The following is a 144179-nucleotide window of genomic DNA, read 5'->3' on the forward strand; positions in this document are numbered from 1 at the left end:
TGACAACCCTCTGTCTCACGCCACTTTGGATTAGCAGATTCTGCTATAAAATACATCTATATACTACTCTGAAAATAGCTGCTCCATAGCTACAGGTTATTCTGATAAAGACATTGTTTTTCTCATCCAAGGCTTTCTCAAAGTAACTTTCTAATCCAAATGTTTTAATATAAACAGCCAAACGTAATCATTCTGCAGCATACATATTTCAGAATCAAAAATGTTAAAGTATTTTGAATTCCAGAGTAAGACGGGCAATGGAAAACAAAATGAAAGTTATCAGTCCAACAGCACATAGCATCTTTTCTTCCAAACTGAAATACTGTCTGTAAACAGTATGTGGTTAAATACCAGATCTCAACAGGTCACATAAGGATGCTTTTTAAATAAAGGATATATATATTTGTATCTTTCCAAAATAGCTTTGGTTACGTCCATTTATCATCAGTCCATTGCTCTTTATCCTGCCTGAAGCCTCAGATTCTCTGAACAAGGATCAATGTTGAGCTTTCGTTATTTAGAAATGGCTCACTTAACACATAGTTATAGAAAAATTTGCCCAAGAGCCTGTTTTCTGCCAAATCAAGTATTTGATTGCGTAACATATCTTAGAGCAAGCCTCAAATATAAGCAACTTGAATTTGTACCTTTTTCTTTTATCAGAATGGGACCATTTTAATTTGAGAAACTTGAATACAGTAGAAACATTATTACAGTCAACTTTAACCACATGTTACAGTTAATAATGCAGTATAAAAACTGTATTTTGATCTTATTTACTTTCATACTAATGGGGCCATATTGCATACAAACCACAACAGCAGTAGTCCAAAAGTTCAAACCCTCTGTTCTTCGCTACCCATTTTATGTCTGAGGATTGTGCCATCTGCCAAACAAGTCTTCATCAGAGCCTCATCAGGAATGATTGTGTTGTTGCATGTGGTCCTACAACCTCAAGGAGAGCCACTGCAGCCAAACCATGTTAAGTTTTCAGATAGCATTTGGTTGTTCTTGAGGCCGACCTTTGGAGGAGCTTAATGGGAAGCTCTATGTGCGAAATGCAGAGCCGTGTGAATGTGAAGCAGGGTGCTCTATTAAAAGCAGGGTGGTCTGTCTGCTTGACCTTGTGCAAGGTTTAAAATATACCTCCATGATTTTCCCATCATTTTCAAATCACATCAGTGGGGAATTCCCACATTTTGATACAGACTGCAACAAATAGAAGTGAAAGTTCCCCAGAAAGGGATTATTTGCCATTAGAGAATCAAAGTAATCACACTGTAACATTTCATCATAACTTGACAGGTTGAACTGAGCAGTGTTTCATGTGTGATGTGCATAAATGCCACTGCTTGAGAATCATCCAGTATTGAAAGGCATCCAACTCCCTCTTTGCCTCAAGGGACCGCAGAGATGACTGCTGCTGAATGTCTGTGGTTTCACGGTGAGGAGCATCGCAACTACTGGGCCAACACCCACATTCTCATCTGATGAAATTCAAGATTCATTACATGTGATGGGATATCTAAGCAGACTAGATATTCAGTCACACATAAGGAACATAAGAAAGATGTTTTTTTGTAATAGTTCATATTAAGAACTGCACAAATCAGGTTTGCACAACAACCGGTTTCTGCAAGGAGGAAAGACTTTCTCTTTCTGGACTGAATTATTGATAGGACACTTTTGCTACGACAATACATGTATAAGGCATCAACCAAAACACTTGTAAATAGTCGTGGCATTGCTTTCCAAGATACAAAAGATATGTGATAGAAAAAAAGAACTGCTGCACTTTCTCTTTTTTACCACAAGAGGTCAGACTGCTCTAACCAGCTCCCTCCTCTGTCATGACGGCGAGTGCATCTCAATCAGGGACCTGAAGGAGATTTGGGAAATGTTTTAAGACACCATTACTGTAAGATGATTCAAGGTGGATTTCAAAAAGGTCTTTGCATAAGTTACTTGAGGGTTTTCAGGGGCCACATTTTTTTTGTTATGTTAGGTGTCACTTTTCCAGTAGTCCCTTTAGGTCCCAAGGATGTCAGGTTCAGGTTGCTTTATTTGTACCCAAAGGTATAGTACAAAATCTAATAATTAGTTAACCAATAAAATAAATAAACTAGAAATAGGAAACCTTAACCAAAGGTTCAACTGTTTTTTTTAAAACTTTTTTTCCAAGGTTCTATGGTTTCTTTATTGTGTTTTATGGTTCCTTGAGGATGTTTTAGGTTTTCAATAGCTTCAGTAGTTCTGATGAACATGTTCGGGGGTTCATCTGTTTCTTGGGGCAGACCACATTTTCTGATGGTGTTTTAGAGGTTCATTGAGACCTTTTTAAAGGAGATCTTGAACACTTCAAAAATGTTATTAGTGCCCTGTCAAGGGTCTCCTGAAAACGAAACTTCAGCAACCACTTTCAGAAACACATGGACCACTAAAAGCAGCCTGCAACAGTTAATACCCCCTGGAAAGGAATTGGAAAGGGTCCTTGATGAGGTACCATGATAATAAAATGTAATGGAACTATGAATGGTCTGTAATATTGTTCTTCTGTTCCTAGTTGGGTAATGGTTGCAAAGTAACTTAAAGCCCCTAACCGCTACCTTTTCTGAACATGGAAAGAAGTACAGGCACTAGGGCAAGAGTATACTTTTCTCTGCCAAGGGAAAATAATATGAAAACAGTTTTTTAATGTTGTGAAAATAAGCTTTGTTCAACATGTCACACAGCTCTTTCTAATTAAGCTTAGATTTCTTTAAATGCTGATGTCAGCGCCCAGTGTTTTTGCTAACTTTATCAGCACTATCCTCCCCTGGCCATCAAAAGATGTTTCTGTGCCTCCTTTATCTGACAAATTAGTAAGATCAGAAAAAATTTCCTCAAACATGAGGTGTCTTGGCTGCCATGGCAACAGGATTTCCCCCCTGATGGAGTCAAGGGCACTGTTGCCGCGGGTGATGTCAGCTAAGCCCTGAATTCACACCGCGGGAACAAAATGTGGAAGTATTGTGATCAATTAACTAAGTGTGTGTGCGTGTGTGTGTGTGTGTGTGTGTGTGTGTGTGCATGTATGTGTGTGTGTGTGTGTGTGTGTGTGTGTGTGTGTGTGTGTGTGTGTGTGTGTGTGTGTGTGTGTGTGTGTGTGTGTGTGTGTGTGTGTGTGTGTGTGTGTGTGTGTGTGTGTGTGTGTGTGTGTGTGTGTGTGTGTGTGTGTGTGTGTGTTTGTGTGTGTGTTCTGCTTTATCGAGTAGGCTACATTTCCTAATTTCAAACAGATTTGACGAAATCTGTCAAAACTGAAACAACTAATCGCTATAAACTAAAAGTCGCTTTTCACATGTGGAAACCTGTACTTTGACAGTGGAAAAGCTGGAGCAATGTATTTTGTACACACTGAAATCTTCACTTTTGACATCAATAGTAAGTAATCTTTGAGTTTATCCATCACCGTAAGTAACATATGTCACAAAACAAATGTTTGTGTTTCTTTGAGGAGAGCATCTAAGTCTATCACTTCTTAAGTAGCCATGAAATGCCAGGATTCCATTTTTTTAACCACGTATATAGATAGTTAGACAGATAGACTGATAAGTAAGTAGATAGATTCAGTAGAAATATACATTTGATTGATATAAACAGGTGATAGATAGATACAACAATTTTAACTTGAATATAACACTGCCAAGTAGTACTCTGTGCATTAGTAGCAGCAAGTTAACATTGTTGTATAGCATGGTGCTGAATTGTTAACATATATTAACATTGAATTTGAATATTAAACATGTAGCTTCACCATCAAGCCCTCCATCCACAGTGAGATTGTCCTATATATAGTAGAGGGAATAGAGATGGAGGAGAATAGAAAACAAATAGATGGGAGGAGATTCGAAGTCGTCATCAAACATGCATTCATGTATTCTCCCCTATTTCTCTCTCTCTCTTCCTCTCCCCTCCCCACACTTTATGTCACTCTCTCCTCCTATACAGAAAAGTCAGCCAATGCATTAGCCTGCCGCTCATCTGCTCTCACTCCCCCCAGCCTCAGATCCTCTCTGCTCCTCCGCCGACTGACACTGCTGATACCTCTCTCTCTCTTCCCTTCCTTCCTCCCCTTTATTCGTCCCTCTCACCTCCTCATCCTCAAGCCACCATGGTGAACGGATAACCTCCCAGCCATCCTTACACCATGGGTGCCTGCCTCTGCAAAGGTCACAAAGGTCAGTCCACCTGTTGTCTGTGTGTCTGTCTGAGTTTCTGATCATCCTGCAGGAAGTGTTGATAGCATTCTGAAAACATTTGAGGAGAAGTTACATTATGCTTTCAAGGGGTAGCTCTGAAAATCTGAATAATTAAAGTAACAAGAACCCTGAGGTGTCAACAACCACCATTTCTTTTTAAATGCAAGTGTCTGCAGGATGAAACATTTAACCATACGTTGAAGAATTCAGCCAAAAAGCTTGTTTTCATCAGTTTTTATTTGTGCAGCTTTTTTGGATCAAAGTGCAGAGATTGCTTTAGGAATTAGACTTGAGGAAGGAGGGGGGGGGGGAGAGGTTGATAATAGGGATTGTGGGGATCAGCGGAAGACAACAGTAGCTTTAGGATGTGATGGCTCCATCCGAGGCTCATCTCCAACTTGTCGTGACTTGAAAATGCAACCTGGATTACGATTTTCTGACTCTTATTTGTCCTTGCTCTAGGTGGAAATATATTAGTGTTTGTTGTCCGGATAAAAAAACAGCAGGGTGCCTCTCAGGAATAACACTAACATGTATTTGTGCCCTCAAAAGATCTAATAAAACAAAAAACATAGTTTTAATTGTTCCAGCTGTCTGATATACCTTATTGTGTGGGTGTTTAACATTCATGTCACATTCTCATACATTTAGTTTAGCCTGTGATGTTTTTCTCACCTTATTTTGTCTGCTAAAGACTGCTTTTGGTCAGGAAAGGTTCTGATTCAAACAATTTAGAGGGTGATGAGAGCAATGCTTTCAAGCTTGGAGGACAGAGGGAAAGCAGCTGTCAGACAGACAGCTAAGAGAACAGCGGGAGTGTGTGTGAGTGTGTTCATGGTTCAGGAATCATGATGGTTTTCTTGACCTGCTAATATCATTCGATGAGGCCAGAGACCAGATCGTGACTTAAAGGTCCCATGTCATAGCCATTTCTACTGATCATAATTCCATTGTTGAGGTCTACTAGAATAGATTGACATTGTTCAATGTTCCAAACTCACATTGGTTTCTCATACAGCATCTCTGTATAGTATGTGTATTCTCTTTGTCCTACACGCCTTGTTGGAGCTCCTGCCCCCCCCCCCCCCCTCCCTATGAGCCCACTGTGCACTGATTGGTCAGCTCGCCCACTCTGTTCTGATGAGTCAACCACCGTTACAGCGGAGCATCAGTCATTATGTGTTACAATGGCGTTTGTTAGCAACCAGAAAATGACACCAGTAAGGACAAATAGAGGAGAATGCTGCGTGGGGTCTGGGTGCCGTGTTGGCGGGACGTTGCGGGGAACGCTGCTCCACCCTTTGAGGCTCGAGGAGCGGACATTGTGAGCTGGATTACTGGTGTGGTTTCCTGTTACTGCGTGGGGTCTGCGAGATAGCGAGACACCGCGGAACTCAGCCTGAGCACACACATACACTCACAGCCAGGCTGTTCGCCACACACTCACAGCCTGATAAAAGATAAGGCTGAGTGAGTGTGTGTGCCGGCGAAACTCCGCGGAGTAGCGCGGCTGAGAAAAGATAAGGGTGAGTGTGTGTGTGTGTGTGTGTGTGTGTGTGTGTGAGGAGCTCCACGGATTGGTCCATTTGGACCTGGGCATGGTTACGTCACCATACTCGGGCAAAATAAAGATCTCCAACGAGGCGTTCTGGGGCAGCAGCATAGACACAGCGTTAATTTCGTTAACGAAAACTATGACGAAAAATGTTCGTCAACGACCTTTTTTACATGACTAAGACGAGACGATGACGAGCTAAAAATAGATTCTTGATAACGAAAACTATGACGAAATGTACATTTAGTTTTCGTTGACGAGACGAGACGAAGGTGTTAAGGGTGGACTATCGGACATTAAAAATGCAGGGTATTATTTTTCAAAATGCATCCCTGTCATTGGTTGAATTATTTGGGATTCTGGGAATCTGCACACGTCACTCACCCCCACCCCAGCTGCAGCAGGTGCTGATGATGTGCACCACACAGTGAGAAAATAACAAGATGACGGATTCAGCGACAGCGCTTTTAGTTTTTGGCCGGAAAAAAAGACTAGATATATGGACACACTTTATTTATAATTCGGTAGAAAGTAAAACACACTGCACTGTTACTGCGGGAGAAGGAGAGACGCCATGTGGCTTTAAATTAGTTGGGAAGAATACGACCAACCTGAAGAGGCACCTACTTGAAGGCGCACCATCCTGCTATTTATGCTACGGTAAGTTAGCTAACTGTAACGTTACATGATAAGTCGTAACTAACTCGTAAGTCGTAACACTAACTAAGCATATCAATTTGCTAACGTTAAGTCTATGTTACTGGGCAGTCAGCATTGGCAACTAGTGGCAAATGTACTAGCTATCCATGTTGGCTTAGCCTTTCTTGCAAACAAGTTTTCAGTTTCCGGTAGCAAATGAGTGAGCCTAACTTCCAGGCTAATGTTGGCTGGGCTTGCATTGCAATAACTATCTAGTCACTGCAATTCTGTTTTTTTTTAAGATTACACAGCAATTTTTTGGGAAAATATTTGTGTATGGTTTCTTATCTCTAAGGCCAGGTAGGCATATATAATAGGCTAGTTGTATTGTATTATCACATAATTAGAATCTTCAAAATCTAAACTTGATATTATTGATATACTATGTTTTAATGATAATACTATTATCAAAGGCATATTTTAAAGGGATTAGCCTACATTTAATTAATTGGAATTAATCTGTAGGCCTTGTAGGTCTGTATAGGGAGTAATTATGCAATCTTATTTTTCCTCACCTAGATCCCAGAGACGAGTACTCAAAAACAGCAACCTGGTGCAAAGAATCGGAGGAAACAGTCAACTATCCCAGCAGCGTTCTCCTCCTAAGGACCAAAATACAAAGCAGACTCGCTGGAACAAGGCACTAAAGAAAAGGTCATTGCCCAGTGGATTGGACGCACCGGTCTACCTGCCCGTACAGTCGAGGATGAGGATTTCATCTTTATGATGGAGACCTTCGATAAGAGGCTGAACATACCCAAAAAAAACAAAATAAACAACTTAGTTGACAAGCTTCACATTAACGAAAAACAAAAAATTAAAGAAAGACTCGCCACAGCACGCAAAATAACAATTGGGCTGGACATATGGACAAAAAAAGGATTTACAGCATCACTCCTGGCAATTAGTGCATGTTACTTTACCAAAACACAAAATTCTGACAGTCATAACTGATAACGGAATCAACATGATTGCAGCATTAAAAATGTTTTACATGATGAGCCCAGCAGCTCCGAGGAAGAATCCCAGGAGAGTGATGAGGAAGACTCTGAGTTTGTCACTGCTCTAGAGGAGATCTGCATGGAGGAATGGGCCAAAATACCAGCAACAGTGTGTGAAAACCTTGTGAAGACTTAGAGAAAACGTTTGACCTCTGTCATTGCCAACAAAGGGTATATAACAAAGTATTGAGATGAACTTTTGTTATGGACCAAATACTTATTTTCTACCATAATTTGCAAATAAAGTCTTTAAAAATCAGACAATGTGATTTTCTGGATTTTTTTTTTCTCATTTTGTCTCTCATAGTTGAGGTATACCTAGGATGAAAATTACAGACCTTTCTCATCTTTTTAAGTGGGAGAACTTGCACAATTGGTGGCTGACTAAATACTTTTTTGCCCCACTGTACCTGATGATATCACTCCTTCTCCAAGTGAAGGACTCCCTTGTTCAGGTAGCTGATGGAATGGGCTGGGACTGTCTACTGCCAAGTGAGTGGCAGAAGCTCACTGCTCTCAGTGAGCTCCTCCCCTTTGCTGAGCACACCCAGATGCTCCCGAGTGACACAATGTCCTTATCCCTGGTGTTGCCCGCCCTCCTGGACCTGAATGCTCACCTCTCTGAGTTCCCCGAGGCCCAGGGTTCTTGCTACAGGGACCTAGCTTCCCTGTCACAGAGGATGAAGGAAAACATGGGCCAACGCTTCAGCTGCTTTCTTGATCCCAGTGATACAAAATTCTCACCCCTCATTGCTGCAGCATGCTTCCTCGACCCAACAGTCTCACCCGAAGCACTCATTGAAAATGATCATGACGAAGTACAAATTCAGGAGCTTCTGAGAAAAGCAGAAGATGACATTGCTCAGATGGTGTCACCAGTAATACGGGAGGAGGAGACTGATGACAATGAGGATGAAGAAGAAAGGAGAGAGGTACCACTACCAGAGACAAAGCGGCCGAGATTTAGATTCCTGTCAAAAGCAAGTGCAAGCCGGCCATCTAGATCTAGCCTCTCAAAGCCCTGTGTCAGGCAGGAAATGCTGAAATTCAAGGAGCAGCTGTCACAGCCCATGAACAAAGAGACTGTTCTTGACTTTTGGGCTGCACAGGGTTCTGTTTATCAGAGCCTAACACCTCTTGCCTTAGATCTTCTGGCAATGCCAGCCTCTCAAGCATTTCCTCAGCGAGTTTTCAGTATCACAGGTGACCTCACTCGTGGCTGTCGAAATAGAGCAAGAGTCATTTTAGAGAGAAGTGCTTTCCTCAAACTGAATAGAGATCAGTAGGCTAAAAGGTTGTTAATGCTATACGGATGTCTGTACTTTGTCTGTTACTTGATATGAGAGTGCACTACAGAGGTGGTTCCCTCTGATTGTTTATAAGGCCAAGTTTATTCAAGGTTTATCTTATTCTATAGGTATGTATGCACTTTCAACATTTTTATTTTATTTGGTACAGAAACATAATGTTAAGGTGAGGGATAGTTTTATACAACAATGTATACAAGTTACTGCTTTGCACTGCATCTTGTGAGTGATGACCCTCTGTTGACAAGTTACTGACACACTATTGATGAATGTAGAGAGTCTACAATGGACTAAGGTTTGAGTCACTGAGCTAACTCAAGTCTGTAATTTTCCTGATCCAAAACTTCAGGTGTCATGTCATTGTTCATCATTTATTGCTCTGTTTTGGGCATACGTGCCTTCACTTTTATTTGAGGTTTTGAAAAATAAATATAAGAAGGCTAAAAAAAATTATGTTTTGGTTCTTGACTTGGAGTAAAGAACATTCCACTGTTACCAGTACCACTTATGTCATATGCACTATCCTTACCTTAGAGGATCAGCAAGGACAACACAGCAGTATTGCATCAATGTGAGAGTCTAGGCTAGAGATATCCAACTATAACTAAGTAAAGTGTTAAGAGAGTGAAATGTTGCTTTACAAATTTCAACACATGATACTGTAACCTTGATTCCAATTTTTGATTACCTGTATTTGCCTAACTGAATTGGTTTAAAGCAGTGGTTCTCAAACTTTTTCTGTCAGGCCCCCCCTTTGGAGAAAAAAAAAAAGTCGGGCCCCCCCAAAACGAATAATCAGGCTCAGTGGGGGCGCCAGAGATTTATTTTGGGGGTGCTGTGGGGTAGCTTGACGTTTCATAGAGTTGCTCAAACATTTAGGGTTTCCCATTAATGTACCGGTCGCTACAGTGGAATTTTCTACTGCAACAATCCCCACGCAAATACACAACGTACCCGCGACTGTTACAATGAAGGCTCAATATTCAGCTCACGGCATATAGGTGTAAGCAGGGATAAAGTGCTATTTTTATAGGTGATGTGTGGACGTCACATAGGGGGGTCGGGGGGCAAGCTTCCCCGGGAAGATTTATTTTTAAATATTGAAGTTAAAAGCATCAATCTGGTGCACTTTGAGAGCGAAAGGAAGAGATCTATGGATACATCTCTCAACACCCATATGAAACAGAAATGTAAACAGATTTACTTTTTCTTGATGGATATTTTACAAATCACCCTTTTAAACTTTATTCTTGTTTTACTGTCATATAGTATTTCATACCTGTTTTTCATTTATTCTCTTATTTTTTTATAACTATAATGATCATATAAACGTGTGCCTCGGAAATAATTATTTACATTAATGGTGACCAAAACATTTGAGACCCACTGAGATAACACTGAGAGTCCTTTAGCTCTCAGTCTGACAGGAGAGGACTCTCCTCCACTTTGTTGTTGAAAAAACTCCTTATATCCGTTAGCGTAGCTCGCTAGCACCAGAAGCTAACAACAACGATCTCCAGTACCGGTGCGCTCTCTCTCTCTCACGCGCACACAAAATGGCTCGTTCCACACACACACACAGAGCCGAGCTTTAATGAAACAGAGACCCAGACGTAATAGTACTGTACTGCATCATATTATTTTCGAATCAATAATTTTTCAAATTATGATTTTTTTTTTTTTTTTTTAAATTTTTTTTTTTTTTTTTTTAATAACCATTTTTCCTCCTGGTCTCTCGCGCCCCCCCTGGCATGCCTCTGCGCCCACCAGGGGGGGCGCGCCCCCCACTTTGAGAACCACTGGTTTAAAGAGAGAAAACATTTTGACTAAAAGTTGACTAAAATGTAATTTTTCATCGACTAAAACTGGAATAAAAGTAGACTAAAACGTTTTGAGTTTTCGTCGACTAAAACTAGACTAACACGTTTTGAGTTTTCGTCGACTAAAACTAGACTAAAACTATGAAGGATAGAAATGACTAAAATGTGACTAAAACTAATAACCATTTTCGTCTTAAAACTAAGACTAAGACTAACTCAAAAATAGCTGCCAAAATTAACACTGCATAGACAGGTCTTTTCTGTGTTAGAGTTTTACTCGCTACAGGCTGTACTTTGAGGGTTTGTGACTCTGCAGACCGTTTACATGCAGAAAAAGCTACATAACACACAAGGGGACGGGTAATAACCAACAAAACATGACATGTAACCTTTAAGTAAATGGAGGGCTATCAGTTGCCTTCTGTTGCTGTCGCGTTTCCATAGCGACAGCCAATTGTCTTGACGACACATCCCAGGGGAAACCCCAGGCATGTATTTGTATTCCTGCGTTTATTAAATATGTGTGTGTGTGTGTGTGTGTGTGTGTGTGTGTGTGTGTGTGTCAACTGACCTGTCTAATGATGTTAACTCTTCTTCCCTCTGAGACTACGCTTCATTTCCTCTTGTCATTAATTTGGACCTCATCACCATCATTTAAAAATCAAATAAACGGAGAGGCTTCAGTTGTCTATTTGTCTCTCATCCATTAGATATGAGCCTCACTTGACCCCTGGCCGTTAGAGACAACTGGGTTTGACTTTAAAGACTCTGAGACACACTTAACCACACAGTTGGAGCACGGATCTAACACAAGCGTGTGTGTGTGTGTGTGTGTGTGTGTGTGTGTGTGTGTGTGTGTGTGTGTGTGTGTGTGTGTGTGTGTGTGTGTGTGTGTGTGTGTGTGTGTGTGTGTGTGTGTGTGTGTGTGTGTGTGTGTGTGTGTGTGTGTGTGTGTGTGTGTGTGTGTGTGTGTGTGTGTGTGTGTGTGTGTGTGTGTGTGTGCGTGTGTGTGTGTGTTTGCAGAGCTCCACTATCCCATGACGGTTCGGCAGGATCAGACTGTGGAGGGTCAGCCATCATCTGTCGAGGTGAGTCACATTTACTGTAGATAGATTTTTGCAGATTTAAACAGAAAGCTACACATTTTGGCTTTCACATTCTCCAAGCCCCAGAGTTAAAACAGTTTTAAAGGGGCCCTATGATGCACATTTTCAGGTTCATTTCTTATTTTGTGTCTCTACTGTGACATGTTTACATGCTTTAATGTTTGAAAAGCTCTTTATTTTTCTCATACTGCCTGTGCTGCAGCACTTCTTTTCACCCTCTGTCTGAAACCAGAGCCCAGTCTGCTCAGATTGGTTAACCGCGTAAAGATGTCCCGTCCCTTAGCCCATCACTTACGATGTGTTTAAGAGTTAGCCAATAGAAGCGATTGTGTTACGTAGTGATGTCATGGAAGTAAACAAAGGAGTCCTATCGCAATGTTTAAGGTAGGGGGGAGAGTGTGGGAGAGAAACTCCCTTTATCGTGAACTTTGAGATTTTAGCCTTTGGAAAAAAATCTATATAACACACAAAGCATAGTAGGGCCTCTTAGAATAGCTATTTTCGAGAAAAAATATAGTCCCTAAAAAACTCTGATGCTGAGTTCTGTGAACTATGCAGAGTAATGGGTTGGCAATTAAAAAAAAACTACAAAGTTAAACGCTTTCATGTTTTTGAAAAAGACATCTATTAAAGGTAATGTGTGTGCTTTCGATGGCTGTGGTCGGGTCGAAACAAAATGTTAGTTGGTTCAAATAATACAAGCTATCTCAGGTCAACTTATCTTGTAAAAATGATTGCAAAACCAATATTGATGCATTATATCCACAGCTGATTGGGAACAAATGTGCATAAACATATATGAAATAACTAACTCAAAAAGAATACATGTAAAGATTATAGTTCTAGATTATAAATCAAATGTCCAGATGTTGGAGAGAATGTGGTGAGCAGATCATAAAACAGTCATATTTTGGTCATGTAAAGCTATTAGTGGTTTCTGGGAACATTTTATGTAGAGAACTGAAATAACTTGTTTTTCTCTCCAATAATCCTTGACAGTACACTATTATATAAACTGCATTCATTTAAATTGTATTGGGGTAGAGGAAGAAACTTGCACAAACAATATCTCAAATCTGGGAAAATAAAACTAAATTACTAATTCCATTAGAGAAAATATATAATATATTCATAAGGATGAACTATCCCTACATACTAATCGAGTGAAAGTGAAATGATCAGAGTGATCACATTATGGGCCTGCATAAAGGATATGAAATTATTTTAACACAAACAGCATGGCTCAGATTAACTTGCCATTTAGAGGATTATCTGCTTATTAATGAGCATGTTTACTGCACAGTGAGATGAATGCAGTTGTTTGGCTCTATTTGACGGTGTATATCTTTTTAACAAACAACATGTTGAGTCTGCTCCTCAGCCCGGAACCAGCACAATCCCCATGCTTGTTTCTGGAGTGAAATTACCAAGAGTATGCTTTTTCTCTATATTTGTCTATTCACAATATTAACATCACTAGAATTCTACAAAATGTTTAATATTGAACTTTTTATCCTTGTTACTTTAGGGTAAATTTGTATTTATCTTTACAGTTGACTAACATTTACCATAATTTGTACTTTTACCATGCTTCACTATGTTACCTAATGTCATGTAGTTTATGTAGGCCTAAATCCTTCACAATTATAGTGTCTCCATAAGTATTAAATCAGATAATGGTCATATGCAGTGGCGGACTGGCCATCGGGACGTTTGGGACGAATCCCGATGGTCCGGTACTGAAGTGGGTCGGTCGGACGATGTGGGCCGGTCGGATAAGTCACTAGAACCCCCCCCCTGTTGACAATTTACTAGTGGTATTTACTTGTGGTACCGAGGTGGGCCGGTCTGATAAGTTACTAGCATCCAGCCCCCCCCCCCCGCCCCCCGTTGACAATTTACTAGCGGTAACAAAGTGAGCCGGTCAAGAGTCCCGGGCTGATTTTTAGCCCATGGTCATATGTATATAGTTCTTGTATAAAATGATTTATTGTAAGTAAAGAAGAACTAACAAAACAGTAATTGTTTGAATTTACAAGTTTGATGTCAATCTACCTGTAGCTCATATTGCTAGCTAGCTGGGAAGCTACTAGCAAAAGACACTTAAAGGTTTTACTGCCACAGGAAAAAATGAGACTTTTGAGATTTTCGTTATTATTACTGATATTTACTAAAATAGCATATGTTTAATCTAGATTACAAGCATTTGCTGAATTAAATGTTTTAATTTCCAGCCTTTTTAAAACCTTTCTTTAATAATAATAAATGGGATTTATATAGCGCTTTTCTAGACCCAAAGACGCTTTATATTATGAGTCAGGTCGACAAACAAAACAAGAACAAAAACACAAACAAAAACAAAAAACAAAACAAAAACAGAAAAGCAGTCAGGAGGATGTTGGTTCACAGGGGGGAGGGGCGGGTTTAAGGATAAGCAGAGTTGAAGAGGTGGGTTTTGAGACGGGACTGGAACAGGGTGAGGGAATCAGACTCACGGAGGTCTTGGGGGAGGGAGTTCCAGAGCTTCGGCGCTGCCACAGAGAAGGCTCTGTCCCCGAAGCTCCAGAGTTTGGCCTTGGGGATTGAGAGCAAACCGGCTGAGGTGGATCTGAGGGACTGGGGTGGTTGGTAGAGGATGAGGAGGTTAGTGAGGTAGGGGGGGGGCAGATGGTGGAGGGCTTTATAGGTGAGGACCAGGAGTTTGTAGTGAATGCGGTGTGAGACGGGAAGCCAGTGGAGTTCTTTGAGGACTGGGGTGATGTGATGCCATGATTTGGTGTGGGTGAGGAGTCTGGCGGCTGCGTTCTGGACACGCTGGAGTCTGTTGAGGGATGTTGTGCTGATGCCGAAGAGGAGTGAGTTGCAATAGTCAAGGCGGGAGGAGATGAAGGCGTGAATGAGTCGCTCAGCTGCGGGGCGGGTGAGAGAGGGATGGAGTTTGGCGATATTGCGGAGGTGGAAAAATGAGGTTTTTACAACTTGGCGGATGTGGGGGTCGAGGGAGAGGGTGGGGTCGAATATACACGCCAAGGTTGCGTGCCTGGGTGGAGGGGGAAACAGGGGTGCCATCGATGGTGAGTGTCAGGTTGGGAGTTTTGCTGAGGGGGGATTTGGAGCCGATGAGGAGGAGTTCAGTTTTATTGCTGTTGAGTTTGAGGAAGTTGTGTTGCATCCAGGATTTTATTGCAGTCAGACAGGATTCGATGTGTGTGAGAGGGGGGTTGTGGGGGGATTTGGTGCTGAGGTAGATCTGTGTGTCGTCAGCATAGCAGTGAAAGTCCAGGTTGTGATGGCGGAGAATCTGACCAAGGGGGAGGATGTAGATGATGAAGAGGAGGGGGCCGAGTACTGAACCTTGGGGAACACCTTGGGTGACTGAAGCTGTGGTAGAGGAGTGATTGTTGAGGGAGATGAAGTGGGATCTGTCGGAGAGGTAGGACTGGAGCCACCTGAGTGCAGTACCTTCGATACCGATATCCCGGAGTCGGGTAAGCAGGATGGTGTGGCTCACGGTATCGAAGGCTGCACTCAGGTCAAGGAGGATGAGGATGTTGAGGGAACGGTGTCAGCAGAGGTGAGGAGGGAATTGAGGACTTTGATGAGTGCCGTTTCTGTGCTGTGGTGAGGACGAAAACCAGACTGAAGGGGTTCAAAAAGTTCATTTTTTTGGAGATGGCGAGGGAGTTGTTTGGAGCTGATGCGTTCTATTGTTTTAGAGAGAAAGGGGAGGTTGGAGATGGGGCTGTAATTACTGAAGGGAGGAGGGATCCAGACCGGGTTTCTTGAGGATGGGAGTGACAGCAGCAGTTTTGAAGGCAGAGGGAACGGTTCCTTGGGACAGGGAGGAGTTGAAAAGGTTGACAATGTAGGGGCAAAGGACGGGGAGGCAGGACTTCAGAAGAGGGGTGGGTAGAGGGTCAAGCGAGCAGGTTGTGGGTTTGGAGGAGCTGATCAGTTGGAGAATTTCAGGGGGGGTAACCAGAGTGAACTGGGAATGAATGCCGTGGGGAGGAGGGCTCGGGAGGTCAAGGGAGTTGGAGGGAGGAATTGTGGCGGTGGATGTTGGGGGAGATGTTTGTGTGTCAGATGCAGCGGATAGGGAGTGATTAATGGCAGTGATTTTGTCAGAGAAAAACTGGAGGAATGAACTGCATGTGGAAGTGGAGGAAGAGAGGGTGTCAGCACGGGGTTTGAGGAGCTTGTTGACGGTGGAGAAGAGGATCCTGGGGTTACGGGAGGGGTCGATGAAGATGGTGGAGAGGTAAGCAGATTTTGCGGCATTGAGGGCGTCTCTGTAGGTAGTGAGATGGAGTTTGTAGGAATCATGGTGAACTGTGAGGGATGATTTCATGGTTTGGCGTTCAAGCTGGCGGCCGGTTTGCTTCAGTTTACGGAGTGCAGGGGTGAACCAGGGTGAGGAGGTTTTAAAAGTGACATTTTTCCTTTTGAGGGGGGCCAAGCTATTGAGGGAGGCGAGTAGGGTTGAATTAAGGTGGATGAGTTGATCTTTGCCCCTACAAGCTACTTAGCTCAACCTTAGCTTAGTTAGAACATAAGTTAAAATAAGATTTAACCTACCAAACCATGTCTTACAATAATTGTTAAATGTGGTTCACCAAATGTAATGGTGTTTGAACAAGAATTGTAAAACAGTCATTAAATAACGTTTAATTTTGTTTGAGAACAATAGCAGTTATATAAACGGGTTTGCAGTGACCACACATCTGGCAATGATGCAGTTGATTAGAAAATTAGAAAAACAAAAACAGCCTTAATTTGCCCACTTCACTTTATTCATTTTAAAATCAAGTGACTTTTATCTGTACTGATTTCAAACCGTTTGAAGTGGAACTTCGCACTAATGTGCAAACATGTACTTAATATTTATAATGTGTTTTTGCTTGCAACAAAAGAGAGAGGTTTTTCTCTCTGTATACTGTTTTATCAGAATACTCTCACCATAAACTGAGAGAAATGTATTTGAAATGATGTTTCTCTTTCCAAACTGATTGCCGCTACTTCGCTGTGAATACCATTTAAATAATGTTTTGAGTTCAAAAATACATTCTTCCACTTGAGTGTGAATGCAGGAATTCCTCAAAAGCTGGCTTGTATTGTCATTATCACCAGTTTGTGTGTGTGACTAGTTGAGTCATCACATGTAGAATGTCATAAACAAAGGGGGGTGTGTGTAACTGCCTGTGTTTGTATAGGATATCAATCAATCGATCAATGTTTATTTATATAGCCCAATATCACAAATGTTACATTTGTCTCAGAAGTCTTCACGGTTTGTACAGAATATCAGTATGACAATACGACACCTTCTGTCCTTAGACCCTCACATCGTACAATGAAAAACTTCCAGAGAAAACCCACAGTTTAATGGGGAAAATGGGAGAAACCTCAGGGAGAGCAACAGAGGAGGGATCCCTCTCCCAGGACGGACAGACGTGCAATAGATGCCGTGTGTAAATTGAAGAGATAATACATTTTACAGCATATTTACCAAATGTTTGGAAATGCATGTGTTTATAATAAGAAGATGAATCCACGAGGTTGTCAACAATCCTGTGGGAGCCATCAGGGAAGTAGTCCTGAGAGCCCGGCAGGACCACAGTGATAGGTTCAGCCACGACTCAAAGTCCAGGACTCAAATCCAGAACTCAGGATAGAGGATCCAGGACTCAGGATCCAGGACTAAGGATCCAATATGGGTGTTTGTGCTGTTTTCCTCTCTATAGGAGGCTCACAATTCTATGATTGTATGGCTTGAAACATCATAAAAAACTGCTTTACTGTGTGATGAAAAATCCCTCTATCAAAGACCCATGTCAGAAATACAGAAGCTAAAATAAGCTATTATCTAAGTTTTTCACCTTGCATCAATGACAAACATGTGATTTTCTCGCTTTTCTTGTGCCTTGTATGATGCAGGGTGGCCAGAATCCGTCTAACGGCAGTGTGGCCGATAAAACAAGCGGCTATGATATCGGCCAGCTGGCTACCTCCTCTTTGATGGGTGAGACACACACACACACACACACACACACACACACACACACACACACACACACACACACACACACACACACACACACACACACACACACACACACACACACACACACACACACACACACACACACACACACACACACACACACACACACACACACAACAACAAAGAGCTATTTTTTTTTTTTTTTTACCAGCAAGTGCGTAACCGCCAGGATTTATAGAAGCCCACTGCAGGCCTGAAGTCAGTCCAGTGGAAGACACATAAGCTACTCCTTCTCCGAGAAAACGACCCAAAGCCGCCCCTAAAGAACAGAAATGTAAATATAAAAAACACAAAAGAAGAGTTCCTCAATCTTCATATTTTACTGCAGGGTTTTCAAATTCTGGGGAGAGACTGCAGCAAGACATTATCAAATAAACTCCTCCCTTCACTCACCGTAGACAAACACTGGCATGAAGTATCCAGCTGGCACAATACCGTACAATACCAGTTCTAGTTCATGTTGTGTTTCATTATGAATCCAATATATGGGGCTGGATGAGCAGCAAGCTAGGAAATTGCATTAGTAACCGTTGGAGATTCCTTGTGTAATTTTCCATCTCCTTCATGCTTTTTCTCGCTCTTACTCATATGCTGTAATGCCAGTGTACCCAGAGAGGCATGAGTGAACAATCAGGTAGAAGTTCACACATGTTTTCTCCTCTCATTTGATTTTCTCCCTCGCTTTTGATTTTGGCAACCACTGCTCTACATCCTGCGTCTGCCTGCCTCATTTCCACTTCTTCGCGAAGGTTAATTATGAGACCTAATGTGTTATGCTTTGCTGAACTTTTACCAGTGAAAGTTCCTCTATTACCCTGACAGTATAATTATGAAGGCTGTGAAAACCTCATGAATAAATTACATAATATACAGACATTCAGGCAGACAGCTGAGGGGCTGACACCTGCTCTGAGACTTACAGAACCGGTCCAGTAAAAAATAAATTGAAAAAGCTTTTTGAAATTTACTCAGACTCAATCGCTTTTCAGTCATCACCTTAATTGGCGGAGCAAGTTCTGCTGAGTTGTGCAATCACAAAGTGCAACGGACAACCTTACTGCTCAAATCAGATCACACTGTGCAAACTCAAATATTGTTGTACAAATATAATTATACTAAGACGAATAGATTGCTACATTTGTTCTCTTTTTCATGATGAGGTTTGATAGATGTATCACGCCAATGGGATTTTATTAACAGCAAACGGCTAAAGCCCACACATTTAGTAGTGTTGAAAAATCCAGAGGGTTTATCACTATGACATTATTCAGGTGCTCAACAGATTTCATGCAGACCCAGCATGAACATGCTGATCAAATATAATGGCCATAGCAAATAGATATTTTCCACGTACAAGTTGAACATTTGGTCTAATCAGAAGGCCATCAATTAAATTAGCCATTAAACGTGAAGCACTTTGTTGAAAATGGTTCACTGTTTCGAACCTGGTGTCCTTATAGTTTAGGTCGTTCTTGGTTGGCTAGGTAAAACAATGACACAAATTTTACTCAGGAGACCAGAGTTTGTGAAACTAAAAGTAAACACTTTGAGTAAATATAAGTTAAGCTAGGTTAGTCCTATGCTACTTCACATATTTAACATCATAACTACATGCAATTATTATCTTAAATATTTGTATCTAAACCTAACCAAGCATCTAGCTGTGATACCTCAGTTATGAAAGCATGACACTGAAAGCATGAGTGGTCTAAATTCAGCACAACATCACTACTGCTAGACCTCCGCATGTTAGTATGCTTATGTTAGCATTCAGCTAATACCACCACTAGACCATAGTACAAACTCATAGAGCTGCTAGCATGGCTGCTGACTGTCTAATAGTGTTTGCCAAATGTCATGTTTTTTTTTGTTCCACCGTCACGGTTGCAGCTTTGACTATTTTAGTTCATTGTTTCAGCCCACCTGAGCTTGAAACTAACACTCTTTTCTTGCTAACAGCATTTTACAGCACTTGCCCATTTTACCCTTTTAGGATGTGATTGAATCAGATTTTTCTCGAATTATTCCCATATTGGCTGATAAACAACAAAGCTCTGAATGCAGCACCTACATCTTTCATCTCACTTCATGTTTGTCCATCTGTCTGTTTTTGTCCCTCCGCTCTGTTTCCGCACAACATACAGCAGGGAGTCACGCCTCACATAATGCAATAATGCATTCTGTCTATTTTTGCAAAGGGACTTATTCCTGACTGACTCTGGTGTCTTCATTCAAACGTGTAGCCATGTGTATACTGTAGCAAAAGAGTACACAAGACGGAAAAATTCAATCGTTGCTTACAGCATACAATCATTAACTGGTTTCCTAACTCACCGGTTTCTCCTACAATTAGAGCTCGTTAATAAATTAGAATGATGTTAAGCAAGTACACATGGATGGAAATAACATTCCTGCATGGCTATGACACACATTGTTTTGTTTTACCAATAATTATTTTTGTTTTCTGCAACCCCACAACCCCACCTACCAAAGGAGTTTGTTTGGGGAAAAACACAACATTATTGGTGATACCCTTCATTAAGATCCAGGCAATCCTGCCCATTCCTCTAAAAAGAAAAAGTCTCTAAAGACTGGCTATAGCTGGGACATTACAGCTGGACTGTTAAAACATTTTTGACTGGTTACATTTTATGTGACACAAATGTTGGTGACGTGCATAGTGCAGATTTAGCAGCTAACTTTTGCGTTGGACATTGGCCTCAGCAGTTTGAATAGATCCATAACAGAGCTTGTGAATACTTACATTTGGCAGGTGGCTAGAAGCTAAACTCTTAATGAAAGTCCACTCAATAACCTTTATTATATATACAGGTTATGTGTATATGCTGCCCCTAAGTGGCCCAAAGAAATCAGTTAATGCAGTTTCATGCTAACACACCTAATATAATGCAATCCTTTTCATTTTCTTCAAACTGGCAATTAGACATTTTTCTATATTTCTTCTTGTATAGGAACAGTAGAATGGAATGCAAATAACTTTCATTCATAGTTGGAAAGAATAATCAACTGCAATATAACCCTATGAGGCCAATATACTGTAGGGACATGCAGTTTCAGTTTTCAATACTATATTGGCTGTACTATAGCTACTAATCAGCAGAGAAATTGGCTATCATGCTGCTTCCCTCTGAATTCGGACACATGATTATTCTGTGGCCTGCGATGTTTGCCAAGTATGATTTGCTCCTTTTTAAAACTGAATTGTGGACAGTAATGCCAAAATATCCAATTTATACAACAAATGGGATTTGTTTCAGTGTGCACATGACTTGAATAGATGCAAACATAGCTTCCTCACCATTGAGCCAGAACAGAGCCTCATTACAGTCAACACAGTGTGAGCGCAGAGTGAGAAAGCACATCCTCTGGGTGTTGGACTTAAACAGAAATACCACGTAGGGGTTTCTTTTCTCTTTCAATTAGCCAAGGCTCTATTACTTTCCCGCCACCCTTATAACCTCCTCCTTGTTCTGCTTACTTTACTTACTAACTTTAACCTTTCCTCCTCTTTCTCTTTTTCCATTTTGCCTTTCAACCTTTCCTTTTGGCTTCGCCTCTTCATTTCCCGAGACCTTCCTGACCTTGTCTCCTGTGATTAAAAGAGATGATGGCTCCTTTGTAGACTTGCCCAGTGATTACAGGTTATGAATAAAATATTACTGCAGAGATTAGATACTGCTCGACAAGAGTCCATTTAGTTAAAGCAACAGGGCTGCAAATTTGAGTCAGTCACAAGAATTAGGGCCTGAGATTTCACTTGGACTTTTCTTACTGAAAAAAGGCTCTTATCTATTTCTTAATGGATGCAGTTCTGATTAGATTTAATTGAATGTTCACAGTCGGCACCAAGCACATACAGAAAATATATTTTGAGCCTTATAGAAAGTGACAGACAGACCTTGAAACGTCACGTTGCTTGAGTTGTTTATGTTTAATTATGTTCTAGACAAAACTAAAGTCATGTAAGAGGCAGTACAACTGCATACAAAGTCAATGAAAAGATGCAGATTGGTGCCAGTGTTCTGTTGGACCCACCTTAAAGAGGCACTGTTGTGCTTTTTGGGGCAATCCTTTTCATTTAGTGTGTTATATTGTTTGCTATGCATGTAAATAGACTGCAAAGGCTAAGAGGGTTTTCTCTCCACCCCCCTGCCTGAAACGCCTCGATTGGACACTTTGTTTACTTCCGTAACATAATGACATCTATAGGTAACACTTGCGCTTATGTTGGCTAGTGCTCCAACACATTGTAGGTGATCATCTCTAAGCCAATCACAACAGAGCCGGCCAGCTAACCAATCAGAGCAGACTGGGCTCTGGTTTCAGACAGAGGGTGAAAAGAGGTGCTGCAGCACAGGCAGTATGAGGAAAAATAAAGAGCTTTGAACATAAAAGCATGTACACATGTCACAGTAGAGCACAACATACAAATATGAACCTGAACATTTGCATAATAGGGCCCCTTTTTAAAACCACAATTTATGCACTGTTACTTTTTTATTTGTTTGTTTATGTTACGCTACAGTTAACACTGCCATTTTAAAATTCAGTATTCAGAGAGCTAATGGACTTTTTAAAGACATAACTTTCCCACAATGCTTTTAAAACAGCTCTGGCATTCAACAAGTTTTACTCAAGTCTAGTTTAACCAACTAGAGCTGGAAATGAATTACAAAATTAAAAAAATGTGTTATGCCGTTATTACATTTAAATTTGTGGAAATTGAAATACAATATAATTTCTTTCATATCAAGTTCTAATAATATTTTTTTTCTCTTTCAGTCTTCTATTAAATGACCTTCATGCAGCGCTGCTGAAGTGCAGCCAGTTATGAACAATTACATTTACAATCGTCTCCAATATCACCTCTAGTGCTGTCATTTCCAATCTTCTCCAATTACATTTTTTATGGAGCTCCATATTGGAATGCACAAGCAGAAAGAAAAGTATTTATTATGCTGAAAGTGTAGAATTTCTATTCAAGTATTACAAAACAAATGTTATTTGTATCCCATCTTTCATACAAGAAATGCAGCACAAAGTGCTTTACACTGAGGGAAGACAGACAGAGAATTAACATTAAAACAGGGATTCAACGCCACTAAGATAAAAAAAAACATGATACAAAGAATGCATAATATAAGATGGTCAATAAAACCCACTGAAACATTTAAAATATTAGAGTTAGCCCCCATATTTACCAGATCAACACTTCAACAGGATCAAAATGCTCCATTCTCTTCTTTCTATATCAGTATATTAGATTTTCTGAAGTATTTTCCCTTAAGTACACTCTACACATAAAACCATTTTATTCCTCCATGCATCTTCTTTTTCCATTTCCATTTTCCCGTCCATCGCTGTTTTTTTCAATGTTCTGCCCTCTTCCATCCTCTCCTGTCCACCCCTTCATGTAGCCTGTCACTTTATCTCGTCCCCTCAGATTGTCCCCTTCTTCCCTCTGCTACCACACTTACTGTATGTCCACCTAATCCACTTTATCAACATGTGTCCTTCTATCTGTTCCCCTCATTTAGGAGTGGTGGCCACAATAAAGGAGCACATCACCAAGCCGACGACGATGGCCCAGGGTCGCGTCGCCCACCTGATTGAGTGGAAGGGTTGGGGTGGAGGAGGCCAGGGTGGGGGGGGCGTGGGCAAATGGACCTGCGGGGGGGTGAGTGCCGAGCTGCAGGAGGATGAACAGTTCTACTCCCAAATGACGGACGAGATCAAGGAAGCTCGCTTCGCCGCAGGTGAAAATACACGAGGGAATCAAAGTGAAGAAACATAAGATGTTGGAGATGAAGTGTCGCTCAAATCCCTCGGGTTGTGGTTTCTATTAGATTATCTTGTATAGAGGGAGCATCTACACAAATCAATAGTCCTTAAAACGAGCCATGACAGTGACTCGAATCGAGCGCACTTATTGGATTTCCCCTTGTTTGTGGAGGAAAAAACAACTGGGGGTAGACTTCAGAGAAAAGGAGCACTAAATGTGTTTGTTTCACAGGAGTGGCGGAGCAGTTTGCCCTGGCAGAGGCAGCCATGAATGTGTGGTCGATGACCGACAGCTTAGAGCAGCCCCCCACCAGTTTACAAGGTTGGTCCTGTTAAAGGAGCTTCTTTTGGTCCTTATTTTTCTCTTTTCATTGTAGTTTCCTCCATGGAGGGAACAGCGAACTTTGCAGATCAATTGTTTCTGAATACAAATCAAGCAAAAGATTAAAACATTGACTTTAATATCAAAGTCCTTATTGGATCTTCTTTCTTCAACAGCAAGGATAGGGTTTTGAGGCAAATAACACGAGACTGAATAAATTGCTGCACATCATAATTGATTTTATGAATGCTACGGGAATATATGACATGACAATAAATTGTAAAGCATGTCTTAGGAAAGGTGTATATATATATATTCTTAAAGACCTTGGGCCGTATTCACAAAGCATTTTATCTTACCGCTAGGAGTGCTCCTAACTCGCGCTAAAACATTTTACGTAGGAGTTTTTTCTTAAAAGTTATTCACAAAGCCGCTGAGACCTACTCATACTAAGGATAAATCACTAAGAGTGAACTAAGAGCGACGCGCCGTTGCTATGGATTACGTCGATTCTCTTGCATGAGTTTAGAAGCGGTCAGTACGGTGATTGGTTGTTCAGAGCAGGCGGTCTCGGTGAAACTCATCCGCAACATCCCACAAACGAGCCCACTAAATCACCGAAAAACAAGGAAATAGCCTAGGCTAGAAATGTATTCCTATCAAATAGTTTTGGACAGTGCAGTTAGCAGAATACACGCATGATGACAAGTTTGTGCAGACCACGATAATGACGTTTTATATGCACGTTAAAGAGAGAGAGCAAACAATAAAAATACGTAAATTGCATTAAATCAAGGAGGCAATTAAAAGCACCCTGCAAACTATTATCCAATGAGCATATTTCAAGCACTTAAACACTTTCAATAACAGCCCATACCGCCGTTCAAGTCCCCCTATCATGATGAATGAAAACAATCTGCGTGTTGATGGAATGTACTTTCTTTCTATTGACGAACACGTCCTCATCTTTTGATGGCGCAATTATTTTTATGTGCGTCCCATCAATAGCACCGACCACACCGGGCATACCTGCAATTGCCATGAAGTTGGCTTTGATCCTGTGTAGTTGTTGATTGTCCAAAGGAAACCGGATAAACTGTTGGATGATATGTGGTCTAGAGAGCGCGTTGATGGTTTGGTTTATGGCACGGCTGACTGATTGTTGCGATATTCCTAAATCTTCGGCATTGCAAAGTTGCATTTTCCCTGTTGCTAAATATCGTAGTGTTGCCAAACATTTTATTTCCGGACTAATCGGGTTATTCCTGTTAGTCGGGGATGTTATTGCATCCCGCACTAATTCCACAACAATTTTGATACCCTCACGATTTAGCCTATATCTCTTGATCAATTCACAGTCTTCCATTGTCTCCAAAACATTTCGTCTCGCAGCCATTTTCAGATTCTTTGTGAATAGGTCTTACTGAGTTAAGAGTCCTCTCGAGGACTTTTAAGCTCTCCTGAACTTAGGTGCTACTTTTAGGCCTAAAATACTTTGTGAATTGCTCTTAGTGAATAAAATTAGGAGTCCTAAATTTAAGAATGACACGCCCATTATGTTTAGGAGTTTCTCCTAAATTCGCCAGTTAGGAGCTACTTTTAGCCCTAAGATCCTTTGTGAATACGGCCCCTGGTTTGCACTAACCCACAGGAGTAGAAAGATCATGAGCAGGATGTGTGCAGCTGTTAATTCTTTTCAGTTTTTTTACCACACTAAGCACTGATGTATTGTCATACTTTCCGAGACTGTTGAATGCAGAGTGACATTTCTCCACAGTTAAAGTTCTGCCAGGAAATTGTGCCAAAATATCCAAGGTCCCTTAGAGGAGGGACCTTGTTGACTTAGCCATGACTCTTCATCCAGCGTTAATCACTGGGCAAAATGTACCATTAATATTATTAATATACATTGAGCTTAAAGGGGTCGTTTGAGTTGTTTGCGGTTGGGTTGTTAAAGATACTCATTCATTTCCTACGGTAGCAAAGTAGTGAATTCACGCGGCAGTAGCCTTTCTGGCGGCAAGGTTAGTAAATATTCTAAATATGGCAAACACCTTCACATTTAAAGGTAGCCCTTTTTTAGGTGGCTTGAATACATGCGTTTTGGCTGCTGCCGCCTTTAACAGCGGTACATTGCTTAGCTTACATGATGGATATCCTGTTGTCTCTCCGAAACTGGGTGTGTGCAGACCATTACACTATGTACTATAGGTAGTACAGAACGGACTATAGAAAAGTATGATAATGCTAGCATCGTAACATGCATTTGTATTTATTTTTGTTTTGAGTATTTCTTTACCAAATCGTAGCCATTAGCTAGAGAAAATGTCAAAAATAAATCTCAGACAGTATTGCCATCAGTAAAAATATTACTAATTGTAATTCTTATTTAAAAACACGTTGTAAAGCTTTTGTTGAAACCTACTTACAAAAGGATATTTTATGATGTATTATATATTGTAGGTTACTAACTGGAGAATATCCACTGTATTTCAATATATCTCAAAAATGAGTCCTTGCACATATGCCCCTTGTGATTTTACAGGATTTGCCATACAGAAATAGCTTTCTCATGGGATAAACACTTATAAAAGCTACATGCAGCAGCTGCTTCAGAGTAAGTGTCACTTTTTTAAATTAAATTCAAGCACTGAGAGCATCAGTGCTATTTCTATGATATATCAGAGTGAAGAGCTTTTGAATCCTCTTCAACCCAAAAGGTCCCAGCTGTTTGGAAAATGATTTCTACAGTTTTTCATGTAGCAACCATTCCACTGACACTTATTTTCCCTCCTCAGCAGCACACAGCCACTTCCTGTCACAGTTCCTGCTGGACGGTGGAAGTCTCAGCGTTCCTCAGCACCTGTACCACATCCACGCCCAGACTTATGGCGACAACAGGGGGGCCAATCTCGTCATTCCCCCAGCGGTGGACCCATGGGTGGACCCCATTTCCTCGACTTCCAACAGCCGCCAGGACAGAGGTCGCCCCCTGCAGGTGGACAGAGGCACTGTCACTGCAGAGGCTGCCGTCAGACACGTGGACAGCAGCTCACTGTCCGAAGATGACGTTTTCTATAACTAGCAGGCCTGCAATCGTGATGCCAATCTCTCAAATGAGCCTTACTGAGAGGATTTGAGCCAACAGCAGGGACTGATTTGAAAGATAAACACAGACATCTGCGAGACATCTCAAGGGGCTATTTCTCAAATGACCTGTCTGGGCCCGGTCCTCAGAAACAAATAACCCAGATTGGATTTTCTCCCCTGTCCAGTTGTATACTTTTGTGAATGTACATAGTTCGATTTTAATTTTGTATCCAGTGTACATTAAACACTTTCATATTATAGGTAGAACTGAACTCTGAAGAGTCAAAAGATACTGGTGTTAAATATCTTGCTAATAAACATCAATTTTAATATACGAGCTGTCCAGTGCTTATTTTTTCTTCCCATTGAAGAATCAAACACAAGTCCAAACTAAAGCAGAAAATATGAAAGAAAGTTTTTTATCTTGAGAAAAGTCCATTATCTTGGACCATACCCCCGATTAGATATATTACAAATATGTTTCTGTCTGAGAGCGAAGGGTGAATTGGTGTGGAGAAAAGACGAGTGTAGAGAATCGCAAAGGGAGATGAAACCGAATCAGAGTGCGTGTGGTCGGTGTGTTTTTCAGCTTTACATCAGGCAGCGTGGCTGAGTATTTCACAGTGAGGGATGGTGGGATAATGGAGGTGTCGGCGTCACTGGTCATGGTTTTTTCTTTAGCATGGGTTCACACAATTTCCGGGACATTAATCTGAACATTCGATCGGCCATTCAAAAATAAGTTTATCTTGGGAAAAGTACTAACATAAAGAAATGAAATGTGCAATAAATAAAACAGATTATGATGTAATGGCTGATATTTTTCCTCGTTGGAAAAACTGTCAAAGATTATCATTTAAAGAAAACTTTATGGATACTTGATTTCCTCTTTCACATCTTATTTGATGTTTTTAGCCATTAGTCGACACCACAAGTGTTATCTTTAGAGAATATATACACTCGAGATGTTTTTGTTAATGAGTATTCACATTTTTTCCTTGGTTTTGATGAGTACACCAGAAAAGCAATTAGAAATAATTTGGACTGCACTAAAGATTTGATTAAGTTGAGCAGGAACGTTGTTACCAAGGCAACTGTCCTGTTCATGATGTGAATATGAGAAATCACTTAATATCGTTACCTCAAAGTCACTATGAAAAGAATAATGCAATTCATTTTCTTCTGATAGAACATTTCAGGGTTGGTTCACTGGTGCAGTTTACATGTGTTGGGGGTGGGGGGGTATATTCATGTATACAATATCACAGGGAACCTTTTCTGATGCTGCCACTAGTGGGCGTCAACGCTAGGCATTTTAAGATTAAACACATGGCAGTTTTAATTTAGGACTCAAAACCTTTCTTGAGACATTTTATTTGAAGTATTGTGGTGGAGTGTGCATCGAACTGCCTGCATCACAACATGATGTTGATAACACTTTTTCGATTTTTTCGTTGCCAGGCAATACAGTATGTGTTGACTTTTTTCAAAGAAAGTTTCTAAGGTCTGCAAAAATATGTATTAAGTCATTATATTTCATATAGCTGAACATACAGTGTTATGTACAGAAGACAGATTTGTTCCTATTTTGGAGCCAGGATAGCATACAGGCATGTTTTTGTTCAGGGATTCCTGGGTCCCACTCGCAGTGAGGGGGCAGCTAGCCGATTGGCCAATACAGAGCGTGGTGCACGCGCTGGAGTGTATGGTTTAGCTACGACTGAAATAAATTGAATCCAAGGGCTGAAGGAAGAGGGGAAAATCTCTTAATAACACATCAGCAGGGTTACATGGCGTAAATTGGTGCACAAACTTTTTTTTCGGCTTTTGTTTTCAATCCCACATATTCAGGCTTTTCACACATGCTGTTCTCCTTGGTCTTAGAAAGCCTTCACACGGGCAAATCCCAAAGTCAACCAGACTTTAAAACATTGATGTGTTTTTTTTTTTTCAAGAAACATAATAATCATCTGGCTTAAAGTTGCCATTGTTACACAAAGCTAAAGTACAAAAGCTACTTTAAAATTCTACAATTTAAAAAAGGATCACATGTTACAATTGCCATTAAACCCAGGAAAATGCAGTCTTTATTGTATAGCCCTGGGTTTAGGTTAACCTGGGTTAATTGTGTTTTGGATACCTTAGCTATGGCGTAAATTCTAGAGAGTGACACACAGTGTGAAAAGCACTATTATAATTGGCTTGGCACACTTTTAATATTGCAGTGTCACACAGTGCAGGTTGTGCTATCTCCTGCATGAGATCTTGCAATATAATAAAATGCCAGATAGAAAGCTGTAATAAACGTTTTTTCTCTGAGACTACTCCTCAGTAATGATTGCCGGCAAATATTTTTAATCAAGGATATTGAAGAACTGATGTCATAACCAGAGCCAGGTTTATATTGCAGCTGATCAAGACTGAGATGGTTTCATGTTTACTTAAAAGTAAAAGGTCAAGGGATGAGCTTATTTCGTGCGTGTCACTTAGATTTCTTTGGCCAAGTCTTCTAATATCCTCTTCATCTGTAGCAGAAAACAGAGAAAGAAATTGGGAAAATAAGTCTTTGAATCCATAAGTAGCCATTATGCCTCCTATAATGTTAACAGATGCACACAGCGACACAGTTTTGTTTACAATTTGCATCCCAACTAGTGACAGAATCAAGCTTTTTGTGTCATTTCTTACATTTGTGAGCCAGAATACACACATTACATCATTACCTCTGGCCAGGTGATCAGCCCGAGCAGCCTTCCCCTGTCTGCGACAAACAAGGTCTGAGCTCCAACCAGACTCAGGATACTGTGGGCCTGTGGGATGCAAAGGATTTTTTTTTTTTTAAAGTAACTGATTCCATAAAAGTGGTCATTGTTTTGTGAAATATGCCTATTTACTTTCTTTCAGAGAGTTTAAACAGAAAATGGATGGCAAGGAATCATACTATGCTCAACTAATTTATGACAAGAGACCAAGCAGCAACCTGCGAGTCTGAAAAAGTACAGTATATCCAATTCAGAAGCACTTTTAACATTCCTTCTAATGGCCAGCAGGGGGCGACACCTCTGTTTGCAAGAAGAAGTCTGATTGTACAGAAGTCTATGCGAAAATCCTACTGTTCCTACTGAATTTGTTAACTCAGTAAACACTTTCCTAATTATATTATCGTCTCCATCTTTAGTTTAGAGTATTCTTCAATACAGCACTAAGTTCGTTTTGTAAATAATGGTCCCATTTAGAGCAAAATAGACAGGTTGCTTCCGCAGAGTTCTACAGCAAAAGCTCAAGTTTTGTATCAAGCCTGTTTTATGCATGTCAAAATTAGCAACGCAGTTCATATCACAGTAAAAACGTAAATCACAGATGCGCCTTGTTAGCCAATCTAGGTAGGGTGAGTGTTAACTAGTAAATTAGTTGTCTTTTCACTCTTCATCAACTCTACCCTCTGCTCCAAATATTATGGTCACTTTGGGTTCGAAAAAAACAAAACAAGATGGCGACGGACAAGTAGCCAAACATAGGGCTTTTACATGATAGTCCAGTCAATGTGAGAAAGCAAATAAGACTATTTTACAAAGTGCTGAACTTTTCCTTCAAATTCATTGTATAACATTCCTCAAAGTCTTCCTACCTCTTGAACAGTGTTGTGAGGTGATAACAGAACAGAGGTCGGGTGTATGCAGCAGACCTCATCCAGATGTTTCTCCAGAGCCTGCACAGAACAGCACAAACAATTTCACATTTGTATGCATTTTCTGTCAACGCATTCTCAATCCCAACTCGTCACATATTGACCATCGGTCAGGGCCCCTTCACGTCACCTTATTACGCACTGGGTACCCCTCGAGCGTCAGTTTTCAACGGGCAGGGCGTCCCATAGCAACCTGGTCTCACCAAAATACGTGAAATGAACACGACTCCTTAACACGTGGTGGGGACACGAAATCAAACATCTCCAATGTAAAGTGAATGAGGATCCTTTTTCATGGTGGACAAGCACATTTCTGCAACGTCCCGCAGTGAGCTTAATGTTGTTTTCTACTCTTATAAAACGTTTTTTAAAATCTACTACTAGAACACGCTCTTGAATAAAGATAGGGAATAACCTCCATAATAAAGTAGATTTTGACACTCGATGGGTACCCAGTGCGTAATAAGGTTGCGTGAAGGGGCCCTGACCGATCGTCAATATGTGACGAGTTGGGAGTGAGAATGTGTTGTTTCTGTCAGATGCATGCTTGTCATTCAGCAGTATTCAGTACTATTTGTGAAATGATGAGTCACAGTTGTGTCTATCGCTGAAAACCTTATTACTCTCTCTGTTGTTGGACATTGCTCCAATATGTACTTTAAAACAGCTCTGATAAACAACTCCATTTTTCTACATTATGCTCTAAAATGGATGTACTTTCATGAAATGAGCTTTTACGTCAGCCAGCAGTCCTGTCTGCACATTCTGCTCTCATCCTTGTTTGACATTCAGTCGATGCCAACTGGATTGTAGAAATCATGGCCTGCATTTTAAACAGCATCACACAGTTCACTCCTCTGCCTTGGTTCTGAACCCTGCAGCTACCCGTCTGACTCCTTGCATCTTTTTACCTCGCTCTCGCAGTGACGCAGGAACATCAGCAGCTCTGCACGAAGAACAAATCCCAGAATAATCTGCGACTCTTCAACAGAAGAGAGGAGAGGGAATCAATTTATTTGCCACAGTCTGCTACAAATCCTCTGTTACAAACATGAAAATGTGTTCATGTGATTGCGGCTCAGCTGGCCAACTGACACTTTTTTCACACTTGTCGGCTCCTTATTGAACACTTTCACACGGCTGAACTGCTACAGCTTTTGAAACGCTTACAATTTTTCAGCAATTCTCTCAAAAACTCTATTCGGTATCAAAGATGCCTGATGTTTCCTTTAGGATCCTGAGGACTTTGTGCCAATTTTCCACACCCTCAAATATATGTTATACTCTTTCTTGGAAAATGTAAACAAAATATGACTTCTTGGCAAGAAAATTGGGGTAAAATACTATCAAATTCTGTCTGCTCACCATGTGAGTCCACCACAGGGATTTGTGAGTCGGTGCTGGTGTTGACAGCCAGTCTGACCTCCACCGGCCCAGCAGCTTTCTGAAGCTTCACTAATATCGCTCCTAAAACCTGTCCCACTGGTGTGGAGGGAAGCCTGCAGAAAAATGTTTTAAAAGCGGCTGTGTTTAAATGTAAAGATGGTGGTGACAAAAGAGCATCTGACACGTTTGTGCCCAGGTACAAATTATTATGACACTCATGTCGTCACATTCAGAATTATAACTTTTGACTCTGGAAAAACATATTTAAGTTGTGCCTGAGAGTCTAGTTTGCCGCCTCCGCCTGAATGCTGTCGACAAAAAGCTGTGGGTGATAACGACTTGATTTCTATCCAAGCATATTATTAGGGGCTGAAACTCAGTCTGCGTGAGAGACAGATGAAGAAGGAAAAACGTCAGTGGGGCTGCTGATTGCTATCACCAAGGCGGCGTGCTGACATGTATCATGTTCAAAGCACACGTTGAACTAATTTGCATTCTTTTGACATCACCCAGACGACTACTGTTTGAAAAGAATCTCTAAGTTTGAATACATTTCCCACATAAGCCATGTAGCCTACAGAACTTTCACAATGGAAATGAGTTGACTCCTTATTTATACTTTCATTTAAGGCTTTAAAGTCATATTTAATCATTGCAGAAGGAGGAAATCTAATACTAGAAAAGAACCCTCAGTAGAGTCCAGGGGCCGTATTCACAAAGGATCTTAGGGCTAAAAGTAGCTCCTAACTGGCGAATTTAGGAGAAACTCCTAAACATAATGGGCGTGTCATTCTTAAATTTAGGACTCCTAATTTTATTCACTAAGAGCAATTCACAAAGTATTTTAGGCCTAAAAGTAGCACCTAAGTTTAGGAGAGCTTAAAAGTCCTCGAGAGGACTCCTAACTCAGTAAGACCTATTCACAAAGAATCTGAAAATGGCTGCGAGACGAAATGTTTTGGAGACAATGGAAGACTGTGAATTGATCAAGAGATATATGGCTAAATCGTGAGGGTATCAAACTTGTTGTGGAATTAGTGCGGGATGCAATAACATCCCCGAATAACAGGAATAACCCGATTAGTCCGGAAATAAAATGTTTGACAACACTACGATATTTAGCAACAGGGAAAATGCAACTTTGCAATGCCGACGATTTAGGAATATCGCAACCATCAGTCAGCCGTGCCATAAACCAAACCATCAACGCGCTCTCTAGACCACATATCATCCAACAGTTTATCCGGTTTCCTTTGGACAATCAACAACTACACAGGATCAAAGCCAACTTCATGGCAATTGCAGGTATGCCCGGTGCGGTCGGTGCTATTGACGGGACGCACATAAAAATAATTGCGCCATCAAAAGATGAGGACGTGTTCGTCAATAGAAAGAATGTACATTCCATCAACACGCAGATTGTTTTCATTCATCATGATAAGGGGACTTGAACGGCGGTATGGGCTGTTATTGAAAGTGTTTAAGTGCTGGAAATATGCTCATTGGATAATAGTTTGCAGGGTGCTTTTAATATTAGAGCAGTTAGGAGTCAGCAGTCATGTATACTCATGATTGTTGTTGTTTTTAGTTATGCGCATATTAAAACACTGCCTAGCATTGATGGCCCTTACACTCTGGCCCTCAACATGAGGTCGGCCCAGACATTAGGGTTTTTTAAATCAACACTTAAAACTCACTTCTTCTCTCTGGCCTTCTAGCCTTTTCTTATCAAGCTCCACTTTTATGGAATCAGCTTCCAGTTTGTTTTCGGGCGGCCGACAGCCTATCCGTTTTAAGAGTACGCTTAAGACCTTCCTTTTGATAAAGTTTATAGTTGATAAAATGACCTAATGAGAGTGCTTTGACGCAGATACGCTGTGCCTCTTCACCTACATTTTGGTTCTTACTCTTTCACTTAAATCCTAAAAACTTGGATCTTATATTTAAAACTAAGGCTATTAATACTCTTTCTATTTTTTCTTTATCCAAAACCTTTTACCTCCATGACCTCACAAGGTTTTATTGGAGGGAAACATGTTTGCAGAGGGGGCCTTATTCAAGGCAGGGGAGTGTTATGCCGTAGTCACAGCGTACCTCCTTATCCCGCACCAATTCCAACTAAGGCCCCAGCGGGGACCTTGCTCCCTGCGTGTGCCTGTCTGTGTATTTGCATGTTCCGATTAACCGAGCCTCCCCCACATTTTCTTTTTCTTTTGTGTCTATATCTACGCCGGGATCCGGAGTCGAGGCTGATCCTCTTGCTGTGGTCCTGTGCCCTGGACCCTCTATCCTGAGTTCTGGATTAAGTCGTGGACTTCGGGTCGTGGCTGAACCTGTCTCTGCGGTCCTTCATGTGTCTCGTCATACTACTTCCCTGATGGCTCCCACAGGATTGTTGACATCCCCGTGGATTCATTTTCTTATTATAGACACATGCATTTCCAAACATTCCGTCTACCGACGCTGTAAAATGTATTATCTTTTCGATTTACACACGGCATCTATTGCACGTCTGACCGTCCTGGGAGAGGGATCCCTCCTCTGTTGCTCTCCCTGAGGTTTCTCCCATTTTTTTCCCTTTAAACTGTGGGTTTTTCTCCGGAGGTTTTTCCTTTTACGATCAGGGTCTAAGGTCAGAGGATGTCGTTTTCTCATACTGACATTCTTCACATAAATTGTGCTGTTGTATTTACTGTATAGTGTCCTTACTGTAAGGTAATTATTATATGTACAGCACTTTGGCTCGACCAAAAATCGTTTTAAAAATGTGCCATATAAATAAAACCTGATTTGATTTGATTTACTAGTCAGGGAATAATCAGAGTCTTTAGAAAGTATCTTCAGCTATCTTCCTTTGCTAAATAGGAGGCATCCAGCTAACTTTTATTGAAATAATTTTGTCTTAACCAACATTTTCATCCCGAAAGCTTCTAAATATCGTGAACGTATATATTTGATCATGTAGGTTTTCCAAGACATTATTCACAATTTTCCATGTTCTTTGGAAACAAACAATATCTATGCATTTTAAAACAAACTGCCAGCCTTGGATGCACAGTGTTCCCATCTGATGGTCATACAAAACTAATTTGTTCTCAAACCAGTCTAAGTTTAGTTTTTTTAACTAACCGGGAGCATGCCTTTTTCAGGGAGGGCAGGTGTGGGAGCCTCTTGCCGATGGAAAGTGCATCATAGAAAGATGGCCGATGCCCCGAGCGGGCCAGGGCGTTGGCCAGCAGAGTGGCGATAAGGACGGGGACGGCATGGCTGAACTGTCCCGTTAGCTCTATAGCCAGGAGGGCCGGGGAGAGGGTGTGTGTCACGGCCCCGGAGAAGGCTGCTGCACCTACAAGAAGAAAACAGGTTAAAGGTACTACTTAAGGCGATATACTAGTCATTGTAGACGGATGAGAGAAAAAAGTATTTGAACTGAACTTGCACTTTCATACAATTGTTATATCTGTGCCACTTTATTATTCAATTACTTCATAGCTAGACAACATTGGACAGCATACAGTTGGTTTTGGGACTCTGTAACTTTTTTGTAACTTAAATCTAATGCAACATTTTGGCAGATCACCATTTCTAACATCCTCATTTGAAACCCTGATTGCTTTCTGGAATCTGTTAACATCTAAATGAACAAATCATTAAATTATTGGAACAAGTTCAAAGCTCCTGGCATATTTGTTGTAGAGATAGGACGAGGCTTATAAATGCTAATGTAACCCAGGGTCAGGGTAGAATGAAAGAGCGAGATACACAGTGCTGATATACAGAGTTGGGTGTAACACGTTACTGTAATAATATGACTTTTGTCGGTAACAGAGTAATGTAACGCACCCTCCGCAGTCTGTGTGATCTGCTTGTACGGAGGGGCGGCCCTGCGAGTAAAGTAACGAGTAAAGTAACGTGTTTATGTAGAGAGTAACAAAGTAAAATAATACAGTATATTACTTTTTTTGAGTAACGACCCCATCTCTGCTGATCAGTGGCGGCCGGTCCATAGGGGCGCTAGGGGCGCCGCCCCCCCTCTTCCCACATGTTTGATTGTCATTACAAATTAAAAATTCATAAAAAAATATATTTCCAAAAAATATATATTTTTTATTTTTATTTTTAAAGAACAAGGTAAATATTATATAGTTGGTATCAGTAAAATCTATAATCTACACTAAAATCTTGTTTAAAATTATTTTACGATGTCTAAAGTTACTGATAAGTCACTCATCATTACCCTCTCTCGTCCGGGCGGTAGAAAAGAGCCCTCAGCCAGAGTAGCTGCAACCAACAAGCTGACTGTTGCTATCTGTAAACTATGCCGCCGAAACATAATTTCAGCCAATCAGCGTCGTCAGATCTGATGCTCAAAGGGCGCCCGTTCAGCGCCCTGGCCTGTGTGTCTGTTTAGACTCGTATCCAAGGTGACGCTACAGTAGCGGATGGCTGCGTCTGCAGTTGTAGACTCCGGTGCTAGTGGATCGCCGGAGCTGTAGATTAACATTTCTTGCATGCTTATTGTAGTTGTAAGGGCAAGGCCTGTGGCAACATGGAGCATATGTGTGGGCTGGACCTGTATTTTACAGGAAAGGAGTGATCAGAGGGTCGAGTTGTCGATTCTTGTTCAGTTTTCATCTTCCTCACCCTCTCAGACTTTGAGTTGCGCGCGCTGCTAAAGAGACGCGCTACCATGGAAACCAAACAATGGTGTACCTGTATTAAAGTCCGAGTGGAAACAGTCGTGAGTAAATCTGATTATGTCAGAAATCGGGAGAAATGCGGGTGTCTCCCGCGAGAATCGGGAGGGTTGGCAAGTATGACACACACACACACACACACACACACACACACACACACACACACACACACACACACACACACACACACACACACACACACACACACACACACACACACACACACACACACACACACACACACACACACACACACACACACACACACACACACACACACACACACACACACACACACACACACACACACGCTTGTGTTAGATCCGTGCTATGATATCGGCCAGCTGGCTACCTCCTCTTTGATGGGTGACACACACACACACACACACACACACACACACACACACACACACACACACACACACACACACACACACACACACACACACACACACACACACACACACACACACACACACACACACACACACACACACACACACACACACACACACACACACACACACACACACACACACACACACACACAGACACACACACACAACAACAAAGAGCTATTTTTTTTTTTTTTTTACCAGCAAGTGCGTAACCGCCAGGATTTATAGAAGCCCACTGCAGGCCTGAAGTCAGTCCAGTGGAAGACACATAAGCTACTCCTTCTCCGAGAAAACGACCCAAAGCCGCCCCTAAAGAACAGAAATGTAAATATAAAAAACACAAAAGAAGAGTTCCTCAATCTTCATATTTTACTGCAGGGTTTTCAAATTCTGGGGAGAGACTGCAGCAAGACATTATCAAATAAACTCCTCCCTTCACTCACCGTAGACAAACACTGGCATGAAGTATCCAGCTGGCAGAGGCAGAGTGCAGGCAAGGACCAACATCCACATCTCAGAAACAACAACAGAGACACACACTCTCAACTCTCTCCTCGCCATCTGAACTGCCACACAAGCTCTAGCACAGCAGATTAGTCACTGTCACTCTCAATCTGTGTGCAAGGAAATGTTTTCAGTGCTCTCAAATCAATCTCACACAAATAAACTGAATCATTCCCATTTAAATGTCACATCTGCGTCTGGTAATCAGGGTAAAATCGTAAGTAAATGGATCCCAATGAGAAATAAGGGACTGTTTTCAATAGAGGAATGTCCACTTATACCCTTTTTCCACCAAAATGAAGGTGTTAATGCAGTTTGTTACACAAGATTACCCGCTAAATCAGGCAATCAGGCAGTAGACTTCTTTCCCGTTGCCATTAGACGGCAGAGATGGCAAAAGTACACACATCCTTTACTCAAGTAGAAGTACAGATACTCGTGTTTAAAAACACTCTGGTAAAAGTAGGAGTACTGACTGAACTTCTTTACTTAAGTAAAAGTAAAAAAGTATGGGCTTCGAAATGTACTTAAGTAAAAAATACCCATAACTACCAGCTGTTTCAACTGGTAACTGGACCTCACTTTATATTAAACATTGAAGATGTTCTATTTCAAATTGTAATTATGTCATTGTTAGCTAATGAATTTTTCAACACTGAACAACAACCATTTAGAACACAAGCAAAGAAAAACAAAGTGGGGAAATAAACGCCTACATTGTAGATTCTACAGTAGGGTGACTACCTCTTCCTTGGAAACAACAGAACAATTATTACCGTAATGCTTTAAAAGTGAAGTGAGTTACAATTGTGTTTGTGAAGTAGCATTATAGCTAAAAACATCAGCGTAACAATAGTTTCTTGAACCACACACCGCCGGGAATCGCTTTTGATGCCGTTCATTTCAAACATCACCCGTATGGTCATGGGTGAGGGAGATTAATATCTCCGCTGCTCTCAGTATTGTCGCCAACTTCATCACCGTTTTACGCTTCCTCCCTAACGTCCGCCATTCTCATTGGTCCCTCTTGTTTAGAGAAGACCAGGAAATTATGGATACACGGATCGTCTTAAAATCAATAGGCACGCAATGACTCTAAATAATAATGATCACACCACCAAACGCAGATTAAAACTAAAGTAACCAGACTGTTTTGAGAATGTAAGAAGTAGAAAGAACAGGTATTTGTGTTAAAAATGTAATAAGTAAAATTAAAAATTCGTCAGAAAAAGAAGTAGTGGAGTAAAGTACTGATACCATAAAAAATGTACTTAAGTACAGTAACAAAGTATTTGTAGTCCACTACTTCCCACCTATTAGATGGTTGCTTATCATGCGTAAGCAACCGTATCATTAAAAATATATACACTTTTTTTAAAATCTGATACTTATTCAGTCTCTATCAAACTCTCAAACCACAGTTGGTGATTCTTGAAAGAATAACAAAGACAGTTTCAATTAGCTTTAATTTGTGTGTTTTTTTTATTACAAGCCAGGTAAAATGATTGTTTTTGTCAATGGAGTCTGTTGGCTATGTGGAGAGCTTGTCAATTATATGCTTTGTAAATGAATACATTATAATAATTGTTCTAATCCCTGTCGATTTTTTAAAATATCTATTAACACAAATGCCTTTAATGCGTGTCATAGCTTTTCACAGAATAAGGGGCAACAATGTGCAAGCAAGTCAACCCTGGTGTCATGTCACTGCTGATTGAAGCTTGAGCTTTTATAAACTGTGACTACTGTGCGGTGATTTGTCTGAGAAATGAATGCCAGTTGTACCATTGTAAAGACAAAAGCCTGATGCTATTGGGTGTCTTTGTCTGGTTGTTATAGTAAATTGACCCAACTACGGTATAAGAATAAAAGAATGGCATTTATTTTCTAGTTTTGAGCACAAATTGAGAAAAATAGATGTTTGGTTGGTCTGGGTTCTTGATCAATACCAATGATTTGGCCATTACTTGGTCGGCTACTGAGATTTCTAGCTGCCATCTGCAGTGTTGCTATGAGCGAGCATCACATATCAGAAGGCATTTCCATCCTGAAAGGGTAAACGGTCTTTAGCTCGCTCTACTGTGAAAATGTCAATTAGTGTATGTCAATTAAGGGTCACTGTGTCTCGTCACGACTCCTGTTGATCAGTGCATGGTAGACTGAGATAAAGACACCTTGAATGGTTTTTCCATTGTAAGTACCTTCATTAGCAGAAAGACAGCCAGAGGTAGGAAGACAGGACTCCCTGACGAGCTCCACTCCAACAAAGCCTCGGGCCCCAGGTGAAGAGATGCATTGTGGGATTGAGAGCTCCACTGCCTGCTGTCCAGTAAAGAGGTCAGGAGCTGCTTCATGGTGTGCTGGGAAACAGATTACTGCCCTTCAGATTAATGTGTGAACGCACAACACACTCGAATGAGACGAAAGGTTAACATTAAAGGACTAACCTCGCATTTTTTAAAACAAATTTTCAAAAGACAATATTGTTTATTTGTCCATCTCCCAATGCCACTTTCTATCTGTGGCCCTTATCCCATTCGTTCATGGGAACTTATTTGGATTATAATTTGTTTTGGGCAAATGTCACACTTTGTTGTGAAATATTTTCAGATGCGGATTAATACGCATTTGTTGTTCTAGTAGTACGTATTTACGGCAGCAGGAGAGTGTTTGAACTGTTGACTCAAATTAAAGTGTTGCAGTGTAATGAAGAAACCTAACACCTGTTGCAACAATGTGGCTCAGTGATGGGTTTTCACAGTTTTTGAACAATTGACCTCTAAGGCGCATTAAAGTGTTGGTCTTTTTGTGGTATTTGTTATCAATAAGAACAAACTACAATAACTCCAGCGTTATCTGCTATCAGCTACCTTTCCCTGTAAATGCTGTTTATTAGTAATGTGTTTAATGATGATCAGTGGAGAAACACACCACACATCCTATAGCATAGTATTCATTGATTTTGTGTGTACATATGTACACAAATGGTGAACTGAGCCTTTATGAATGTTGTTGATTCCTACCTTAGAAGCCATATATTGACCAACAGAATGGGGGAATGTCAGAGATGCCAGGAGGAAAGCCACCATGCCTGAGTATAGACCCTTCCTGCAGAGAGATGTTCATATACAGGGATTATTGTTGTAATGTTGCATTAATTTAGGTCATTATGGAAGCCCTATAAGGGGGAAGTGATAATACATATTCTCTGTCTGATTTGTTTATAAATCAGGTTAACAAAAAACAAAAAATGTACATGTTGTTAGGATCATTTTTCCTGTTTGTCTTTGTAATACCCATTTTGGCCATAAGAGGCAGAAATGCACTGCTTTTTAGCAGGTTGCTAACATTAATTTTTGAGCACAGGGTAGTGATGCACAATCATATTTAAACACTTTATCTATATAATACACATTTTAACAAGGTTACATAGCGCGTTCATGAAGAAAAGCTATCAAACGATAACATTTAGTAAAAATATAGGAAATGTCTAGAGTGAGATGATAAAACCCTTCAACTTCACTCTTTTGTGGAAGAAATTAGTCTTACTAAAAGATGTTGTTCACCTGTTTTCACAGATGAGAAATGTAATAAATAAGGAACCTGATCGACCTTGCGAAACATTGTATTTCAGGGGGGGAAACTATTTTGAAAATACTTGGCCCACCACAATGTTTATTCTTACCCGCTTCCAAAGTTAATTAGTCACAAGTTGAGGATTTTAGTCGAGACGTTTTAATTGGCAAACTGCTCGGTGTGGTCACAGCCGAAAACAACATTGCTAACCAGCTCTGTTTTTCTTCAGATCTATGCTTTGAACGGTTTCAGTGTTTTACACTAGATAAAATCACTAGGTAAACCTTTTAAATGTGGCTTGAAAGGCCCTGTCATTTATCATCAAGCCTTATAAAGTTGTGTATACAGTTGCATAACAGATGGTGAATGGATTTGGGTTGTAAAGCAGTCAGATTTTTGCTACAAAAAAAACTGTGCTTCTGGGACACTGGCCAATCAAATCACTTGAATAGCTAATTACTATAAAAAAGCTCTTACTCTGTGGTTAGCATCTTGTTGAACATTGGGTTTGTTTTAGTGAATTGCAGCATCCAACGATGGCAGGCGAGGTAGCAGCAGCTCACAGCTCCACACAGCAGCCTGGGACAGAAAGCAGACTCAGCGGGACACAAGAGGCTTATTGTAACCCAGGCAGCAAGTCACTATCGGAAGTCATTAGACTTGGACTTGATGAGGGGGAAGCCAGGAAATGATTGGTAACAGAAAATAAGTACTGATTAGACTCGGAAGAAACACAGCAGAACCAGTCAAATCGTTTTGATGATGTGTGATGTAAATACGGATGCCAAATATCAATTTATATGTGTGACACACGGAAAAACATAGGAGTAGTTTAAATATTCAGATGCTCTCGAAAATAAACTCACCCAAGAAAGGCAAATAGTAGAATCTCCAGCGAGTAGAAGGGAATAGCAGCGGGGAAGTTTGTTTTAAACAATGCCTGAGGACTCTCTGTGGACAAAGAAACAAATTGAAATCATCCCTCCAATCTCTTCCAAATGTAATCATCCCTCTCTTTATTGCATTGAGATTTTTATTGAAATTCATGGTCTGTCAGCTTAAGTGTTTTGCTGATTTTGCCAAAGCTAATGTTTCCACTCATTATAATGACAATTAATTAGATCACTGACAACATCACTGACATTACCAAAGCACAACATTAACTCTGAAAAAAAAGTATTGTGTTAGCTGCGCTCAAATGGGACTAATGGGAGAAAGAAATGTTGCTTTTTAATTTAACCATGCTTATTGGCAAACATTTATACAGATTAAAAATTAACCAGAGTTATGTTTGTTAGGATTGTCGCTTGATTGAGTGGTAGAGTCCGCTTAGTGAAATTTCGCTTTCGGTGCAGTGACCACATTCATAATGTAGGCTATATTAGACTAGACCTACAAAACGTGTAGTTTGCCTAAAGTTCCATGTATAAACATAGCTTCCAATGGTAATGCAATACTTAGTTATTAACATAATACATAGCCGTAGCTAATTAGGTAGCTGTAAGGCGCCACACAGTGAATTGGTAGAGGTAAGCTTAGTTAGCTCAGTAAGCTAGCTCAGTTTAGTACATGAGGATTCATTGGTACCAGTCCAGACTACATCCTCAATGTTGTGTAAGTTAAATTTGTTGCTTTTTAAAGAATGATCTGTGCTTATATGTTGAGTTAATGTTGAGATAACGCGTATTTTAAGACTGTGTAGTTTATCCAGGGTTTTGGTATTGACTATCAGCTGATAAGAAACGTTTAACCAAGGTCTTGTTATGTTATTGTGGCTTCTTTTCCTCAGGTCAAGTCGTCAGTGAAGCTTCTCCCTGTTCACCATGAGGGGGTGAGTGCTGATCACAGCCTCCATTACCTTCATCTCCACTCCACACGGAGAATAGGCGGAAGGTCAGCGCCCCACAGGCGGCGGAGAAGAAGCACGGGTAGTAATGCCTCAGGGCGAAGTGAGAACACATCACCTCCACGCTGAATAACACACCTGCAGGAGCAGAGGAGCGTGGGGACAGTAATTAGAGTGAAAATCATAATTTAGCCTGCATGTGTGGCAACAAAAAATATGTTAAAAGGGAAAATAAATATATTCAATGTGTTAATATATATTCAATGTGTTAATTGATAGCACTGGTGGAAGAAGTATTCCGAGTTGATATAATAACTAACTGTCAAATATTGTCATAAGCAAATTACCTTTATCGTATAATCAGTAAAATGTAGTTAAAATATTAAATGTACTTAATACAGAAAAATCTAAATAAAAAATTATACAAAATAGCTAATAACTGTTGGCTAGTTTAATTTACAACACAATATTATATTTTAGTATTTAACTTCTGTGATTTTTATGCAATATCTTTATTTCGCGTAAAATAAACGTAGTAAATAAAAAGTTTAATATTTTCCTCTGAGTAATATATAGTTATATAAAGAAAATACTCAAGTAAAGTACCTCAAAGTACAGTACTTGAGAAAATGCACTTGGTTACATTTCACCACTGATACATAGTCTGATGTTTTACTTTAGTTATGATGCCATTTTGAATGTTTCTTACAGTGTGAGTACAAATGGAGTTTGAAGCTGAGGTGCTGTACCCCCTACAAGGTTTACCTAAATAAAACGGTGAATTGTGAGTATTAAAATGTTAGGTAGAAGGGAATCAAAGGAGAAGGAGGTGAGGGAAAATGATTAATATAATAACATGGCAATTATGTGAAGCAACAAGGAAATAAAAGGTGGAATAGCACAAATCAGCCAGGTGTCAAGACAGATATAGCTTGAGCAGGTAAAAATATTTGTTGTCTTTCACCGGTAATGGGGGCTCCAAAGCAGCTGGCTACACCCACTGCAGCAGCTACAACCAGCATTTCTCCACCAGCTTTTTCCTAAAGGAGAAATGTAGTATAATAAAAAAAAGAATTCTGACCTTTTCAATCCTACACAAAGTAACATTTAGGATTTTCATCAATTAACATAATGACATCACTATGTAAAAGTAATGCTTCTATTGGCCAGCACTCCAACACATTATACATGATATGCAAAGGGTTGGGACATCTCTAAGCAACCATTACATACATTACATTACATTTAGCTGACGCTTTTATCCAAAGCGACTTACAATAAGTGCATTCGACCAACAAGATACAAACTTGAAGAAAACAGAATCATATAAGTACATCAGGGGCCGTATTCACAAAGCATTTTATCTTACCGCTAGGAGTGCTCCTAACTCGCGCTAAAACATTTTACGTAGGAGTTTTTTCTTAAAAGTTATTCACAAAGCCGCTGAGACCTACTCATACTAAGGATAAATCACTAAGAGTGAACTAAGAGTGACGCACCGTTGCTATGGATTACGTCGATTCTCGTGCACGAGTTTAGAAGCGGTCAGTACGGTGATTGGTTGTTCAGAGCAGGCGGTCTCGGTGAAACTCATCCGCAACATCCCACAAACGAGCCCACTAAATCACCGAAAAACAAGGAAATAGCCTAGGCTAGAAATGCATTCCTATCAAATAGTTTTGGACAGTGCAGTTAGCAGAATACACGCATGATGACAAGTTTGTGCAGACCACGATAATGACGTTGTATATGCACGTTAAAGAGAGAGAGCAAACAATACAAATACGTAAATTGCATTAAATCAAGGAGGCAATTAAAAGCACCCTGCAAACTATTATCCAATGAGCATATTTCCAGCACTTAAACACTTTCAATAACAGCCCATACCGCCGTTCAAGTCCCCCTATCATGATGAATGAAAACAATCTGCGTGTTGATGGAATGTACATTCTTTCTATTGACGAACACGTCCTCATCTTTTGATGGCGCAATTATTTTTATGTGCGTCCCGTCAATAGCACCGACCGCACCGGGCATACCTACAATTGCCATGAAGTTGGCTTTGATCCTGTGTAGTTGTTGATTGTCCAAAGGAAACCGGATAAACTGTTGGATGATATGTGGTCTAGAGAGCGCGTTGATGGTTTGGTTTATGGCACGGCTGACTGATGGTTGCGATATTCCTAAATCTTCGGCATTGCAAAGTTGCATTTTCCCTGTTGCTAAATATCGTAGTGTTGCCAAACATTTTATTTCCGGACTAATCGGGTTATTCCTGTTAGTCGGGGATGTTATTGCATCCCGCACTAATTCCACAACAAGTTTGATACCCTCACGATTTTGCCTATATCTCTTGATCAATTCACAGTCTTCCATTGTCTCCAAAACATTTCGTCTCGCAGCCTTTTTCAGATTCTTTGTGAATAGGTCTTACTGAGTTAAGAGTCCTCTCGAGGACTTTTAAGCTCTCCTGAACTTAGGTGCTACTTTTAGGCCTAAAATACTTTGTGAATTGCTCTTAGTGAATAAAATTAGGAGTCCTAAATTTAAGAATGACACGCCCATTATGTTTCGGAGTTCCTCCTAAATTCGCCAGTTAGGAGCTACTTTTAGCCCTAAGATCCTTTGTGAATACGGCCCCAGGTTTCATAGAGCTAAAACATTTCAAGTGCTACTCAACTGGCTTTAGATAAGCAAGTCCTTTATTAGTAGCCTATATAAGTGCTTTGTTAGCAATTCTTTATTAGTAATTCTATCGCTCGAAGTGGAGTCGAAAGAGATGAGTTTTCAGTCTGCCCCGGAAGATGTGCAAGCTGTCTCCTGTCCTGATTTCAATGGGGAGCTCATTCCACCATTTTGGAGCCAGGATAGCAAACCCACGTGTTTTTGCTGATGGGAACTTGGGTCCCCCTCGCAGTGCGGGTGCAGCGAGTCGTTTGGCTGATGCAGAGCGGAGTGCACGTGCTGGGGTGTATAGTTTAACCATGAACAAACACAATAGCTAACTAATCAGTCACTGTAGAAGCGCAAAAAATAAATGTGATACCTGAACATTTGCATAACAGAGTCCCTTTAACTTCACAAATGTTCAAAGGACAGGTTCTACAGTTTCTATTTCTATCAAATATATGTATTTCTTTTATGAAGATGTAAAACAATATTTAACTTCACATTCACTCATGTAGGCTATTCTTTCAGTAGAAATGCGTACACATACATACATCTTTGCTTCTTCTCAAAGCTATTCATTTTCCTTTTAGCCACTATGGGGTAACCTGAAATCATCACTATTGTAATGGTCAGCAAGTACAAACATGAAGAAACATTGTAATTATAACAAAAGGAAATAGCTGGGATTAACTGGGTTTAAGAATGCTAAAAACCATGAGCTAAAGGGCACTAAAAACGATGTGGATAAAGGCTTCATTTTTGAATAACTTTGCTTTTACCTTGTTATTGGCTTGTATGAGATTGCAGAGATTGCTCAGGTAGGCTCCAATCATAGCGGAGAGATGCACAAATGGACCCTGATATTAAGAGGCAAATATTAAGAACTTTGTTTATATCACAATTCATTCCATTTTAAAGAATGGTTGCTTGCTTTGTAAGACAAACATGTACACTGTCTCGTCTCTCACCACTTTGCCCAGGAAAACAGTGCTGCCGGCTGCCAACGTGCAGATAAGGCCCAGGAACTTGGTAGACATGTTAGTGAGAGACAAGTAGTGAGGCATTTTGAAGCCAGCCAGCATGGTCCTCACCTCAGGTATCCCCGAGCCTGAGGGGAAATAAGGTAACAGGCCAATATTTTAAAAATAGTTTTATTGGTTAAAAGAGGTAATAAAGAAATCAGTAAGTGGGCTGCAAGGACAATCAGCAAAAAGTAAGACGAACATAAAGCTTAATCTATTTGTTATTGGTAAAGTTAGGTTTTCATAGCTACTACTACACAATGTTTTTAGTTTCTAGAATCTAAACTTTCTAGAAGTTCAGTCCCATAAATCAAGCACATTTGCCCTTTAACAATACATCTGACAGCTTTTCTCCTTGGCAATAATAGAGCAATGTCTGCATGTCCAAATACTTAATGGTAAGAGGCCATAAACATGAAGCCAACGAGGTAAATGTCTTAAAATGGGGTGCTTGAGGCAAAAGCATTGAGGCAGGTTTAAATGCCCCCTAAATGTAGATCGATTTAAATGTATAATTCATCATCATATCGCACCATGCCCTTTCTGGCACTGCCTTCAAACACAGGATACACAAACATTTAAACCACCAGGATAGAGATCTCTGCGTCCTGGAAATAATCGTTTTTAATGGTTGTTTGTGAGAATGTTAACTATTCATATAATACATCCCCTTTTACCCCTCAAAGATATATCACCCTTTTCCTCTGTGCCATTTACTTTCGATAGAAAAGAAAGATGTCTCTAAAAGGAACATTCTAGATATAGGCTACAGTGCGTTTCTGTCCTTGATCTCATCTTTTTCAAGTATCCTTGTGCAGCACTTAAGATGAAAACCCACTTCATGATACTCTTTCTTCTTTGAGCTTTAGAATGTCATGTGAGATAACTAATTATAATATCTGCTTTTCTTTGTTCAGCATCTACCCTATGCATGACACAAAAGAGTTCCCTGTATATTTTCTTATCACAATTGGTTTCGAATGGTTTCGAATCAAAAAGGTTACGGAAAATCCCCATTTAGGAGCAGAAGTGCATTTGCACACTGAAGTCGTATAATAAACAACATTAAAATGGGAAAAAAAATGGAATCAAATCAAACTCACCAGTGTGTAAAGTCCTCTATTCTAATATTTAACGCTGCTATAAATGTGTAGCTGTTTTTTGGGTAGTGGAAACCACTACTATTCAAAGATAATACTTTTACATTACATTACATTGCATTTAGCTGACGCTTTTATCCAAAGCGACTTACAATAAGTACATTCGACCAGGAAGATACAACCAAGAAGATGTATAAGTACATCAGGTTTCATAGAGCCAAACATTTCAAGTGCTACTCAACTGGCTTTAGATAAGCCAGTCCTTTATTAGTATATAAGTGCTTTGTTAGTAATTCTATCGCTCGAAGTGGAGTCGAAAGAGATGAGTTTTCAGTCTGCGCCGGAAGATGTGCAAGCTATCTGCTGTCCTGATTTCAATGGGGAGCTCATTCCACCATTTTGGAGCCAGGATAGCAAATCCACGTGTTTTTGCTGATGGGAACTTGGGTCCCCCTCGCAGTGCGGGTGCAGCGAGCTGTTTGGCTGATGCAGAGCGGAGTGCACGTGCTGGGGTGTACGGTTTAACCATGTCCTGGATGTAGGAAGGGCCAGATCCATTCACAGCATGGTAGGCAAGTACCAGTGTCTTGAAGTGGATTCTAGCAGTTACCGGAAGCCAGTGAAGGGAGCGGAGGAGCGGCATGGTGTGGGAGAATTTAGGAAGGTTGAAGACCAAACGAGCCGCTGCATTCTGGATGAGCTGCAGAGGTCGGATGGCATGATGCAGGTAGACCAGCCAGGAGGGAGTTGCAGTAGTCTAGGCGTGAGATGACGAGAGCCTGGACCAGAACCTGCGCTGTTTTCTGGGCCAGCTGGGGACGTATCCCTCTGATGTTGTAAAGCGTGTATCTGCAGCAGCGAGTTGTAGCAGCGATGTTTGCAGTGAAGGACAGTTTGTTATCTAGGATCACACCCAGATTCCTTGCAGTCTGAGTCGGGGAAACAACAGAGGTGCCGATGTTGATTGTTACGTCAAGAGTGGGACAATCTTTTCCCGGAAGGAAAAGCAGTTCAGTCTTGTCAAGGTTGAGCTTGAGGTGATGAGCAGACATCCACTGAGAGATGTCTGCTAGGCAAGCAGAGATGCGTGCGACGACCTGGGTCTCTGAGCGTGAAAAGGACAGAATTAGTTGGGTGTCGTCAGCGTAGCAGTGGTATGAAAAACAATGCAGGCTAATGACAGATCCGAGCGAGTTTGTGTTCAAGAAGAAGAGGAGGGGACCAAGAACAGAGCCCTGAGGGACCCCTGTAGTTAATTGACAAGAGTCAGACTCGGACCCTCTCCAAGTTACGCTGTAGGTACGGTCTTTGAGATATGAGGTGAGGAGGGAAAGTGCAGTGCCTGAGACTCCAAGTTCTTGGAGAGTGTGAAGGAGGATCTGATGGTTCACCGTGTCGAATGCAGCAGACAGGTCCAGAAGGATGATGACAGAGGAGAGGGATGCTGCTTTAGCAGTGTGCAGTTCCTCAGAAACAGCAAGGAGAGCAGTTTCTGTTGAGTGACCTGCCTTGAAACCAGACTGGTGCGGATCCAGAAGGTTGTTCTGATGGAGATAACAGGAGAGTTTTTTAAAGACAGCGCGTTCAAGTGTTTTTGAAAGGAACGGGAGGAGAGAGACAGGCCTGTAGTTTATAACATCAGACGGGTTGAGAGTGGGTTTCTTTAGGAGAGGGTTTACTCTTGCCTCCTTGAGACTGTTTGGAAAGTGACCAGAAGTTAAAGAAGTGTTGATGAAATGGGTGAGAAACGGTAAAATATCAGGAGCGATAGTCTGAAGGAGGTTTGAAGGGACAGGGTCCAAAGGACAGGTTGTAGGACGGGCAGAAGTAATGAAGGTAAGAACCTCACTTGGATAGAGAGGGGAGAAGGAGGTCAGTGTGTGGGTGAAAGGAGGGTCTGGTGACCCAGCGGTGAGTAAAGGTGAGTCAGAAAAAGAAGAGCGAATATCATCAACCTTTTTTTCAAAGTAGTTAACAAAGTCGCTTGACAGAAGGGAGGAGGGGGAAGGGGCTTTGGGGCGGTCCAAGAGGGTGGAGAAGATTGAAAATAGTTGTTTGGGATCGGAATAGGAAGATTGGATCTTATCTTGAAAGAAAGTGCTTTTTGCCTGAGAGATGGAAGCAGAGAAAGAGGAGAGGAGAGCCTGATAGGTTAGGAGGTCGTCATGGTGTTTGGATTTCCACCGTTTCCGCTCTGCTGCCCTAAGGATGGTTCTATTAGCACGCAGTGCGTCATTTAGCCAGGGAGCAGGAGGGGACTGACGAGCCTGTCGAGTTGTGAGAGGACAGAGAGAGTCCAGAGAGGATGAGAGAGTAGAGAGGAGAGTTTCTGCAGCAGAGTTTGGAGGCAGGAGTTGGAACGAATCAGAGGAAGGGAGGGCTGAGAGCACAGATGAGGCAAAGGTAGAAGGGGAGAGGGAACAAAGGTTACGGCGGACAGGGGCAGGATGAGAAGAGATTAGTTTGTTATGTTTGGAAAGGGGTAGAGAGAATGAAATGAAGAAGTGATCGGATGTGTGGAGCGGGTATACAGAGGTTAGAAGTAGTGCAGTTCCTTGAGAATATGAGATCAAGGACATTGCCAGCGTTATGAGTTGGTGGGGATGGAGACAGTGAGAAAGCAAAGGTGGTTAACAGAGATGTTAGTTCATCTATCTTCCGTGTCTGGAGGTTGAAGTCTCCGAGAAGTACAGCGGGAGGGCCAGTTTCAGGGATGTGTGAGAGGAGATTATCTAATTCCTCCAAGAAGTCCCCCAAGGCGCCTGGTGGACGGTAGAGAACAACAATTGTTAATTGTATAGGATGGGTTACTGTGACGGCATGGAATTCAAAGGTGGAAGGAGTGAAGTTAGGTAGCTTGAAGAGGGAAAAGCTCCATTTGGGAGAGAGCAGGAGACCAGTGCCACCTCCTCTGCCAGAGGGTCTGGGTGTATCGGAGAAGGAATATGCTGTGGAGAGAGCTGCTGGAGTGGATGTGCTGGATGGAGTAATCCAGGTCTCAGTGAGAGCAAGGAAATCCAGAGACTGCAGGGAAGCGTAGCCAGAGATGAAGTCAGCCTTAGGAACAGCTGACTGGCAGTTCCACAGGCCCCCTGAAACGAGATGTTGGATCTCAGTAGAGCATGTGGGATAGAGGAGAGCAGGCCGGTTATATCGATTAGGAGATACACAGGGCCAGTGATAATTGCGAGAAGACACATGAACAGGAATGGAGAAAATACAAATGATTATACTGTAGCATGAGGGGCTAGAAAAACAAATGAAATAAAATAAAATACTAGAGATACTTAGCTCAATCAAAGTAGGATTTGCCTCCTCTTTGCCTCCCTCGTGACTCCCGCAGGACTCCAATGTCTTTGTCAGTCTTCGTCTGGCTGACGCTCCAGGAAAGAGCTACCTAAGATGGACACCTGATTGCTGAGTTCTCACAGCTGTGGGGGCACGCCCCTCTAATTAGTTAACTCTCTTCAGCTGATGGGCGACAGCGGAGTGTTCCTGCCTATTGTAATGCAGGGTTGAGGCGCGTGACCCACTGAGACCTGTGTAACAGGTTGAGTTGAGCAGATCTGAGATTTAAAACCTCTCAAAAGCGCCGTTTTAGCTACAATAACTACAGAACAATTATACAGAGTAGAATAAATGAAACAGAGAAGTCTATTTAAACAAGAATATAACTTACAGTGATTGCTGAGTCAGTAGGTAGTGTCCTCACCCGGTCAAGATGCACATAATTATGGCGCATTTCCACTACAGCGCGGTTTAAGCGTGCCGTGCCCGGCCCGTCTTTGGTTGCGTTTCCAATAGGCGTAGTTCCGGCTAGCGGGTACTTTTTCACAGTTTTGTGGCTCTCCAAAATCGAGGTTCTTTCCGGGCCAACAACCGGGCTGAGTATGCTAAACTAGTGAGAGAATCGCTGGCAACTACAACAAAATGAACATATTTTACCGTGATTTAATTGTAATACACATTTCAAAATGATGCCGAAGTAACAACATACTGATACCGTTTAGTAAAAACCATGTATTAATGCTTTGAAAAGTCTCCATGTTTTTTGAATGGAGATCGGCTAAGCTAACGTTGTATATGCTCCGACCGTCCACACACACAACAACGGCCTACAGACATAAATAAACCAGCGACTGTATTCGCCATGACACAGACAGTCTGTGGTTTGTACTTGTTTAACTTTTGTCTAGTTCCTGAACAGATATGAGGAGCTGTGAGCTCTGAGAGCTAACAGCTAACGGCTGATGTTGGTTTTGTGTTTCGCATTGAAGATGACGTCACGGCTCCACCTACACTGCGTTACTATAGTTACTACCACAGCTACTAAACTCTAATGGAAACACAGCATAAAGTGAGCCTGGCCTACCAAGGCCTAACTATAACGTACTAAGCCGTGTGAGGCCCTGCAGTGGAAATGCGCCATAAGTGAGTACAAAATACTCACTAAGTATTACCTTTGAAGTTGATTTGGCACAAGTCTCTCCATTGTAGTCCTTTGTTTATTTCCGTAACAAAGTGACATCACTACGTGCTTCTATTGGCTAGCGCTCCAACACATTTTACGTGATAGGTGAAGGGGACATCTCTAAGCGGTTGACCAATCACAACAGAGCCGTCCAGCTAACCAATCAGAGAAGACTGGACTCTGGTTTAAGACAGAGGGTGAAAAGAGGTGCTGCAGCACAGGTAGTATGAGAAAAATAAAGAGCTTTTTGAACATTAAAGCATGTAAACATTTCACAGTAGAGACACAAATTACAATTATGAAACCTGAAAATGTGCATAATAGGGCCCCTTTAATTAATTTGAAATGGTGTTGGCGTCCACCTGACAAATCCGCTTTTTGTTCGGTTTTTGGTGTCCACCAAGGGAAATATCTTGCCCTTTAGATGCTAACTTGTCACTAACTTCATAACTGTTGGCTGTTACAGACCTGTGGAGAAGGGACAGATGTTGTGGGAAAACGACGATGCGACAGCACAGAGGCATGCTGGGTAAAGAGTCCAGCAGAAGAACTGCAGCAGACTGTTGCCCTCCAGCTTCATGTAAAGCCCCCGGTGAGCTACAAATAGAGTGAAAGACAAACATTTATATGACAAGTGTGTTGCTCATTCATTTATATTGTCTCCAGTAATTGAGTGCATGTGTGTGTACCTGTCAGCAGTTTTGTCACGCTGAGGTCCATCAGAAAGCTGAGGATGGCAGTGAAAACACCTAGAGCAGCGTAGCCATACCACTCTATCCCACACACTGCTCCCAGACAACACCTCAGCTTCAACAGCCACTCTAAGCACACACACACATATTGGTTAGTCTTCCTAAAGTTTTATTTGTGAGGCATGCAAATATAACAATCAAGTGAAAAACCATGTATAGAGATGTATTCAAAACGACTATGTAGAGCTTGATTTTGTAAACCCAAGCAAGAGCATTGTACCAAGTTAATTGTATCTAGTGAAAAGGGGCTTCAAGAATGTATGTATATACATTTTCAATATGGACGCAAATATCAATAGAAATATAAACAAGCAGCCCCTAATTGAAAATATCTGCTAAAATGTTTTAACACGTATGAAATGGAAATACAGCATACAGATGGAGCATTGAATTTCGGACTCCAGTTTACAGCTTCCTGCCTACCACCAGCCAAAGACCAGTATAGAGGAATGTTAAGCCCTCCCACTATTTTCCAAGAGGGCGTTGCCAGATTTTCAATTTCAGGTTTTAACCAGGAGATGGCGCTTCATTCACAAATACAGAAAGACAAGTTTCATGGACTTTCAGTTGTGTTTTGAAGAGCATTTTAACACATCGATATTTTAGATCAACTAAAGTATATCTAATCTTGTAATTCAATAATATATAGTCTTTATATATTAAATAATCATAATTATAATGTAAATGTTTACATTACACTTCTTTATTTGTTATGCTCATACTTTAACCTTTACAATCGTTTGCTTTAATATGCAGTATATATTTGTGTTTGCTTCCCCTGCTCCCTTTCGGACATATACTGTATGATTTATTATTATTATTAATATGAAGATATTATTAAGATAAGATAAGATGTTACTTTATTGATTGAACATTTTAGTTTAGAATGTGCTGTCCCACGGTAATTCAGAAGGCTCACATGTCACATTCCGACCATTATTTAAAACAATAGGTGCTTTCACACCTTCTACAGTTTGATTTGTATAGAGGGAGCTCTGTCAGTTTTCGAATGACCCATTTGCTTTCGGGGAGCCCTATTTTTCAGAGCACATCCTGCTACTAAATATGTCACACGCACGCTCTGTTGACTGGCGCAGCAGCGCGGATGCGATCAATTGCTATAAAAACACTCTTCTACTAATACAGACGGTGTCACTATGCCGGCGGATGTGGCCGTTGTTGAAGCCTCTTCAGGCTCCGCATCGGCAGGCCTCTCCCTCGGTGTGGAGCTGTCAAACTCGACCCTAACGCCGCTTACAGCCGGCCAACTAAAAGTTGTTTTCCGTTCACGTTGTCATTTTTAGACTCCTTCGCTTCTTTGCTTGTGAATCCAAAAGCTGTGACGCTTGGCTGTTTTCGTTTTGCCATATTTTTTTATTACACAGCCAGAGTTAAAAAAATATCAATATGAACATTTCAAATACCGCGCCGGCATCACCGCCATAATCATAGCAACGTAAGTAAGAATGCAGCGCCGCCACATACAGATGGCAACACCCAGACATATTCACAAATATAAAACAAATATTCAGAAACTGTAATGAACAATAAATATTATTTATTTCAAGAACTGTTATTTACAGAAACTCAACATTTCTAATCTGTGTGACACAAAATATGCACGACTGTTTTGGGCTCCCCCTATTTATCTCAAAGTCAGCCTTCAGGGGAGCTCCCTCCCTCTTCGGGGGAGCCAAGCTCCTCCTAGCTCCCCCCCATTTCGAACAGTGTCTGTGGCTGAATGGCCAGCGATTAGGTGTGGCGCATTTGTCATAGGTGATCAGAGCTAACTGCCTGCCGTTAGATTTCATTTAAAAAACAGATCTGATTTTAAGACTATTTCTGCGCTCATAAAGAATGATAAGAATAAGAATAATGCGTATTGAACTGGTTTCATTAATTAGTGAGTTTATTTAATACTAGAACCGCCAATCGGGTCAATTTGTGTGATGTGTTGTTGTGTGTGTGCAATGTAACTTTTTTTCAATAAAATATTAAAGTCTCCCAGTCCCTGACTTTTCCTGAAAGTGTGTTATGTAGCACCCTATGTTGTTAAAAATTGCATTCTAATTGCGGGATTTGACGGGTTTAGGTAGGCCTATACAAAAACCTCTGGCGGTTCTAGTGTTAAGGTAATTAGGTACAGTAGAAGCCCTTTTTTTATCAGTAACGAATTTAGCAGTTGAACATAAAAGTCAACTAACTGGGGGTCACTTGCAATGACAGTGTTGTGTCTAACTGTAAGCTTGTCACTCAGAGTAACCTACCGTTAATTTAGCTGCTGGAGAAGAAAGATCAAGGGGGGAGGGGGGGAGAGAGCTGTGGTTGATGGGCCATTAGTTGTGTAAATACACAGCTGAGAGCTGCCGTTTCATTCAGACTGTTTAAAAAACTGTAACAACGGACTATTTTTCTTAGCGGATGCATGTCAATTTAAATCAATACATACAACTATTTTTTAAATCAATACATACAACTATTTTTTAAATCAATAAAAAATGTTTCTAAATCCATAAAAGCATTTCAATTAATATTGGGAGTCATGTCGTTACTTTGTTGAGAATTTGGCCGTGTAATAAGCGGGATAATTTGCAGCGACTTGTTCGTTATGGGGAAAATAACACCCGTCATGTGTGTGTAGTAGAGGTGTGTGTGGTTAAAACACTTTCATGAAGTGAAGGAATTTCCTTCTATAAAACAGCTGTGGGCAGCAGTGAGTGTCACGGACATGAATTCATAGATCAAGGCAGACTGGTGCACACACTCTCCTGTCCTGCCAGGCGACACGCCCGTTCTAAGCCGTGTCCCTCACTCCTCACATCCCAAGCATCCCCACAAGTGTATTATGTTGTTACATCGTTTCAGATGTTATGTTTCAGTTGTGCTCTGTCTATGTTCAGTGATGCAAACTTGTCACCTTTCGGCGAAATTCGCCGTTTTGAATCCAAAATAAGTCGTTTGTGTGATTCATGTAGATCTGCAATACAAATATTTTTGGGGTATGGGGGGGGCTGGGACCCGGAGTAATCTGCGGCCGTGAGCTGTTATGTGCCATCATGACACGCATGGTGTTCTTTTTTTATATATTATAATGAAGTACGAGCTGTGTGCACGAGTCTTCCTGCCTGTCGGCTCTGCTCTGTATAATAAGGCTCTGCTGCTCCGAGATGATGGTCTAGCTTCAGCAGCTACATTACCTACGGGTGCGTTCGTTAATATTAACTGTGCGTCCGGAGTCACTGTGGCACAGACTGGACCGCTGGTGAACAGCTGTTAGAACGGGCCGTTCAGGTGTTCAGAGCAGAGCTCCCTGTCGGAGCGGCAGAGCGTGATGTGAACTGAAAAGTTTTTCTGTGGCAATATTATTTAAGGAATCGTTGAGCTAGCTAGCTAGCATACATTGTCACTATCTGCTAACGTTAGCTTTAGCCTTCTATTTCTAATAGTTTTTTTCATAGGCTATAAACGGAGGTGGTATAAGTATATATATTGTACTTGAGTAAAAGTAGAAGCACTCAGATCTTGTACTTGAGTAAAAGTAATAGTCCCAGAGTGTAGGAATACTCTGTTACAGTAAAAGTCCTGCATTCAAAATGTTCCTCAAGTAAAAGTAGAAAAGTATTATCATCAAAATATAGTGAAAGTAGCGACAGTAAAAGTAGTCATTGTGCAGATTGGTCCATTTCAGAATAATAGATATGATATGTTTTATAATGATTGATCATGAAAGTGTTCTCAAAGCTGCTAAAGGTGCAGCTAGTTTGAATGACTTTGTATACTGCAGGGTAGCTTGTGGATTTACTCCAGGTGGAACTAAAGTCTGATTTAACACTTGATTATATTTCACTTAATTAATCCAGATCTGTGAAGTAACTAAAGGTATTAAATACATGTAGTGGAGTCAAAGTACACCATGTACCTCTGAACTGTAGTGGAGTAGAAGAACAAAGTAGCAAAACATTGAAATACTTAAATAAAGTACAAGTATCTCAAAATTGTGCCCAAGTATAGTACTTGTTGAGTTTATGAACTTAGTTACTTTACACCATGTGGCTATAAAGATAAAAAGACTTAAGCCTTGCACAGAGGCCTGAAAATACATTTTCAAAATGCTCAACAGTGCTGCCAAAATTATAAACTGACTGCTCCACAATTTGAAATAAATGCTTTTATATATTTCTATTATGTGACTCTTTGGCGTTTCTGTTATTATTAACACTGCTGCTTTAGTTGTTCTGACTGCTAAACTCCTCTGTCATTCCGTGGGGTGGGGGAGCCGGGGGCTCGGATCCTTGTCACTTTTTTCATACCTGATGAGTTTGCATCCCTGTATGTTAAAAAGCCTCAGTCACCTTAATTCATGTAATAAAAACATCTCAGGTCAGTAACACTCAAAGCTAAATGTGCAATACCATGTTCAGCTATGTTACTATTTATAATGTTATTGTTGTTACATCAGAAGATGTACATATTGAAATGATTTCTTAACTTACAGTAGGCTATTTTTTACAATGTGTGTTGGAAGGATTTATTAAATTACAATGAATATTGTCATTGTTGAAGGCTTTTAGAGAAGGGTGAACTATAAGCCTGAATTACATAACATTTTATACCTAAAAAAATAAAAGCCACAATAAATAAGTCACAATTATTGTAGTTATTTTTACCTCCCGTATTGCTTTCAACCCACCAGCTTTTATGGTGTTGTTACGTCACTAACTGTAAGCTTGTCAGTCTATGGTCACTCAGAGTAACCTACTGTTAATTTAGCTGCTGGAGAAGAAAGATCAGGGGGGGAGGGGGGGAGAGAGCTGTGGTTGATGGGCCATTAGTTGTGTAAATACACAGCTGAGAGCTGCCGTTTCATTCAGACTGTTTAAAAAACTGTAACAACGGACTATTTTTCTTAGCGGATGCATGTGAATTTAAATCAATACATACAACTATTTTTTAAATCAATAAAAACATTTTCTAAATCCATAAAAGCATTTCAATTAATATTGGGAGTCATATCGTTACTTTGTTGAGAATGTGGCCATGTAATAAGCGGGATAATTTGCAGCGACTTGTTCTTTATGGGGAAAATAACACCCTTCATCCAGATGAGGATCCCTCCGCTACACTTTGGGATCCTGATCGACCGACGAAACTCCATTAAAATATACATATTTTTGGTAGTAATATAATGAATCATGTCTTTAAGGTCAAACAATATCACAAGAAGATGACATGGAAAAAGCTCCTCTATAGTGCATTGATTGGGTCAGCATTGATCCTGTTTAAATGGTTTTCCACTTTGGTCTGACCTTTGGTAGTAGCGCGGAACCGTCGGCATGGTTTCCATGGATCAGCAAGGAGCGGACTCTTATTATGGGATGTTTCTGATTGACTTTCTCGCTCCCTGTTCTCTCCGATGATTTCACTCCCAGGAGCCTCATCCAGGCTTTTCATTTTGTTGTGAAGTGTTGTTCTAATTGTTTGAAGAATAAGGGCTAAAACAAACAATGATTCAATGATAATAGGGAAAAAGATTAATGCAAAATAACTACTTCACGCGTATTTTTATAAAAAAAGAGGCAAACTCACCTTCTGTTTGGAATGAAAGTGTTTTTTCTGTCCGCATATGTTCCCGTAGTATAGGTGTACCTCCACTGACCTCTGTTCAGGTATTAGCATATAAGGGATGGAACAGTCACGGTTGACAGGGTAGCTAATATTAACTCTTTGGAGGAACAAGTGCCCTTCATCTGTCTTTATTGTGGAAAAGCATTTTGAGAAACATTTTCATGCTACTCAGCGTTTTAATAGGATTTACGGTGGTGTTATCAACCATACTGCAGAAAAATAAATAACTAATCTCATAAAAGCTGTTCCAATTTATCTCATGAGACACCAGAACAGGTTTAAATACTGGTGATTATAATGATCTTATATCTGTTTTGTTACAGTAAGAAATATTTGTGGACAGATGTAACCCAAAGGACAGAAACAAATTGATAACAGACACCCAGTTATTTGTAGATATATACCCAGTAAAATATGGATGTATGAAGGGAAAAACATCAAATGGCAGCTGCCCAATGTCCCCCTTCAGCTGCAAAGGGTAAATTATGATTTATAGTTCCTACACAGATCATATATTTACCATATTTACCGTATGCCCCTCGAAAGGCCAACAAGCCGCCTTTTTATTTCAGTTAGATTTTTTAAATATCATAAATAACATAAAACTAATAACCTCTTTTCAGAAGCTATTTGTTTTTTCAAGGTTGGTGTGGTTGTTTGTCTTTATAGGAAATACCTTGTGACTTTTCATGTTTCTTCGCTTCCCCAGCATGTAAACAAAGACCCTCCTCTGGGGTCCGACCACGGTTTAAGAACCACTGTACTAACCAGATAATCATACAGTAGGTAACTTAAACCTGCAATAATTAAGTCCATGGCCACTAGGGAGCAGCAAAATGAAATTTGACTCTAAAATACCTGTTGAGTTGATATGGCTAACATCCATCATTAAACGAGCATCATTATGATGAATTTAAGTCGTGTTTTGTTCACGTGCTGAATGTAAGTCCAACACTATAAATCTTTTAGCTTCTCTTTTTCGTCTATATACAAACACCTGAGGGGAATTACTTTCTTCAGCTGCCAAATGCTCCACTATACTAACCAGCTAGTGAACCAAAACAGAATAGTTGTAGATAGCTGAAAAGATATTAAGAATCTCCCTTAAGCCAAGGGGAGCTGAAGAATTAGGCATTACATATTGAGAACACCTAATTTAAAGTTGCATTTAGAGAGTTTTCCTTTTTTGAATGAACCAACCAAAGGCGCGGGAAGGTATTTTGAGTGGGGGTGCTGAGGTGCTGGACTCCAGTGAACACTATTACGGGCACTATAGAGCACGCACAAAAGCGCGAGCATCAGGGGCGCTACAGTGGAATGTTCTACTGCAACAATCCCCACACGCAAACACACAGTACACCCGCAACTTTTACAATGAATGCTCGATAATCAGCTCACGGCATATAAGCAGGGGTAAAGTGCTATTTTTTACGAGTGGGGAGCGGACCTCACCTCCTCTTGGGGGGTCCGGGGGGATGCTCCCCCGGGAGGATTTTTTTTAAATATTGAAGTTAAAAGCATCAATCTGGTGCACTTTGAGAGCAACATTAAGAGATCTATGGATACATCTCTCAACATCCATATGAAACACAACTGTAAGCAGATGTTCTTTTTCTTTATGGATATTTTACATATCACTCCCCTTTCAAACTGTATTCTTGTTTTACTGCCATATAGTATTTCATAACTGTTTTTCATTTATTCTCTTGTTTTTTTTATAACGATAATGATCATATGAAGGTGTGCCGCGGAAATAATCTTTTGAATAATTTGTGACCAAACCGTTTGAGACCCACTGAGATAACTTAGACTAAAGTTAACTATCTAAACCCTCAGAGAGTCCTTTAGCTCACCTGTTCCAATCTCCAGCATACTTGGAATTTCATCGAGGCCGGGGCCATTTCTCAATCGCGAGGATGCTTGCTTGATAGCACATGTCTTCCGAGTCACTTCCTTCAGAAGCTAGGCAAGAATCCTTCCTCGCAATCGAAAAGCGAAGAGTGGAACAGGCTAGAAAGTGTGCAGGTGTGCGTCAGTAGTATTACACATCCCCTTTCAATCATATTAGTATGCATGAAAAGTGACAGGTGGGCCCTCCCCCAATTGTGCTAATGAGCTAAGTCCCGCCTCCCTTTGTTCGAGGTGGATGTCACACCTAGGTGTGATATCACACCCAGGTGTGAGATCCTTTGATGTGAGGGGTGAGGTGTCATCACACGTAGGTGTGAAATGCCCCCCTGTGTAGCGCCTTTGTTTTCTAATCCTGTGATGTGAGGGTTGAGGTTTTATAACAGGTAGGTGTGATTTCACACCGGTGTGTTATAAGCCTTTGATGTTAATCTATGTGCTGACTAAGGCAGTCTCTTTGAAGTTGTGCGTGAGACTGTCTGGCCCCTGTCCCCTTACAACCCTTTGTTGTCTAATCTAATTAGCCTTTGATGTCTGTCCTTTGATGTTTGTCCTTTGATGTGAGGGTTGAGGTGTTATAACAGGCAGGTGTGATTTCACACCGGCATGTTACAAGCCTCTGATGTTAATCTGGGTGTTGATTGAGGCAGTCTCTTTGAAGTTGTGCGTGAGATTGTCTAGCCAGTTACTAAGTCTCTTTTTATGAAGAGGGTATTCATATTAATTAAAAAAGATTGAGGGTAATACTAATTTAAAATAGCCTATTGTCCCCATGATCTTGTCTTTTTTATTGTTTAATTACTTCACACAACTATAAGGAAGCCCAATATGAAGTTATGTGAGGTTGTATTGGGGTAATATTAGAACTTGCTGTATGCAAAAAAGAGAAGTTTTTTGTGTTATAACAGGCAGGTGTGATTTCACACCGATGTGTTATAAACCTCTGATGTTAATCTAGGTGTTGATTAAGGCATTCTCTTTGAAGTTGTGCGTGAGACTGTCTCGCCCCCGCCCCCTCACAGCCCTTTGTTGTCTAATCTAATTAGCCTTTTGTTGTCTAATCCTTTGATGTGAGGGTTGAGGTATTATAACAGGTAGGTGTGACTTCACACCGGTGTGTTATAAGCCTCTGGTGTTAATCTATGTTAATCACCTTACACTTTTAGTTGTCCTCTCTAAATTAGATTTAAGGTTTTTAAAATGATTAGTGTTAATTAAGGGCTATTGTTATTTTGGTTTATAAGGGGATAGGAGTTCAAATTTAAAAATGCACAGGATCATTCTAAGAATATTGAGAGGGCTAATGAGCCAGCACCATACTTCCTCTATGCGTTTTCTTGACCTGTATCTTATCTTGAAAAACTCTGGTAAGTACTTTTTATTTTATTTTATAATATAATGTAATTATTTAATGCTGCTTGGTGTGTGTTAAACAACCTATGTGCACCTTTTGTTTTTATTTTGTAACAGCACTATGGCTCTTAATGATTTAGAAGCTTAGGGAAAAGTACCCCGCTATGTACAAAAAATGTTGTGTAGATTTTTTAATCAAATATTTTTCTTTTTTTTGTGTGTGTCTCAGTTCAGGAAAGTCTGAACCAAATACGAATTGGAATATTAGAGACGATTAACTATTTTTGGTGGAACCCCATATGATTAATTCCCTGTGGAAAGTGGGTATATATGTATTTAAAACTTTATGTGTTTGTATCTAGCTTATTTTTTTTAATCAAATATGTTTTTTTTGTTTTTTTTGCTGATGTGTAAAATATCCAAAATAACGTTTTATATACTTACTCTCTTGTTAAAAGGCGATGAAGTTTGCAGCGTAAGCCAGCCATCAGTGTTCTAGTTTTAAGGCTTTGCATACCTCAAAGTGTGTCTAAAAGTATCTTGGCAAGAGAAAAAAAAAGCCAAAATTCGCCTAGGCCATTAAAAAGAAACCGAATTGCTGCTAAGAAATAAGTTCAGAAAGCTATGACTCCAGTGGAACACTGTTAGAGTCAAAAGTAACTCTCAATGTATTCAGACAGAGTATGCAGATTGGGGCTGATCAGAACAAAGAAAGCACCTTTTGCCTTCCTAGTCAAAAATGTTGATTAAGTTAGTCTGCACACACTCCCTTGCTGTCACCCTTACCTCTTCCTATGGCTGTCAGGCCTTTTGGTGTGTGTGTGTGTGTGTGTGTGTGTGTGTGTGTGTGTGTGTGTGTGTGTGTGTGTGTGTGTGTGTGTGTGTGTGTGTGTGTGTGTGTGTTGTGTGTGTGTGTGTGTGTGTGTGAGCCTGGCCCTGCCCCCTCTTCCCCCCTTCCTGCCATCTTATCACTAGACAGAGGGGGGAGGGGTTCTCTCTAAAACACAGTGTCTGTAAAGGTGGGGGAGACTGTCTCCCCCCTTCCTGCCATCTCTCTCTGTTTCTGCTGATGTGTAAAATATACAAAATAACGTTTTATATACTTACTCTCTTGTTAAAAGGTGATGAAGTTTGCAGCGTAAGCCAGACATCAGTGTTCTAGTTTTAAGGTTTTGCATACCTCAAAGTGTGTCTAAAAGTATCTTGGCAAAAGAAAAAAAAGCCAAAATCCGCCTAGGCCATTAAAAAGAAACCGAATTCCACGTTTTACAAATGAACAGACACAAATGCAGACTTGACTACTTGGCAGTGGATTAAAGCAGATTTGTCCTTTTTCATCTCTCAAAGGTTTGGGTCCTGTTCAACACTGGGTACAGAAATATATTCAATATACAGTCATTTGTAAGTAAAGATTTTTTAAGTTGTAAGCACTTAGAAATATACATTTGATTGCATTTAAAGTGGCTGTAGACAACTTATCATAATGAAGTAGTTGATTGCACAAATTTGTAATGGATGTAAAATAAAGACGACATTAGCATTTAAATTGGCTCCCTATAAGATTTGCTTTCTCTATGAAATTATGTCTGGCTCTGAGTAGTGTTCTCCCTTTCACAATAAAAAGCCCAAACACAATACTTTCTGAATCACTGCAGGAAGTAATGTGCTAAAATGCAAATACAAATAGTTTACAGTAGCTCCCAATTAGTTGAACAATTGGAAAACCGCAAGGACTGTGGAAACACCTACTGGCAAAGGATTGTGGATGCAAATTATGCAAAGAGGAAGAAAAAAAATTCTATCAAAAGCTATATAACACAATCTACGTATTGACAGTATGAGTACAACAAAAACAGTATGCATGTTGATGCAAACTACGATGTTCAGTAAACGATCAATCAAAATCGAAGGATCCAATGTATTTTTAAATGGAGCAGAAATAGAACTAGTCTCCCAGTTCAAGTATCTTGAACAGGGAGTGTCATATTGGACTCGCACGTGACTTTTTAAGAAACATATCCAGAAAGTATCCAATACCATTAAATTCAACTTGCAACATTTTAAACAAATTAGACCTTTTGTTAACTGTCAATGCTGCAAAGTCATACCTCCATTGAATACTGTTTTACAAACTGGTCGTTTGCTTGTGCCACACACAGGGGCGTAGCTGGAAATTCTGGGCCCCATGAAAGAATCTATTTGTGGGCCCCCAATCCATGCGAGTGCGCATTAGCGCGCACGCTAAAAAAAATGTGGCCATTTATTTATTGATGAAAACGCATAATATGGTTTTTACCTATACATTCGGATCAGCAGTTCAGCACCAGTTCAGGATGTCGCATTGCGTTCATCTTCAATGAATGGACCAATGCAATAGTCTACCAAACAACCTTGAGTTGCACTAGCTAGGTATATTTTCCCCTATTCTTGTGACAATGTTTTCTGATACTCAACATACAAAAGCTGTTACTTGTCCTAATCCCATCTCCAACACAAATAGTCTACTCAAGCACACTATTAGGTTGACAGACACTTACATTTTGATGTGCTCTGTAGTATACAATCGTTCCCTGCTTGGATATACCTTTTACGAAGCAGATCTTGAACTGTCGCGGGCAGAGCACTAGCTTTTTTGCTGTCGCGGCCGGGTTGCTGCCTTTCTCAGCAGAGTGCTAAAGCCCTACCTGTTACACGCGCAAGTAATTCGAGGAGGCGCGAGTGACAAGTGTTGAGTTATTCATGGGGACAATTCAGGATTCTTGGATACTGGTGGGGTCAGAACCTTGCGTCCACCCCCAAAACGACACGATGAAACCCAACCTCGAAAACCCTGTTGAAGTTAATGAACTGTAATGGACTGCAAGAAATCAACATGCACTGACTATCAACTTTATCTTCTGTCTATTTAATTGAAAATTACACCCAATACAGGAATGAACAAACAAAAAATCTCAACATTCTTTGACTTATTAAATTAAGATTTGAACAACACAAGGACAAAAGTATAAATTAACTGAAGATTTGAACATAATTATAAAACAATAAACTCTCAGGACATGAACACACTTACAGCAAACAATGAAAAATGTAGTGCGAGAGGACTATGCATCAGATAGTAATTGTTCACAATGTGGGCTGTAGCCTGTCAGCTTACTATAGGGAAACATCCCACAATCCTGTCATAGACTGGATTTTTATTCCTAAATCCCGAACGCCAATCGCCGGACCTTCTTGGTGGCAAAATCTTTTACGAGCTCTTTGAAATCAAGTGAGAGAGCCAGCTTGCTTTCAATCGATAACATTGCAAGGCTGTTCAACCTCTCTTGCGACATGGTAGATCTTAAATAGCTCTTGATAAGTTTCAACTTACTAAATGATCTTTCACCACCAGCTACGGTAACTGGGAGCGTCAAGAAAATTCTGAGGGCAATGCAAACGTCTCCAAAAATGCTCTGGAGTTCCATCTTGTATATTGCATTCAGTAGATCAAGAGAGCTACAATCAGGGGGGAAAGTGGCAGAAAATATTTTATTGAGATGCCTTATCTCACTCTCAAACTGATCTGTGAGATCCTGTGAGTATTTCTCCCTCAGTGGCTGACACACAGAAGCCATGACACTGTCACTCAACTTCCCAATTTTAAGTATGGCAGCAAATTCTTCAACAATATTTGCTGTTGTTTGGAACCGAGTGTCCAAGTCACTTATGATCTGGTCCATGGCAGTGAGAAACACAGTGTTACGGAATGTTGTTTCTGGCCTATCCTCCTGACCTGTTCCTTCAGCAGTTTCATCATGAAACCTCTTCCTCCTCCTCTCACGGCAAAGTTCTTTTTTGAAATGAGGTGGAACCTCCATTTCCTTAGCTACCATTGATGCCTCAGACAGAATAGCATCCCATCCATTTCTGAGAGTCTGCATCTCATCTCTTAGTGCAGCAACATTACCTGCCTCCACCTCTATTGAGATTTTCCCTGACTGGAGTATCACATTTCTGTCATCAATAGATTGCAATACTTTCACCCAAATGGTGAGAAGGACAATGGCATCAAATGACATGAGGTAGTTCCTCAGACCAACAGCTTCAGATCTGGCCTCACCTGTGAGACTGCATGAGCTCAGTATGGTAGCAAGGGCTTCAATGACACCAGGTAGGTGCTTTGCTACAGGTTTCACAGCATCAATTCTCGCACTCCAGCGAGTGTCAGATAGCCTATGTACAGAGCAACCTGTTTTCTTTTTGTATATAGACCAACGCGATGGACTGGCACTTACAAATGTGTAGAGGCGGTTAATGTAACCAAAAAAGTTGGATACTTCAGGGCTCGATTCTGCAGCATGCACGCCTACCAGATTCAACGTGTGGGAGGCACAAGGTGAGAAAGTAGCAAGATTATTCTTTTTCAGTATTTGTGCTTGGACTCCCTTGATTTTCCCTGACATATTCGCCCCATTATCATACCCTTGCCCCCTGCAATCACTAATGTCTATCCCTAGATCCAGAAGCACACTCTCCATCATGCCTGCTATTTCACATCCTGTTTTTCCATTGAAATCTTTGAATTCAATAAATCTTTCAGTGATCTCCCATTCGCCTGTGTCTTCATTATAATGTACATATCTTATGAGCACAACATTTTGCTCGGTGTGGGAAATGTCAGGCGTTGCATCACAAATGATTCCATAGTATATGGCATCCTCCCTTTCCGTCAGAATGGTTTTTAAAACCTTTCCCCCACACAATTCAATAAACTCGTTCTGGATGTCTGGGCTCAGATAATGAGTTAGCTGGCTTCCTTTTTTGGATGTCCTGATTTTGTCTAAGTGGTCTTTCAAGAGTGGATCATATCGTGACAAAAGTTCTAGCGTACCTACAAAATTTCCATTGTGGACATCGCCCAAAGCATGCGTTTTACCTCGGAAAGCTAAATTCCTCGTTGCCAAGTGCAGAGTGACATCAAGGAGTCTCTGCAAGATAGCTTTGTTTTTCTCAATTTCAGACTGTAGCTCTCTCTGCAACTGATGATCAACGCCACATGCAGTCATAACCGAACACTGTAGGTGTTTCCATCGCAAATAACAGTCCCTGTGATTCCTACTTGTTTCATGGCTTGGGAATTTATCATACATGCGACGCCACTCGACGTCACACATCTTGTATCCCTGGTCACTACTCAAAGCACTAAGAGAGGGTATTTTTTGCTCCTTGGAGAAAAGAACACATGGTATGCAGAATAGTGCATTTGCACTTTCACTGTGAATCAACCAGTCCCTTTTCACTTTTCCCCTACCCTTATCTGCTTTGGTGTATTTCAAGTAATCTGGAAATCTCTTTCCCTTTGAATCATGTGGAATTTCTTGATCTGTTTCTCGCATTGCTAATTTCTTTACAATAGTTGCCCTGTCCTTGTCACTCATCCTAGCTGGGAACAACCCTGGGTCAAGTGATAGCAGATCTTCTACCTCAGACACCACTACAGGTGGCTCAGTATCTGTGGCATCCTGTGTCGGAGCCTCACTTTGTCCCTGACATTGACTGTCCATAGCTGCTTCCTCCTCATCTGTGCTGCTTTCATGGTCCTCGACCTCTTCTTGTACTGGTACCTCTGCCTCTTCACCTCTGCTCTCCTCGTTGGCTGCCTTGCTCGAAGGCCCTGGCTCTAGAGTATCCATAGTGTACATAATTTATAAAATGCCCTATAATAGTAATAACACAGTACAGCTCGAGCTATCTCTTAATTGTTATAATAATAATAATAATAATAATAATAATAATAATAATAATCATTTGTATAGATATTTTTCAATTGCTCAAATCTAGCTATAGCTACTGTAACAACCTCAATTTAATGTGCCAGTGGTCAATGGTATTGCAATTACTGGAAGAACTAGAGTAACTAAATGTGAATATTACCTAAAGTTGTATTCAATGCATGGTAAGCATATTTAAAATCTGTTTGTTAACCCCAAGCCCTGCTGCTTTACCTCCCTCTCCTTCAACTGGGAACCGGCCTGAGGGAAGGGGTACTGATCCTGAAGCCGCATCTGTGCATTAGAGCAGATGTGATTAGCATGTAACATTATACAGGTTAGGTTAGCTAGCCATAGCAAAAGGGCATAGCTGCTGGATACAAATTCACTGGGCTCATCGACACTCATCTAATTTTTGATAGCAACAGGTAGCTAACGTCAGCCACAAAATGTTGGCTAAGCTGTTATGGGCTTCAAAACAAGTTCTGTGAATAAATACCTTTCTTGTGAAAATACTTGGTGACTATCTGTCGACCTCTTTTATTATTTTCCTCTTGCTGACGTTTTTTCTTTCGTTTCTGAGCTCCTGATTCATGAGCTGTAGAGGACATTTTCCTGTCAGTCTGTTCAAGCTGCAAGCTGCTGGTGCACTGCTGTGCCGCCTAGTTATAGTTGAAAGTGGGGGTGCAAGATTAGTAACTGGCAGGCAAGGGGTGGTTTGGAGTGGGTCAGGCACGACCACCTCCATGGCAGAATTGTTTTAATTTAATGAACACCTGTACGTGCAATTTCCTGCAATATAGAGCACAGAACTGTCTCAAAATCCTATGGGATCCTAAAGGATTCCTATAGGGTTCCAAAAACGTATAGAGATTCCTATAGCATTTTTTGACTAGGGATGTTATCCTAGGTCTCTTTCTCACTTCCTCTGCCTCCTCCCTGAGTCTGCACAGTCACCACATCATTCTACATTAAGGAGAGCAATACACTTATGAGTACACTGAACTGGTTTGAATACACAATCTTTATGCTACTCTGTAAAGAAAGGGAGAGAGGGGGGAATATATTATCCAAGTATTTGTGTCTTAATTTGTTATGTTATCCTACACTTTAAGCTGACTGATATTTCCATTACCTGTAACTCTTGTGTCTCTTTCTCTCCTTCTCTGCCTCCTCCCTGAGTCTGCACTGTCACCACCACATCATTCTACACAGGAGAGCAATACACGTATGAATACACTGAACTGGGTTGAATACATGATTTTTTATTTTTTATGCCATGTTCTACCTGGTTGGCTGGCTGGCTGGCTACACACACACACACACACACACACACACACACACACACACACACACACACACACACACACACACACACACACACACACACACACACACACACACACACACACACACACACACACACACACACACACACACACACACACACACACACACACACACACACACAGTGTGCAGGTTAGTTACAGTAGGAGATGGGCTTCTATCATATTATCTTCTATCATTCTATAATTCATTCTTCTTTTATTTTCATTTCAGGTAGTTGTACCTTAAGAGAATTGAAGGCTGGCATCTGTAAATGCAGATAGATATAAGTACTTTATTCTTATTTTATTATCATTATTTTCTTTCCAATGAAATGAAATCAGAAAATAAGTGGTATATGATCGAAGATATGAAAGTCAATGCTTGAAGGAAAATGGACTTCGGAAAAGTTTTTTATTTTGTATTTACTGTTCTGTAAAAGTCTTGTCGAATGCAATGTTTTATGTTTTGTGTGGACCCCAGGAAGACTAGTTGTTGTCATGCAACAGCTAATGGGGATCCTAATAAACTCAAACTCTAATGGGCTTCGATCTACCAGGTAGCTAGCTAGTCAAACACACACACTGGTTGATGTTACTAGCTAGCTAGCAAACGTCAGCTAACCGCTAGCTAACATAAAGAGTGACCTGTAATTCAATGCAGCGAAAATGAAGAGAAGGTGATGATTATAAATGTGTTTTATTGTATTGAGTGGTAGAAGTAAAGACATGTCTAACATATTCTTTGTTTGAACAACTTACTGAAAAGGTCTGCCACCAATGACAGACTGTTCGCGGTGATTTACACTCAGCCTACCTGCATCAGGACTGCTGTGGGTGGGAGGCAGTTGATCAAACCATTGTGAGCGAAATGCGGGGGGGGGGTCACAATCTTTGGAAACTTAAAAACTCGCTATTAAGTGTCTATAATCAGCACAAGTTCTTTCATTGCGTATTATTAATTCGATTGAAATTACACACTTATGTTTACAGTGATATATTGGGGGGGAAATGTCATATTTTTCATATGATCAAAAAGTGGGGGTGCAAAAGCACACGTTTGCTCCCCCAAGGTCAATTGTGGGGATGCACCTGCTCCGCTTGCTCCATTGCTCAGGCGCCCATACCATGCAATGAATGAAGGGAGGGGTGCTCATTCTGTCAAACAGAGTAACAAGCACCTGTTTGTTTCTTTTGGGACGTTTTTTTTTAATACAGGCAATTATACTTTTGAGTCATTTACATTAACTTACTTTAGGATAATAATAAAACCATATTAATAAAAAGATAATAATAGTGTTCTCTGGCCCCCCCCCCCCCAGTGCTGGGCCCTTGGAATCATCCTAACCCCCCCCCCCCCCAGCTACGCCCCTGGCCACACACCTGAAATCCATAGAACAGCTGTTCAAGAGAGCTATCCAGGTGTTTGACAGAAAGCCACAGTCATACCACCACTGTACCATCCTTGAAAATCACAATTTCTTGAGTTTTTGACAATTTTATGTCTTTTAAAAGTAGGTGTTTTAAAAAAATATATATTTACATGGGCTGGCCCCCCTCCCCTTGGGGGAATTCATCCGCAGAAAACACACTGGACGCAGCACTAGGTCAGAAACCAGAGGAGACTGTGAAGTCCACCACAGACGGACCACCTTTGGACAAAATGTCCTCTCCATTAAAGGCAGCTCATTGTGGAATAGCCCCCCAACTGAGATACGGGATTGTCCCACTCTCAATAGTTTTAAAGGTCAACTTAAAGAATGGTTGAGCAACAAACAGACGTGTAATCACCGCTAAATAAATGCACTTTAACACAGGGGTATCTCCTCTTGCACTTTATGTAGCGCTTTTATCTTATATTGCACTTTATATATCATAGCTGCTACATATGCTGTATGTGACGGGGCTACAGATGGAAATTAGCTCAAAGCTAAAATCCGGCTCATTTACACTTGTAAGCATTATTTTTGTTTTAAAGTGTTCATCAATGTGCACTACGGTGGCCCTGAAGAAAATTAAACATTAAAATATGTTATCGATGTCCCCATTCCCAGTTTGTTTTGGGAATAATTACGATGTTTACTATGTTTTGGTAGCTCTTAACAAAACAGAATTATTGTAAAAGACTGCGACTCTAAAAGGCAAGTTTGTGATTTTAACACTGTTTCGATGAAACAATACATTATACAATATTACAGCTTATTGCCATATTTTTAACACAATATACTTGTACCTTTTTTTTTTTGTGGTTGTAGGGCTTCAAGATATTTTGCATGTCATGCATAAACACGGTGTCATCTCTTCCTTGAAACTGACGTGCTGTCCGTTTTACAAAACAAGTTATTTTTCTGCTTCTTCATTCTCTGAATTTTCGTCCCCCGTCCCTCTTCCTTCAGCCAGCACAACAAGAATCCAGGTGGATCTGTGAAATGAAAAAACCTCTTCCCAAAGCGTGACTTCCCTATTGAGAGCATGCGTCTAGGGCAGTAGGGTCTAAACCAATTGGCCAGATATACTAACATACAGAACGTACGGTATGTTTGAAGACTAACCATTTATCCAGTTCAAGCTGTCTTTAAGATGTGGCATTGCTCTCTGACTATTCCCCGTAAAATCGTGACAAACTATTACTTATTCTTAAATTTGACCTCTTGCTGCTTGGTTGAAAATGATAGATGAAAAATAACTTTAAAAAAAAAAGACTCAAACAGCGAGGGACATTATACTGGTGAAAAAAACTCTCAATTCTACAGATGACTCCCCCCACTCAACGCAATAAGTCCCTCCCTCCACTCAGCAAAGCATCTAAAACTAAGGACCCCCACTAAGAAGACAGTTTGAAAACTAGCTATGGATCTGAGAAAAACCAAGTCTCCCCCCGCGAGTTGCAGCCAGGAACAAACTCCTGGACTACCATCATCACCACCATTCTGGACACCCGAATCTTTCAGTACTACTGCTGCTTATTTTGCTCCTTGGGCCAAGACGTCTCTGTTTATGGACACAGTGAAATCAGTGTTGGTTGATATTGTGGAGGGGGTGATACAGCGGTACAGAGAAGAAAGATGCAACGGATGCCGAGTCAGTCACCCCGGCCAGAGGCAACACGATTGTCTGAATGACATGCCCGATTTTTTCTTCAGAAACAATTACAACGCGTTAATGAAAAGACTCTGGCTCACCGACTTCATTACTGAGATCGACCAGACTCTTATTGATAAAGACATTTTCACGGATGATTGGAGGATCCAAGGCGCTTCGGAGGCTTTTCTGCACAATCTCAAAAATTGTAGACGCCTCAAAGAGAGACTTGAAAAGATCCATGCCGAGTTGGATGGAGAAGAAGAAGACTAATAACCTGCGGTTGATTGAAGCCAGGGATCTTTTCTTTTTCGATACATTGACTTTTTCTTTAAAGTAAAATAAAAATGGGGAACTACTATGCAAAACGCTCGGTATATATTGATCAGAATGTAGTCAATACCCTTTTAATAAGTGTGGTGATGAGGACGATTGAAAACAGAGTGAATAGTGATCCCCGTGTAAACAGAATGGCTGAAGTTTGTAAACTAGAAGACATTTTGGATATCGTTCGTTCTGGCAGTACTATTCCTGGTCATTGGGAAACGATTGTAAACTAAACATTTAAAGTGGTCCTGGAATCTTCATTTTCCGAAACATTCTGTAACATTACCGAAGAAATGAAACAAACATCAAAAGTGTATCATGTGCTCTCATTGTATGCTCTGTTTGTAGATGTAATGCATCTTTGTGTCAAAAACAGCATACACATGAATTTTTTGACTGAAGTGAAAAAACTCCATCATGATATTTCCAGTAATCTGGGGAATTCTAAGCTGGAGACGGTCCTGGGGATGTTACAATCAGTATAACTATTGATTTTGTGTGTGAAAAAATTAAAATGTAAATAGGACATTTAAAAAAATAAGTGTTTTTTACATTTTAAAAACTGTTGTCTTCATTATAGCAAGGGGAGCGTGTCTGATACATGTGTATTACAGTCCTTCACATGCACTGTTGTCTTCATTATAACAAGGGGAGGGTAACAGTGAAGATGTATGATACATGTGTATTGAAACGTGCGTATTATACCCCCACAGAAACACAGAAACATGGAAACACAGAAACACTGAAAAAACACAGAAACACAGAAACACAGACACACAGAAACACCGAAACACAGAGACACAGAACCACAGAAACACCGAAACACCGAGACACAGAACCACAGAGACACAGAAACACCGAAACACAGAAACACAAACACACAAAAACACTGAAACACCGACACACCGAGACACAGAACCACAAAAACACAAAAACACTGAAACACTGAAACACCGCCACACTGAGACACAGAACCACAGAACCACAGAAACACAGAAACACAGTGTAAAAATAGTTAATCCTCTCTAATATTCCAATTCGTATTTGGTTCAGACTTTCCTGAACTGAGAGACACACAAAAAAAAAGAAAAAAGATTTGATTAAAAAATCTACACCACATTATTTGTACATAGCGGGGTACTTTTCCCTAAGCTTCTAAATCATTACGAGCCATAGTGCTCTTACAAAATAAAAACAACAGATGCACATAGGTTGTTTAACACACACCAAGCAGCATTAAATAATTACATGATATTATAAAATAAAATAAAAAGTACTTACCAGAGTTTTTCAAGATAAGATACAGGTCAAGGAAACGCATAGAGGAAGTATGGTGCTGGCTCATTAGCCCTCTCAATCTTCTTAGAATGATCCTGTGCATTTTTAAAGTTGAACTATCCCCTTATAAACCAAAATAACAATAGCCCTTAATCAACACTAATCATTTTAAAAACCTTAAATCTAATTTAGAGAGGACAACTAAAAGTGTAAGGTGACTGTTTTAAACTAATTCCACCACATATATATATATATATATATATATCTTATTTTAACCTTATAATGTATTTACTTTAAAGAGTCCTCTCCTGCTGATATTCAGGTATGTGTCTGCATATGGTATCTCTGCTTTAAAGAGTCCTTTGTCCAGGTGATTAACGATGCTTCTTTTGTCCCTCCACTGAGTGAAACTCTGCCCTTGCAACACCTAGATTAACATCATAGGTTTATAACACACCGGTGTGAAGTCACACCTACCTGTTATAACACCTCAACCCTCACATCAAAGGATTAGACAACAAAAGGCTAATTAGATTAGACAACAAAGGGCTGTGAGGGGGCGGGGGCGAGACAGTCTCACGCACAACTTCAAAGAGAATGCCTTAATCAACACCTAGATTAACATCAGAGGTTTATAACACATCGGTGTGAAATCACACCTGCCTGTTATAACAGAAAAAACTTCTCTTTTTTGCATACAGCAAGTTCTAATATTACCCCAATACAACCTCACATAACTTCATATTGGGCTTCCTTATAGTTGTGTGAAGTAATTAAACAATAAAAAAGACAAGATCATGGGGACAATAGGCTATTTTAAATTAGTATTACCCTCGATCTTTTTTTAATTAATATGAATACCCTCTTCATAAAGAGAGACTTCCTTGTAGTTAAACTACTGCTAAATTAGTTAACAGTCTCACAAAAACTTAAAACGAAACATCCTTAGCATGCACAAATCATTTAAAAAACCCTAAATCAAATTTAGAGAGGACAATAACGTTTTTAGGTATCTTAGTGAGTGGAAATGACTGTCTTTTATTTAGTCTGCATGGATTTCTCTTCTTCATCTAACTCCACCCCCACTATCTTCGGGGCTCATATCATGTGACAGGAAGGGGTGGGGAAAGGGGGAGAGGCCGGGGGTGTGAGGGGACGGGGGCTAGACAATCTCACGCACAACTTCAAAGAGACTGCCTCATTCAACACCCATATTAACATCAGAGCCGGGGGCTAGACAATCTCACTCACAACTTCAAAGAGACTGGCTCAATCAACACCCAGATTAACATCAGAGGCTTGTAACATGCCGGTGTGAAATCACACCTGCCTGTTATAACACCTCAACCCTCACATCAAAGGACAAACATCAAAGGACAGACATCAAAGGCTAATTAGATTAGACAACAAAGGGTTGTGAGGGGACAGGGGCCAGACAGTCTCACGCACAACTTCAAAGAGACTGCCGTAGTCAGCATAGATTAACATCAAAGGCTTATAACACACCGGTGTGAAATCACACCTACCTGTTATAAAACCTCAACCCTCACATCCAAGGATTAGAAAACAAAGGCGCTACACAGGGGGGCATTTCACACCTACGTGTGATGACACCTCACCCCTCACATCAAAGGATCTCACACCTAGGTGTGACATCCACCTCGAACAAAGGGAGACGGGACTTAGCTCATTAGCATAATTGGGGGCGGGCCCACCTGTCACTTTTCATGCATACCAATGTGATTGAAAGGGGATGTGTAATACTACTTGCGTCATATGAGAGGCCCCGCCTTACATTTTCTGCCACAGATTTGGGGAAATTGGTCCGTGCGCAAAGCATTGTGGGGATTTGAAGGACGCGAAGTCTACCCATGTGCAGCCTCGAAATGACCCCCAAATCAAGGACGCGGCCTCGGTGGAATAACAAGTATGCTGAAGATTGGAACAGTCCTTCGGCGGCACTCGATGACGTAGTATCCTTGAAATATTGGCTTGGAAGCCAGTTTCCTCGCGATTGAGAAACGGCCCGGGTCCTTGGTTTAGAGGAAATTTCGAGGCTGCACATGGGTAGACTTCGCGTCCTTAAAATCCCCACAATGCTTTGCGCACGGACCAATTTCAAAAACACTTAGGGAGAATGGCTGAACCGACGCAGCACACATTTAAATGTAAGTATGTAGTGGCGTAGAACATGTGTTGGTAAATATTTTACTTTGTTACATTTGTTTGTTATCACCAAAAATGTTCCGTGAAAGTAAAGCAAGTTCATAATTAGATAGACATCGTGAGGTATTTATTTTCGGTACAGTTTATGTTGAAACCGTTAGAGAGAGTGGCACACTTGTTAGCCTGTTCCATTCTTCTTCGTTTTCCGAAGCCGTGGCTTGGAAGCATACTTGCTTCGTTTCTGAAGGAAGTGACTTGGAAGTACGCGACTACCAAGCCAGCATCCTCGCGATTGAGAAACGGCCTAAATGCGCTATTTCCACACACACACACACACACACACACACACACACACACACACACACACACACACACACACACACACACACACACACACACACACACACACACACACACACACACACACACACACACACACACACACACACACACACACACACACACACACACACACAGCCGTTTCTCAATCGCGAGGATGCTTGCTTGTTAGCACATGTCTTCCGAGTCACTTCCTTCAGAAGCTAGGTAAGAATCCTTCCTGGCAATCGGAAAACGAAGAGTGGACAGGCTAGCAAGTGTGCAGGTGTGCGTCATATGAGAGGCCCCGCCTTACATTTTCCGCCACAGATTTGGGGAAATTGGTCCGTGCGCAAAGCATTGTGGGGATTTGAAGGACGCGAAGTCTACCCACGTGCAGCCTCGAAATTACCCCCAAACCAAGGACGCGGCCTCGGTGGAATTCCAAGTATGCTGGAGATTGGAACAGTCCTTCGGCGGCACTCGATGACGTAGTATCCTTGAAATATTGGCTTGGAAGCCAGTTTCCTCGCGATTGAGAAACGGCCACACACACAGAGCCGACTGAGCTTGAGTGGCAAAGTCACGCCCATCTACTTCCGATCCATGGGACCTTATTTCGGAAAAATTATGCATTGAAGTCAATGAAGAGAGAAAATGTATCTTTCGATCCCGTTTGAATTGTGCCATGAATTACACATATGATGTTTGTCAATCTTAAAAAATAATTTCCATGTAAAAAAAGTCACAGTTTGTCGTAAAACTGTTGAAATATAAGACTATGAAAAATACGAAACTAGAAAGACTACAAATCCCAGAGTCGCATAAGTGATGTCATAACTGTTTTCCTCCACTAAGAGATATATTATATCTATATGGCGCTGATCTTAGCTATCTATATGGCGCTGGCTAAGATAAGATAACTTTAACAATATGCCTGTGTGCTTAGTACCAGATTATTATCATACCAGCAATGGGTCTTGCTCGTTCTTTCTTCCTGTCTGATGAAAGGACCAGGAGTCGAAAGATAATCTTTCTCTCTCCATTGACTTCAATACATAATTTTTCCGAAATAAGGTCCCATGGAGGTCCACCGGAAGGGGAGGGACTTCGCCACTCTATGACACAAGCACACTTTTATTTCCATGCAACTCTCTGATTGTTCTGGTGTCTTGCCTCTGTTGCATTCACTGAACACGGGAAATTACAGCCCTACCGTCCTCTATAGTGTCATGATGAGGTTCACGTAAAGCACGGTTAATGTATTATATTATTGAGGTAGAATTGTCCGGGGCTACAGAAAAAACATTCGGGGCAGGTCAAAATATTATTTGACCAACAATGTGGAATTTATTGGCTACATATTTACACAGATTATGCACAGCGGGAGCAGCAATAACCGTCAAATAATAATTCAGACAGGGGAGCTCCGCACCGCCTGCCTGCCGCTAGGGGGTGCTGCAGCCCTCTCAGCACCCCCCCTCCCGCGCCCATGGAACCAACCAACTAGTATCAACTACTTTCAGTAGAATAGAATGATACGTTGAGAAGACACTCATAAAAAACATTATTAAAAAGTATATATTTGCATTTTTCTATAAAAGGTGCTGAATTATTCGATTAATTTCAAATTTGTTGTCCTCCATTATTACCGTGACAGCAATATTTACTGTGGTTATCATTTTACAGCTCCGATTCATAGGAACGAATGTCATTGCTATGACATTCCTTGAATCAGTGACTGGCTTCAAACACTTATTTGAAATTCCCCAAGGACAAGCAAATTACATCATTAAACAATAATAATGGATTCTGAAAATGTCAGAGACTTTGGATTAAATCAACGTTTCCGAGTAACTGAGCCAACTGCTCAAAGCTTAAGTAATCTCTGTTCGGATCCTTAAACACACACACACACACACACACACACACACACACACACACACACACACACACACACACACACACACACACACACACACACACACACACACACACACACACACACACACCTTAAATGAGGCTCTAGTTAATGTTTATTTCCCTCTGTTCCACCTCCCCTTAGGCTTTGAATTAGCACTGAGTTATTATAGAGATCTGAAATGTTCATGCTGGATGCGTCATTCACACACACACACACACACACACACACACACACACACACACACACACACACACACACACACACACACACACACACACACACACACACACACACACACACACACACACACACACACACACACACACACACACACACACACACACACACACACACAGCCTGCTTTGTTCACAAAAAAAAACTGTTTCCATGGGAACAGCACACCTAGGCGCACAGAGAGCCAGACAGGAGGTTGCTTTACTTAACCCTCGTAAACAGTCGTCGCTGACAACCAATCTCCCAGGTAAAAAAATATAACAAGGCAAAACCAATTATGCTATGTAGTTTGCAAATCCCAAAACTTCTTCTGAACATATTAACAAGTGAATATAAATGTCACAAGTTAAGTACAAAATTAAAACTATGAAATACAAAACCGCATCTGTGAACAGCTGAGATTTTAAAGTGTTCTTTAAACAACACTTGATGGAATTAAGGGGGACAAAACTGCATTTTCTTTATTTATATAATGTAACTAGTGCTTGTACAAAGTGGATTTTCCATTTAGAAAAACTTGGAAAGTACATCAACAAAACTCAACCTGTTGAGTCATGCTGATTTCTATGTTCTGTATACTCAATTTGTACAAAGAGTCTAAGTAGAGAAGTAGAACAGTTCTTTCTCTGTTTTGATTCATAATGTTTTATTTTCATGAGAGAATTATACCAGGACACATGTGCAAGCCCATTAATGCATGTCTTTAACCTTCACTTATCCATACTTTCATGTATTTTTTGTATTTCAAATGTAACTAGGGTCAAATGACAATATGCAGTATTATATGAAACGCTGCCTCCATGTGGCCAAAAACTGAAGTGAGTTGGTTTATTTTTGCCCACATCTTGGTTAAATAACTTGACTGGTTGCTTTTGAAAATTAAAATCTACTTAATACGATACGATAATACTTTAATGGTCAGATCAAGTCTGAAATGTGACTTGCATCACAGCAGCTCCATGTGTAACATCAGCATAGACAGATATTGAGACACAATACATGAAAAATAAACAACAAACATTTAACATAACAGCACAATCACTGAGAGAAAACATACTGAAAGACCCTTTAGTGTGCATTTGATCTGGGATTTAGCTCTGTATTCATTTAATATCAAGTCTAATACATAGAATTGTCAAGGGAAGTGCAGCTTCTTAAAAAGGATCAAATATGGAGGTCATGTGAAGGCCGGTTAGCTCCCAGTGTTAGAAGATTGTTATTCATGAGTATCTGCACCCACAAAGCTGACCATTTACTTATGAAAATAAATTAGCGGCGGGGAGACAACCTTCTTGATCAGACACTGTGGGGGGCTTGTCCCTGAGCCGGCAACATTATGTAAGACACAGCAGCTGAGGCAGACACCACAGAAATGTGTGTGTGTGAGTGTGTGTCATTGTTCTTTATGGGCAGACAGGAATGCACACATACAGAGGTGACTCAATGTCAAAGGGGACACAAGGTGGATTACTGAAAGCCAGATCAGATCCACTCTAGATGTCTTCCTCCCACTCTGTTGTTATTTTTGTTTCTCATTTTCATCGGTCCTGCCAGCTCCCTGGAGTTTTTTATTTACAATATTTTGTATTATTTATTTAAATGTAAGTCTCTTTTTCTTCTTAAATAATTTCCAACTTCATCTAAACTTAATTGCAGGATTAATATTGTTATATATCTTGATTATATTACAACAAGAGAACACTTATTTCCTACGTGTATCTTCATCTATTGAGTTACATATTTAAATGCCTTAAGGTGTATCGCCTCAATTATTATAACATCATTAGGGTAGGAGCACTTACTGGACTAAAATATAGTTGGTTTGAGGTGATCTTTGAATAAGGATATATAGAAGGAAAAAAAAAAAAGAAATCGTCAAGACACTATATTTTTTACCATTTAAAATTCCTTCATTGTAGTTGCAGTCATGTAAGACATACAAATAAACCCATTTCTGCATCAAGCTCTTGTCAGGGTGTTTTTTAGTTGTCTGTTTTTGACTGCGTGAGGGCATTTTCTTTAAAGCGTAAATGGCATTTTCTTGGTATTTCTAGAATATCACTGATAATTTTGACTTTCCAACACACACTTATCTTAGATGTTATCATCAAGAGCTTATTCACATTCTAACAATCATATTGAAATGTAAAGAAGGCCATTTATATTCTGCCACAACCCTAAAGCTCTAGAGCAACCTGCTCATCATCCACAACCACACTGTATTTACGTATAATTGAACATGAATGAATAATCAATTAATTACATCAATGGCATTTCATAACACATTTTGAAGACTACTACTACAGTCTCAATGAGAGATGCAACAGAGTAGCAAAACGTAACCTACTTTTGAATAAAAGGCCATTATAAATCAACGCTGCTGTTACTATGGAGGGGAGGAGGCTCTGTGTGCTCCCTGGCAGGAACACGGTGAGTTGCTGGGCTGGATTTAGACCTTCAGCAGGGGCTCCGAGCTCTACACTGATAAGACTCCAGCACATATCATTCTGTGGTGCCATAACCTTTCAAACAGGGCATAAAAACAAAAGATGGCAACCTTTGAAATGCCTAGAATTTCAATTTAAACATGACTGATGGCAGATATTTAATGTTTGACATTATGCTTGCGCTGCCAGTCAGTAAATGAGTGTTGAATGACATATCAGGCCATTTGTAAATTATAGGCATCCAAAGATGAAGCAGAAGTCAAATACGTTCAGTAATATCAATGAGCCCATAAATGGATATTAATGGATTTGCTGTCAGCAAAACCGAATACAGAGACAAGTGGTGAGTGTTTTTCTAATCGTGGCCTGTGCTCTCCTTGCAGATATTAATAGCCACAAAGCAATGTCACTACTAAGTCCCCTGCACCCGATGACGGCTTTGTTTCCAAGCACATTCTTTCCATCTTTGTTTTTCTCTTAACTTATTATCTGTGATAAGAGGCTAGGCCCCTTTTTCCTGTTTCAAATCCCTCAACGGAAGAAAACAGCTTTTTCCGGTGACTCATTAGCTGTTTAACATGCTATGAGAGATTGAATAGATGAACAGATGGCAATAATCTATTGAATAATATGAAACTGAATGCTGTGAAAATGTTGGACACGGTGTCATTTGTTGGCAGAAGCATATGAGGATTACATTACAGGACAAAGGCATGGCACTGAATTTACTGAATTTTAAAAGGGACAGTTCATCCCAAAGTCAAAAATACTGATTGTTCTTACCTGTAGTGCTGTTTATCAATCTAGATTGCTTTGGTGTGAGTTGTTTAATGTTGGGGATATCAGCTGTAGAGATGTCAGCTCTTTCTTCAATATAATGATCAGGATGGCACTTGGCTTGGTGCTCAAAATGTCCACATAATAAGACATATTATGCAAATGTTCAGGTTCATATTTGTATTTTGTGCCTCTAGTCTACTGTGACATGTTTATACGCTTTAATGTTCAAAAAGCTTTTTATTTTTCGCAAACTACCTGTGCTGCAGCACCTCTTTTCACCCTCTGTCTGAAACCAGAGCCCAGTCTGCTCTGATTGGTTAGCTGGCCAGATATGGTGTGATTGATCAACCGCTTAAAGATTTCCCGCTCCTTAGCCTATTACGTACATTGTGTTGGAGTGCTAGTCAATAGAAGCATTAGTGTTAAATAAGGAGGTCACCATGTTACTGAAGTTATTAAAGAGCCTGTGACACGAGTTTCCCCCATCATCCAAACCCATCAATTTGAGTAAATATTGTCCCCTTGAAAACTGTTTCTCAACTGATTTTGGATATTTGTACTTTGATAACCATTAATCTGCCCTTCAATGTTGACCATTTTCTGGATCTTCTCGGGATTCTTCAAGTCCCGCCAAATTATGTGTGACGTCATTGCGGGCACAGCGCTCCAGCTGCACCGTTCAGGATCCCAGCATCTGCATGTAAACGCACGATGGCGCACACAGCAGCAAGCTCAGACAGCGATGACAGTTTAATTTTGAACGTGTCTGAGAGCTCATATGAGGCTGAAGGATCGGTTTATGTTGTAAAGAAGTGTTAGAAGTTTAGGAATTAGGTGCATCAGTATGGGCGATAATACGGTCATGTAGCCAGTGCTGGGACTAAAAATCATCCCGGGACTCTCGACCGGCCCACTTCGGTACCGCTAGTAAATTGTTAACGGGGGGAGTGGGGGATGTGCTAGTGACTTATCCGACCGGCCCACTTCGGACCGGCCCATCGGGATTCGTCCCGATGGCAGTCCGCCACTGCACCCAGCCCAGCCCACGTAAACTGTCAACGGGGGGAGCCTCGCTGCGGGGAAACGGTGGACCTAGTGTCCCGATCGGAGTGGGAATAATAATAATAATAATCTGTGCATTTTATCCATTAATTTCCCCAACATTGTGGTAAAAAAAACACACGTTTAATCCATGTTGGTGTACTACAACTACAAAAAGCATTGGTTTGTTTTCTCATCAGGAAATGCAGACCGGCTCAAACAAACGATTTTTAAATTATCATCCTCACGATCATTTAATGTATCATATGTTCGCCGAATTGACATGAAAGCACTGAAAAATATGAATATACTGTAGTCAACTTCATTAAAACGTTATTAACGTGCCTAAACTCAATAATTCACCATTTCTACGCATGACAACACACTTTGTCCGTGTTTGGCTCTCTCGCCGCACAGTGAAGCGTTCCCGCATTGACGTCACTTCCGGCTTCCCCCAAAACTTCAAAATGAGTCGAAGGAATTTCCCCGCGATGTTCGAAATTATTGATATTTATTGGAATGGTATCGCACCTTCTTTTTTAAACTGACGGTTCGAGATGACTAGTAGCCCAATATTTCATTGCACAACAGTTGTTGGGAGGCTGTCACAGGCTCTTTAAAGTCCAATGTAGGAATTGCAGACGGGGAGAGAAACTCCCTCTGGATGGATCTCTGAGAGCCTTTGTAACTCATATAACCAACTACAGCAAAGAAAAAAATAGTATATAATAGTTATAGTAGTAATAGGGCCCTTCAACAGTATGTCTCTTTCGGAAAAACATTACCCGTTAACTCCTGATAATCCACCAAGGTTCCAACCTAGTTGTTTTACGTTGGAACAACTTTCTACCTAACTACACCTGTATCAACACGCAGAAGAAAATGTGCACCTACTGGAGCATGAGACAAGAAGCTAGTGAGAGCCAAAATCATGTAAATAATGAATTGCCTCCTCCTCCTATTAGCTGTAGTGTAAGCTAGCTGAGTGCTGCTAGTGTAACGTCCGAGGTGTTAAGGCTTCCATGATACTTCTGTGTAACAAAAACTCAGGAACTCAGTACTTTTTGGAGCGTCCCAGATAGCTCCTCCGTTTATTATTGTCGAGACACACCACGTTCTCCTTCACCACACCAGGACAGAACTGCGCATGCTCACCACACATGACCTCTCAACCCAATGCTTACATGCGTCCCCCCTTACTGAAAGAAATGTCCCCATTTCCACACACATGGTGAGAACACAACAAAACATAAAAAAAAAATAATAATACACATCCACAGCCCAAATAAAACATCAACTTGGTATGACATAACCTATTCCCCTGTCCTGCACACTTGAAACATGAAAAAAAAAAAAAAAAAATGCAGCATAGAATACACAGGAGAAAAGAAGCACACAAACATGTAAACACCAGTCACTCAGCCCATAACAAAGTCCATAAAGCGGACAGGAGGCCGCGCTAACCTCCCAGCCCGGGACACCGTCGGTGCGGCTTGTTCGAGCTCAGGGGAATCACCAGCTCCAGAACCCGTCCCAAGATCACTGTCACTTTCCCCATCGGAAAACCTCAAGCGTCCAGAGCTCTGTGGGGAGACTGCATCTTGCAACGGAAGAGGCTGAGCAAGGTTTAAGAGAGACCTTGATGGTTCCTCCAAGGGAAAGGCTACCGGCAGGTTGTATCGCATAGTGGTGTGCGTCTTCTTCACACCTAACATGCTGCACAAATGCCTCACAACATCTGATTCGAACTGTCTGCCCATATCAGTGTGCAGAGTTTCCATTACCCCATGCTCCAATATGTAGTTCTGGAAGCGACACTCTGCGACCGTGGGGGCTTTTTGATTGGGGAGGGTAGGGATGCACGATATTGGTTTTTTGAAACCGATACCGATAACTTCCTGCTTCTCAAGACCGATAATAATATTATATATATATATATATATATATATGGCCTGGAGAGAGTGGTGGCCTACGCTAGTCGCTCCCTCCCCTTCACAATTATTACAGATCACCAACCTTTGTTGGGTCTGCAACGACTTCAGGTTGACAATGACAGGACGGGGCGTCGTAGCCGTTTGGCTCTGGAGCTGAACCCATACGTCTGGGTGATTGTGCACAAGAGTGGGGCCAAACACACAAATGCAGATGCCCTTTCACGCAGGCCTGACACCCCTGAAGCTTTGGAGAATTCAGGCAGTCTCGATGCCACATCCGCTCCCTTGAGTACAATTCTCCCTGGCACTGGGGAAAGTGGTCCTAGTGATGTGTGTGCTGTGGGGACTCCTGCCACGGCCCAAGCCCAGGGACCGATTTCAGGCCCTCCTTCTCCTCACTCAGGGTCTTCAGTGGACCAGACCCTAATCTTCACTCTGCCACATGATGGCTCCGGTATTAGGGAGCTCCAGCAAAAGGATGCAGACATCGGTCAAGTTTTGGCCTGGCTGGAGCATGGCCAACGGCCCCCTAGAAGGAGTTTAAAAGATGCTAGTCGGGGTGTGAAGAGACTTTGGCATGAGTTTCCCTGGCTGACTTTTGTGGAGGGACTTTTATGTAGAGTTGTTTGGCTGTCTGAGGCAGGGCAGTCTAATCAGGTTGTTGTTCCTGCTGTCTTAGTTCCAGAGGTCCTGGGACACTTGTGTGGTGCTCCACTGACTGCTCACCTGGCGTATGAACGTGTTTTGGCACGCGCAAGAAGTGTGTGCTATTGGCCCTCCATGCAAAGTGACATTCGATCATGGTGTGACCAATGTTATGCCTGTCAGAGAAGGAAGTCCCTGGTGCCTAAACACCATGCCCCCATGAGAAATTCGCATGCAGCTAGACCTTTCCAGCGTGTGGCGGCTGACATACTGGAGTTGCCGGTCACATCAAAAGGCAACCGGTATGTGTTGGTTGTTGAGGACTATTTAAGCTTCCGCCAATGCGTCCAATGTTTCATCCACCCGTGGCAGTGGATGAGAATCCTTTATTGTCACAGAGTTGAGTCCCCTGTAATCCACGCAGAATCGCCATGTGTTGTTCTTTTTCCTGACGAGGACCACTGGGGCGGACCACGGGCTACAACTCTCTTCAATTATGTCATCCTCCAACAGACGCTGAACCTGTCTGCCTATCTCCTTCAGTTTTTCTGGCAAAGTACGGTAGGCCCGACGCTTGACCGGGGAATGATCACCTGTCTGTATGCGGTGTGTGATCAGACCGGTGTTTCCTGTTCTGCCCTTCCCAGAGCCGAACACCCCTTGGTGTTTCCCCATCAAGGCCTGCAGCTGCAGTCTCTGTTCAGCAGACAACGGGAAGCCAGCCACATCCGGCAGAGGCGTAGCCCCCTGCTGAGAGGGGAAAACCTCAGAGGGGGTGAGTAGCTCACAGTCCTTAACATGGTGGAACACACCTAAATGGGAGCCGGGGTGCAGCTTTAACTCCTTCTCTGTCGGGTTGAGCAGCGTGGCCACAGTGCATCCATTCTTCACAGGTGCAACTGTACGTGCAATCACAAGTCCCACGTTATCACGCACCTCAGGCTCCAGGTAGCCTAAGAAAGAGTCAATGGGCAGACCAGCAGTACGGGGAATATCCACATTAACTGGGACAATCATTTCACTGAAAGGGGGAATAATAGCATCAACAGACATAGAGATGTTAAAACATTCTGGTATGAAATCTGTGGCATGCATGAGAGGAATATCAACATCCCCCAGGTGAAGCAGACCACGACCAACATCCATAACAGCTCGAACCTGCAACATAAAATCAAACCCCAGCAGAATAGCTTGTGTTGCCCCTCGCACTACATGTACAGCCTGCTCCCAATGTTTGCCCCCCAACTGTATGGGAAGAGTCACAGTACCCAGAGTGTCCAACAATTGACCATTTACTGTGCGTGAAAAAGTGTACTGGGTATTTAGCACACGTTTACGTAAGGCAGACATGGACATTCTGAAGTCCTCAGAAATAAGTGAAACATTGGACCCAGAGTCAATCAACACAGTTACATCAACACCCTCAACAAGTCCTCTAACATAGGCTGTGGGCTTAGACTCACCCACAGAACAAGTATCCAATGCACGAGCAGGCGCTTTCCCAGCAGAATAGTCCATTAGACCCTGTAGTGGTGAAACCGGCATCTGGGTCTCGATGCCAGTCACTGGAAGTTTCCCTGCAGCCGTCCGTGCAAGGATGGAGATGGTGACAAAAACCTCACTCCACGCCTGACGTTCCCCAGCGCTGTGTGGTCCTTGGGGACATCGCTGCCTGGCCGTTGCGGTGAGAAGTCCGCAGAGGTGCCTCGGGTTCCCCGCTCACGTGGAGACCATTCCCTGGCACCAAAACCATCCTGCGGTCTGCGCTGAGGAGAACGGCCCCTGCTGCGGTCGTCCCTGTGGGAATCCCCGGTGGCAGATATGCAACCAAACCCGCCACAGTCACAGTGGCAGGCACGCCGGTGCACCCTCTGACGATCCCAGGTCAAGGCGGTGCTCCCTCTGCCATTCTCAGCTCCATGGCTATGTGCTCTCAAGTCTTTCACCTCAGTCTGTAAGTTGTCCTCCTTCAAGGTGAGGCGTTCAACCACATTTATGAGCTTATCCGTGGTATTAGCATTACAGTCGAAAACACCAGACGATGGTGAATTTAGCGATGCAACAACAGCAGGATGACCAGGCGTGTTCAACCACATTGCCTGCCTGGTCCGCTCACAACGCCCAGCAATTATCAACGCCTCCTCCATATCAGTCGCCCCCTGTTCATGGCATTTTGCTTGAAGTGCAGGATCAAGGCCAGCCAAAAAATGTCTGAATTTCTCACCATTTACTGCAGCACGTTCATAATTGGGAAAAGCCTCAGCCACGAGTCTGGAAATGTCAGCCGCATACACCTCCAAACACTCGTTCACCTGGCGGGGCCGTGCAGATACACACGTCTGGAAATAAAGCAGGAACTGTCTCTGGCCAAAAGCCTTCGCCAGCTTCTCCTTCACACTTTCGTAATCACACTGCACATCTGCCGGCAAGCTGTCCCACAGCAGGAAAGCTGCACCGTCCAGTCTGGTAGGTAGAATGTTCAGCAAGGTAGCTCGTGCACCTGGCACCCCTCGTCTGAGCACGAACAGCGGCTTCAAACTGTCTTATCCACGTAGCGAACTGCCTCTGGCCGTCGCCCCTAAACATCGGCGGCAGCTCCACTTTAATATCATTACTCACGGAACCAGTCAAAGAAGCAGTAGATCTTCCATATCGCCGTCACTCTTCATTCCTCTGAACATGAAGCTCCGGCGCTAGCACCGTTAGCACAGCTAGCCAGCAGAGCCGACCAGAAAGTCCAGTAATTGTCCACAGAAAAAAATTATCCAAGAGCAGATAAAACACACTCCGATACCGCTGCCACCAATGTAACGTCCGAGGTGTTAAGGCTTCAATGATACTTCTGTGTAACAAAAACTCAGGAACTTAGTACTTTTTGGAGCGTCCCAGATAGCGCCTCCGTTTATTATTGTCGAGACACACCACGTTCTCCTTCAGCACACCAGGACAGAACTGCGCATGCTCACCACACATGACCTCTCAACCCAATGCTTACACTAGGTTAGCTAACATCTCCTTCTGCGCGGTAAAATGGTTAGCTAGTGTAGCTTGGTAGAATTAAATTACTTTGTACATTTAACTTCCATCAACAAGGTCAGTAGATTATTTTGAGTAGGTGGGTCAAGATTTCTGGAATGAGACATTGCTGTCGAGTTTTTCAAAATAGATTGTTTGTGTTTTTAACGCAACAAGCCGAGTGCCTTCTAGTTCTGTTATGTTGTAGGTAGTACCTCTACAGTCAATAGCTCCAACACTTGGTAACTCACACCAAAACTATCTGCACTGATAAATATCTACAGCTAAGAGGAATAACCTGTACTTTTATTTTTTACTGAAATAATTGGCTGATGTATCACTGGAGTGCAGGGACATTAAAGAGAGAAGATAAGGGAAGCTATTTCAGGGATGGTGCGTCAATGACAACTGTTGCCCCCCCTCAATCCCACTCTCCACTAGGTCTTAACCTCATAGCCTTCAATGCCCAGAACTTTTCCAACAACAGACCCCTCTCTCCGTTGCTTGTGCGTCTCATGATAAATATAGATCTCTATGACCGCTTCCCAATGAGCTGTGACACACGTGTACACCGCCCAAGGGACCATACAGTATATAAGGGTGGATGAGTGCATCAGGGTGGGAATTTGAATCATTCTACCTAGCACAAACAAGAAAAAAAACAATATAAAGAAAAAGTAATATAGAAGACAGAAGAGCTGTGGGAATTATTTCTTACTTTTAAGCCCCTGGAAGAGTCCCAGAGCAGAAGAATCAACTCTCTCCGCCTCCCTCTTCCCTCCCATTACTCTCCTCCTCTGCCTAACCCAGAACACTCAGCCATCCATGAGTGGGACCAACTCCTCTGCCTATCGATCGGAGCGTAGTTTTCACCAGACTTCATCCTCATCCTCATCTTCCAGTAACCCATACATGGAGAAGAGCCGGGGACTGTTTGCCGAGGACTTTGGCTCCTTCATGAGGCCTGGGAGTGACGCTCTGGGGTTTTCCAGTAAGTTTGGAGCAATTTGTAGGTCACTTTTTTATGTACAAAGTGGTGTGAAAGTAGTAGCAACACTGGGTGAAGAGACAACTTTGACTACAAGGTAGATTGATATCTGTGCTTTGTTTGAAGTGTGGTTTTTTTCTCCATAAATGTGAGATAAAAGAAGTCCAAGTTCAGAGGAAGGAGACAAACAGACAGGACTCTCGTGTGATAGATGTGTGGACACATGTTTTCTCATCAAGAGAGTAGTTTGATAGGGTCACCAACGGGCAAAAAAGATGAGGAAACAAACTCTAAATTGGAATTGGATTTTTTCAAGAATATATTGGCAAATTCTTTCAGGATTTTCAGATGTTTCGTGTTTCAAATGCCTATTAAAATCAACAGAGATTTCACTTTATGCTTCATCTCCTAGCTCAGTAATGTGTGCAGCTGGTTTGAACTGTTCTGTGTTGGTTCCCTGTAGGCGAACACAGACCTGTGAATGTGTGACATCTGAACTTCAAATGGACTCAGAGTGTGGCCCACAGTGTCACAGGGGGAGAGCTTAACTGTTTTGGAACCATTGTTGGTATCCCGTAGGTGCAGTGCTAGATCCTGAGGGTGGGAGCAGCTAATGGGAAAGCAAGACACACACACACACACGCACACAAGCCTGCTGGGGAATGCTAGACTGACTGCCAGCACCATGACTTCACACACTGAGTATCTGGAATGGCGCCTGCATAAGGAATGACCAGATGGTTGCCCAGTGACCGGTGTACACACTAAATACATGCACATACACAAACAATCGGAATGATGTCACCCAGTCAACCTGACCTGCGTGAGATCAGAGCTAATATCTCACACACGCTAATTTCTAGTCAGTGTGTGAGGTCATGTGTTACCACATAGTTCTTCACTGAGCTCAGAGTATGGCACTCTCTTTGAATGTTATCATCGGATTGGATGGGCGTTATCAGTGGTTATCAGTGTCATAGATATTGCTCAGAAGGGGCCTGCTCCACATACTGGAAGATTCAGAAGGTTGTTCTCATTTATTCAAATGGTAACCGTAAAGAATACAAAACCATGTTGACGTCTGTTGGCCATAGTAAATTGACAGAATCAAAAATAAGTGAGTCAGTATAAAGAGCGACAAAATCTGCGAAGTGGTCAGGGTGTATGGATCAGTAAATACCCTATACAATTTAACCCATAGGTTTATCTCCCAATGTGCGGGGTTTGTGCAGTTGCCCATTTGAAGCATTCAACTGGTAGTGATAACAACTGATAACAGCCATTTAATGGGCTATTTAAAGTTTTAAATGGGTGTTAACAATTGGATCATGTGATTTAGTGTAATGTGAAAGGTCTCACTCATTGCGACAACACCAGAAAAATGTCACCCCGCTCTACAGTTCCTCTCAGTTTTAAAGCAATTTTATAGCTCATTGTTTTCCATTTCCTCAAACTCTGCGCTCACTTACTCCATCTTTCAGGAAGCTAGTTTGGGTGAAATGTCTCTAAGGTAACAGCTCAGCACCAAACAGCAAGGTTTGCAACTTGCTGAGGAAAAAAACTGAACTAAAAACTGAAACCATGCTGTTTATATATCTGAACAGTGACTCTACGTACTTTATACCATAATAATACACAGCCAAGTAGGCTCGCTCCTATGTTACACAAAGACCTAGTGAAACAGAACATAATTAGCCTATACTGTTTGATTTTATAATGTCAATACTTTCATGATAGTAGTGCTTCCCTGTGGTCTTACATTATGTCTTATCTTGTCTTGGGTTTAGGTAGCTCTGGAAATATCAAGACTCTTGGGGATTCGTACCAGTTCACAGTTGACGTGCAAGACTTCTCCCCTGAAGATGTCATCGTCACCACATCCAACAACCAGATTGAAGTTCATGCGGAAAAGGTGGGCAGCCTTTTGTTGGAAATGAATATGGAATTTACCTTATGTCTTTAATCTGTAAGACAATATTAGCCTTTCCAAGATGTTAAAACTAAAATCTGTTTCCCTTGTCTCGAAGTCATTTCGTTTTTTCAAAATTAAGAGATTTTGACATTTTGTTCTCCAACATAAAATACAAATCGGTAATAACCCCAATCATGATTTAGACGTTTTTTTTGTGTCTTAGTAGTTGGTAACAAATGGCTAAATTGGATTACAGGGAGTGTCAGGGACAAAGATCACGCTTAACACCAGGAACCTTATTTACCAAATCATGACCTTGACGTATTGCGACTGTGGCAGTTGGTTCATAGCCTGAAATGTAATTTATGCTTTAGAATATTAAAATTAATTTTCATTTTTAAAGATGAACTTGCTGAATCAAACATGAAGGTATCAAAAAGTTTGTCAAAGAGCTTTATTCATGCCATCATTCAAAATCCAAAGGGAAAATCCCATTTACTTTTTGTCGAATGTCGAACTTCCTGTTAGACCTACAAAGTACATCATTCCTGCAATGAAGTCATTCTAAGTATTTGTTTCTTCTGGCAGTTGGCACAGGATGGTTCGGTGATGAACACGTTCACACACAAGTGCCAACTACCTGAGGATGTGGACCCCACCTCAGTGACATCATCACTGGGCGCAGAAGGGACCCTAACAGTCAAAGCACGGCGACTACCGGCCAAACACGAGCTCGTGCAGACCTTCCGCACCGAGATCAAGATATAAAGAACTGACCCGCTTTCTCATCACAAACTTCTCACTTTTTGTGTTCTTATGCTTCTTCCTTATTTCCTGTCTTTACTTAAACCATTCTACTTTAAAAACTCAGCAGAGAGTTGGCACTATGCTCTATAAAACATGCCAGGTCCTCCATCTCCATGTCTGCAACAATGCTGCTCTTGAGTTAGTTCAACATACACAGCAGCAGTAGGTCAAACCTGCAGGTTCTCACACACACACACACACACACACACACACACACACACACACACACACACACACACACACACACACACACACACAGTACTTGTGTGTTGTCCTCTAACACAGTTCTTAAAAAATGAAGACTCACCTAACAAATTGATGGTTACCACATTAATAATAATTTGTAATATATCACATTTGTGTGAATAAAGTAATCCTGCTTTGACATAAACATGTGAACTATTTCATTGATTTAGATCGGGACTAAAGTATAGTTTAAGCTACCAATGGAGAGTTGACAATCTATAAGAAACGTACAAATCTTGAGTATTTAAAAAAAACATTTTTGTAAGGGCGAATATAGCTGGTAATGTCTTGAGTATTTCCTCCCTTGTGTATAATGAATGCATTTATAGAGAAGGCTTTTAAACAACATTTAGAGTTTCATCTTGGAGAAATCTTCTTTTTTTAAAACAGCTGAAAGTGTAAATAATTGAAAAATTCAATATAATTATACAAATAAAAAAAATAAAAATATGGGCTTGAAGGTGAGTAGGCAGTAAACAGCACAAGGCAATCTATTCTGTTCTGAAAATCAGTACGAAAGCTCAGAGGTGATTCTATTCAGTGTTTTGTGTGTTTTGTCTGTCCTGTTTCCATGAGAAAATAATTTTGAAAGCTCTTTTCAATCTAAAATAATTTCGACAGCTTTGTGATGTGGCTGTAATTCACTTTATGTTCGAGCCAGGCTGTGACCTTTGCATTTTGGAAAGCTTTTCCCTGTGAAAGACCACATAACAGAATGATTTATGTTGTGAAGCAGCGTAGAAATTAATGATATATGTTCTTTTCAGAATGATGGGGAAATGATTATGAATTATTATTCTCAAAGGACGTTGACAATTCTCATTGCACTTTATACTCATTACATCGGCACTAGCATATAATACAGCATGATTTTTTTGTTTGAAAGGGTACTTAATACAAAAGCCTATAGGTTATAGGGGTTTGCCATTCATTACATGGTTTCAACTTCACATTTATGAATCAGATTAATAGCGTGTTGCTGCTTCAGATAATACCAATACCAGCCAGGGGATTAAAGCACTGATATACATAATAAATCAGCTCACAAAAATGGTAAGTTATTCATTGTGGATTCAATGTTTTATTACCTTTCCTATTTTTTTTAGAATATAGGATTGAAGCCGTTTGGTGGTTTTGTGTCGTTTTCAAAACTTAGAAAATGATGGTTCATGATTAGAACATATAGATTTATAAATATGAGTTTACAAGTTAGAAAAAAAGTTAAATGGCAAAACAAGCCTATATTTTTGTATGAAAGTAGTAGTATGTAAAGACAGCTTGCAAAAAAATACAAGACTTTGGACAAGAATAACAAATATGACATTAATCTTCTGGAACCAGACACTGAAATTGTCTATATTGGACAGGTCTCCCATGAAAAAGAGATCAATGATCTCAATGGAACCACCTGACCTTGTTAAATAAAGGTTTGAATCAGTACTAGCCTACTATAATTATATCTATACGGCGCTGGTTTGAATGAATTGAGCGTATTGCGCCACCACACGGTCATCATGTGCACAGCCCGTGTTCACACTGCGCATGCTCCAGTTATATATCCGGCCGGTCCCTATCAATCGATCAGAGAGACGAAGATGGCGCTGGATGGACTGAGTGGAGCATGATCGATCACCGAAAAGCTCGATTGGATTTGTTTTGCCTAACCAAGTCAAACATTCCGAATCATCGTCCGAGCTGCATTTTGGACCCGGAGTGAAAAGCGGAAACAAAGAGGTAATTCAGGACTTAGTTTATATGAACATGGCGCTTGCAGGGAGCGAAATGAGCGAGCTAGCAGAGAAAACAACAAGAGGTGAAGACAGGTCGGACTCGCCGCTCCGCCATCTTGTCCCTTCACTACATGCATGTCAAGGCAAGCTAAATTAATCCCTGATAACAAAGCGACAAGGATGGAGGATTTGTAATCGATTCATTGCACTGTCAAACCAAAGCTGTCAAAAACTTTTAGAGACACGTTATTTCCAGTCATTAAACATCTTTACTGCTCTTTAATATTCTCGTGTTTTTGTGTAATGCTGCATGTCCATCATGAAGCCAAAGTCTGGCGTCATTATTTTCTAATTTCTGACGTTACTTTGTACAGTATCGTTACTACGCACTTAGTTTATTAGCTAACGTAGCTATATTTCGAATGATCTTGGGTTTTAAATTGTATAGCTGTTTGGAGTATTTTCTGCAGTATCTTGTAAGAAATTGAACAGGCACTAACCTACATGAACAAAACATTTAGGACATGTTTATATTGAGTTTATTGACCATACAACCTAAATACCTTACAGACAATTCATGCACCTTTCGACAGACTTCACTAAAACACTGGTACCTTGTTTTTCCTTTTTTTTAACGAGTCGAATACATTCCAAATGAGGATAGTTTTTAAGCATAAACGCGTAACTTTACTGATCTTTTTAGCTCATAGTGTTATTATGTCATTGAATTGCAATTATGGAAGACAGGGTAAAGTTAAACATCTATGTCCTGACAACTGTTTTAACTCTATGTTACTTTATTAATGTTGGAGTTACATGGTTTTTGAATGCCAAAAGTCTTTATTTAGTTTCACACTAAACATTATTGGTATGACTGCTCTGGTCAGTCATAATAGTATTCAGATACTGATTAAAAAAATATGTTATATTAGGTATCAAGTTACTAAATAGTTAATCTTATTTATTTATATCAAATGTATTTAATATTTTGAACCGCATTTTATTGTTTTTTATAAAATATTTGGAATCAATTTTTAGATGTTTTTCAATTAAATTATATATATTGAAGGTAAATAAATACATAATGTCACCAAAGTCAATGAGTAATCATTATGAATGATCATTGTAAGGCTCACAAAAAAATATTGTAATTTTGCCAATTATTTCAATCATACTCCAGTATTGTTAAAATAAAGGCCCAGGAATGTCATGTCACTGTAAAACACAACTGGTCAAGCTGGCTGTCCACGTTTTTGAGCATTTCCTATGGTGCTCCATTTGACTCTGCTTTTCACTCTCCACAGAGACTCCTCCATCATCCTCAAGCGTCCTTCGGTACGATGGAGTTCCCGTGGCACAGTGGGAAGGTCCTGGAGCAGCTGAACCGCCAGCGTCGGCAGGGCCTGCTGTGTGACTGCACCTTTGTGGTGGACGGGGTGGACTTCAAGGCCCACAAAGCTGTGCTGGCAGCCTGCAGTTTTTACTTCCGTACGCTCTTCCTGGACCAGAAAGATGTGGTGCATCTGGACATCAGCAATGCAGCAGGTGGGTTTCCATCAGTGTGCGCACTACGTATTTATGCATTACATTTTTTTTCAATATTTGTTATGCCTTGCTATCACAGTGTTTTCACTGCTGTCCAACTACACTTGTTGCTCTATGTGGAGAAAATAACTTACAATCTTAAAAGACAGAAAAGGCCTTTAATTCTATCTGGCAGTCTTTTATGGAAAATTAGGATATGTAGCAATAACATGGCGACGATGAAGGCTGCTTCAGTGTTGTGACGAGCTCTGTTTTGTCTTGTTTTGTGCGTTAATTCAGTGTTTCTTTTTATCATCTTTATATTTTTGGCCTACTATTGCAACTTATTTTCTTAAATTGTTTATGTTCGCACTACCAGAAACCAAAGCAAATTCCTTGTATGTGTATAAACGTACCTGGCAATAAACCCGATTCTGATTCTGATTGAACAGCAAGGGAAAGTAATCTTCTTTTTTTATTTAAGTTTTATATATATATATATATATATACTATTTAAAAAAAAAAAAAAGTATATTATTGTCATTGGTGTTATTACTATTACTTTTATTGTTGTGATCATTCCCATAATGTTTGTAATATGTGTTTGTATTACCTGTTAAGTTATGCCATGTCAGGCTATATCTTCTATATTTAATGGTTTATAATTGCATTGTCATCATGTTGTTATTTTTTGTGTTCTTGTTATCCTTTTTGTGTGTCTTTTAATGTGGAAAATTGGTAATAATAATAACCAGACCTATTTGATTGTTGTTTCTGGTTGCAGGTTTGGGTCAGGTCCTGGAGTTCATGTACACAGCCAAGCTGAGTTTGAGTCCACAGAACGTAGAAGACGTCTTGGCTGTTGCTAACTTTCTAAAGATGCAAGAAATTGTGAATGCGTGCTCTGCGTACCAGTCCATGGCAACTACAGCTCCGGCCCTCATAACTCTGGATTTTGCCGTCGGTGAGTCACCGGTGCCCTCAATTTCCCGATTGCTGAAGCAGATCAGGCTGCAGCCACACGAGGACGGTAACGGTCGTATCTGATACAATTCTCTATCAGATATCGCTGCTTGTGTAGGAAGGGGCAGTCGAGGTCAACAAGAAAAGATTTTTGTTTGGAATAAATTCAACAATCGAATGTATTTAACCTTAACCGCCACTTTTAATGGCATGAGGTGTCCTTTGTTTATATTGTTAGTCATAAGGTATTTCCATAGTTGGAATCTTTACCTGCATTTTAAAGAAATAGGAATTCCAAGCTTTACATTTTAAACTGCTGTTTGGGCATTTGTATGAGTTAAATGCTGTAATTTTGTATCTTTTTTGAAAAGATTAAAAGATCGACCAAAAATATGGAGTTTGGACCGGTGCTTGAGAGCCCCGGATAACTTGCAGCCCCTTCGCTCTCATCAGTTCATGACTATATGTCCTGTTTATTCATGTGTGTGTATTTCGGATCTATGTGTGTAATTATAAAATGACACCAGAGTGAAGAACTGAAACTGAATAAAGGTGACCTTAATCTTTATAAGAATTTAAAGTGACAAAGCTGTGCAATTTTTAAAAAGTGGTAGCATTGCAAAAAATACAAAGGAATGGGCAAGGGTCACAGTATTTGTATGAGGAATAGCTCACATGATTTGCGTTAATGTAACAGAAGTGCATTCACCATTTTAATCAAGCAATATAACATAGTCAAAGTATTAAACTGAGCTTTATAAACTGTTATGGTCCAGTGTATTAAATTCTCTTCTCCGCTAACTTCTCATTATTTTTTACAAACCAGAAGAAAAGCAAGGTGATGAGCAGCGAGAGGAACCAGAGAGTGACCTGGCAGAAGCAGCATCTCAAGCAGAGGAGAGCAGTAGCCCCCCCACAGAAGATATAAAGCTCACACAAAATGAGGAAAACTTAAAGGAAGACGCTTCCCCTGAAACACCACAGACAACTATTACTGAGCCCGCCAAAACCACCCCTGACCCAGGAAGACCCCCAAAACCCCCCGCCCTGCCCTCTCCAAAGAAGGTTCCTGTGAAGAAGGAGGAGGAAGGAGCGGCACAACAGGCGTCAGACGCTGACTACACACCCAGTCAGTACTTTACTACAAAATGATGTCTAATAGATGCATTACAGTGTTAACTCTTTTTATTTGACCAAGGAATTTGTTTTTGCTCTTTTTCTGTAAAGAATCACAGTTGAAATCCGCTGGCAGCTCCTACATGAGCTCTCGGGGGAGAAGAATCAGAAAACCTCCTCGACGGAACTTCCCACCAGGTAAGCACGCTGCACTGCTTTACTCTGCGGTATTAACCCAAACAACAACACAGCTTTTTATGAGCTTCCACTGGTTATTGAATTTGTAGACAAACAAAATCCAGACAGAAAAGATTCAAAGGGATTATTGTTACATGCAAATAAGTACACTGTCATTTTTGAAAATACTTAAGGCTAATTTACCTTTACAGTCCACAGTGTGTACAGAAGATATATTTTCAGGTTTTTTCTTCTCAATCATCAGAATACCTTTGTTTGACCCACAGAGGCAAGAAAAGAGCCAAAGAGAGCTTAATTTTAACCAAGAAGCTTACATAAGAAGTATTAAAGATAAAAAGAACTACACAATTATTCAAATTAAATTAATTAAAATACACATCCTGTAACAGTTCTGAGAGAATCTTCTAAAATAAAAGGTTTTAACATGCCAAAAGTGGGTTTTACTATTTATTGACGAGTTAAACAAGCAAAATCGGATTATCTAAGATACATTGGTGTATGTTATGGTAATAATAACGATGTCCTTTTTCAATGAGTATATATTGATAAAATGCAAGCGTCTTTGAGCATTAGGAAAAGCGCTATAAAAATAAATAAATAAAATGTATTATTATTATTATTTTAAGTTAAACAAACAAATCTAGTCTGTTTTCCATATTTATAGTGTATTTTTATTTTATGAAATCCCCCAACAATACTATCCTTAAGACATAAAAAGAAGTAAGGAAATACCATTGTGCAAGAGACTTACAGGTGATATATAGGAAAACAAGAAAGATAAGTACAATATAAACATATAAAATAGAATAAGATGAAAGAGAATGTAACATTCCGCCCAGCTAATCAGACACAGGAACCTTTTTCTCCCACGAAAGTCCCTGCTCTCTAGCAGGGACTGAAAAGGGGGTAAAAAAGGTTCTGTAGAACTAATTTAGTTCCTGGGACTTTTTGGTGTGAACGCAACTAAATCGTAGTTCTCAGGAACCTTTGTGGGAAAAATACTTGGTGTGAACGCGCCTGAGGCTTTCTGAAACATACTATTATACAAACTGCATTATCCGTCATATTTCAGACATGTCACTAAGTTCTCTGTTGTCTCCTTTGTAGACAATGACTCAGAGGAAGAAGGCCCATCAAAGACAAAAACTGAGAAGAAAGATTCCGAGCCAGCAGAAGAAGCTGGAGAACAGCAGGAAGAGGAGGATAAGGAGTATGAGGAGGATGAGAGTGGGGAGATGGACGACGGAGAAGATAATGATGAAGAGGAGTTTGGGGAGGAAGATGATGATGATGATGATGATATTGAAGACGAAATGGAAGAAGACGATTCAGGAAGCGACAGAGAAGGCAGACAAACTCATTCATCGACGATGAGCAGCCGGTCCGAGTCGAAGCCTTACAGCTCCGTGACTCACGAATGTGAGGTGAGACAAAAAACATTAGTTGCCATAAACTAACTTTTCAACTTTTAAGCCGATTTTTTTACAATACAGTTTTAAGATATTGGTAATTTCTTACTATTTATTTAAAACGGATGAAAGATTTTAGTCAATTGACTTTTGGATCTGAAAATTATTAAAACAACAAGATGAGGTAACATAAACAGCAGCCAACAAGTTGCTGAGCAACACAGATTTCTAACGAGAAACAGTTTTATTCAGTGTTTTTACCAGTTTGAATCATTCCATCAGTGAGTTTTTGAGAGGAGTAGATATCTTTGGATAATTTAGCTCACGGTAATAACATCCTGAAGAATATCCAATAACAAGTAATCTAACTGGAAAAGCTTAGATCAATTACAAACAAACCACTGAAGGAGAAGGCCCTTTAGTGGGCAGAAAATTACATATTGCACATTTAATATCACCATCTTTGTGGCCATATCTGGAATAGAGCTGCTCATCACGGGCAAAGTGTGAACATCCCCAGCCATACTGAGCTGTTTGACCTGATAACGTTTGCAGATGCATTAAAGCTAAAATAGCTGCTTTAAACACAAACATTTAATAATGTCGATAGCATGGTGAACATGTCGGTGACATTCAAGCAGATATTGGTTTCTTTTGCATAAATATATTTTCATTAAAACGTTTGTGTCGGCTAAGTCTTAATGACATACTTCGTCTTTCTTTTCCAGGACTGTGGGAAGAAGTTCACGCACACGGGTAACTTCAAGAGACACATGCGCATTCACACGGGAGAGAAGCCGTTCAGCTGTCGGGACTGCAACAAGGCTTTCTCTGACCCCGCAGCCTGTAAAGCTCATGAAAAAACACACAGGTGAGTGACTTATTATATTCAGCATTATTATTTGTACAAAATAGCATCACCATGTCACACTTCTATTGGCTAGCGCTCCAACACATTGTACGTGATACACTAAGGGGCTGGACTTTTCTAAGCTGCTGACCAATCACAAAAGAGCCAGCTAACCAATCATGCAGACTGGGCTCTGGTTTCAGACAGAGGGTGAAAATAGGTGCTGCAGCACAGGCAGTGTGATACAAATAGAGAGCTTTTGAACATTAAAGCATTTAAATGTGTCACAGTAGTGGCACAAAACCCAAATATGTACCTGAAAATTAGCATAAAAATGCCCCTTTTAAGTTTTACATGTGTTTGTGTTTAATGGCCAAGGTTCAGGCAAAACAGGTTAGTTTTCAGTCCTTGATGGAAGATGTGTAGACTTATCTTATTCCTGAAATCCATTACGTGTGCTTATTTTATAAAAGTTTTAAAAAGCACATGGATCTCTTGTCTAGGCTATGTTGCTACTTTTACTGTAAAGGTCAGCTGATTGCCAGGCACAGGCAGTATGAGAAAAATCAGGACCTTTTTGAACATTAAAGCATGTAAACATGTCCAAGTAGGGGCACAACATACAAATATCAACCTGAAAACAAGCATAAAAGGCCCCCTTTGAGCTCTGTCAGTTTGATATCATTAGTTGTGCTCTTGTCTCCACCTAGCCCTCTGAAGCCGTACTGCTGCACGACGTGTGGGAAGAGCTACCGGCAGATCAGCCTGCTCAACCTGCACCGGAAGCGTCACACGGGCGAGGCGCGCTACAGCTGCGACGTCTGCGGAAAACTCTTCACCACGTCGGGGAACCTGAAGCGGCACCAGCTGGTCCACAGCGGGGAGAAGCCGTACCACTGCGACTTCTGCGACAAGGCTTTCTCCGACCCCACCGCCAAGATGAGGCACCTGGAGACGCACGACACGGAGAAGGGCAACCGCTGCCCCTACTGCGACAAGCGCTTCAACCAGGTAACAGCATGTTGGTGAACAGGTTGAGGTTAATTGTAGACTTTTCAGTGAAATGTCATAAAGTTTTAAACCTTTAGAAAAGCTTAGTTAGATTGCTACCATTACCATATAATTACCAGTGAAGTGTTACTGAGTGAATTATATTGAGTTTGTTTACTTTTTGTGTCTTTAGCCTGGAAATCTGAAGGCTCACTTAAAGATCCATATCGCAGACGGGCCTCTCAAGTGCAAGGAATGCGGCAAACAGTTTACTACATCAGGTAAGAAGACAGTATGGATTATACTTTCCATGAATTTAGTTTATTTCTGTTATACAGTCATATTTACCTGTAAGAAATGTGCTGAAGTCAGGCACTTTTGCAGCCAGGAGAGGGCTCAAAAGTTGAACCATTTAATCATGATTTTAATTAAAATGATATATGAGTGGTGGTTACACAGTAGCTACAAGAATAAAATGATTCTATTATAGAATAAAAAAGACATAGTTATCACCAACTCAAAGAATGCCCAACGTGTACAGTGAACATTTTATCTGGAGCAACCACAATTCTAGCTGCTTCAGTTTAAATCCATGTTTTATCTTCTCTTAGTTGTCTTTGCTTCCAGGCATTTGACCTAATCTTTCTGTGATGGAATGTTCTTCTTTTATTAGGCAATCTGAAGAGACACCTGCGAGTCCACAGTGGGGAGAAACCGTACATCTGTATGCACTGCCAGAGAGCGTTCAGTGACCCCGGAGCTCTGCAGCGGCACGAACGCATCCACACAGGTACTGCCATGACACTTATCATCATTTCATCCTTTTTCAGTTTGAACACTATACGATTTGTATTCACCTGACACCATGTTGATGCTGTAATCCTTATTTACAGGAGAGAAGCCCTGCGTCTGTCCCATCTGTGGAAAGGCCTTCACACAGGCCAGCTCGCTCATCGCTCACGTCCGCCAGCACACCGGAGAGAAACCCTACGTGTGCGATCGCTGCGGCAAAAGGTATGATAAAAAAATGAAGATGCATTTGTGCTGTTACAGAAGGTTAATACAATAAGTAAAATACTTGTATCTGTGGAATATAAACTGACATCATACCATATTTTTATTTAATTTCTTTATAAAACTGTTACAAAACCCAATTTCCCATGGGTTAAAAGAAGTGTTATGATTCTGAATCCAATAAGAATATTTAAAAATATGTAAAGAGAGATCCGAGCACATAAACTGTGATTTAAAATTGTATCTTAAAGTTACTTTATTGTTGTAAAATGATCTTGATATTTGCTGCATTAAGACTTGACATTAGCAGAAAACACATTGTATAGAAACATATGAGCAAACAGACAATTATTCAAGACATGTAATGTATTAAGAGCCTCAAAGCAGATCTTGCATAAGGAATAGTAGGGAAGCCCATACCATGTTTATGGCCTAGGCATGTGGCATTTGCAATGTACCATATTAAAAAAATACTGCCAAGAATTTCTTCGTAAAATCTGCAGCTAGAAGAAATCTAGTTGCAATGCCAGTGGATGAGTAGGAAACAAGATGACCGGTGAATACATCTCTCTCTCTCTCTCTCTCTCTCTCTCTCTCTCTCTCTCTCTCTCTCTCTCTCTCTCTCTCTCTCTCTCTCTCTCTCTCTCTCTCTCTCTCTCTCTCTCTCTCTGTGGACAGGTTCGTGCAGTCCAGTCAGCTGGCCAATCACATTCGGCATCACGACAATGTCCGGCCCCACAAATGTCAGATGTGCTCAAAGGCATTTGTTAATGTGGGAGACCTGTCCAAGCACATTATCATCCACACAGGTAAGGACAAAGTTATCTTTTTAATAAATAATTTACTTAATTGAAACTACACAAGTCTTGCCTGTCCTCTTTCACATTCAAACCACGAAGCAGAAATCCTTTTTTGTCCTACTTTGGGGTGATGTACAATCTTACAGCAAAAGAACAGTGTAGATTAAAAAGTGAAATACAATTAGTAGACTAACATACTAAATGAAGAGACAAGCACACGTTAATAAAATCAAGAAAATAACAGATTTATGTTAAAAAACTAAATCAAGGAGTAGAATTATAAAGTAAATAGTTTGTCTTTGCTGTATTTAATTACTCTGTTAAGCATATTGAATTGCGACAAAATGTGTAATATACAAATAAAGTTGCTTTGCCTTTCCCCCTTACATTTTCACTTAATTTGTTTCCTCCCTCAGGAGAGAAACCGTTCCTGTGTGATAAATGCGGCCGAGGCTTCAACCGGGTGGACAACCTGCGCTCCCACGTCAAGACCGTGCACCAAGGGAAGGCCGGCATGAAGCGGCTGGTGTTAGCTGGGGGCAGCGCAGACGAGGGGCTCGATGGGTGCGCGTCTACCTCTGACGGCGAGATCAACATAGTTACCGTCACTACGGAGGACATTGTTACCCTGGCAGCCAGCGCTGTGGCTCAGCTGAGAGGTCAGACAGCATCTTTTTTTTAATTCAACTTCATCACTATTAATACAGACAAGGTACAGGAAAACTGAACTAGTTAGAGTCGGAGGGCATGATCAGAGCTTATAATGGTAAAAAACCTTAAACATTATGGCAAAATAACTACAAACCTTATGAAAGCCTTTGAAGGTTTAAACAAATCAAGTACACAGGGTACTTAACGCAGGGTTCTGGGATTTTAGGGGAAATATCGTGTCCTTGTCTTGTACACAAGCTGTATTTATCACCATGAACTTCTGCACATAATAAAAGAAGAATTATGATTAAAGGGCTCACACATTAAGGAGTGTTTGTTTATGTTGTTTCTGTTTACAGTTGTTCCTGTGGCTGCTTCAGTGTCTGCAGATGAGACTGAGGCTTTAAAGGCTGAAATCACAAAGGCAGTGGAGAAAGTGCAAGAAGCAGGTAAGAATGTGTTTGGAAAATAAATTACAGTATGCACACAAACATCTGTATTTTAATAATGGAATAATCGCACTGGTTTAGGACATCCTACTAACAATGCGATCAGGAATTGCATTTAACAGGATATTAGTCACAAGTTGGAGTAACAGAAAAATACTAAACTAAATGTAGGAATGCGCAATTCAACTTAATTTGAGGGGAAAAGCTGTGGTGGGGCTTTAAGATGCCACAGGGGAATAATGATCAGCATTTTTACTGATCCTCTTGTATATGGCCAGAATTGGTACAGTGGTTTAGTTATTATGGTATTCAACATCAGCTATCCACACATTCATTAATACTTCATCAGGACTAAATGTTTTATATTTCCTAATGAAAACACAAGAATTCCCATCAACAGTATTATTGCATAAAGTATTAATGATACATTTAAAATAGGCATGGATACACAAATATTTGTGAATATCAATGAATGCTTTAAAACCTATTTTCAGAGCAGACAAAAGCTTTTTGCTTAATGGACTTTTGTGTGAATGTGCAGTTGAATATCTGCATCACAACACGATAACAAGTTTGTTAAAGAGATAAAAATGACAGGATGTTGAAATAAAACTCTACTTCAGATCTATTTGATAGCTGTTCTGGAGCTTTATATGGTCGTACATGGTTTTCATCATCAGAAAGAGTTGTCATTGAATTGTAGATGTTCAAATGTATGTTTTATATAATAGCTTATACTTACTTCTCATCCATACTTGACTATTAGTTTTGGTTAAAATGTAAGTCTTGAAAAAGTGGCACCAATGTATTTTGTCACATTCCTGGAATGTGAGACAGTCTTGGAGAAGCAGAGCGAAGTCAGTAATGTTTATGAAGCGGGGTATAGAAAGTAAAAAAATTAAATAGACAACCCTAACCCTAACCCTAACCCATGTAAACATATTGCAGTAGAAGCACAAAATACTAATACAAACCTGAAAATGAGCATACAAGCGCCCCTTTAAAGAACTTAATGGATTTTTATTCTAAGCCAGATCACTGAAAAACACATTGGTACCAGTCTATTAATTCAACTCCTCTCTTGTTCCCAGACCCCAACACCCAGATCCTGTACGCTTGTGATTCATGCGGGGATAAATTCTTGGACGCCAGCTCCCTCGCCCAGCACGTTCGCATCCACACAGCTCAGGCCCTCGTCATGTTCCAGGCAGATTCCGACTTCTACCAATACACCACAGCCACGGAGCAAGTCATCCAGGAAGGAGGAGAGCTGATCTTCCGAACGACAGTTGGAGAGGGAGAGGGAGGGATAGTGGGGGAGAGACAAGAACAGGAAGAAGAGACTGAAGGGCTGACTCATGAGGAGAGGAGGGAGGAGGAAGAGGAGGAAACCCACACTGAGCTCCACACGGAAGGAAAGGATGAAGCTGCAGCAGGAGTAGAGGAGAAGAAAAAAGAAGAGGAGATGGAATGTGAGAGTTAGGCATAGGGGGGAAGATTTGTGAAGAAAGAAATATTGAAATATTAAATATTGCTGGAAATAAATGTAATTATTTAACTGGAGATGGAAATATAAGAAATAACGTGTGAGGATTGCAAATGTTACAAGTGAATCTAAACTGGATTTATAACATAGAATATAACCTTTTTTTGGGTCAAAAATGTTGTTATTTTGCGTCCTTATTCCAGGATTCTATGTCTTGTAGTTTGTTTACTTTTTGACTGAAATGTTGGACTTTGCTCTGTTCTTTGTATTAGGATATAACAATCCTGTTTAACCCATTTTCCCTTAAAAATGACCTTGTCGTTATTTTTCCATTTCTCTCGGATGAGATGTGTACATTTTCCTTAAATAGTCAAACTATTTTATTGTACTTAGTTGTAAGTATTTTCTTGAAATTCACCCTATACAGAGATTATTTACATATTACAGAGGTGGGACTAACAAGTTATTTGGGGGTTCATTGCCACCTCCTTTTCTAGGAAGTAGGAAGAGTGGATTCATGTCCTACCTGACATTCTGCTTGTATACTATTTGTATATTTGTTTTGTCATCTGAAAAAGTCTTAATACCTCTGATAAAAGATAAAAGGAACATTTGTGGAGATGATAACCTGGTTAACAATTTGCCATTTTTGGTGATAACAAGACATCTTCTTTTGGTATTGCAATAAAATGATCACATTTGTATAAAGAATGACACCAATGTTTTTAAGTTATTATTTGTTTTGTTTGTATTAACACCTGCAAGATTCGTATTAGATATCCGTAATTTACAGTCACTGGTAGTCAACATCCCAACAATAAAAAATCATCACAGTCTCACTCACATTGTTTTGTGCTTTGATTTTAACTTTTTTTATAATAACTTTTTGTTATTATTTGTGTCCTTTTAAGTCTACATTGTTCACGGAATACCTAGAATGTCTGAGAAAGGGACATTCCAGGTATGTGGGGCAAACAATTCATATATTATATAAGGAACAGTCACTTTCCAGTAATATGGCATATTACTTTAAAAATTAATTGCATTTACATAGTTTTCCTTCAAATTATTTCCCAACATAATACATCTCTTAAGACAAACATCCAGATTCAGGCAATGCACCTCCTTATACAATAAAGTCATGGAACTATTTACCTTTAGCTATTATTATTCTTTACATTTGTAGAGATACGCTTCCTAGTTCAAACCGGAGAGACGTGATGTATGGAATACATATTTATTGTTACACGTCATATAAATGAAATTATTGCCATGATAATACAACAGGAGAATGGAATGGTGTTTGGCGATTAGGTCCCGGTTTGCAGGATAATCATTCGGGATGGAAAGAACCGCTCCGATGAAAATCCCCGGGGTCTAGACACTGGTGGTGGTGATAAGTAGGTGGGACCGGTCTGAAGTAGGAAGGTTTAGCTTTGTCCTGGAGGAGACGGGAGGCGAGATGGGTGGAGGATGATTGCGTGTGGTCACCTGAAATGACAACTGACAGGAAGGAAGAGCAGGCATTTTAAGGAATTTAACGTGTGCAGCAATTGGCTGCTGGGGGCTGACGCCCACGCATTTAATGAGGGGGGAGAGAGCAATAGAATGACGTGTAAGTGACTCATTGTTAGGTCTTCCTTATTGAACTTGCGCTAAAGCTTTCATTTCTCATCCATTCCCCAAACTGGACTTCTTCCGTGATGGTCAGCCTTATAATAAAGCTTTCCTCCCATTGGCGGAGAGTCAGCCGGAGAGACGCGTTCCTCTCTGTGATTGGCTGCAGTTCGGGGTCAAAGTGAAGTAGTCTCCTAATGCTGACGTCGACTTCTGCAGAAAAATGGCGTCGTTGACAGCAGTCATGCAGACGAGCCATCCCGGTTCTTTAGTATCTTCCAAAAAACGGAGCGGAATGATGTCGCAAAGGAGGTTCAGACTTTTGGACAACAGTGTATTTGTGTTGCTTGCGTTATCCTCTTTGTTGCATTGTGCTTTAGCTGACGGCAAAACGTTGGTTCTACTGGACAACCTCAACATCAGAGACACCCATTCAATCTTCTTCCGCAGTCTGGCAGGTCAGTAAGAAATGTTTTTTTTCCATCCATAAATGCTCTTTACTTTACTGTTATAGCACCCCTTGTATTGCTGACAGGTCTCTTGTATGTAACATGACTTTAGAGACTTTAGGACTTGAGCCTGTAGACTTTAGCTTCATGCAGCACGGCTAGGCTAACGTTAGCTTTATTATGCTCGCTGTGTCTTGCCAAACTTAATTCAAGGCGCTAGCAGTTTATAATATTTTTACCTAACTAATGATAGTGTAAGTGCTTGTTAATTTAGACTTGTATTGCATACAATAGACACAGGGACACTCTTGAATTTGGCGTACTTCTAGTAGCGTCACCACAAAAATAATTAATCATTTGATACAATCAGCACTTTATGATCAATTCAGCAGTCATCAACCAAAATGACTTATGGATTTGATCAAGGCTACATTGATTTGAATACATATACAGTTATAAACAGTATGTTGACATTCCTTCCTGAGCTAACTAAGGATTTGCTTGCCATCATACTGTAAATGGACTTGCCAATTTATTCCCAGCTTGTTTGCTTAGAAAATGTCAAGCAGGTGCATTATGTAAAGCGAAAACCAGATCATCTACTTCAGTAAAGTTACCAATGCCACAGGGTAGACAAACTATGCTACTACTACTACTACTACTACTACTACTACTACTACTACTACTACTACTACTACTGATAAAACAGGAAAAGTAATACATTGATTATAAGTATTGATCCATTCATTTTTACAGTATCATTGCAATACTTTAATATTTAAATAATGTTGAACATCTTTCCATAAATGTTAGTTTTGGCTTCCTAAATGAAGTAGCCTAGAGTTGAAGAATCTCCAAATGTAATAAGTTACTTTCCACCACTGGGGTAACCCACTTTCCTTTTGAATGGTTTCATGTATACTGTAGAAACCAAAATCCTTTATTTTGAAAACAAAACATATACAATTCTGGTGGTTTCACATGACCCTTGACAATAACCACTGACGGGAAGTTTTTCACATGTTGTGCTAAATGTAAAGGAGTTAAAGTATGGAAGTTCACAGTTCTTTGTTCAAGTTACTGAGTAATGCACAACTAAAGTATTTTTTAAACTTTTTCATCTCTCCCATTCAGATCGAGGCTTTGACATCACATTCAAGACGGCTGACGATCCCTCCCTATCTCTCATCAAATACGGCCAGTTCCTGTACGACCATTTAGTCATCTTCTCACCATCAGTTGAGGGTAAGTCTAACACTCTTCGGTTAAAATCATGTTAACACACTTATGTCTGACTTGTTGATTTGATAAAAAATCACGTTTTGATCTTCGGCAGACTTTGGAGGAAACATAAATGTGGAGACTATCACATCCTTCATCGATGGTGGAGGCAATGTCCTGGTTGCTGCAAACTCAGATATTGGTGAGTAAATTCCCAACACCTTTTTCGTAATATTAGAAAAAACACCATATTATTGCATATACTGAATTGATGGTCTTCTCCTGTTTACAGGTGACCCTCTGAGGGAGCTGGGCAGCGAGTGTGGCGTAGAGTTTGATGAAGAAAAGACCTCCGTCATCGACCATCACAACTACGACGTGTCTGACGCTGGAGAGGTAAACAGAGTTCTGATCAGACAGAAGGCTCCTTCACTTCGTTTCTCACATCAAGCCTTTACATTTCTATGTCTGTGTGTTTATTTACAAGTGATCCTTCTCTTCTCCAGCACACCCTGATTGTCGCTGACCCAGAGCACCTGATGAAAGCTCAAACTATTGTTGGTACACCCACCAACAAACCAGTTCTATTCAAGGGTGTCGGGTAAGCACAGAAGCACATGATTTAAATGTTGATAACTAAGTATTGAAAGTATGATAAAGCAATTATCCACTCTAACATTTAGTATGTTGACCCCATTGATATTCTGAGACATTCACTCTTTTATTTGTTTACACAATTTAAATAATTACTTTATAGCTAAGACGCTATAGGAAAAAAAAAGAATAAGGATAATGTATCGTGCATCGGTCCGTTTTGGGAGTTTGGGCTCGTTTTTTTTCATGCCATGTCTTTATTATGACTAGTAGAAAGAAAAAAAAACAAATAACTAATAATTTAGGTGATTGTTTTTTACCTCAATTCGATTTCCCTTAAATTCAACAAAAGTTTGCATTAGATAAAGCCCCATGTGTATAGTAAAAGGCAACATCTCTGAAAAACTTGTCATACCAAAAATAATTGTTTAAATGTAAATTATTAACTGGGAAAGTTTTATTGTGAGACTTTTGAAGAAAGAGATGGTGTGTTGCAGCTTTATATTAATATTAAAAGATGAACAGCAAATGTAAGCCATATAAAGTCAAACATGCACTCCCCCCCCCCCCCCCCTTGCAGCATGGTGGCAGACCCAGAGAACCCTCTTGTCCTGGACATCCTGACCGGCTCCTCCACTGCCTACTCGTTTTTCCCAGACAGACCAATCTCTCAGGTAAGATGACTGAACATAAAAGTTATGTTAGATTCTTAATTTATAAAGAACTGTATCATTGTGTTTTATATACCCTACTGTTTCCTCATGTAGGACGGAGATGCACATTTCTTTCTGTGGAGTCTCAGAAACCATGGATAATTGTTTTTATTTAGAAACAAATTCAAAAGATGTAACATGATTTTATGGTATTTAACTTTCCTAACTTCTCCAGTACCCCCATGCTGTTGGCAAGAACACCCTCATGATCGCCGGCCTTCAGGCCAGAAACAATGCCCGAGTGGTTTTCAGCGGCTCCCTGGATTTCTTCAGTGACGCCTTCTTCAACTCTGCAGTGCAGAAAGCCACGCCCGGCTCCCCAAGGTAAGACTTACTGATCATAATTGCTAATACAGCTTCTATCACAATGACGTTCTGACCCTTGCCCTGATCAATTCTGCTGTAAATGATGCAAAGAAACATGCTGCATGCCATCCAAGGGGGATCGACTCTAACTGGTTACATTGTTATTTAATGAAGAAATAGATATTGTCCAATTATCAATTTTTAAAGTTCTTGTGGTGTTTGTTAGGCACGAGCAGACAGGGAACATGGAGCTGGCCGAGGCTCTGTCTCGCTGGGTGTTCAAGGAGGCCGGAGTCCTCAGGGTGGGAGCTGTCGCCCACCACACCGTTGGAGAGGTCTCTCCTCCTGCAGCGTACACAATCACTGACCTTGTGGTGAGTTTATGTGAACAATCTTCCCCGGAAGATGTTTTTTTATTTTAGCCTGAAAGAAAGTGTGTGTATTCTCGATGTGTTTATCTCATTGAAGTGCAAAACTTTCCCACGCAGGAGTACACCATCGTCATCGAGATGTTGTCCCAGGGCCGCTGGGTTCCCTTCAACGGAGATGATATTCAGCTGGAGTTTGTGAGGATCGATCCCTTCGTCAGGACTTATCTCAAGAGAAAGGGTATGTTGCTGTTCTTATGAAACACAGTCTGCTTTGAATATGTGGGTTAGCAGCTGTACATTTGCAGGCACCAACTGTATTCATTCTTTGTCGTCTTTCCTTTAGGAGATAAATACGGTGTCCAGTTCAAGCTGCCCGATGTGTACGGAGTCTTCCAGTTCAAGGTCGACTACAACAGACTGGGATTCACACACCTCTACTCCACCACTCAGGCAAGTTAATCAGAAGCTTTCTTCCACTTAAGTCTACTTAAATCAAAATGCTGGTATGGTTGAGGGAAGTGATAAATGGGCTAAAATACCAGAGATTTAATCATTTATAGTTCCTCTTTCTTATATTGCATTAACAACAATGCTCTAATGTACGGCGGCTTGATGTCTATCTTTTTTCGTATCGCAGGTTTCCGTGCGTCCCCTGCAGCACACTCAGTACGAGCGCTTCATCCCCTCAGCCTACCCGTACTACGCCAGCGTGTTCTCCATGATGGGCGGACTCTTTATCTTCAGCATAGTGTTCCTGCACATGAAAGAGAAGGAGAAGTCCGACTAATGCAGAAAGACAACGGTGAAGGGATAACAAGATTATAGAAAACATGTGGTGTGAAGAGCTGAAATTGAATGTCTTGAATTTTCACGCCAGGACTTGGACAACAGTCCTCTGAAAAAATACAGTTTCTGTTCGGTTATTGGGTTATTCAACAAATCTGGGGCTTAAAGCCAAAAGGGGTTACTTTAATGCAGTGGTTGGGTTTTTTTCTTTTTTTTTGTACTCTGAAATCACTCAAAGCCTGATAAATGTACTGAAGTCAGTCAGCGTTTGTATTAAGTTGCTTTACATTTGATAAAATGCTCTCCTAAGTAAAGCACTTGCCCTGGAACATTGAAAGGAATCCATATCTAAATTTGACCCACATGTTCTCAGTCAGGGAAGTTTTTTGTGGTAACTACATGCACTGAATGTGCCCACTGCTAATTTGTTTTTTGATACGTGTTTCCAAAAACGTTGGAGTCATCTTAACAATAAAAATATTGACATTCCACTAAATACAAATTCCTGTCCTTTCTGTGATGTGACATAAGTGTACTTTCATTTCAACACTGCATGAGTATAGGCTTTCTTTACCTACTTAATGGTATTTTACTTCATAATGCTATATGCTATGACTGACATAGTGTTGTTGGTTGGCATGATGTTCTTGGTATGGAGAGTATTCATGCAAAACTCAAAATATGGTCATTCAAATCTTCAGATGCTTTGCAAAAGGGAAATGTGCTTTATGTAAGGCCTGTTTGCATCTAATTCAGTAGCGGTAATAGTTACAGTAGATATCAATAATTACTTTTTAGGTAATGAGAAATATTCCAAGCCAACCCTTCCATAATGTCATTTTGCAAAAGTAACAATTCTAATTAAACATATCTACAATTAATTCCTCACTAGTCAAAGTTTAAATTCCTTATCAATTATTTATTTATTTGTCAATGGTCATTGTAGATATCAGGAACTTAATTAAAGTTACTCAACTTTTATCATTGACTTATATTCAAAATTAATTACAGATGTTTAAAGTTCAGCTTTTAAGTGTTACAAGCCATATCAATAATGTAAGACCGGTTGCAATTTTAGATAATGATGTACATTACTTTGTAGTGACACCCTGAAGTGACAATGAAAAGTGACATTTGTATAAACATGCTTTAGCTACTTTCACTTTCTGAATGAATGACAGGTTGAACCAATTATAATTGTATTTATGTATAATAAGTTAAAACCGGCAGTATGCACCCTAGCCGATTTGAGGAGCAAGTTCTGACGATTAAAAATCCAGTCATATTTTATTAATATTTGTGTTTTTGCACAAATCCAACTTCAGAGTAGTCAGTTTTGAATGCTGTTCAATCTGTATGTATTGAGGCTAATATTATAGTGACGTAATGCTGACAGTGGGAGTTCAGCCTGAGAACAGTTAGGTCAGTAGCACAAAAAGTAACCCTAGCATCCGTGACTTTGATGTAATTACCTTGCTTTAATAGAGAAATTCGCTTACACAGTGAAAAATGGAGAATAAGATAATTACATTTCCTGCTAAAAGTCCATGTTTGGGCTCTAAAATGTGCTAGCCACCCCCACCTTGAGTCCAGCGTTGAAAAAAAGTCAAGTGGCTAACTCTATGCTAACGCGAAGCTAGGCAAACATTACTTGGCTAACCGGACGCGTTGACAGTGTTTTGCTTGTCAAGTACCTCACATTAACATCATTAATGTGAACTACCGACACTGTCAAACTGAATGTGTAAACTTGACACACCGAGCTCGAGCTGTGTCGTTACCTTAGCAGCCAACAGCATTGAAGGTAAAGAAAATGTTAGCTAGCTAGCTAATAAGACGGGCGGCATTAGCTTTAGCATAACATAGCTGCGCTTGGGAGTCAGCTGACAGCCTGCTGTAAGCTGCCAGCAGACCAGTGATGGATCAACTGAAAATAAAGGATCGCATATTGGAAAACATATCCCTGTCTGTGAAGAAGGTAAGCGTTGTCCGTTTGGTCAGTACATTTAAACATTGTCAGAGAATTACATTATTTTTTTGATGAGTTACTGTAGCAAACATTAGGTCATCTTTTGTCTGCCCAACTTTAAGTCGTTGGGACATTACCAGCTCCCTGTTAATGGAGGGCCTTTACCTTATTGATATAATACAGTATCGAATGTTAAATTCAACCTTTAAGGGTTGTCATGTTGTTCTAGTTTTCCCTCTTGACCATTGGGAACAATAGTGGCATCTAGCCCTTGTGTTTGCTAACTGCGGCATGTGTTGTAAACACACCTGCAACTATATCGGGGGACAGGATCTTGCAACATAAGGGTTAGCAGGAAGATATTTGCTTCTATTTTCAATTGAAGTTTGAAAACATTATACATTTTCTTTTCCCAGCTATGCCTGATGTTGTGAAACTACCTGTCTCATAACCTGATAGGCAACATTGTATTGTCTTCCTGCTCTCCCTGTAATGTTGTAGATTAAAAACGATGTGCATTTTAGTTTTTAGTTTTGCATTGTCTTTCTTTAACTCAGTTCTAGTACACCAGTGTTTAATGCAATAAGCCCAGTACTTTGACCTACTTCCTTAACTCCTATTTGTCTAATACATTATTATTTGGTTACACAAGGATTCAAGGATCATTTATTGTCATTCTGCAACTTAAGGGTTGACCAAAAATAATGCAGATGTAGGGTATTTACAAAACAGGAACAGTGGTGCAGCACAGTATCTCTGTTGTACTGCATGAGGACCGTGAAAGTAGTGGAAATGGTATGTCCCAAGCTCCCAAGAAAGTGTTACCTCGACAAACATTATTCTGTCACGTGGAGATAGTCACAAGATATAAATTGTCTTTCTTCGGGGGCACAATCCTCAAAGCTATTCTGACCTATACTTGGGTGCATGCCTCGGGGTTTCCGCAGGAAGAGGGTGACCATGAAAACACACTTAGCATCGCATGAAATGTGACCTTCTTTTGTTGCTTTTCCTCCAGCACATTGGATTTAATATCAAATATGTTTTAAAGTGCTTAACCGTAGATACATTGACCCAAAACCTCCTTTAGTCTCAGCCCGGCTTAAGTTGGATTTAGGTCAGAGACATTCCAATACTTGGCACAACATTCTTGGTTGCTTTAACTGTAAGGGCACTGTAGGATTATAAGGTCCCGAAGCATGTCCTTAACCATGGAACGTGTAGAAACATGCTACAATTCCTACATTGTTCATCCCACATTGAAGTGAACACCGTGTCTTATCGCACTGAAGATATTTATTTTCGAGTCCAGTCTGCAGGAGTTCAGAGACAAAATAAAAAAATTCCTTGATATTAGTTTACAAATGCATTACATCCAACACATAACTTTATTGTTTGGCTTGTTTGCATTAAAGCAATTTCTTGATTTAGTAATTGCCAGTTTTCCATGTTTTTGAATGTTTTTTACCTACATCCTTATCATCATCATCATCATCATCATCATCCTAATCATCATCATGCCAAGTTGGCTAACTTTTTTCATTCCCAGCTGGTTTTGGTTATACGCATAATGAATGATACAAATATTCCTATCAAGAGTCATGCCCCAAAGCAATAATCAAAAAGTAAATATATCTTTATCTGTAAAACTTTATAGTCATTTAATGTTGTGATAACTTAAACGATGTCTCTGTACAGTTGCAGAGTTACTTTGCCGCCTGTGAAGATGAGACCCCAGCTATCCGGAATCACGACCGGGTCCTTCAGCGTCTCTGTGAACACCTGGACCATGCTCTGCTGTACGGGTAAGAGGCCAACCGCACATCAGTTACACACTGGAAAGAGATAAGGCGCATTCTGTAAATAAGTCTTCAGTTATGGATCCTGCTCATGTCCCTCTATCTGAACTGTCAAAATTTGTTACACCTTTTTGACCCATGCTTTTCAAGTTACTGTTTGGTTCAATTATTGATCTAGGTGTGGATCATTCAGAGTATATAGGGACACCACACTATAAGGGAAACAATAAGCCGCAAGTTATGCAACCAAGACCTGATATGCGTACAACATGCCTGAAGCTAGCTAAAAACATTCCATTTCAGCATGTCAGCAATGGAAATAGATAGATATATACTTTATTAATCCCAAATTGGGAAATTATTTCAAATTTGTTGATAAATAAATGATGGGACAAGCTAAATATCTAATATTGTTGGCTACGGCACTCTTAAACATGAAATTACATATGTGTTACATACTCTCAAAATGCTTTAGCTTAATTTAAAGGAAAATATTTAGCCTAAAGCTGACATGTGGACAAAATGCAAAGTGTCAGTAAGCCACAGTTTTCCCAATTCACCTACTAATGCTTAATTTGTGTCTCCTTAATGGCTCCGTTTTTCCGATCTGCAGCCTGAAAGCTAAAAGATGGGTTCTTTATCCTGTTAGTAGTGCACCACAGTGAAGCTATTAGGCATGGTGTTGTTGTTTGCTGGCAGACAAATGTGACAAGAAGGCACCATCACGTAATACAAAGGAAATTCAGAGTGATGAATTGTTTTCCACTTCAGTGTGTGCAGGACTTAATTGCATTGCACTCTGTCTCTGTTACTGTTTCTCTGTTATATTTATCTCTTGTGCCATCACTCTACTCAGCTTTCCCCTTTTGACATCATGCATGTGATATTATGGTCTGTTCTTCTACATTACAGCCTGCAGGACATCTCCTCAGGCTACTGGGTCCTGGTCCTTCACTTCAGCAGGAAAGAGGCTGTCCGTCAGATAGATGAGCTCCAGCACATAGCAACCAACCTTGGCCGAAGTAAGGCATCTCTGAAGCTCAATGGAACACACTCACATGTACAGAACATTGGGGGGTAAGATTGGGTTGAATTTGTCAGAACAACTTGTTTTCTTTGTGCAGGCCGTGCATGGTTATACCTTGCATTGAGTGAGAGCTCTTTGGAGAGTTATCTACGCCTCTTCCAGGAGAACCAAGCATTACTGCAGAAGTATTATTTCAAGTAAGTCATTCAGAAATCCTGATTTTGATGATGAGGAATTTTACAAATTGTTCCATTTAATAAGTGGAAGTTATATTGAATTTTAGGGATAGCATTATGTGGTTGTTGGATAAGTTCATAATTACAAAACATTTGTGTTGTAGGCGAGGCAATTCAAAACGCTTGAAAAAAAAATTGAAACATTAAGACAGTTCCATTTAAATACATAACAAAATGTTCATGAAAAGCCAAGAGAATAGACCTAATATCAAGCTTAAACATAAGACCGGTATACAAAATAAAAGCTGCCATGCTGTGTTATATATATTGGTATTTGATTTATTAGGCAACCGAAAAGTCTTACCTTGATTTATAAGAGGTGAGCATTGCAGCTTTCAGATTTATGAAGCATACAAACTAAATGCTGTCTCTCCATGTTGAGTTTGAGTCTGGGGATAGAAAGCAGACTTATTTGTAAATGTCTTCTCTTCTCTGCTAGGAATGCATTAGTCTGCAGCCATGACCACCTCACACTCTTCCTCACGCTGGTGTCCGGCCTGGAGTTCATCCGCTTTGACCTGGAGCTGGTCAGCATACAGTATAATCAATGAGAATAGAAATAGAAATGCAGATGCAGTGTTTGTAACGTTTCTGTTTGGCCGTGCTGCTTCAGGATGTGCCCTATCTGGACGTGGCCCCCTACATGCCAGAATACTACAAACCCCATAACCTGCTGGACTTTGAGGAGCGGCTGCCCAGCTCCGACAGCCTGTCCCTGCACTCCTTCACCTCCCTCACTTCCACCAACCTGGAGTGGGACGACAGCGCCATAGCCCCCTCCAGTGAAGGTAAGCAGTAGGGGGGTCCAGAACCACGTTTTGTTAGCCCTGATGCCAATCAGAGTTTCTTAACAATACATAGAGTCTGATCTGATCATATTTACCTAAATGTGATAAAATATTTATCCAACACTTTGAAATCACTGTTGTAGCCTTCTAAATTTGTATCAATGTATTTTAACTATATTTTCATCCAAATAGTGAAGGTCCTGATTCAGACGTTGATCAATTTGAATTAGGGCTGCTCAATTTATCGTATTTTAATCGCAATTACGATTTTGGCTTGCAACGATTATGAAAACAACATAATCGAAATAAAATTAAAAACATTTTTTTATTGGTTTTTCAGTTGAATTATAATTCAAGTTCAGGCTAATCAACTGTTAAAAACATACTTTTCACATTTTGTTTTTCAATAAATGGATGTTTTCAAAGTAAATGGATAATCGTTTTTAATAATCGTGATATCAATTATTAACCCAAATAATCGAGATTATGATTTTTGCCATAATCGAGCGGAACTAGTTTGAATGATTAATATGTTGTGAATAAAACTTTCAAAATGACTCCTGAAATTGACGTGACAAAATCAGCCAAAGAGAAGAGGCATCACTCTTGACAGTCCACTAAATGTTGCGTAGTGGTGGTACAGTGTGATCTATCCTTTTTCTTTTTTTTACAACCACAGGCTTGCAGGCAGCACACACAACCCGGAAAACAGCCAAGTTTATTTTTCGATCTGTCATAAAGTTACACTGGAATCCATTTTTAATCAGGGACAGATGATATGCCCTGGCGTCTGTGACATTTCTAGCTAAAATGAGAAGCTGCCAACACAATGTTTTGAACTAGACAAATACAACTAGCATTCTGAGGGGGGCAAAACCCTGTTAATGGCATGTTGAAGCAGAAGTTGGATTCATCTTTGCAGACTCTAGTGACTAAAGGAAACCAAAGAGCATTCTTATCAGATGCATCACTCACGTGCAGAGCTACAGAATGTCCTCATTGGTAGTGATTGCAGCACTCACCCAATTCTTTCCCCATCACTCTCCACAAAGCACAGAGTCATTTCCTTGCTTTAGATTTAGTTCCCTTCCTACTTTGTTGTTTGTTTTTCATCAGTTCTGTTATTCCATATAACCATATATCATGTTATTATTGTTTGAACATTTCTGTACCATTGTCTCTCCATCTCCTCTCCTGTCTCCACTACATCTCTCTCTAATGATATCAATGTTATCCTTCCTTTTTTTTTTTAGATTATGATTTCGGTGACATCTTCCCCGTGCTGCAGTCATTGCCAAGTGCAGACTGGGAAGGTGGGACATTGGTCAACCACTCCCCTTACTCCCTTTTGACCCCTCCCTCCCTTTTATCTGGCATGGCCATCCTGCAGTTTGTGCTTAAAGCATGCTTGGTACTCTAGTCAGAAATAAGACTAACATGTAAAGTGTAGCTAGCTAGTGAAAAAGACTGCTGTAAAATCTATATACATTTTAAGCTTTCACAGTTAGATCAACATAAAGTGAAATGAAAGAAAGGTGACATCATGCATAATAATACTTTGACTGGTACGTTTGGGAACGGGTTTTGTGGGAACTTGTATGTGTCCTGTTCTGCATGTGTTACTCATCTGAGGAATGATCCTAACGCTGACTCTGCATTATTATTTACCACAGCAACATAAACGCCTGCCTGGTTTCTGCCTGGTACTCACCTCGTCCAGTCTGTCTCCATGACACTGTGTTATCTGTTTGTCTGGTGTATCGTTTTTATGTAAAGTCTTCTCTTCCTATGTGTATCCGGCACTGGCCTAAATTAAGCTCCACTGCTATGAGGGGACATTTAAGTAATCTGCATAAGCTCACAGAGTGCACAATCCTTGTTATAACTTCAACATCTGCTTGCAATAAGTGTTATTTAACGAACACACAACTGTCTATTAAAGTAGTACGTGTGAATTATTGGTGGATAACATTTTTATGCAATTGGAGTATCTCCAAATTTGGTCAATTCCATAGCTGGATCAGTGAACTCACGTTGAATCAAAAGTGCTGATTACTGCAAAAATATTTGGATTTGAATATCTGTATGACCCATCTCTAGCTGCAGTACGTAATTCTTAACCTAGGCCTGTGCCACTGCAAAAAAGCTGCTACTTTACCTACTCGAGGTCTTCTGCAATGCGTTTGTGCCTCTGACCCTGCCAAAAGAACTGCGGTGAAGGACGCTGCAGCCCCTAACATGTGTTTGTCTGTGACGCTGATGAAGAAATACACAAAGGTTTTCCAAATAATCTTGTTGGTTATCACCATTGGTGGTAAAAGCATATACAGCAATTCATATCATTCATAACAGAAACAATCCTAATCCTATATTACTTATTAACATTATCAAGTTACCAACAAGTCAACGCCAACACCTCTGTGTACATCTCCTCGAACTAAATGTGGGTGACTGTTCCTTTAAGTCTTTGTGTTACTTTTCAGAGGGCGACCTGACGGACCAGGCCAGCTGCCCGCGCTCCAGCGGCTCCGACCCGCAGACGGTCATCAGCGACACCGTGGTCCTCTCTTCCGGCGCTCTGAGGATGAAGGTAACATCTCATCTAGCTCCTCACAGCCCCACCTTCAGACACAACCCCTTCAACGAGGACTCGGACACCAACACCTCAGCCGACGTCACGCCAGTGCACGTGGCCAGCAGACACAACTCCTTCACAGCTGGAGAGGACACAGAGGGCACCGGCAACGAGCTGGAGGTCATCAGGTACAGAAGCCTCAGCTCTAGTTGTTGTTTCCAGACACAAAACACCTGAAGTTTTCTTAATGTTTTCTTAGTTGAGGGCGCAACTTTTTTTGTGATGTCAGTATGTAACTGAAGTAAATAAAGGAGTCCAATGGAGGCGTTTCAGTCAGGGGGGGATTCTGTAGGAGAGAAACTCCCTCAGGAGGGAACTTTGGGATTTGAACCTTTGCAGACCATTCACATGCTCAAAAACCTATAAAACAAAATACAGGAAAGGGACAACCCCAAAAAGCATGATAGGGCCCCTTTAATGCATTTACCTTTACTGCTTTGTAACATTTTGTGATGCTAAAATCCTACAGTTTCCATGGAGACCGTTTGCTTGAACTAGCGCTCTTGTTGCTTGTTATCTTCCCACAAAGTTGGGCTATAGACAGTAGACAAATAAGGAGAAAATAACACATAGAAGCAAGTTGGTCAGAGGAGAGATACATTCTACATTTATTATTAAATTATTTTTCCTATTTTACAGATAGCAGTATTTTATCATTTCCTCATAATTAGGCATTTCCATTTGGTTCTCCTCTTCTCAGGATGCATTTAATATTTTTGTATTTATTGCCATGAACTGGGCCATTGTGCTGTTAAGATGAGGTACCTTAGGATTTTCCCTTAATTGGTTGCAATAATATTTAGTGAGATGTTTATTTTTTTAACCATCTAGAGGCTTCTTTAAGTATCAGATCAAGCTAGGGAAAGAAACAAAAATAAGAAAATGTTAAGTGAACTTTTTAAGGAAAACACTCATAATTTAAGGAAACCTTAACACAAAGTAAAGTCTTAACATAAGGTGTTTTGTGCATCTGGTCCATGGCTTGTAGTCTCACATTCTATATACAGTTAATACGTTTGCATTATAACGATGAAACCACAGCTAACCACTCTGATCTTCCAGGATGGCCAGGCGGAGGAAACCAGCCAAGAAGCGTCGAGGGAGGGGCTCCACAGATTCTCTCAGCAGCATCCACAACTCTGTATCCTCTGAGCACATGGAACTGGACCACCACCATCTGCCCTCAGAGGATGTGGAGTCACTAAACGGGACCCTGATTCAGCTGGATGCTGAGGCGGAGATGAGGAGAAGTAGGGTGGGATCAGAGGTTGTGGAGGAAGGAGAGGAGGAAGGAACGGAAGGCCTCCTACGGCTCCCGGAGATGACGGACACCTCCATGGACACCGTGGGTCAATCCCTGCGTGAAGTCATGGACCGGATAAACGGCACTCTGGATAGAGAGGATGTGTGGGAGCATCGAGAGGAGACAGAGAAGGAGAAAAGCAGTAAAGGCAGCGAGAGGGGCCCCGAACCTCCTTCCCAGCAGCCCTTTCGAGAGGCATCAGAGGGCGAGCCCCCCGACCCGGCCCGAGGAGAGATGTCTCGCTCCCCTCTGCCCACAAACCACCACTTCCTGCTTGCCTGTCCTGCGCCCGCAGACTTATGCTGCTTTACCGCTGACAGTCCAGGCTCTCCTCCCACGGGTGGTGGCCACCATGACCCTGCAGAGCATCGTCAGCCGCAGAATCTTCCAGGTGGCCCTCAAGATGAAGCAGAGGCAGAGACAGCAGAAGGACAGGAGCCAGAGTTAAAGACGGAAGAAGGTACAGAAGAAGAAGAAGAAGAAGAAGAAGAAGAAGAAGAAGAAGAAGAAGAAAACAACAAGAATACATGTAATGAGGAGGCAGAGAGTTCTCATCCTGCTGAGTTTAAGTAAGAAACTTCTACCTCACTTCTGGCTAACAGAGAACTCACAGCTTCTAGGTTTCTTTAGTTTTTCCTTTTCAATAACACTGAACAGTTTGTATCACTAGCGCACTGCATTTAAAAAAACTACTTTGCACAGTTTTATAATTTTGTATTCTAAATATATCTATATTGTTTTAAGTCGTAGTAAATTTGTCTATATATAGAATATTCTAACCTGTTATTGTAAGTAATTAAAAATGACTTATTTTGTGTCTAACATTATTCCTATTTCAGGGTGGACAACAATCACCTGCTTCTTCTCATGATTCACGTGTTCAGGGAGAATGAGGAGCAGCTTTTCAAGGTGAAGGCAATCACAGTTGTTCTTTATTTGTTTTATAAAGAAGTTGCATCATTTGGAGGAAACTTGAATGTATTCGGGTAATGGCTCAGCTGTAATATTAACAATTGAGTGATAACAGTTAGAGAAGAGACCTGTTTAAGTCTTTAAAAAAGGATGTGGGTCTTTGGCACGTCTTCAAGCCATTCTTCGTTTTGTAAAAGTCATACATGTTACAAAATGGACACAGTGGTTTGGAGACCGTTGCTCAGTGGAAGTGTTGAAAGGCTCAGTTTGCTAACTGCCTTTTTTAACTGCTTCTACTCCGCTTGTAGTAATGTATCTTATTGCTATTTCGGTAGTAGTTTCAAATCCACCTTTTTTCACACGCTCAACTATTTATCTTAATTATCCTAATTAGGACGAATACTGATGTTGCTGACACCTAGTTTTTCTTTATGTTTTCAGATGTTGAGAATGAGCACAGGCCATATGGAGGGCGACCTGCAGCCCCTGTACCTGCTGCTAACTGACTGTTACATCTACCTGCTTAGGAAGGGTACATGGCTCAAAACAACAGCAAATATTTACTTTTGCACAAACACTTGAGTCCTTTTTTTACCTATGGAAGTCCGGTTTCTATGTCTGACTTTCCTAACATTAATAGAATAAAGTTTTGATCGTGACTGTAAATCCCCGCCGATCTGAGAGTTTCAACCATTGCAAGGGTCCTATGACATCGACACAATGTTGAAGGAAGTGGACAACACATCTCAGTAATGTAATTTTCAATGGGAAAATAATTCCCATTACATATTCTCACTGGATGTCTCTTGTTTTCCTCCACAGGAGCAGCAGAGAAGCCTTACACAGTAGAAGATGCCGTTTCTTACAATGAGATGGACTATCTTTCAGTAAGTGTCCTTTTAAAACTGCTTATACACACACTGTATAAGCAGTGCTGGTACCAAAAGTGAGTCTATCCAAACCAAATAAGGCATAACAAATCTTTGAAGGTTCCTTGACATTACCAAAGATGTATGAGTTAATGAGACCTGTTATGCTTTTTTAGTTTTCTCCTGTCCTGTAGTGTGTTATAAAGGTTTTTGTGCATGTAAGCGTATGTAAACATGTCCCAGCAGAGGCACAACATACAGTTGCTAGAAAAAGTATGTGAACCCTTTGGAATTACCTGGATTTCTGCATAAGTTGGTCATAAAATGTGTTCTGATCTGCACGTTTGAAGTTTGCAAAAGAGCACCTGGATGTTCCACAGCACTACTGGCAAAATATTCTGTGGACAGATGAAACCAAAGTTGAGTTGTTTGGAAGGAACACACAACACTATGTGTGGAGAAAAAAAGGCACAGCACACCAACATCAAAACCTCCTCCCAACTGTGAAGTATGGTGGAGGGAGCATCATGGTTTGGGGCTGCTTTGCTGCCTCAGGGCCTGGACAGATTGCCATCATCGACGGAAAAATGAATTCTCAAGTTTATCAAGACATTTTGCTGGAGAACTTAAGGCCATCTGTCCACCAATTGAAGCTCAACAGAAGATGGGTGATGCAACAGGACAACGAGCCAAAGCACAGAAGTAAATCAACAACAGAATGGCTTCAACAGAAGAAAATACGCCTTCTGGAGTGGCCCAGTCAGAGTCCTGACCTCAACCCAATTGAGATGCTGTGGCATGACCTCAAGAGAGCGATTCACACCAGACATCCCAAGAATATTGCTGAACTGAAACAGTTTTGTAAAGAGGAATGGTCCAAAATTCCTCCTGACCGTTGTGCAGGTCTGATATGCAACTATTGGGAACGTTTGGTTGAGGTTATTGCTGCCAAAGGAGGGTCAACCAGTTATTAAATCCAAGAGTTCACATACTTTTTCCACCCTGCACTGTGAATGTTTACATGGTGTGTTCAATAAAAACATAAAAACATATAATTGTTTGTGTGGTTTTAGCTTAAGCAGACTGTGTTTGTCTATTGTTGTGACTTAGATGAAGATCAGAACACATTTTATGACCAATTTATGCAGAAATCCAGGTAGTTCCAAAGGGTTCACATACTTTTTCTTGCAACTCTATTTATATACTACTCCACTAGCCCAAACTGTCACATCATGGTTGAACCTGCAGTCTACATGATCCTCAATGTGATCCATGTTAAGTTACAAGATTTGAACCATGTAGACTTAAGCATGACATGACAGCTGGGGTAGTGGAGCACAACGTTTTGTGTTTGATATCTTATTTGTAATGTTGTTTTACTTTAGGTGGGCCTTGACCAACAGACAGTGATGGTGGTTTGCAACAACAGAAGAAGGAAGTTCCTGTTGGACACAGCTGATGCTTCTCTGACTCAGTGAGTGAACCTGTTAATCTCTGCACCTTTGTTTTTTGGTTCAATAAATGGTCTTATTTGCAATCCGTAATTGTGTCAGTGTGCAAAGAACCAGCATGCATACCTCTAAAATCTCACATATGAGCCATACTAGACACTTTGGTGATTGTTAGTCTCTCCTCTGATCTCATCCAGTTCCTCTTCCTTCACTTACAGGTGTTTCTTATCCATTCTGAAGTCAGCCATGGTGAAGGGATGTCGTGAGCCTCCGTACCCCTCTGTGCTGACGGACGCTACCATGGAGAAACTGGCCCTCACTAAGTTTGTCTCCCAGGAATCTCACTGTGAGGTACAGACATGTTAAACTTTACATACACTCCATTAGCTCTTCATTATAGCTCTGTTTCTCACAGAGAGAAAGCTGACATAAATGCAGCAATTCAGCTATTAATCATAAAATAAAATTACAGAGTTTCGACATAAAAGTAATTAGTTTTACTTGCTCAGAATGACAGCCTTTTGACTGAAATAGAAACTTGTTTACGAAAGAAATGAGTTATCACAAATGATCACACATGCACAACATCTTACAGTAATGCAATGCAGACTTTTTTCAATGTATCACAATAATGCGGAGATCCGCAACATCCCCACGCTTGACGCTTTCAAAAGGGCCCTCAAGACCCATCTGTTTACTAAGGCCTTTGGCCTTTGTTGTTTTTGTCTGTCTGACTGCCTTTTTATGTTTGTTTTGCCCTGTTCTTCCTTGTAAAGCGACCATGGTTCTCATGAAAGGCGCTATATAAATCCAAGCCATTATTATTATTAATAACATTATATTGAAAATGAATCAAACATGTTGTTCACACTGAGAAATACTTAAGTCTCTATAAGTCAATGTTCATATTTTACATAAAAAGAAGAATATTTTCTTCTTTTATTTAACAACCCCACTATTCTTTTGCAGACTCATAAAGAACATCTACCGTAATTTTCGGACTATAAGCCGCGCCTTTTTTCGCATTTTTCAACGGTGCGGCTAATCTATGGATTTTTACAGCTAACGGCCAACACCTTTAACTCTATGGGCTCTATGGCCGGTCCGCGGACCCCCACCTTTAAGCGGCGGGCTCCAGCAGGAAAAGCTGGAGGCCGGAAAAGAGTGAGACAGGTAGCGCGCAAAAGTAAAAGTGGAACCGAGAGTGGTACGAGAGACAGAACGAGAGCAAGACAGACAGACATTACGAGAGCGAGACAGTTTGTCCCCGTACCACTGGTTGAAAACCACTGCTGTAGATCACTGCCGGTACGTGCGCTGGGAGCGCACCGTTTAAGTTTGAAAGTTGAAAAGTTTGTGTGTCTGAAACGCTATGTGATACAGTACAGTTTACACAGCACAGTACATGTTCTTTAGCTACTATTGCACTAAATGCTAACACTTGAATACGTTATGCAAATATGCAACTTGTTTGTTGAAATGTTAATAAATGGGAGCTTCCTCAAACAGCCATCTCTTTCCCGACAATCCCCTCTGTGCACCAACCCTTACATATGGTAATTAAACATTAAAACACCTGCGGCTTATAGTCCAGTGCGGCTTATATATGTACACATCATTCAATTTAGCTGCTGCGGCTTATATTCAGGTGCGCCTTATAGTCCGAAAATGACGGTACTTATTTCTTGTGTCTGCAGGCATATGAAGTGTCTATCCAGCTGTATTCCCTGGTCCACTGGGAGGATCCCATGGACATGACTCTGTCCCCCCAGAGTGGCCCACCATCTGCTGGACGGCCTGCCAGCACCAAAGAGGGGTCTCTGCAGTACCGCTCCGGAACCACCTACCTGGGCAAGGAGCTGTGGAAGAGCTGCTACCTCGTCCTCAGGTACCGGCCGCTCCTTTCAGCTGCTATCAATGTATATATCAGCCAGGTTCAATACAACATTGTGTACATTGGACATTTGCCTTCCCGCATTGTATTAACAAGATGGAATGGGCTCACAAGAAGCATGAATGTCCAGGGTTTAACAAAAACGTTTTGATAGTTTGGAAAATGCTCAATTGTTTTCAAGGTCAGGAATATGCTTTATTTAAATGTTTACATTTTCTCAAAACATTAGTAAGTGTGAAAATGTTTGATTTAATCATAATCTTGGTTATATCTACACAAGCATGTAAACCAAAAATATTCGGGAGATAAAATGTATATGAACAGCTAATAAAATAAAGAAATGAGCATTTATCGATGTGGGTGCAATGTGCGAAAAAGCACACGTCCCACCGTCCGGGACGTGTTGTTTACAATATCGGACAAGTAGATCTTTCAATTGACTTGTCCGACAGACAAGTGACGTTTTTCGCCCTTATTTATTGACAAATTATTGATAAATTCAGCTTACAAAAGGCATAACTAATTTGCAAATTGTCCGTGTCCGCCATTGTTGTGGTTCTGCTTGTCGATTCCTAAGGAAATGCATCTCGCCGCTTTCTGTACTGTTAGACAGGGGCGGGACGTGTAGCACAGTGGCAGAGTTGGGAAGCAAAACTCGGTTCCGAGTAAGAACAAATAACAATTGTCTGGTACCGGGATTAATAAAAGTTGTGAGGACAGGAGGCGGAGCCCTGCGGACCGTTGCTCTCTCTCCCTATGCTCCGTATCGTGTTGCCGTATCAGCTGTGCAGCTCAGCCTCTCTCTCTCTCTCTCTCTCTCTCTCTCTCTCTCTCTCTCTCTCTCTCTCTCTCTCTCTCTCTCTCTCTCTCTCTCTACACACAGCGGATTTGCTGCCCGTTTAACAGCCTCATCTTTGTCAACCTTTCTTATGTTCTTTCTCTAACACGTAATGAAGGTTATTAAGCGTTTTAGCTCCTGTGTTGTTAATATTGACCGCCATTTTCTTTATGAATTAAATCAGCTTCCCTGTCTGTGTCCTCGAGCTGTCCTCACATCCCCGGACCCCCAGACTTGCAGTGTAAAATCAGAGGAGACTGGGCCAATTTTACATTCTCAAACTGCACCACTTAGAACTAACTAAACAATTATTTGTATATAATTGTATTCAATAAGCTTAACAAAATTAAACAGTATGAAGTGATTTGTAAATAGGAATACAGATTTGACTTAATGTTTTCATAAATATATTTTTCTCCCAGTTTGTCATGGGACTTAGTTTTACCCTCTCAGAATCGAGAACCGAAAAGAACCGGAATCCAAAAGCGTAACCGGAATCGTTAAAATCCAAACGATACCCAACCCTAGGTGTGATGCAGTAAAATCTTACCGTAAAAAACGTGGGAAAATGTCAAATACATACATATACATATCGATGTATTCGGACAAGTAAATTGCCAAATTCACTTGTCCATGGACAAGTACTCTCTAAAAACTTTTTCTTACACTGGGGTGTAAAGACATACTATGACATTTATTTTGTGCAATTGCATTTATAGTAACTATTTAGATATATAATCATAAAAAGGCTTAGAGGGTCTGTAAATGATTGTGTTTTGCATGCCAAAAGGGTAGGTCACATTTACCATAATCCGTAGTATTAAGCCGTATGGTTAACTATTTGACACTTCTGCTGAAGTGAAAAATGTCAACATATTTCCAGACAGACTGACTCTGAATTTTGTGCGTTGAGCAAAACAGTCCTGCAGATTTCCTGCCAATCTGTCCGGAGGTTCACAATGAATAGCACAACACGTAGAGGAGGCTGGCAGTAGTCCTGCCTATTGCTATAATAACAATGATATTTGAGTGGATTGTGACTGATGCTGGCATTCATCTAGTAAAGCTTAGATTGTATTATATCTATTAATAAAAACGTTATATTTATGTCATTTATGGTCTATTTTCTGATAATACAAATAAATGCTCTATTTTCTTGCAGTAAAGGGATTCTGTACCTGTATGCAGAAAGAACTGATGTCAAGCCTGTGCTGTCCGTCACTATGGGGTAAGAAGCACATAGCAGATGGACAGTTTTTTACTAATAACACTTAAAAGGAAGTAAACACTCTGAGACATAGCTATTTACTGATATATTGTCTCGCAGAGGAGAGCACTGTGGAGGCTGCCGGCGCTCCAACAGCACGGAGCGGCCCCACGCCTTCCAGGTCATCCTGACGGAGCGCCCCCCGCTGGAGCTCAGTGCCAACAACGAGCAGGACATGTCCGAGTGGATGCTGTTGCTCTGCCAGTCCGTCTCCAAAGGGGTGAGGAGCATACAACATGTGTTTAGCCAGCACAGCTTTACTTTTCCAGTATTGCATGCATCAAAATATGTTTTTATAGATGCAGTGGGAAAATGATGGAATGCTGATGTTCATAATGTGCAAGAAGCATCCACGGTTCAGCAAAATGTCAATAAAGATGTATTCAAGCCCTGTTTATATGCACATGATGAAATGAAATGAAAGCCTCCTCCCCTGCAGGTCATCCCTCAGGGTGTGGCCCCCACTCCCTGTATCCCATGTTGCCTTGTGATGACAGACAGGAAGCTGCTCACCTGCCATCAGGACTGTCAGACCAGCTTCTTCCGCTCGCTGGGCAGTGCCGACATCTGTGATGTCACCGCTGTCAGCGTGGAGACCGACAAGGAGTACTGCGTCATTGTGAGTGGCCATCGGCTCAAAATATATGGTTTTATATTAGACTTGTACTCATGTGTGATGCATATATGACGTACAGTTTTGCCTTATCCGTTATTATGTTTTCAGGTTCTTGTTTAGGGTTTGCATGCTTATTGACATTTACATATATATAATATGTCATGAATGTTAGTGATGTTTTGCAAATATGAATAAATGCTGAACCAATGAAATGAATGATTTTTAAATGTTAAAAAACAGAAGCTCCTCCTCCTTTTTCTATATATCTAAGAGGGCACGACTGATGAACAGACAGCACAACAATTGCACAGGTTTATTAGGGCTGTCCACAACAACAAATATACGTGGCCCTTGAATCCAATTGTCTTATGTTTTATTACCACATTTTCCTCCAACTGCAAAGATTGGACTGTGTGATTGGTATTTAAATCAGGTGAACTGTTGAATATCCAACTGCTTATAGTACTGATATTATTTCCTGTTGTTCGGACTTTTAATGTGAGTCTTCCCCATTTGTCCCTCTGTAGGAGTTTGCCTCAGATCGGACACAGTTCCTTCCTCCCTGGGTGTTGTACTTCAGCGGCTGTGAGGAGAGAGATCGACTGATGGAGGTGTTAAGCACCACATGGAAGGCCATTTTCCAGGTGAGAGGATAGACTAGTCATTCAAATCAGTAACGCTGCATTATTTGCTGTCCAAAGAATATTTGTTTTTCAGATCTACTACTCTTACACTGTCTCTGGCTGTCCTTTTAGTTGAACCCTCACGTATGTCCTCTCCACACACAGGTCGACCTCCCCCACAGAGAGGTGGTCGACCCCTCTGTGCAGAAGCGCTGCAGCGAGGCCCTCGCCCTGATGCACAGCGCCTGGCAGAGGGCAGACAGTCTGGCCCGAGGCAGAGCGCAGCGTGAACCCTGGTGCTGACGGACACTCACATACTCACCTGTGGGTCGCCACTGAGACATACTGATAAACGGTTTGCTATAGTTGCAGAAAAGATAGATGAAACTCTGGTAAACAGCCGCTGTAACCTGAGCTCAAAGCTAAAAAGATCAGACGTGGTTATTGGTCGTTGCACTGCAGCGTGAGCTTGTGATGCACCTCTGAGACACCGATCTCTATCAGAGAACTGCCTGCAGGAGTAGCAAGCATCCAGCAGATCACATCGCAGTGATGCAACAGCCAGACATTCTTAATCGAAATGAACGAAGACTAATGGATGGATACAACCGATTTTATTTGATGCTCGTGACACATATTCCTTTATTAGAGGATATTAAGAAATAGGAGCAATGCAGAATAGCTAATGAAAGACAATATTGTCTCTCTGTATGGAAAAAGCTCTGTAGGATTTGGCCAGGGGTAATAACAAAAGAAACACAGATAAAAGTAAAGTCTTAGACTTTATAAAGATAAAAGAAACATTTGACGAAGCAGTTACCAGCAGGTTCACTCCACAGAGAAATATTTTCTCTTAATAAAAATGAAAAATCTGGGATATATGTCGAGAAAGCCATATGTTAAGGGCTCAGTTGACTCTTATTTGCGACGTGGAAAAGTTCACACTCCATGCCTTGCAGACACACAGAAAAAACGCTTTCTTTTCGCACATAAATGTTTTGTTTAGTGAAGGCCCGTGACCATACAGCATCTTTTTTTTAAATGGATTCCAATGAGAACAGCGCATGATGTAGGAAGCGTATTTTTTCCGAGTGCTCTTCTGTCAAATGGAAACTATCATAGGTTTCATAAGAGACCCTAAAGCCCATTGGTTGGAGCAGAAACAAACATTGTGAACAAATATATAGTAGCACAGACGGATGATGAAATCCATGCTTGTCAGTCAACAGCTGCGACTCCTTTTTTGACACATCGTTGTCATAGAAACAATAAAAAAGTGCAGGGAGCGTTTATTGTTGAAACGCTGGGAACGTCCGCTGCCAGCGATTTTTCACAAGAAAAAGGCGCTATGGGGACACGTGCCCTACAAGATGTGCTACTAAAGTACAAAATAGAGCAAAACACAGTGCTGTGTAGCATCGACTCATACTCACTGATGGTTTCTAATACTCCGTTTTGGTTTGTCACATACCTCTACACTGAATTATTGCCACATAAGCTCGAAAGGAGGGGGATCTCAATATGAAGGATATCTTTTATATTTAGCTGTTTCACTGTGCATGACATGCTCGTGTCGTCTATCTGAACTCTTGCTAAACCAATTTAAAGGTTTATTTTAAATCAGGAAATGCAACAGACTTGCCTTTTTCTCCGATCTGTAGAGACGAGCGGAGGCTTCCATGCAGACTTGCACATTGTGTTCGCTGTTGTTTTTCACAACAGTACCAGTTGTGGTTATGTGTTAGTATCATAACATGCTTTCATTTCCATTGTAGAGAAGTGTTACTAAATTATTTAATTCATAGTGGACATTTGATTGTTCCTGATATTGGCACCTCTCTTTTAGTGTATCGAGTAAGAAGAATGTCAGTCAGTGTGAAGAATATGTTACAGACTGAGAGCTAGGAGTTGTCTTTTGTTTAAAATGAGTGGCATCATACTGTACTGTGCAGTACGACCTGACCACTCCACTAAATGATACCATGCCTTTCTGCACTAGTCATTAAGACACTATTTGAGGTTTATGAAATCCTTAAATACCCTTTTAACCAAGAGCAGAGTATCATCTGTTCTTAGCAGATAAGTACTCTGTAAAATCATCTAATATTAAAGCATTACTTGGAGAAGTAATAAGAATTGAAAAAGCCTAAACCGGCCGTGATTAGGGCTGGGTAATATATCGTTATTCGATCGATATTGTGATATGACACACGATATCATCTTACACTTCTGAGCGTAATGGTGTCTTTTCTTGGTTTTAAAGGCTGGATTTTGTTTGAGCCATACTACTTTTTGCCTTAATATCCACAAAACTAAGCATTATTTAAAAATGTGAAAGCACAGTCAACACTATAATACGTCCCAATATCTATATCAAGGTATTTGATCAGAAATATGGTGATATTTGATTTTCTCCATATTGCCAGCCATTTCTTTGACGCTGTTGCCACAGAATGCTCATGTCAGCATCTTTTCCAGAAGGTGTAATAATGACAATTGTCCAATAAGAGGGTTTGCCTAAAATGATATTGGGTTAAGCATCTGCCTTCTACACTACCACTGATTTAGCTGCTCTGTGTAACGGTGCGTTTCTGCTCTCATTATGAGTCTGAAATCAGCGTTAGGTTTCCTTTGCAATGACAATGTTGCCTTTTTGGACAACCCATGTCTAAACCGTACAAAACGGCCAATTTGGTTAAAACTAAATGAAGCACTAATCATCCTTATCTGTTGCCTTACACTGTACAATTGAACAGACTGTGTTGGAACACTTAAACAATGATCTTTTGATTTGAGTTCTGGTTTCTTTTGAAAGACAAGTCAAAGTATGTGCTGTATGTAGGGCTGAGTATCCAATGTTTTTAAGTACAGACATCAAGGTGTCTGTATAGAATGCTGGTCCTTATGCTCATTGTTATTTAGTTACACATTTCCGGATTTTTGCCGTTGGAATTGGGCAGGTTTGTGTCGAAAAATGTGATTCTATTCAGCCAAATATCTCCAAATAATTAACATTTTGGTATTTTTTTCCCCAAAGTTTTGAACACGCCTAGAAAAACCTTCAATTGATACCCAGCCTTATGTCATAAATGTATGTTTGTGCAAAATGTCTTTCTCCACTACATGTTCATGTCCACATTATCAGTGCTTTAAGCCTCTCTAAGTGCTACCATTCAACTTCGGCTCTTTTACAAAGAAATCTAATCTCAGGTGAAAAAGGTACGTCGCATCCGAAACCTTAGCACTCACCGTTTGTTTTTAATATCGCTGCTGTTTGTCCAAATTCATATTTTTTTAATTCTTTTTTTTTCTTCTATTTTGTTTCGACGCAGCGTTGTGAAGTTGTTTTGCGCACCTAAACAGACAAGGCTGAAAAAGGAATATTAAATGATGGATAAGGTGGTATGTAAAAGTCCTTTTAATAATTCAGTGCGATCTAAAAAAGGATGTAGCTCACCAAGTGGATTATTGAAGGTATTTTTGACCAGGGAGAGTTGGACTTACTTGAATTGTTTGTTGGATTATCAATAAAAGAAATAAAGTTGTGGCCTATGAAGTGTATATAAAGAAAAAGGTTAAAGTTCGTCTTTATTGAACAGAGGGTTTGAATGTGGGACATTGCTGGCCAATGATGGATGACATCTTCTAAGTGAAAAGCGCCTTTTCCATTTTATTCATAAATGTATACTGCATGTAATATTTGTACATGTTTAGCGGTTTTATTGAATTGTAAATAAGCACTAATCGAATATAACATACTGTACACTCGCACATAAAAACGTGCATGTCCAGAAGGTTTTATAATGTTAATGAATGTACAAATATACCTTTGTGATTGGAAAGCGTAACTGAATAAACTGAGATGAAAACATTGGCTCCTGTGGTGATACCGTGATACACGTGCTATAATATGTTCCAGTATCTCTGACTTTATCACTTATATTTCTGTTTTAGGTGAATCCAGAGAAGATCTGTCAGTCAGATCAAAAGGAAAGTCATGTTAGAGCAGGGATAGAAGATTCACAGGTAAGAGAGCAGTCGCAGTTATATGTAGGTTATTGCAAATGGCCTTTTTTGCTATATCCATCTTAAAGGATGGTTGTCAGCACAAAGAATACAAACAGAACAGCATACTGACGGTAATACATTTGTAAGAGTTGTTTTGTTGCTGATTATTGTTTACGATTCAGTAATAACCAACTTAATTCCTCACTTTCAAAGCTCAATTTCTAGCCTATATTACTTTAAACCAATACTGATGAAAGACATTAAGGCTCGAAGAACTTTGAATCCTTGTTTTCCAACCGAAAAAGCAAATGATTTCTCGTTGAATAAGCGTTTTCTATGCTTTGGGGCTGCAATTTAGGATCATTGTCAAGCATCCGTCTATTCATTTTCAATTCATTGAATGATTGTTTGGTTTATTAAAAGTCAGGAATTGGTGTAAATAGTTTTCTTCCAAAGCCCAAGATGACAAATGTCTTGTTTTTTTTATCTCTTGAAAGATATTCAGTTTACTGTCCGAGAGGAGCAACGTTTTTTCTGCCTTTTTTTCTTAAGAAAAAACTCAAACTGATTTGATAATAAAAATATTCGCCGATTATCAACTAATCTTTGCAGATCCTGTATGCTGTGCTCTTTCAGAGGTGGTTCCAGTTTCTCCCCGTCACCAGTAGAGGGCAGGTCGGATATGCAGTCCCTCTTTAAACCTTTTCACATAAGAGCGGTCTGTCTATGATAATATACATACTATGTATGTGGTATTGATAAACTTAAAAAGGTCTAATTTTGTAGCAATTTATTATTAGCTTTCACACCATAAACTACCATTATTGAATGTTTGGTTTAGGGCTGTTTTTCATGGCTTGGACAAGGCTGCTTATTTCTGCTGTTAAGGGACAACATGACAATAACACCAGTGAACATAGTCGGCCAATAAATGGTTTTCCTCTGAGGCTTGGTGCTCCTCTAAGCTTTACTTCCACCAAGGAAGTTCGGTTTTCAGCTTCTTTGGTGAGTTTGTCAGCAGGATAACAGAAGAACTTCCTTCCCAATGTTCCTTAAACTTGTAGGGTAAAGCATGGGCCAAGAACGAACCAATCTTATCATTGTCATTTGGATTTGCCGGGATGTCTGTGATTTTAAAGTGCCCTTCTAGTTCAATCGCTATTATTATTATTATTATTTTATTATTATTATTATTATTATTATTATTATTATATTAAGTATATTTTCTTATTGTAGTGAACCAAACTAACTTATTTTCCCCAGCTGTTTATTTGATGTCTTATTGTATAGTTTTGACTTTGGAGCAAATTTTACTGTTTGGAATTCAAGTATGGAGACTTCAGCTTCTAACAATTTCTAAGGTATTTTTAAACAAAATGTAATTAATTGCGGCATATTATGCTAATTTGTAGGTTCATATTTGTATTTTTTGTCTCTATTGTGACATTTCTCCATGCTTTAATGTTCAAAAAGGTCTTTATTTTTTTCATACTGCTTGTGCTGCAGAACCTTTTTTCACCCTCTGTCTGAAACAGAGCCCAGTCTGCTCTGATTGGTTAGCTGGTCGACTCTTTTGTGATTGGTCAACCGCGAGATGTGTTGGAAATGTCCCTCCCCTTAGCCCAGCGTTTCTCAAAGTGTGGGGTGCAGAGATGTGAAAATACAAAATAAAAAAATAATTTTTTTTTTTTTTTTTTCACACTGGTGGAATATCAAAACAACGGCCCGCCTGGGGTGCAAAACGCATCAATGAAAGCGACCCTCTACCACACAAAACAACACCTGTAAATAACCCAATTTGTGTTCTTTGAAATTGAAAAGGATATTGCATTGTGTTTGTTACTTTCGTTGCAGTGTATGTCTTAAGTGTAATTTGGTATGCTTTTATTTTGAAGGCGAGTTTACGCCGTTGACAGTTGTTGTTGCTATGGAAAAACGAAACGTTTCACAGCGAACTTGTCATAAAGTCCGCGATAATAAAGCCCACCCATTTAGAGGGAAGATATGATTGGTCAATTGTACTGTCATTTGACATTACTCTCTCGTTCAGTTACTATAGCTGGGCCCTCTTTGAATTCATAGCTGGATGTCCAACAGCTCCTGTCTTCACCTCGCAGAGACGAGCTTCTTTCATTTAACCCTTCACATTCAAACAGAAACTGAATAGGCAGATTCAAAGGATTTATTTCTTTGGAAATGTTATTTTAAATACAATTTAATCAAGTTATTTTTGGTAAAACTAATGACAAATATTACTAAAAACATATTTAAAAAATATATATAAAGAAAAATATAATTTGTTTTAATGTTTTTAAATATTATTTTGTAGAATATCTTAGGCCCTCAGAGAGAGGCTCGCCACTGGTAAAAATCTCTCATACACACATTTGAAACGCTCTCACAGACACATACAACAGCGTTGCAGTCGGGAAGAAAAGCAATGTGGAGCGAGAGAGCGAGAGAGCAAGAGAGAGAGCAAACCTTTATCTATTTAATAAAGTTGTAAAACATAAAGTAAGAAATCATTCCAATGTGTACTATAGGACAGTACAAAGTTTAAAAGGGGAGGGATTAGTATGCATAAATAAAAAGAAAGAATGCTAACTAGGCATGGGCGCGGGAAGGGGGGTGCTGAGGGCGCTGCAGCACCCCCTAGCGGCAGGCAGGGGGTGCGGAGCTCCCCTGTCTGAATTATTATTTGATGGTTATTGCTGCTCCCGCTGTGCATAATCTGTGTAATATGTAGCCAATAAATTCCACATTGTTGGTAAAATAATATTTTGGCCTGCCCCGAATGTTTTTTCTGGAGCCCCGGACAATTCTACCTCAATAATATAATACATTAACCGTGCTTTACGTGAACCTCATCAAGACACTAGAAAGGACGGCAGGACTGTAATTTCCCGTGTTCAGTGAATGCAACAGAGGCAAGACACCAGACCAATCAGAGAGTTGCATGGAAATAAAAGTGTGCTTGTGTCATTCAAGCTCGCGGCTCTGTGTGTGTCCGGAAATAGCGCATTTAGTGTGTGTGAGAGAGGGGGAAAGAGAGAGGGACCGCTGCCAGCAGCAGGGACCGTGTTGTTAGCATCTGGTTAGCTAGCTGCACTAACGGAGCTGTTTGTTCCACAACAAGCTGGAGGAGAGCTCTCCTCTCAGACTGAGAGGCTCAGGTCAGCTAAAGGACTCTCTGAGTGTTTAGATAGTTAACTTTAGTCTAAGTTATCTCAGTGGGTCTCAAACGGTTTGGTCAAAAATTATTCAAAAGATTATTTCCGCGGCACACCTTCATATGATCATTATAGTTATAAAAAAAAGAGAATAAAGGAAAAACAGTTATGGCAGTAAAACAAGAATACAGTTTGAAAGGGGAGTGATTTGTAAAATATCCATAAAGAAAAAGAACATCTGCTTACAGTTGTGTTTCATCTGGGTGTTGAGAGATGTATCCATAGATCTCTTAATGTTGCTCTCAAAGTGCACCAGATTGATGCTTTTAACTTCAATATTTAAAAAAAATCTTCCCGGGGGAGCATCCCCCCGGACCCCCCTAGAGGAGGTGAGGTCGGCTCCCCACTCGTAAAAAAATAGCACTTTACCCCTGCCTATATGCCATGAGCTGATTATCGAGCCTTCATTGTAACAGTCGCGGGTTTACTGTGTGTTTGCGTCTGGGGAGATTTTTTGTGCGTGCTCTATAGTGCCCGTAATAGTGTTCACTGGAGTCCAGCACCTCAGCACCCCCACTCAAAATACCTTCCCGCGCCTCTGTAACTAGGTAACATAAGATAAGAATATACAAGTTTAAATGATTTGTTGTGATCATATTCTAAAGATGTTTGGATTATTGAAAAGTATACAGCTCCCTTTCATCTGAGTGTTGAGAGCTGTATCCATAAATTCATGTTGTGCTCAAAGTAGGGCTGCTCGATTATGGCAAAAATCATAATCTCGATTATTTGGGTCAATAATTAATATCACGATTATTAAAAACGATTAACCATTTAATTTGAAAACATAATAAAAAAATTATAATTTGAAAAGTATGTTTTTAACAGTTGATTACCCTGAACTTTAAGTATAATTCAACTGAAAAACCTATTTAAAAAAAATTAAATCGTTTTATTTCGATTATGTTGTTTTCATAACCGTTGCAAGCCAAAATCGTAATTGCGATTAAAATACGATTAATTGAGCAGCCCTAGCTCAAAGTGCACCATTTAACTGCATTTAACTTCGACATTTAAAAAAAATCTTCCGGGGGGTGCATGCCCCCGGACCCCCCTAGAGGATGTGACGTCCACCACCAAATAAAGCAGGTTAAAATAATTAAATTGCATACATTTTATTTTAGTAAACACTGAAAACGGGTCTCACAGACCCAAACAGCACACAAAGGTTAAAGGTAGCATATAATAATGTTAAAATGTGTTAATATATACACTGCAAAAAAACAAAAAAGAGGAGTAAAAGTAGCTCACGACTTGTTTTATTTTTTGAAAGTAGCTCTCATCCTAAAAAAGGTTGGAGACCCCTGTTATAGAACGATACATTTGACAATTTTAAGCTTGGCCTACCATTTTATTGGAGCGATGAGGAACAGGTGGGGCTTGAAAAGGCCCACCTGTTCAAAGTGGGGAATAACAGAAAAAGTTTGAGAACCACTGCCTTAGCCTATCACGAACAATGTGTTGGAGAGCTAGTCAAAAATAGCGAGTGTTACATTACGACATCATGTCACTATGTTATGGAAGTAAACAAATGGCGTGTGGAGGCAGGAGGGGGGAAGTGTGTTTTAGAGAACTTTGGGACTTTAGCCTTTGCAGACCACCTACATGAACTAAAACCTCAAAAACACACTACGGGAAAAGGAAAAACCCCAAAAGTATAATAGGGCCCCTTTTAAAGACAGTTGAGTTCACTTTAAGACTAAAGATCTTAGGTACCAGCTGTATTGAGTCCTTAGTGAAAAAGGACAATAGGTTGCACAGCATAGCATAGAGCATACAGCATGTTCACTGCCTCTGGTGTTATTGATTATCCTTTTGTAGTTGCTAGGGCAACAAGTTACTGCTGGTCTATTTCAATACATTTTTATTATTTAAGCAGCATTAAATGTCACCTTGGGTGTACTGTACTAGTGCCGTTTCCATGGTTTCTGAGAACCATTAACTCCTTGTGTGTATTGTTTTCTCTGCGCACAACAATACAGAACTGCGTCACTTACAGATCTTCATTAGAGAGAAGGGAGACGGAAAGGTAAAGGTACATTAAGTCGCAATAGGGCAACACAGTGGGGGGCAAAAGCTGACTGTGGAAAAATACCGTGTACTGGCTAGAAGAGAGTGATGTTTCAAATTGATCACTGACGCAGTACTGCAAATGGTGCATGGCCTACTACTAATGTATTAACAACATATACTACACTAATGGTCAGTGGAAATTGTCCTCACATAATGACTCAGCAAGGGTAGATACATCAAAATAAACACTGTCAGATAGAGAGGAAGGATTTAAGTTAAGTTGTGTCTCTTTGAGAAGTTCAAAGAAACAGATTGGGAGGATATTAAATGACAAAGAAAAAAATGCATTCATCAGCTGTGCCTGGAGGAACTGAAGGACAGTTGAATCAATGCTATATACTGATGATTAATTCATTCTTAAATCTTTGGCCAGGGGAAAAAATGAAAACGCATTTGACTACAAAAGCTTTTTAATGAGTTATAACTATGAAACACCAGGCACTGCAAAGCGAGTCTCCTAATTTCTAAAAAAAAGAAACAGTTCCCCTCTGAAATCCCACAGTTCCCTCCAGAGGGAGTTTCTCTCCCACACACTCCCTCCCCCCACTGCCTGAAACGCCACCATTATAGTCCTTTGTTTACTTCCGTAATATAGTGACATCACTATGTCATACTTGTTCTTCTATTGGCTAGTGCTCCAACACATTGTAGGTGATAGGCTAAGGGGCAGGCCATCTTTAAGTGGTTGACCAATCACAACAGAGCCAGCCAGCCAATCCGAGCAGACTGGGCACTGGTTTCAGACAGAGGGTGAAAAGAGGTGCTGCAGCAGTATGAGAAAAATAAAGCACTTTTTTGAACATGTCACCATAGAGGCACACAATACTAATACGAACCTGACAATTAGCATAATAGGGCCCCTTTAAGAAAAAATTAAGAACACTTGCCGATTCAAAAAATAAGTCGAGTCAATAAAATTAATCTTTAACTTTTTTTCCGATATAATCAACCTTAATAAACATCCCTAATCATCACTACACCCCTAATGTTGAGCGTATTCAGTTGTCAGGAGAAAACTGTCCCATTATGCTGTATTTGATGCATAATACTTAGAATTATCCAGACAGCAAACTGTATTTCTACCCAGTAATACCATGATATGCCATGCTTTCCCTCTTTTGCTCTGCTCTCCAGTCTTTCAGTTCGTAATGCAATTTTAATACCTCCCTCCTATGACTCATCTCCCTGTCTCCCTGTCAGCTGCTCTTATTTCTCCCCACTCTAATTACATCTAGCTGTGTTTTGACTGCAGCAAAGCTGTCCACTTTAAAAGGAGGTTTGGAGAAAAACTATTTTGTGGTGCAAGTGGACGTTGTCAAATAAGAGGATTTTAAGGCGTGAACAACCTCTGTCTAGTGATGCAGGAAATAAAGCTAAGAGGCGTGGAGCTTCTCCTCTAACCCTGTTAATAATGAATGTTAATTGTGTGTGCTGTTCATCTGGAAACCAATTAAATGAAATATGCCAAACAGCTTGATTAGATGAGAAACAAAAACAAAAAACATCAATTAGAATATTCCCCCCCACACGTTTTATATCCTGCATAATGAGCGTTAAAGAGAAAGCTAGAATTGTATTCTCCCATTCTCCGCCTCTGACTGACTATTACATTATTTATGAAGTGGGGATGTGCGCTGTGCTGCATGTCCTGATTCCCTCTGCTGAAATGCAGCTGCTGCCTGCACGCTGCGTATATTACGGTATTTTACAGCTATCTGGCAGAGGAGCTTGACGGACGCAGAGATATAAGAAGGAGAGGAGAAGGAAAGAACAGATTTCTGCAAATCCACACTTTAGCAGCTGATTTTCACTACATCAAAGGTACAGTATCTTTTCTCGCTTGAGTATCTTTCTTGAAAGCATGTGTGTATCTTGGATTTACTTCAGTAATAAGCTCTTCAACAGTGCGATTTCATGTAAATGCTCAGCATACAGTATGTGACCGCCCACAGGACCTTTTGCCATCCTCCTCATCATGCTGAGGAAGGGAGACAGAGAGGTCCTCCTGGATCTGCACTCTGAGAGTGAAGCCCAAACCACAGATGGATATGGGAGTATGCACAACGGGAGCTATATCCCGGCTAGATGTGTAAGCAGAATTTTACTTTTTCCCCCCATAACACTGCCGTCTGTTTTCCTTTTATCTAGGCATCACACAGATTGAAAAGAGGCTATGGACCCTGCTATCTCGCTCATCCCTTCACACCTCACTGACTTCTCTGACATGTTGCAGTGTATCTGAAATACACAGGATTACAAACTGTAGATCACTAGGGAAAAAAGGTCTTGTGAAACTCAACATTTGCTTTAAACTATCCAATTATACTGTTAAAAGCTCAGGGTTATCTTGCTGGATTATTGCAAAGTGAAGGCTGCTGAGTAATGGCACGGGGTCTTATAGGTCAAATCTAATAAAGAGCTAATTAACTGTCCATATACAGAAGAAAGGTTTTGCAAGCAGAACAGTGAGTAGATTTTTTTATTTAATTATTTGCAAGCACTTTTTATTTTAATAACTGTTTGGATGCGTTTAGCTTTCAGCTGCAGCTGCTGACGATGATGATGATCCCATTTATATGCACTGTAATACAAAAAGTGACCAGTCGGTTCCACAGCTGGGGAATTACTTCAGAGATGGCAAAACCAAAATTGGTAGGTGAATCAGGGTCTCACATTGTATTAGTTGTCACAGGCTCAATGATGGATGACCAAGTCAGACCTGCGTTTATCCTTTTTATCTGGGTTCAGACTTCGTACTCGTGTGGGAGATTCGCTCGCGGAAGAAACGGCGAGGAAAAGGGAAGAGCGAGGTGACGGGTGAGGAGGGGAACGCAGCGCCCCCCGATGAGAGCAGCCGGTCTGAACGCAGGAAGGCTCAGCTGGCTCAATGGAGGGAGAAGTTTGTTCAGAATCTGGAGAGTGCTGGATTAGTCATGGAAAAGGTGCTGTAAATCTGATTATTGCTTTTAATCTTAATTCATTTTTACCCATATTTTTGTTCTGAATGAGATGATTCTCATTCAAACGTTCTCTGTTTTGTTTAGGAGGAAACATCGAATGAAAAGAAAACCATCCACTTCCTTAAACTTAGCGCTCCTTGGGATGTGTTGGTGTATTTCGCCGAGGAACTCTGTCTCAGAGCTCCACTGCAGGTTAGTGCTGCTTGTTTATCAATTAGGTTTAATTTGAAGATATAAAACTTAAGATTTGTGTCTTGTTTGTCAGTTCACAACAATGATTAGATAGAGTGCTTTCAAATGTGTTCAGACCATCAAGATGCGTTACCGTTCCACTTATACTGATCAATGTAAAATGTGTAAACATGTACAAGATAAATAACCATGGAATTTGTACAGAAATGATTGGTTCTCAGACTACTGACTTGAAATTGATTTCTAAACTTTGCAGCATGCTGTGGTTTGGACTGTTGGATGGCTTGTCAAAAGAATATGGTCACAATCCCATCAGCCTCAGCAAAACATGTGCATGTTTAGTGCTTAGTACTGGACATTAGAAAGCTAACAAGCTAGGCTGATACACAAGTACTCTTCGATGAAGCTCACTATGTACGCTATGTACTTTGATTGATGAGAAGTCAAAAATCGAACCCTTTTGTTGTAAAATTAACCCTAAAAACATACTGTTGGCTTCTATTCGACAACATTAGGCTGTTATTACTATGTAAAAACAGTTTATCCTAATCCGCCGCTGTTCCCACCCAATCCGCTTTCTTGTGAAGAGTGCAACAAATAAGTTGGAGAAAATTCACACTTAACCTTTTGCCTATTATGAGTTTATTATTAGACTCACCATCCGGGTGTTTCGTATTCAAAGTGACGTATTGCGAGTGTACAGTAGTTAAGGAAAAACTCAAATTGACACACAGCCTACAATCGCAAACAAACATATATACATGGTATACATATTTAACTTAAACATCAACATGGCATCATTGAGTCAAACTTTCGAGCATGTTAGTTTGTTGAATTTAGCTCAAAGCTACATACAGTAGCTGCTTGCATGGATCATGAACTCTTCGTGTTGCTTTTACATCGAACACCAGTTTCTATGGTATCTGGAAGAGTCTGCCTTTCCTGAGCAGGATTCAAATTGGTATCTACATTTCTTTTAAAACTCTGTGATTTTTATCAGTCAAATTAACTTACTTTTAACCACCAGTGACCACATGTGTCACCAAATAACTGAAATGCAGCAACAACAAAAAAGTAAGATGAAATGTTTTTCATACAGAATGTGTTTGGCTTTTAGGCTCAGCAAAACCTGGACCTCAACACATCTGCTCGGGTAATGAAGAGACTATGCATACCTAACATGATGATGGAGTCAGTGCCAAACAGGCCGCTGGACTATTACACATGTGCCTTTCGCAAGTCAAAGATGAACAGGTGAGTTCTAATCATCCATGGTTGATAACAGGATCGGTATGTCAAAGTTTATTTTGGCTAAATGACTGTCTCTCTTCTTCAGGTTTCTTGGCTGTGACAACCATGACACCTACTTCACGAACACGCAGAGACACCGTGTTGTGAGTATCAGGAATTCCTCTTCAGTGCACGAAATCAGTGAAATTGTTCTCTCATGAAAGGAGAATATATGTATTATTTTTAGGTGTATGAGATTCTTGCCAGAACGGTGTACGGCAAAAGGAAGAGGGCTGAGGTTGGAGTGGACAGACTTGTGAATGAAGGCGTGTACACAGCGGCTTTCCCCCTGCACGAGGTCAGAAATGATTGATCTGCTCTTTAATCGGATGGAACACTTCTGCTGCCTGTCCTCTACAATACGCATGTTTCTTTTCCCACAGGGCTCCTTCAAGCTTCCAAAGTATGAGATTCGTCCTGACGAGCTGAACCAGAGGCAGATTCTTCATCACTACTGGAGCCGCTGGTGCAAATGGTACAAGTACCAGCCACTGGACCACATCAGAGAGTACTTTGGAGAGAAGATTGCACTTTACTTTGCCTGGCTGGGTAAATATAACATGGATTACTTTGCCTTGAGATTTGAAGTTTATTGTGGAAAACATGTACAGTATAAGCATTTTCAAGAGCTTTCAGTTGGATCTCATGGTCTTCATCCGGAGATGGAGTTTTCTATCTTGTTCAAAGAGGGTTCAGCAATCCTACAACAGTGTGTAGGATGTAATAGCGTCTAGCAACAAG

At 40.6% G+C, this 144179-nt stretch overlaps 8 protein-coding genes across 19 annotated transcripts in view; 6 read left to right on the forward strand and 2 right to left on the reverse strand.

Annotated features, from left to right (window-relative positions):
* The first annotated feature begins 4053 nt into the window (after positions 1-4053).
* On the forward strand, positions 4054-27800 carry fam131c (family with sequence similarity 131 member C). 5 transcript variants are annotated; one of them, XM_079675456.1, is made up of 6 exons: positions 4054-4220; positions 11647-11711; positions 17667-17751; positions 23352-23570; positions 23828-23917; positions 26716-27800. In XM_079675456.1, exons 1-6 carry the CDS (start codon positions 4190-4192, stop codon positions 27000-27002), a joined length of 777 nt encoding a protein of 258 aa, XP_079531582.1. In that variant the 5' UTR covers positions 4054-4189; the 3' UTR covers positions 27003-27800. The 5 variants fall into 5 exon arrangements, with proteins under 5 accessions (XP_079531582.1, XP_079531583.1, XP_079531585.1 ...); XM_079675457.1 differs by having other exon boundaries at positions 26719-27800; XM_079675459.1 differs by lacking the exon at positions 4054-4220 and adding an exon at positions 5429-5767.
* Positions 27801-28408: 608 nt separating this feature from the next.
* On the reverse strand, positions 28409-58568 carry clcnk (chloride channel K; the record flags this gene model as incomplete). Of its 2 annotated transcripts, XM_079675454.1 has the most annotated exons (19): positions 28409-29532; positions 29731-29817; positions 30636-30716; positions 31607-31677; positions 32061-32194; positions 35211-35427; positions 37375-37485; positions 37620-37689; positions 39882-40040; positions 40704-40788; positions 41734-41835; positions 42123-42207; positions 43115-43240; positions 44067-44142; positions 46552-46629; positions 46741-46880; positions 52834-52962; positions 53055-53186; positions 58424-58568. In XM_079675454.1, the coding sequence occupies 19 exons, from the start codon at positions 58566-58568 to the stop codon at positions 29494-29496; spliced, it is 2067 nt and encodes a 688-aa protein (XP_079531580.1). In that variant the 3' UTR covers positions 28409-29493. The 2 variants fall into 2 exon arrangements, with proteins under 2 accessions (XP_079531580.1, XP_079531581.1); XM_079675455.1 differs by lacking the exons at positions 46552-46629; positions 46741-46880; positions 52834-52962; positions 53055-53186; positions 58424-58568 and adding an exon at positions 45146-45500.
* Positions 58569-60891: 2323 nt separating this feature from the next.
* LOC307034762 (uncharacterized protein) lies at positions 60892-69878 on the reverse strand (the record flags this gene model as incomplete). Its single annotated transcript, XM_079673644.1, has 6 exons — positions 69841-69878; positions 68889-68960; positions 68253-68415; positions 67988-68047; positions 67223-67662; positions 60892-60897 (listed from the first exon to the last, which is right to left on the reverse strand). The coding sequence occupies exons 3-6, from the start codon at positions 68362-68364 to the stop codon at positions 60892-60894; spliced, it is 618 nt and encodes a 205-aa protein (XP_079529770.1). The 5' UTR covers positions 68365-68415; positions 68889-68960; positions 69841-69878.
* A 17703-nt stretch (positions 69879-87581) lies between these two features.
* On the forward strand, positions 87582-92366 carry hspb7 (heat shock protein family, member 7 (cardiovascular)). Of its 2 annotated transcripts, none has more exons than XM_079676432.1 (4): positions 87582-87719; positions 89079-89259; positions 91044-91168; positions 91757-92366. In XM_079676432.1, the coding sequence occupies exons 2-4, from the start codon at positions 89094-89096 to the stop codon at positions 91934-91936; spliced, it is 471 nt and encodes a 156-aa protein (XP_079532558.1). In that variant the 5' UTR covers positions 87582-87719; positions 89079-89093; the 3' UTR covers positions 91937-92366. The 2 variants fall into 2 exon arrangements, with proteins under 2 accessions (XP_079532558.1, XP_079532557.1); XM_079676431.1 differs by lacking the exon at positions 87582-87719 and adding an exon at positions 88233-88346.
* Positions 92367-93756: 1390 nt separating this feature from the next.
* zbtb17 (zinc finger and BTB domain containing 17) lies at positions 93757-106240 on the forward strand. 5 transcript variants are annotated; one of them, XM_079676430.1, is made up of 15 exons: positions 93757-93955; positions 95256-95496; positions 96260-96439; positions 97265-97567; positions 97666-97752; positions 98860-99176; positions 99890-100032; positions 100722-101022; positions 101195-101282; positions 101675-101791; positions 101895-102015; positions 102694-102824; positions 103232-103474; positions 103826-103915; positions 105007-106240. In XM_079676430.1, the coding sequence occupies exons 2-15, from the start codon at positions 95292-95294 to the stop codon at positions 105396-105398; spliced, it is 2718 nt and encodes a 905-aa protein (XP_079532556.1). In that variant the 5' UTR covers positions 93757-93955; positions 95256-95291; the 3' UTR covers positions 105399-106240. The 5 variants fall into 5 exon arrangements, with proteins under 5 accessions (XP_079532556.1, XP_079532555.1, XP_079532553.1 ...); XM_079676429.1 differs by lacking the exon at positions 93757-93955 and adding an exon at positions 93978-94094; XM_079676427.1 differs by lacking the exon at positions 93757-93955 and adding an exon at positions 94210-94427 and having other exon boundaries at positions 97268-97567.
* Positions 106241-107133: 893 nt separating this feature from the next.
* On the forward strand, positions 107134-112339 carry ddost (dolichyl-diphosphooligosaccharide--protein glycosyltransferase subunit (non-catalytic)). Its single transcript, XM_079679100.1, has 11 exons — positions 107134-107476; positions 108602-108712; positions 108804-108890; positions 108981-109084; positions 109195-109289; positions 109863-109956; positions 110171-110319; positions 110528-110675; positions 110790-110910; positions 111016-111122; positions 111310-112339. The coding sequence occupies exons 1-11, from the start codon at positions 107242-107244 to the stop codon at positions 111457-111459; spliced, it is 1401 nt and encodes a 466-aa protein (XP_079535226.1). The 5' UTR covers positions 107134-107241; the 3' UTR covers positions 111460-112339.
* Positions 112340-112860: 521 nt separating this feature from the next.
* plekhm2 (pleckstrin homology domain containing, family M (with RUN domain) member 2) lies at positions 112861-133559 on the forward strand. 2 transcript variants are annotated; one of them, XM_079674874.1, is made up of 20 exons: positions 112861-113436; positions 115126-115232; positions 116139-116248; positions 116351-116450; positions 116929-117016; positions 117103-117277; positions 118531-118590; positions 119761-120040; positions 120975-121784; positions 122055-122124; positions 122569-122659; positions 122950-123014; positions 124382-124470; positions 124666-124798; positions 126145-126335; positions 128342-128407; positions 128507-128666; positions 128886-129065; positions 129590-129706; positions 129851-133559. In XM_079674874.1, the coding sequence occupies exons 1-20, from the start codon at positions 113377-113379 to the stop codon at positions 129986-129988; spliced, it is 3090 nt and encodes a 1029-aa protein (XP_079531000.1). In that variant the 5' UTR covers positions 112861-113376; the 3' UTR covers positions 129989-133559. The 2 variants fall into 2 exon arrangements, with proteins under 2 accessions (XP_079531000.1, XP_079531001.1); XM_079674875.1 differs by lacking the exon at positions 118531-118590.
* Positions 133560-136718: 3159 nt separating this feature from the next.
* Positions 136719-144179, forward strand: part of ano11 (anoctamin 11) — a 26116-nt gene continuing 18655 nt past the window's right edge. The window contains exons 1-8 of the mRNA XM_079673645.1: positions 136719-141085; positions 141531-141648; positions 141745-141938; positions 142041-142148; positions 143266-143402; positions 143485-143542; positions 143626-143736; positions 143822-143987. Of these exons, the coding sequence (XP_079529771.1) occupies positions 140972-141085; positions 141531-141648; positions 141745-141938; positions 142041-142148; positions 143266-143402; positions 143485-143542; positions 143626-143736; positions 143822-143987 (1006 nt within the window). The 5' untranslated portion in view covers positions 136719-140971. The remainder of the gene's footprint in view (positions 141086-141530; positions 141649-141744; positions 141939-142040; positions 142149-143265; positions 143403-143484; positions 143543-143625; positions 143737-143821; positions 143988-144179) is intronic.

The sequence above is a fragment of the Notothenia rossii genome (genome assembly GCF_949606895.1).
Source record: "Notothenia rossii genome assembly, chromosome: 4".
Lineage (NCBI taxonomy): Eukaryota > Metazoa > Chordata > Actinopteri > Perciformes > Nototheniidae > Notothenia > Notothenia rossii.

Excerpts from the sequence above, each read along its gene's own strand:
- plekhm2 (XM_079674874.1), top strand. The coding sequence starts at position 113,377 with ATGGATCAACTGAAAATAAAGGATCGCATATTGGAAAACATATCCCTG. Across the intron at positions 126,336-128,341 it reads AGCTGCTACCTCGTCCTCAG|TAAAGGGATTCTGTACCTGT; the intron begins GTACCGGCCGCT and ends ATTTTCTTGCAG. Across the intron at positions 129,066-129,589 it reads ACAAGGAGTACTGCGTCATT|GAGTTTGCCTCAGATCGGAC; the intron begins GTGAGTGGCCAT and ends GTCCCTCTGTAG.
- ddost (XM_079679100.1), top strand. The coding sequence starts at position 107,242 with ATGGCGTCGTTGACAGCAGTCATGCAGACGAGCCATCCCGGTTCTTTA. Across the intron at positions 109,290-109,862 it reads GTTCTATTCAAGGGTGTCGG|CATGGTGGCAGACCCAGAGA; the intron begins GTAAGCACAGAA and ends CCCCCCTTGCAG. Across the intron at positions 111,123-111,309 it reads ACCTCTACTCCACCACTCAG|GTTTCCGTGCGTCCCCTGCA; the intron begins GCAAGTTAATCA and ends TTCGTATCGCAG.
- fam131c (XM_079675456.1), top strand. The coding sequence starts at position 4,190 with ATGGGTGCCTGCCTCTGCAAAGGTCACAAAG. Across the intron at positions 4,221-11,646 it reads CCTCTGCAAAGGTCACAAAG|AGCTCCACTATCCCATGACG; the intron begins GTCAGTCCACCT and ends GTGTGTTTGCAG. Across the intron at positions 11,712-17,666 it reads GTCAGCCATCATCTGTCGAG|GGTGGCCAGAATCCGTCTAA; the intron begins GTGAGTCACATT and ends TGTATGATGCAG.
- hspb7 (XM_079676432.1), top strand. The coding sequence starts at position 89,094 with ATGAGTGGGACCAACTCCTCTGCCTATCGATCGGAGCGTAGTTTTCAC. Across the intron at positions 89,260-91,043 it reads TGACGCTCTGGGGTTTTCCA|GTAGCTCTGGAAATATCAAG; the intron begins GTAAGTTTGGAG and ends TCTTGGGTTTAG. Across the intron at positions 91,169-91,756 it reads TTGAAGTTCATGCGGAAAAG|TTGGCACAGGATGGTTCGGT; the intron begins GTGGGCAGCCTT and ends TTCTTCTGGCAG.
- zbtb17 (XM_079676426.1), top strand. The coding sequence starts at position 94,374 with ATGATCTTGGGTTTTAAATTGTATAGCTGTTTGGAGTATTTTCTGCAG. Across the intron at positions 100,033-100,721 it reads GCTCATGAAAAAACACACAG|CCCTCTGAAGCCGTACTGCT; the intron begins GTGAGTGACTTA and ends GTCTCCACCTAG. Across the intron at positions 101,023-101,194 it reads GCGACAAGCGCTTCAACCAG|CCTGGAAATCTGAAGGCTCA; the intron begins GTAACAGCATGT and ends TTGTGTCTTTAG.